This window comes from Dasypus novemcinctus, chromosome 5 (genome assembly GCF_030445035.2).
Source record: "Dasypus novemcinctus isolate mDasNov1 chromosome 5, mDasNov1.1.hap2, whole genome shotgun sequence".
Taxonomy (NCBI): domain Eukaryota; kingdom Metazoa; phylum Chordata; class Mammalia; order Cingulata; family Dasypodidae; genus Dasypus; species Dasypus novemcinctus.
Genome location: NC_080677.1, coordinates 150,783,020 through 150,927,198, shown reverse-complemented (window position 1 = coordinate 150,927,198; position 144,179 = coordinate 150,783,020). Strand labels below are relative to the sequence as shown.

The following is a 144,179-nucleotide window of genomic DNA, read 5'->3' as shown; positions in this document are numbered from 1 at the left end:
AAGCAATGATCTATTGCTCTTATTTCCAAATGTTCTAACAGAGTCAGCAGTGCACATCAAGGATAAGAACCTTTAGGCAATTTGCCAAAGATGCCACAGATAGTTAACAGCAAAATGTAATTAGGACCCAGCTGGAATGTTCTAAAAGGGCTCTCCATCTTTTTAAATACATGTAATACAAGAAAAAAACCACAAGGTAAGCAGTAATACACACTAAGGGAAAAACATAGAACTAAATTTTCTTAAAAGAAGATTAACAAAATTAATCTAATGGTATTACACACCCTTGACTTTCCTAGATTTATATGGGCTGTTTCAACTATTCTCAAATATTATCAGTCAGTGACAGAGAATAAGTTGCAGTTTTGCTGAGCTCCCAATTTCTTCTATTTTCTTTTAGGCTTCAAATACTTATTAATTGTATTGTAGCTCAAAAGTGAGTCCTTGCCCAATGCACACTGAAGTCAATTAAGTGACATTGGAATTTTGAGAAGAGAAAGAGTTTATTCAGCAAAGGCTAGCCTAACATAGATAGAGAGCAGTCCCTCAAATCTGGAAGTGCTTAGGGTTTTTCTGGGAGTGAACAAAGGGAGGTGGGGTTGTGACAGCTGAGGGGAAGATAACAGTGCGATAGTGGGAGCACAGCAGATGGCACCAAGCTGACTCATATGCTGCAGGACGTGAAAGTTTTGAGCATGATGAGCGGGTGGTTTGAGTTGACTGGGTTAGAGATAGTCTAATCTCTGAGTATGCGCAGATGGGTTACTTGTTCAGTTCCAGCCCAAGTTTAAGGTTTAGGCTATTGCACATGTCAGTCAGGCTAACTGATTAGAACTGGCTTGGTCAGTTCTGGGCTGACTCATGTTAGTTCATTAATAAACACTGAGGGGCTCTGCACAGCAAACAAGAGAAAAGGATACAAGTGGGACAAGTTACAAATTGTTTGTTATTGTCCAGTTACAGGGTAAAGATTATGAAGTTATAAAACACAGTATCAGTATCAGAGAAACAAGGTATCTGAGTGACAGTGAGTCACAACAGTTACAGATATTGCTTCTGGCTATTTTTAAAGTTTAACATATATCAAGGCTGTATAGGAGGGTGGTAAGAGCCTAAAATACAATTTAAAACATATTTATTAATTTATAAGTTACAATTATTTTTATTAATTTTTAATTTTTTATTGATTCTTAAGAATTATCAAAGGGAAGCAGACTTGGTCCAGGGGTTAGGGCATCCGTCTACCACATGGGAGGTCCGCGGTTCAAATCCCAGGCCTCCTTGACCCGTGTGGAGCTGGCCCAGGCACAGCGCTGATGTGCGCAAGGAGTGCCCTGGCACGCAGGGGTGTCCCCTGTGTAGGGGAGCCCCAGCGCAAGGAGTGTGCCCCGAAAGGAGAGTTCATCCTGTCCAGGAATGGCGCTGCACACACGGAGAGCTGACACAACAAGATGACGCAACAAAAAGAAACGCAGATTCCCGTGCTGCTGACAGTAACAGAAGCGGACAAAGAACACACAGCAAATAGACACAGAGAAGAAACAACTGGGGCGGGGGGGGGGGGGGGAGGGGGAAGGGGAGAGAAATAAATAAATCTTTAAAAAAAAAAAGAATTATCAAAGTATTAACTTGGTGCTCTATCAAAGTCAACATAAAAAACATGTCTTCTTAACTCTCCATCTCCACTACCATTCCTCTCAGAGGAAACCACAAAAGTGTTTCCTCCCAAACTTTCCTATGAATTACATCAAAATTCACAACTTTTGTGCATTAGAAGACTTTATCAAGAAAGTGAAACAACCTATAGAATGGGAGAAAATAATTGGAAACCATATATCTGGTAAGGGTTTAATATCCAGAATTTATAAAGAAATCCTACAGATCAAAAATGAAAAGATAAAAACACAGTTTTTAAATGGGCAAAGGACCTGGATAGACATTTCTCCATAGAAGACATACAAATGGCCAATAAGCACATGAAAAGATGCTCAACATCGCTTGCCACTAGGGAAATGCAAATCAAAACTACAACGGGATACCATTTCACACACAAAATGGCTACTATTAAAAATTTTAACAGAAAGCAAAGCCTATACTATGGTCACAATAATAAAGGACTACAGAAATCTAGAATTTTGCCTAGCGCTTCCTGATTTTTTATTTCTTACCAATCTTCAGTTTTTGTTTAAATGGCCACCCATGGGCAGCATGTGGCCCCCAGCTCATTATTTTACATCCTCTGGCCTAAACTAAACAAATGAAGCATAATGCTGGGCATCACCCTGTTAGTGGCCTCTGCCTAGTAAGATGGGCCCTACCTACCTGACCTCTGTTTTAAAGAAAGACTTGGGGTATTTTAGTTTGTTAAGCTGCCAAGAGCAGATACCATAAATTGCATTGGTTTTAACTATGGGAACTTATTAGCTTACCAGTTTACGGTTTTGAAGCCCTGAAAATGTCCAAATGTAGACATCAAGACAACATTTTCTTCCTGAAGAGCAGCTGCCAGCGATCCTGGACTCTTCCATCATATGGCAAGGCAGATGGTGGCATCTGCTAGTCTCTCCCTTTTCTTCTTGGTTTCCTTGCTTTCAGCTTCTTGCTTCCATGGCTTTCTCTCTTTTAGAAAGGATCCCATTAAGAAGATTAAGAGTCACCCTGAATGAGGTGGGTCATATCATAACATAAGATTCTCCTCATTGAAGGAAAAGGAATAGCAGCTGTGTATGGCAGGGGAAGCGTAGAGAAACTGAGAGGTGATTAGTTTTGTTTGTTTTTCTTTATTATTATTATTATTACTATTGGAATAATGAAAGTACTCTAAGAATGACTGAAGTGTTGAATACACAAATACATACGATTTCATCAAATACCACTGATTGTACACTTTGGAAGGATTTATGCTTTATTAATATGTATATATAAATTGAAAAAAAATTAAAATAGATCCTATTCATCAAAAGATCCAAAGGTACTGCTTACATTAGGTCCACACCCACGGAATGGATTAACTTTAAGAATATTCTTTTCTGGGGCACAGATAAATTCAAACCATCACATCGGGCCTTATTGTAAAGCCTGTAGAATTAGCAATTGTGCGGGAAGTCAGAGCCAATACCTGAACTGATTGCAGAGTCACGGATTGAGGATGGGCCCTGGGATCCAGCGGGGCATCTCGCATCATGAAGCGACTCAAGCGAGTTTGAGTGACTTGTTCTCAGACGACAGAGCTCTCACTTAGGACTCTGGTTCCAGATTTACCCAGGATTCACCTCCTGGACTAGAATTAAATTGTTAGATGTGCCCTCTAGTCACCAGTGACCCCAAAATAGATTGATGCTGTCAGAGAGAGTGCTGGACTCCAGCAGTTTTGCATGGTCGCTCCTGCCTTAGGTATCCACTCATTAGACGACGGTCTCAATGAGATCGGCTGACTTTTTGGAAATGCAGCCTCCAGGCTGGTAGCATTTATTAACAATACCTCTCTGAGCTGGATCCTGATGCCAAGGCTTAAGAGGAGAGGACAAATATCGTGAGAGCGAGAGTCAAAGGGTCCAGAACCAGAGGTGGGTCTCAGGGCAGCACTGAATCAGGCAGAATTATTCCTCCAGGTGGACACAAGAAACTCAAGGAGGAACTGCAGGGGAACAGGGAGTACGGTGGCAGAATGGGACCATCATTGGGTCCAGGCAGAACCCAGTGGATGTAAGACAGGAAGCAAGAGTGTGGGAAGAGTTTGGGAAGTGGAATTTCCGAGGCAGGTGAGGCAAGGTGTTGAGGAGAGAATGTGAACAACGCAAGCGTGTCGGGGCCCTGCCCCATCCCGCTCTGAACTTGTAGCCCAGTTTCAGATAAACTTACTCATTTTATTCTAAAATTTAGATTTAACTGGGCATCCTGTCACAGGCAATAAAGGCAATAAGAAAGTACCTGCTTCAGCACCGTCCTTCTTCTCAACACTCAGTAAATATCCACATAAAGGAGGGAAAAACCACAGGGCTGCAGGGAAAAGGAGGGTTACCCGAACAGGCAGAACCATGGTAAATTAAGCTCCTCTTCCTGCCTCAGAGAGCTTGTAGGTTATGGTGATGACAGCTATTTAGAAACTCAACCCAAACAGTCCCTCTTTGCTCCAGACCAAACCCTTGTGAGTTTCAGGATATGTCAACTGCTTTCATAATTACTACCCAAAGACACCATCTTGAATGTAGCTTGCAATGCCAGGAACGTGGTTTGGGACTAGGCCCAATGCCATGTTTCCCAGAGCTATTATAAGGAAGTAGTCATGAAACAAAATGAATCTGCTATGGATGAAAACTGTAGTGCTGACCCAAAATATTTCTAATGTGTGGAACTAGCTGGCAGGCTGAAAGCCTGAGAAAACAAAAAGAGCTCTTTGGCTGCTTGGAAATGTCCAGTTCCTAGAAGTGTGGCTTTTCCTCCATGCTGTTAGCTGTGTTCCAGCAGGCAGAGAGCCAAGTGAGGCGATTCACTGGGGGATAGGCTGGCAGGCACAGGGTTTGGTCTTGACAGCTTCATTTGGACGACAAAACGGGGTGGGAAGGTGGGAGGGCTGGAGAAATTAAAAGGCCGGAGCACAATTCCTCACCTTTATTTAGTGCCTCTGAATTTACAAAAGACACCACTTTCATATATCATTTACTCCTTGGAACAACCCCGTGAAGCCTATTATTTTTTCCACTTTACAGACGGTAAAAGTTATCTAATGGGTTAGAATGCAAGCTCAGCTCCTTTTTTTTTTTAACAAGCCAATTTTATTGATGTTAATAAAGCATACAATTCATCCAAAGGCTCAGCTCTTTTTTATTTACACTTTATTTGTTTTTATGAGGTTATACCTTCACAAGGCTCAAAATTCAAAATGTACTTAAGGATAGAGTGAAGAGTCTCTCTCTCCATGCCCCTAGCTACCTGGTCCTTCTCTGCAGAGGTGATCAATCTTAGTCACTTCTTATATATCCTTCCAGAGATAGTGTACAAATGTTTGTTTATATGCTTTTCTTTTTTTTGTACAAATGACAGTTTACTACCTACACAATTCCGTTATGCTCCCTCTGTACCAAGCTCTCTGTGTCTTGGTCTGGTGTTCTTGCTTACTTTTAAAAAATGAGTTTTTCCCATTACATAATATAGTAAATTTAGTAAATACAGAGAAATGAAAGGAATAAAATATCAGCAACCATCCTACTCCCCAAAGGCAACTAAGTTAACAGTAGGTATATTGCTCCAGGTTTTTAAAAACAACTTTGTATCTACTCTTTCTACTCTACCACAGAGGCCTCTTTGGACAGATTTAGGGGAGGAAAAATAATGAGAGGGAGGAGGAGAAGAAAATAGCAGCAAATAACTTGTCCAGAACATACTGCCATGTCCAAAAGGTTTGGGGGCAGTACAGACCAGGGAAGGTCAGTTAATCAAGAAAGGAAGTGCTCATTCTTCTTCTTTTTGAGGACCTTTATTGCAGCCCAACTATCTGCTTTTTGGGAACAGAGATGCTAAAATAAAACCAAAAGCAGAGGAAAATAAATCAACAAGCCATTTCAATACCATGTGCTAACTGCCAAAAGAACAGGTAGCATGGAAGATGGGTGAGAGTCAGGGAAGGCTTCCTAGAAGAGATGACTCCTGAGCTGATCCTCACCTGCCCTGTAGGATTAACACAGGTGGCAAGTAGAGGGGAAGCACATTCCCATTGAGAAAGGGCTTTCAGAATTAGAGATGGTTTGGTGTCGCTGGCACAGACGGCAGGAGAGAGGAATGGAAAAGAAATAGGTGTAAACTATTAAAGGAATGTTGCTTTTATCCCAAATGTAAAAGGAAGATCTTGCAAGTTTTGGAGGACACTGTCTTTTAGAAAGACCAGTCTGGCTGCAGGAGGGAAATACATTGGGAGGCCATGGTAGCAGGGAAGTCTGTAGGCTGGAAGACTAGTTAGGGGATTGTTGCATTTAATCCAGGTGGGAAAAGATAGTGGCAGGAACAAAGACTCTTGGTGACCCTAGGAATGGAGAGAATTGTGTGGATTCCAAAGACGTGATAGACGTAAATTTGGAGACACATTAGGTGACAAGACAGGCACCCAGATTTGAAGTGTGGGCATTCCTTGCCTCAAAATTCTTCACAGGTTCCTCCTTATCTACAAAGGTTCAAGCTTCTTATCTTGGCATAAAGACCCTCGGTGACATCATTTCAACTTTCTTTTCTACTCCTACTGTCTCTCTCACTCAACTTGTGCTTGAGCCATACCAGAGTGCCAGTGACTCCTCAAGCATACCGGACCTTTGCTTCATGGTCTTCTCCACGCCTCTAGGCTCCCTGAAGGACCACCTCTCCTTCAAGGCCCCACTCAATGCCACCTCCTCTAAGCAGCCTTCCCTGGCCACCCTTCTCCCCTCTACTCATTAGAACAAACCTCATCCTCTAGGTTCCAGTAGCTCGTTGCTTCTCTATCTGCTGAAGGACCGCATTTTTTTTGACTGTTTTACTTTTTGTGAATGTGTCTTATTTTCACTACAAAATTAAAAGCTCCTCGAAGGCAGTGGTCACAACTCGCAGAAGCTCTAAGAATATTTGTTGACTTGAAGTGAGCACTATAACTGGAGAAATCAAGTTCAGAGCTATCTTAGTGTGCCAGGGTTCATTTGACAAATTCTATAAGAATTTATAGTCTCATGATTTTGGAGGCTGGAAATTCAAAATCAAGTCACAGCAAGAGCCTGCTTTCTGCCGGAAGATGGCACCATTCTGGGGCAGGCTTGCCATAATCCTTGTGAGGCCTGAGCTTGCATGTCCGCCTCCTGCCACCTGATGAGCTCCCTCTCCTCATGTCTACTCTTTCAGCTTCCTCTGATTACAGCTTCTGGCTCCTCTTGTATTTCCTTCTCCTCTGGTTTCTGCTGTCTTCTTTTTATAAGGCTCCAGTAATATGGATTAAGACCTACCCTGATTCAGTTGGGCTACATCTTACCTGAAATAACATCTTCAAAATGTGCCATCTACACATTGATATTCACAGGAATGCAGATTCAGATCAAGAACCTGTCCTTTAGTGGGGTGCACAGTTTAATCTACCATAAGAGCCAAGAAGATGTGTGAAATGAAGGAGAATCAGGTTTCATGGCATGCGCTGAGGTCATTAGATACCTCTGCGATCCCCATCCTGGAGTAAGAACTATGTTTTCCCTCATACCCTCCATTTCAACTTTCACACCCTGTAAGGCCCTGTAACTCAGCTACAATGCCCCTCTTTCTAGCCGGGCATTTTTCTTTCAAAACTGGCGTAGGAAGCGGGGGTGAAAGAAGAAAACAGCTGCTGTGAGAAGTGCCTTAGGAACATTCCTGGCCTGAGCTGAGGCCTAATGTTCTGGCACCACCTTATGTGGAGGTCTTCAAAGACCAAAGAATACCTTTGCTCTCCCCAGTTTGCACCTTCTGATAAGCAACTGGAAGGACCACTTAGGAGGAAGAGAAACTGTCACAAGATCTTCTTTAAAATACAAAAGGAGGGAAGTGGATGTGGCTCAACCCCCTTGGGTGCCTGCCTACCACATGGGAGGTCCTGGGTTCAGGTCCTGGTGCCTCCTAAAAGATGAGCAGATGCCACCTCCCACTGCAATAAGCTAGACTCCACCTCCACCCCAACAAGTAAATGCCACAAACCAGCAGACGCCACAGCCCGTGGGGAGCAGATGTGTCTCAGGGTGTTTAGTGCTCACCTCTCATGTGGGAGGTCCCAGGTTTAAGTCCCAGTTCTTCCTGGAGAAAGCGAACAAAACAATGAGCAGAGACGAGGAAACCTACTGGGTAAGGGGGATAAATAAAGAAAAATAAAGTAAATTTTTTAAAAAGTACAAAAAGAGTGGGCACTTTGGGAATCCCATTCCTAAGTGTAAATGCGTTCTAGGTAAGAAGTCTAAAGGAGGTTCCAGTTTCTCTACCTTTGGATGTGGAAGGAACTATAGGGAGTACTTTGGAACTTTCCACATATGCTACTTTTGCCTTGCAATCTTATACAACCTTGGCTAGGGTCCTAACTCTGCAGGTGGTGCTTTGGCTTTCAAAAGGAAAAAGAGGAGTGGAAAAAAGAGTGAGTGGTAGAAATTGAGAGAAAGGAGGAAAGGGCAGAAAAAGATGTTTCAAAGTGGTTTAAAATTGCTCCTCAAAGGATGAGAGGAAGTAAGACCACCATGGGAAGTACTGGTTCTTTATTCATTCATTCATTGACTCACTCAAGTATTCAGTGATGTCCAGGTATTGGAGGTGAAAAATACAAACTCCCTTACAGAGTTTATTTTTGTTTTGTTTTGTTTTGTTTTGTTTTTTTATTATTCATTTTTTAAAAATATTACATTCAAAAAATATGAGGTCCCATTCAACCCCACTGCCCCCACCCCACCACTCCCCCCACAGCAACACTCTCTCCCATCATCATGACACATGCAATGGGATTTGGTAAGTACATCTCTGGGCATCGCTGCACCTCATGGTCAATGGTCCACATCATAGCCCATACTCTCCCACGTTCCATCCAGTGGGCCCTGGGAGGATCTACAGTGTCTGGTAATTGTCCCTGAAGCACCACCCAGGACAACTCCAAGTCCCGAAAACGCCTCCACATCTCATCTCTTCCTCCCATTCCCCGCACCCAGCAGCCACCTTGGCCACTTTTCCCACAATAATGCCACATTTTCTCTGTGGACCTCGGATTGGTTGTGTCCATTGCACATCTATGTCAAGAGGGGGCTTAGATTCCACATGGATACTGGATGCAATCCTCCTGCTTTCAGTTGTAGGCACTTTAGGCTCCATGGTGTGGTGGTTGACATTCTTCAACTCCATGTTAGCTGAGTGGGGTAAGTCCAATAAATCAGAGTGTAGGAGTTGAAGTCTGTTGAGGCTCAGAGCCTGGCTATCATATTGTCAGTCCAGAGATTCAAATCCCCTAGATATATCTTAAACCCCAGCACCAACTACAATTCCAGCAAAGTAGCAGGAAAGTCTTGTGAAAAGAGATCCCATCTGAGTCCAGTTCCATCACGCAGAAACACCAGCTCCAAAGAAGGGCCAACTGACATGGCAGTGAACTCCATCTGCCATGACCATAGAACCCGTGGGTCTCTTTAGCCCTCAAAAGAACCAATACCTGGGGTTGTATCTACTTTATCTGTCTCTGAGACTCTGCTCAGGTGTGCATAAGGGCAATCCTTCTGACAACCTCCAGACTCTTTTTTAGAGACTCATAGCCATATAAATTCATTTCTCCTTTCCATTTCCCCCTTACATTAGGTCAAACAGCATTTTAAACTCCTGTTATTATATGTAGACAGGGATATTCTGCTGGTCCGCGTTGAACCTTTAATTCAAGGTCATTTTCTAGTTGCATCATCAGCTGGTACTTGGTAGTGATCCCTCGGTGCCAGGGAGGCTCATCCCCGGGTGTCATGTCCCACGCTGGGGGGAATGCATTGCATTTACATGCTGAGTTTGGCTTCGAGACTGGCCACATTTGAGTAACATGAAGGCTGTCAGGAGGAAACTCCTAGGCACAGTGCTGCTCTAGGCCTTGTTCTTATTTCAGGTGTATAGGCTCACAAGCATAGTCATTAGTATCAGGGGCTCACTGTTGGACTCTCATTCCTTCCTGGTCCTTACCGTTGCACCTGGGGGACTGCCGCTGCTCCCCTAGGGACCACGACAGTGCACCCCGGCCAGGAACCCAGTACTTCCCCCCCCCCCCCCAGCTGTTGTTTTTAACCTTACAGAGTTTAAAATCAAATTCCTGGAAACTGAGAACTCCATAGAACTGTAATACAAATGGCATAACAAAAGTGGGTAAAAGACATTGTAGGATTTCTACTCTAGCTCAAATTACTTTCTCTAACCTCCATGTTACTTTGTTTATACTTGAACCCAATCATCCATATTGCTGCATATAATTTAGTTTATCTTCACTGGTTTCAATAAATACAATTTTCATTGTATTTCTTACATGACTATACCATAATTAACCCATTCTATTATTAATGGACATTTGGGTTATTTCCAGTTTGGCACAATTTCAAATGCTGCTTTGTGCATTCCTTTAAATCTCTTTTAATTCATATAAACATACATTTTTGGTGGGGGGCATATATCTAGGAGTAGAAATCCTGGGTCACAATGCATACTTTCAACTTTAGAAGACAGTATCACAGTTTTCCAAAGTGGTTGTTCCAAGTTACTTCTACCAGTAATCAGTGAAATTTTCAATTGCTTCACATCTTGGCCAACACTTGGAAAAATTTGTTTTTAAAATTTTAGCTATTCTAATGAGTGAATAATGGTATATCATTGTAATTTTCATTTTCATTTCCCTTATGACTAATGAGGTTAAGCATCATTTCATTTGTTTACTGTCCATATGGATTTCTCCTTTTGTAAAATATCTGTTCAATTTCTTCACCATTTTTCAATTGGGTCATCTGCCGAAAAAGCAGATAAGAAAAATATTGATTTCTAGCAATTTTTGTATATTCTGGATTTAAGCCCTTTTGTCAAGTGTATGTGTTGCAAGTATCTTTTCTCAGACTGTGGCTAGTCTTTTTTATTTTTAAAATAGTGTCTATCCATGAACAGACATGTATTTAAATATATCGATCTTTTCTAACTTTATGGTTAGCACAGGACGTGAATATATTCTTCTATATTCTCTTCTAAAAATATTATTGTTTTGCCATTTACATTTAGGTCTATCTAGGATTGATTTTTTTATAAACAAATCAATTTTATTGATATATATTACTATATCATACAAACTAAAGTGTACAATCAATGGTATTTTTTAAATTGGGAATTGTGAACTTATTTATTGTAGGTTTCTCTATTGGGTTGTCTGGCTGCAGTGTTTTCTTTTTTGTTAAACATATCAATTTTATTGATACATATTAATAAAGCATACAATTTATCCAAAATGTACAATGGTATTTGATATAATCACATAACTGTATATTCATCAATTCAATCATTATTAGAGCATTTTCATTATTCCAAAAGTAATAATAAAATAAAAAAACACACAAAAACTCATCACCTCTCAATCTTTCTTCCTTCCCCTGCCCTACGTAGCTGCTATACTGTTTATGTCTCTCTAGTTTATTTGTATTTATATTTTGTAAAGATGGAGTCAAGCAATAGGTAGTGCCTTGTTTCTACTTTCTTTCCTTTTTCATCCTTACTGAAAGATTATTACCATATACCAGTGTCCATAGTTTGTTTTGGGTTGTTGTGGGTTTTTTTGCCTGCTATTAATATCTTGTAACATTAACATACGTTTGTTCAGTTTCAAAGAAAAACAGTCTTATATAGTGCAATCATAATAGTGCAATCATACAGTTTTTGTCCTTTTGTGTCTGACTTACTTCAGTCACCTTAATGTCCTCCAGGTTCATCCATGTTGTTGTGTGCTTCCTGACTTCATTTCTTCTTACAGCTATATCATATACCATCATGTGTATACACCATAATTTGTTTATCCATTTATCAGTTGATTGACACCTGGATTGTTTCCATCTTTTGGCAATTGTGAATAATGTCACTATGAACATAGGTGTGGGGTTGTCTATTCGTGTCACTGCTGTCAGGTCTTCTGAATATATGCCTAGTCGTGGTATTGCCAAGGTGTATGGAAAGTTTATATTCAACTTCCTTAGATACTGCCAAACAGTCCTCCACAGTGGCTGTACCATTCTACAATCCCCCCAACATTAAATAAATGTCCCAGTCTCTCTACATCCTCTCCACCACTTGTAGTTTTCCAACATTTTAACAGAGGCCATTCTGATAGGTGTCAAATGATATCTCATTGTAGCTTTGATTTGCATTTCCTTAATCACTAGCAATGTTGAACATTTTTTCTTGTGGTTTTTTTTTTTTTTTTTTTGCCATTTGTATTTCTTCTCTGGAATGTCCCAGCTTCTTCCAATATCAGCTGTAGGCTGGGATAAGTCTTGTCTCTCTCCTGGGGTTTGTTTCTTTCTGGGCACAGCTGCTCTGTTCTCTCCACAAGGTCAGCTGTAGACTATCAGGTGCTTTCAATTGCTAGGTCCTCTGCCCTGTCTATGGAGCCATCTCTATTCCTCTCTGTTCTTCTGTGTGTTTATTCCCAAGGATCCAGCATCGAAAAAATTCTAACTACTCCCCTGCCATGGTGTTTTCTCTGTGAGTCCCCGCCCTCCAAAGTCTTAATCACTATTTAATCAAGTAAAAGTGAAACTTCTGAATCCAATACAATCTAATATGCACAAAGGAGAAAACCAGTTTACAAATACAATCCAATATCTATTTTTGGAATTCATAAACAGTGCCAAACTGCTACGGATTGCTATTGCATTGAATCTATAAATGTCAATATCATGCTGTTTTGACCACTGTAGCTTTGTAATATGTTTCAAGGAAAGTCCTTCCACATCACTCTTCTTTTTTAGGGTATTTTTGGTTATTCAGGTACACTTTCCCTTTCAAATAAATTTGGTAATTGCTATCTCTATTTCTATTAAGAAGGCTGTTGGAACTTTGATTGCTATTGCATTGAATCTATAAATCAGTTTGGGTAGGAATAACATCCTCACAATATTTAGTCTTCCAATCCATGAACATGGAATGTCTTTCCATTTGCTTAGGTCTTCTTTGATTTATTTTAGCATTGTTTTGTATTTTTCTGAATATATGTCCTTTACTTCTTTGGTGAAATTGATTCCTAGGTATTTGAGGCTTTTTGTTGCTATTGTAAATGGATTTTTTCCCCAGATTTCCTCCTCAGATTGTTCAGTACTAGTGTACAGAAACATTACTGATTTGTGTGTGTGTTGAACATGTATTCTGTCACTTTGCTAAGTTATTAGCTCAAGTACTTTTATCACAGACATTTCAGAAACTTCTAAGTATAGAACCACGTCATCTGTGAATAGTGAGAGTTTTATTCCTCTTTTCTTATTTAGATGCTTTTTTTTTCTGTCTAGTAGCTCTTGCTAAAACTTCTAGCACAGTGGTGAATAACAGCAGTAACAGTGACATCTCTGTGTTGTTCTTGATCTTAGAGGGAAAGCTTTCAACCTTTCCTGATTGATTTCAAAGTTGGCTGTGTGTTTTTCACATATGCCCTTTATCATATTAAGGAATTTTACTTCTATTCCTATTTTTCAAGTGTTTTTATCAAGAAAGGATGCTAGATTTTGTCAAATGACTTTTCTGCATCAATCAAGATGATCATGAGGTTTTTCTCCATCAATTTGTTAATGTCTTGTATGACATTAATTAGTTTTCTTGTGTTGAACCACCTTTGCATTTCAGGAATAAATCCCACTTGGTCATGGTGTATAATTATTTTGATATGCTGTTGGATTCTGTTTGCCAGTATTTAGTTGAGAATTTTTGCATCTGTGTTTATTAGAGAGATTGGTCTGGAGTTTTCTTTTCTTGTAGTATCTTTTTTTTTTTTTTAGATTTTTATTTTTTATTTATTTCTCTTCCCTGCCCCTTTCCCTTGTCTGTTCTCTGTGTCCATTTGCTGCATGTTCTTTTTTGCCTGCTTCTGTTGCCAGCAGCATGGGAATCTGTGTCTCTTTTTGTTGCATCATCTTGTTGTGTCTGCTCTCCATGTGTGTGGCACCATTCCTGGGCAGGTTGCACTTTCCTTCGCACTGGGTGGCTCTCCTTACTGGTCGCACTCCCTACACATGGGGCTCCCTATGTGGGGAACACCCCTGCATGGCACAGCACTCCTTGCGCGCATCAGCACTGCACGTGGGTCAGCTCCACACAGGTCAAGGAGGCCCGGGGTTTGGACCGCAGACCTCCCATATGGTAGACAGACGCCCTATCCTTTGGGCCAAGTCCACTTCCCTCTTGTAGTATCTTTATCTGGCTTTGATATTAGGTGATGTTGGCATCATAAAACGTGTTGGGCAATTTTCCCTCCCCTACAATTTTTTGGAAGAGTTTAAACAGGGTTTTTGTTAATTCTTCTCAAAATGTTTGGCAGAATCCACCTGTGACGGTACCTTGACTGTACTTTTCTTTATTGGAAGATTTTTGATGACTGTTTCAATCTTTTTAAATGTGATTGGTTTGTTGAGTTCTTGTATTTCTTGTAGAGTCAATGTAGGTTGTTTGTGCATTCCTAGGAATTTGTCTACTTAGTCTACATTGTCTAGTTTGTTGACATACTGTTTCTCATAATAGTCTCTTCTCTTTTTTTAAGATTTATTTTACTTCTTTCTCTCCCTCCCCTCCCCCCATTGTCTGCTCTTTGTGTCCATTCTCTGTGTGTTCTTCTGTGTCCACTTGCATTCTTATCATGCGGAACCAGAAAACTGTCACTTTTTTTTGTTGTGTCATCTTGCTGTGTCAGCTCTCCATGTGTGTGGCACCACTCCTGGGTGGGCTGCACTTTTTTTTTCCATGGGGCAGCTCTCCTTGTTGGGTGCACCCCTTGTGCGTGGGGCTCCCCTATGTGGGGGACACCCTGCATGGCACGGCACTCCTTGAGCATGGCAGCACCATGCTTGGGCAAGCTCACCACACAGGTTAGGAGGTCCTGAGTCTAGAACCTGGGACCCTCCATATGGTAGGCTGATGCTCTATCAGTTGAGCCACAACTGCTTCCCCATAATAGTCTCTTATGATCCTTTTTATTTCTGTGGAGTCAGTCATAACTTCCCCACTTCCATTTCTAATGTTATTTTCATAATCTCTCTTTTCTTCATTAGTCTAGTTAAGGGTTTGTCAATTTTATTGATCTTCTCAAAGAACCAGCTTTCAATTTTGTTGAGTTTCTATGATGTTGTTAGTTGTTGTTCTCAGTTCCATTTATTTCTGCTGCAATTTTTATTATTTCTTTCCTTCTTTTTGCTTTGGCATTGCTTTGCTGTTCTTTTTCTAGTTGCCCCAGATTTTCAATTAGGTCTTTGATTTTAGCTCTTTCTTCTTTTTTAGTATAGGTATTTAGGGCTATAAATTTCCCTTTCAGTGCTGCCTTCACTATACAAGTTTTGATAAGTTGGGTTCTCGTTCTCATTCATCTCAATATATTTACTAATTTCTCTTACAATTTCTTCTTTGATTCACTGATTGTTAAGGAGTGTGTTGTTTATCCTCCAGACATTTTTTAACTTTCTCCTTTCCCATCTATTATTAATTTTCAGTTTCATTCCATTATGATCTGAGAAGGTGCTTTGTATAATTTCAATCTTTTTATATTTGAGACCTGCCTTGTGAAGCAACTTGTGGTCTACCCTGGAGAAAGATCCATGGACACTTGAAAAGAATGTATAACCCATTGATTTGGGATGTAATGTTCTGTATATGTCTGTTAGGTGTAGCTCATTTATCATATTGTTCAGGTCCTCTGTTTCCTTGTTGGTCTTTGTCTATTTGTTCTATCTAACGATGTGAGTGGTGTGTTGAGGTCTCCAACTATTATTCTAGAAATGTCTATTTCTCCATTCATTTTGCCAGAGTTTGTCTCATATATTTGGGAGCACCCTGGTTAGGGGCATAGATATTTATGACTGTTATTTCTTCCTGGTGAATTGTCCCTTTTACTAATATATAATGGCCTTCTGTATCTCTTATAACACTTTTGCATTTAAAGTCTGTTTTGTCCAATATTAGTATAGTTAACCCTGATCTTTTTTGGTTAAGTTTGTATGGAATATCTTCTTTCAACCTTTCACTTTCAGCTAATTTGTATCTCTGGGCTAATAGTGAGTTTCTTGTAGACAGTATATGGATAGCTCATGTTTTTTTAATCCAGTTTGTCAGCGTATATCTTTTGATTGGGGAGTTTATTTCATATTCAGTGATATTACTGTAAATGCATTTTTTACTTCCATCATTTTGTTCTTTGGCTTTCATATGTCATTATCTTATTTTCATCTGTCTTTTTACTCTTCTGGTTATCCTTTCTTGCCCTCTGCACTCTCCTCCAAGCCTTGTTCTCCTGTCTTTTTCTTTTGGGCTATAAGTCTCCCTTTAATGTTTCCTGCAAAGGTGTACTCTTTTTTACAAACTCTTTTAGTTCTGTTTTTGAAGATTTTAAACTTACCTTCATATTTGAAGAACAATTTTGATGGATAAAGAATTCTCAGCTGGCAGTTTTTCTCTTTCAATATCCTATGTACATCACATCACTGTCTTCTCACTTCCATGGTTTCTGATGAGAAATCTGCACTAAGTCTTACTGGGTGCCCTTTGTATGTGATGGTTTGCTTCTCCCTTGCTCTCAGAATTTCCTCTGTGCTGTCTGATATTACAAGTAGTATGTGTCTTGGAGTAGGTTTATTTGGATTTATTCTGATTGGGGTATGCTGCACTTCTTGAATATATAAATTCATTTCTTTCATGAGAGTTGAGAAATTTCAACCATTTCCTTAAATACTTTCTACCCCTTTTTCCTTCTCTTCTCCTTTTGGGATTCCCATAGCACATATGCTTTACACTTCATGTTCTCATTCAACTCCCTGGGCCTCTGCTCAATTTTCCCATTCTATCTCTCTGTTTAGCTGGTCTTTCAATTTCAGCTGTTCTTTCTTCTGCATTGCTTATTCTTTCTTCTATCATTTTGAGTATGCAGTTGTATGCCTCTAATGTGTTTATCTCACCTATTGTGTCTTTCATTCCCATAAGCTCTGTTATTTTTCTATTCAGGTTTTCAAATTCTTTTTTGGGCTCACCCAGTGTCTTTTTGATGTCCTTTATCTCTTTAGCCATACTGTCTTTCAACTCATTGATTTGATTTAGGAGATGTGTATGAACCTCATTGATTAATTGCCTCAAATCTTGTCTCATCTGTGGTTTTGATATATTCCTTTTCTTGGTCATTTTTCCATTTTCTTAGTATGGCTTCTAATTTTTTACTGATGTCAGGCATCTGATTATGATGGTGCATTTACTCTGATGCTCAATTTCTCGCTCTCGCTTAGGGATTTGGTGGTGGAAGGCTGTGTATTATTGCCATTCTTTGACTCTTGGTTCAACCTGTTCTAGGTCTTTAGGATTGTCCCTGTTAGTTGTTCAAATCTGGGCCATGGACCCAGTAATGGGTTGCCAACCTGCTCCCTAGGGCTTTGGGCAGGGAGTCTGTAAAGGCCAGAAAAAGCCTCTCTTCCTTATACAATTTCCTCACCTCATTTCCTTGGTTGCCAGCAGATGGCACTCTTCAGCAGCCTTCTCTGTTCAAACTCTGGTTGGAATGTTTTTGCTGCAACACTGACAGCAACAATTAGGGTCCTGCCTGAAGGCTATTCAGAGCCTTGCAATTCAAACTTTCTCAGAGGCAGTTCTCCAGGCTTTGCTGGGAGCCGCCTCCCTTTTCCCATGTAGGAAATACTTCCATTTGCCTCTGTGTCTTCAACAACTAGTCCTGGTCAATAGGGAGGGTGTTTGAGAGGGCTGGATCTCTTTTGTCCCATGCAAGCTCCAGGACAAACAATGGTGTGGCTCTACCTGGCCTGGAAGGATTTGTGGGACACAGCAGACCAAATTTGTTGGTCACAAGATTGATCAGCCATAGACTCCATCACTTGCATTCCTCTTTCCTGGGGTGGACCCCCGTGGCCTCACTGCTGGCCAGAGGCTAGAGAATTCAAAGCTGTCTGTTCCAAGGGTGGGGGGAAAGGTGCTGCCAATTGCAGCTGCAGTCTCTACTCACTGTCTTCCCATTGAGATTCTTTTCCTGTGCCCCTCTCTCTTTCGGGTGGTTTCCAGCCTACCCCCGGTGCCCTAAACCCTAGAACATTTTTTTTTTCAGGTGTTTCTGCCTGTTCTCTAGCTGTTCTTCTAAGAGAGAAGTAAGTCCTGTGTCTCTCCAATCCACCACCTTTCTAGCAGTCAAGATTGACTTCTAAGCATGGTGCAATGGGGGGTCAAATTTCTTTTTTTTCCCTTATGGATGACCCGTTGTCTAAGTACCATTTAGTAAAACATACATCTTTTCTCCACTGTTTTGCTGTGTCACCCTTGTCAAAAATCAAAGTCAATGTACACAAGCGTCTGTTTCTAGGCTCCTTATTCTCTTTTACTGATCTGATTGTCCCTTGTTGTGTAGTTTTGCACTAAGTTTTGAGGCTTAGTAGAGCAAGACTTCTCAATTTGATTTTCTTCTTCAAGAGAGTATTGATTAATATTGGCTCTTTGCATTTGCATACAAATTTAAAAACCAGATAGTTAAAAAAAAACAACAACTCTATTGAGTAGGAATCACATCGAATCTGTACATCAGTTTGGAGAGAACTGATCTTGAGTCTTCCCATTCATAAACATGGTATATTCCACCATTTGTCAAGGGTGTTTTTTTCGTTTCTCTCAATAATATTTATTTATTATTTATATTTTTTCTGTACAGAGATATTGTAAGGTATGTTTTTAGAAAGTTTATATTTTTAGGTCATTTTAAATGGTATCCTTTTAAAATTTATTTTTCAAATGTTTGTGGCTAGATTTTTGCATACTGACTTTGTATTTAGCAATATATTAATTCTTACAGTTTTTCTGTAAATATCTTAAATTTTCTAAAGACATAATAAATTGTCTTCAAATAATAATTTATTTTCTTCTTTCTGATTCAATTTGCTTCTTATTTCCTTTTTTTATTTACTTCAGTGGCCAAGGCCATCAGCACAACGTTAAATAGAAATGGTGAGAGCAGTCATCCTTATCTTGCTCCCCACATCAAAGGGAAAACTTCCAACTCCTTGCCATTAAGCCTTTGTTTTCTTCTGAAGATTTACTAGGTCTGAGTATGAATTTCTTTTTTTATTTAGCCTGTTTGGAATTTGCTGGTGTTCTGAAAACTGTGGCTTAATATCACATGTTAGTTTTAGAAATTGCTCAGCTGGTATCTCTTCAAATACTTCTTCTGCCTCCATTGTTTTCTTGTATTCATGAAAATCTAATTAAACAAATATTTAGACCAGCACTGTCTAATAGAACCTGCTACAATGATGGAAATGTTCTGTATCAGTACATGGCTATTGAGCATTTATGCTCTATACTGGTGCTGTGGCTATTGAATATATTATGGTTGATATGATTGAGGAAGTAAATTTTTAGATTTTATTTAATTTAAATTTAAATAGCTACATGTATCTGGTGGTTGACATATTAGTACAGATTTAGAAACTTCCTGCTCCATCATACAATGTCTCTCATCCTCTCCTCTGTATATTCCATCCTTCTGATCTATCTTCCAGATCTCTAATACTCTTCAATTGTATCTAACCTATTGTACTGAGTTCTTAGTTTAGGATATTTTAAATTCTATAATTTCTTACTTGTGCTTACTACTGACATATTGCCTTTAAGCTTAAGCTTCAAAATTAACCCTTTTAGACTGCTGTTTGAAAACAGATCTTGTCCCTTTATTTTATTTATTTATTTGTTTTTTCTCTCCCCTTCCCCTCCCCCCCACCCCAGTTGTCTGTTCTCTGTGTCTGTTTGCTGCGTGTTTTTCTTTGTCCACTTCTGTTGTTGTCAGTGGCACGGGAATCTGTGTCTCTTTTTGTTGCGTCATCTTGTGTCAGCTCTCCGTGTGTGCAGCACCATTCCTGGGCAGGCTGCACTTTCTTTCACGCTGGGCGGCTCTCCTTACGGACGCACTCCTTGCACGTGGGGCTCCCCTACGCGGGGGACACCCCTGTGTGGCAGGACACTCCTTGCGCGCATCAGCACTGCGCATGGGCCAGCTCCACATGGATCAAGGAGGCCCGGGGTTTGAACCACGGACCTCCCATGTGGTAGATGGACGCCCTAACCACTGGGGCCAAGTCCTCTGCCCTAGATCTTGTCCCTTTAAATATTTTTTTCCTGTATCTGCTGGCACTAAAGCTTTCTTGGTAGAGGGTGCTGGAGAGATACTGCAGGAAAAGGGATTTGCTTTCTGGTTCCATTGTGCTCTGCTAGGCAGATAGCACATCATGATCGGGAGTATCTGTGAGTTAATTCCTGTTGTCTGTCTGTGCTAATTCTCAAATATTTGGCCTTGTCCCATCATACTGTGGGTTATACTTGATTTTGTGTTGATCCTTATAGCTTTATAATTATTTATAGAAATAATTTGAGACAAAGCATGATATTGTTTTTTCTCCAGAGATTATTTTCTTAAGTTTCTGCCAGAGTTTTAGGCAAACTCACAACCCCGTGTTACCTTACTATAGTACCAATGCTTGAGATTCTCTTGACAACCCAGATGACTTGAAACCAAGCTGCACTTCTTGTGATGGTTTTTTTTTAGGTTTTCCTTTGCTCCTTTGAAGTCTCAGCACAGGGAGTTAAGGTCCTCACCTGCTGCAAAACCTGGAGCTCATCTTTCGTTCCTGGGAGGCTGTCAGAAGAGCTGCTTATCCACAGTCACCTCCTCCAGAGCAGCAAATGTCCCCTAGGCTAAAGCAAAGGCTGGACTGAATTCTCTGGATTTTCGTCTTGTCCCAGAGCTTGTCCATGTTACTCACACTATCTTTTCAGTTCTTTGATGTTTTTGTGGTTTTTTTCACATGTTATTCTACTTTTGTGGGCTTCGGTGAGAGGGATGATGTGTTAGGTAGTTGATCTCAGAAGCAAGGGAAGTGGAAGTCATCATTTATTCTTTACTGAAGAAAATATCTTGAGTTTGTACTATGGAGCCTCTCTGGACTTAGTTTATTTTCTGGAGCATCGTTTTTTCCAGGAAGCTGTTTTGGAATACCCTACCTCCACCTCGCACGATCCCCTGTACATGTTTAATAAGATATTCATTCCTATGTAAGCCATGAGTTGAGTTACTTGAGGACAAGAACTTCCTTTTTTTTTAACCATGTCCTTGGCATCTATCACAATACCTTGCACATAGGAGACATTCTATAACTGCTACACGAGGGAAAGAAGGATGAATCAAGACTTTATTCTGGTTTCTTAAGTTTTTGACATTTCCTCCAAAAAATTGATCTTACCTTAGGGATGAAGAGTTCAATCCATCCTCCAAGGACTGAATCTTAAGGACATAGGAAACATGCTCGGGCTTGCTAGGGACTCCTGTCTTTCTTCCTCTTTCTCATAGACCTAATCTCTGTTTCACTGAGAGCTTTTCTTTCCAGGTGTTCATGTTTCAGCAAGTCAGTGTAAATAAGTAGACATTAAACTTGATGTCAAAAAGAAGTCAACCTGGAAAATCATATTGTAGTTATTTAGGAAAATGTGCCTTTAAATTTAGAGCTGTACAACCTAAGACAACCCAGTTGGGTAAATTTTATCTTAAAATGTGTAAGGCAAGGACAGCAGATGGGCCTCAAGTGGTTGAGTGCCCACCTCCCACATGGGACGTCCTGGGTTTGGTTCTCAGTGCCTCCTGAGAAAAACAAAAAACAAACAACAAGCAAAGCAAACAAGAAAACCTAGGCAGGGAAGCTGATGTGGTGCCAGCTTCACACATATGAGGTCCTGGTTTCAGTCTCCGGCCCCCGGTACCTCAAAAAAAAAATGTTTAAGGCAAAAAAAATGGAAAAGAAATATGTACAAATGACAAATGTTAATCAGGTCATTGGCTATATGGGCTTTAAGTGTACTTTCTCTCATTTATGTTTAAAATATCCTTAAAAAAAAAAAAAGCTGGCTTTTCCTCCAATCTGTGTGTTTTTTAGACAGAAATCTGCAAAAGGAGGAAGGAAGGATGTAAGTCAGTTTCATTTATTAGTATAAATGAGGAATTGAACTCAAATATAAGAACAAAAGTCCAGCAAGTCAATAAAAGATAATACCCATGACCAGAAAGGTTTCTTTCAGAAATGAAAATTTGAAGAAAAGAGTAAGGTCAGCAAGTTATCTAAATAAATAATACACATAACTCTTGTTATATCAGAAAATAAACACAAATCAAAAGAAAACACCAATGTCACATTTCACTTCCCAGGAAGACAAGGTGTAAAATGGTGGTACCTACCTATCTGACAATTTTACCTAAAGGATGGTATGTTTACAATTGTTTTTTCAATAAAACCTATATTCTGAACATTTTCCTTGCACAGTATTACTATTATTTTTTAAAAGTTGTTTCTTAGGTCATTTTTTTTAAAGATTTATTTTTATTTATTTCCCTCCTCCCAGACCCCCCAAAGTTGTCTGCTCTCTGTGTCTATTCGCTGTGCATTCTTCTGTGACCGCTTCTATTCTTATCAGGGGCACCGGGAATCTGTGTTTCTTTTTGTTGCCGTCATCTTGCGGTGTCAGCTCTCCGTGTGCGCGGCACCATTCCTGGGCGGGCTGCACTTTCTTTCGCGCTGGGCGGCTCTCCTTACGGGGCGCACTCCTTGCACGTGGGGCTCCCCTACGTGGCCGATACCCCTGCGTGGCAGGGCACTCCTTGCGCGCATCAGCACTGCGCATGGGCCAGCTCCACACGGGTCAAGGAGGCCTGGGGTTTGAACTGCGGACCTCCCATGTGGTAGGCGGATGCCCTATCCATTGGGCCAAGTCCGCTTCCCACAATATTATTTTATAACATAATTTATTACTAATAATATGTCAGGGAGAATAAAACAAAACAAAATTTCATTTAAAAATACAAAAAAAAAAAAAAAAAAGAAGTCAACCTGGGATCACAAGATAGATGTTTTAAATCCACACACAGAGAATTAAATTTACTTTAAAATACTGGGAAGCAGACTTGGCCCAGTGGTTAGGGCGTCCGTCTACCACATGGGAGGTCCACAGTTCAAACCCCGGGCCTCCTTGACCCGTGTGGAGCTGGCCCATGTGTAGTGCTGATGCGTGCAAGGAGTGCCCTGCCACGCAGGGGTGTCCCCCGTGTAGTGGAGCCCCACGTGCAAGGAGTGCGCCCCGTAAGGAGAGCCACCCAGCGCGAAAGAAAGTGCGGCCTGCCCAGGAATGGTCCCACCCACATGGAGAGTTGACACAACAAGATGACACAACAAAAAGAAACACAGATTCCCATGCCGCTGACAACAACAGAAGTGGACGAAGTAGACGCAGCAAATAGACACAGAGAACAGACAACCAGGGCAGAGTGGGGGTGAAGGGGAAAGAAATAAATAAAAATAAATAAATCTTTAAAAAAAATACTGTAATTTTCTTTAAAGTACTTTGGAATGAGCACTATGATACAAATGAATGTATAGTATGTATATGTGTATAAGTATTTGTGTGTGTATATATATGTTATTTTAAGTTATACATAAAAAGAAATCACTTTCTTTAATCAGGAGCTTTCCCTTCAAGAGTGGTCAGCTAGCATTTAACCTAATGGCCACAAAGCAGAAGGAATACAGGATATGTATTATTCATTATACATATCTTGACCTATAGGAAAGGTTTAATGTCATACACAGATTTTCATTTGTAAAATTAGTGACTTGCTAGACAGTAAAAAGGATGTCAGAAATGGGCACTTTCCCCACAAAGAAAACCCCAAGGCCAGTTAGCGTTATCGGCAAGTCTACTACTGTATTAGTCGGGGTTCTCTAGAGAAACAGAACTGACAGAAGATAGATAAATCAGGTAAATATCTCGAGATTTTTAAATAGGAATTGTGTCATGTGACTGTGGGGATGGCTGAGTCCAAATTCTATAGAGCTGGCCACAAGCTGGGAACTCCGATAAAGGTTTACAACGAATTCCCCAGGAGAAGATGACTGGCTGAAGTAGAGATGGGAATTCTCCTTTCTGACTATGAAAGCATCACTTGTCTCATTGTTGAAGGCAGTCTCCTCCATTGATTGTAGCTATGATCAGCCATAAATGCAATTAACTTACTAAAGATTTAAATCCATAAAATATCCTCACAGTAACAGGCCAGAGCTTGCTTGACCAAACAAATGGACACCATAACCCTCCAAGCTGAGACATGAACTTTAACCACCCCATCTAACTATTTAAGAAATAGAGCACTCGAATTTTCTAAAGACTTTCCTAGAGAATAGAGAGGAAAGAGGATTGCCCAACTCATTTCATGAGGCAAGTATAACTTTGCTTTTAAAAACTAGCTGTAATTGTACTCTTTAAAATCAGGAAGATGGTGAGCATGCAACATGTCCTAACCAGCCTGGAAGGCCAAGAAAACAAAATTCAAGTTGGAAAGATTGAAAGGGAGGAGATAAAACTAGTATTGTTTCATAATATTATTCATATAATAGAATATAATCTTATAATATAATAGAAGTTGTCTTCACAGAAAACCAAAAGGAATTGGCAAATTATTAGATATAATAAAGAGATTTTAGCAAGATAATAAATATAAGAACAACATGCAAAAACCAGTAGCATTCTATTTACTAGCAATAATCAATTAGAAAATGTCATTTTAAAAAAGACACCATTTAACAGTAATGAAAACTTTAATGAACGTAGAAATAAATCTAAAAGACATTCAAGTCCTATTCATAGAAAATTGCATAACTTCACTGAAATATTAGGTTGGTACCAAAATAATTGCAGTTTTGCATTGCTGAAATTTGCTGTTTGATATTGCATATATTCTTAAATAAATGTGGTTATGTTATACATCATTTTAACATGTATTTCTCACCTCATGGGTTTGTTTTTTTTTTTTGCTAATGACTTATTACTTGCTGTTTATTTTATATTTATTTTAAACTATGGAAATGTTAGACAAAAAGCAAATTCAAGTGTTTTTCTTATTTAAGTTCAAAATGGGTTGTGTGAGCAGCACAGACAACTCGCAACATGAATAACGTATTTGGTCCAGGAACTGCTAATGAATGTACAATGTAGTGGTGGTTCAAGACGTTTTGCAAAGGAAACAAGAGCCTTGAAGATGAGGCGCATAGTGGCTGGCCACTGGAAGTTGACAACGAACAGTTGAGAGCAATTATGGAAGCTGAATCTCTTAAACTACACAAGAAGTTGCTGAAGAACTCAATGTCGACCATTCTATGGTCATTTGGCATTTGAAGCAAATTGGAAAGGTGAAAAAACTCAATAAGTGGGCGCCTCATGAGCTGACTGAAAGTTTTAAAAATCGTAATTTTGAAGTGTCATCTTTTCTTGTTCTACGCAACTACGATGACTCATTTCTCAATCAGATTTGTGATGTGCGACAAAAAGTGGATTTTATACGACAACCGGCAACGACCAACTCAGTGGGTGGACCAAGAAGAACCTCCAAAGCTCTCCCCAAAACCAAACTTGCACCAAAAAAGGTCATAGTCACTGGTGGTCTGCTGCCAGTCTGACCCATTACAGCTTTCTGAATCCCAGCAAAACCATTACATCTGAGAAGTATGCTCAGTAAATCGATGAGATGTACCAAAAACTGCAACACCTGCAGCCGGCATTGGCCAACAGAAAGGGCCCAATTCTTCTCCACGACAACGCCCGACCACACATCGCACAACAAAAGCTTCAGAAGTTGAACGAATTGGGCCACGAAGTTTTGCCTCATCCGCCATATTCACCTGACTTCTCGCCACCCGATTACCACTTCTTTAAGCATCTTGACAACTTTTTGCATGGAAAATGGTTCCACAACCAACAGGATGCAGAAAATCCTTTCCACATGAGTTCGTTGAATCCCACAGCATGGATTTTTATGCTACAGGAATAAACACACTTTATTTCTCTTTGGCAAAAATGTGTTGATTGTAGTGGTTCCTATTTTGATTAATAAAGATGTGTTTGAGCCCAGATATGATGATTTAAAATTCACAGTCTAAAACCACAATTCTTTTTGCAACAATCTAATACATTAAAGAAGGCCTAACTAAATGGAGTGATGTTACATATTTCATGAAAGACAAGCTAAAATGTCAAGATTTCACATAAGGATTGATAGAATTAATGCAACTCCAATCAAAATCCACAAGAATTTGTTTTGTGAAAAAATATGATTCTAAAATTTACAAGGAAAAACAAAGTATATTCAAGACACTTCTGAATAAAATGAATAAGGATTTAAATCCACAAAATTTCCTCACAGTAACAATGAAGCCAGTATTTGTATGACCAAACAAATGAACACCACAGCCTAGTGAAGTTTACACATGAACTTAACCCTAACAAATGTCAAAAGAAAAAAAAAATTAATTTTTGGAAGAAAATATAGCTTACCTCTTTCTAACCTCCAAGTAATGAAAGATTTAGAAATAAGACCTAATCTACAAAATATCTGACCAGAACGCCTCAAAACTATCAAGGTTGAAAAACAGAGACTGAGAAATTGTCACAGACGAGAGGAGACTAAAGAGACATGACAACTAACTGCAGTCTGGTTTCCTGGATTAGATCCTGAAACAGAAAAATTCCATTAACAGAAAAACTGGTAAGATCCAAAAAAGTATGAATTTCAGTTAACAGTAATATACCAATGTTCATTTCTTAGTTTTAAGAAACACATCACAGTGAAGTAAAATAACATTAGGGACAACTAAAAAAACTATCAGAACAAGTTCAGCAAGGTTGCAGGATAAAAAATTAAGATACAAATTTCAATAGTATTTCTCTATCTTGCAATAAGCAATGCAAAAATGAAACTCAGGAAACAATTGCCTTTATAATAGCATCAAAAAGAATAAAATATTTAGGAATAAATTTCACAAAAGAAGGACAAAACTTATACTCTGAAAACTACAAAGTATTGTTGAAAGGAATTAAAGAAGATCTAAATAATTGGAAAAAAATCTTGTGATCATAGATCAGAAGACTTAATATTAGGATGGCAATACTCCCCAAACTGACCTGCATATTCAGTGCAATCCTCATCAGAATCCTAGTTGACATCTTTATAGAAATTAAAAAGCTGGTTCTAAAATTCATATGGATTTGCAAGGGACCCCAAAAAGCCAAAATCATCTTGAAAAAGAACAACAAAGTTAGAGGATTCATACCTCCCAATTTCAGAACTTACTATAGAGCAATGATAATTAAGACAGTATGTTACTGGCACAAGGAAAGACATACAGTTCAATGAAATAGAATTGAGAACCCAGAAATAAACACACATCATCTATGGTGAACTTTTTTTTGAAAAGGGTATCAAAACAACCAGTCAGGAAAGAATATCTTTTCAACAAATGGTGCTGGGAAAACTGGATATCCTTATGCAAAAGAATGAAATTGAACCCTCACCTAACACCATATACAAAAATTAACTCGAAATGGATCAAAGACCTATATGTAAGAATTTAAACTATAATACCTTTACAAGAAAACGTAGGTGTAAATCTTCATGACTTTGGATTTGATAAAAGATTACTAGATATGACAAAAGCACGAACAATGCAAGAAAAAAATAAATTGGATTTCATTAAAATTAAAAACTTTTGTGCTTCAAAGGACACTACAGAATGGGAGAAAAACTTTGCAAATCATATTTCTGATAAGGGACTTGTATCCAGAATAAAGAACCCTTACAATTCAATATGAAAGAAAAATAACTCAATTTTGAAATGGGCAAAGGATCTGAATAGATATACAAATGGCCAAAAATAACATGATGTTAACATCATTAGTCACTAGAGAAATGCAAATCAAAACCAAAATGAGATACCACACCACTGAGATAATCACAAGTGTTGATGAAAATGCCGAGAAACCCAAACCCTTATACACGCTGGTGGGAATGTAAATGTTGCAGCTTCTTTGGAAAATAGTCTGATAGTTCCTCAACTAATTAAAAATTGTGTTGCCAGATGACCCAACAATTCCACTTCAAGGTGTATACCTAGGGAAATGAAAATATATATCCACACAAAAACTTACAAATGTCCTTAGCAGCATATTCATAATAGCCCAAAACTGGAAACAACTCAAATGTCCATCGACTGATGAATGGATAAACAAAACACGTGTATTCCTACAACAGATTGTTATTCAACTGTAAAAAGGAATGAATGAACGTGACAACATTATACTAAGGGAAAGAAGCCAGTCAAAAAGACCAAATATTATCTGAGTCCATTCATATGAAATGTGCAGAACGGGGATAGCTATAGAGGCAGAAAGTGACTGCAAAGGGCTAGGGGTTGAGGCAGAGTTAGGGGGTGATGGCTAAAGGGAAGGTGATGAAAATCTTCAAAAACTGACTATGGTGGTAAGCATTTCTGTGACTATACTAAACACCACTGAATTTTATACTTTAAATGGGTAAATTGTATGGTATGTGGATTATATCTTAGTAAAGCTTTTTTAAAAAAATACTAGGTTTATTTACCTGAAGTTTAAAACAGATAAAACATCAGAGTAGTGGAAGGTAAGATAGTGGGGAGGAAGAAAGGAGTAGTGACTGGGAGTTGGCACAGAGAGGATTCTGGGTGCTAATAGTGTTCTATTTCTTGACCTGGATGGTAGTTTAAGGGATGTTTGCTCAGTATAAATGTAATGAGCTGTATATATATATATATATTTTTTTAAATTTTTATTAAAGAAGTTGTAGATTTACAGAAAAATTATGTAAAAATACAGTGTTCCCATATATCCCCCTATTGTTGACACTTTCTTTAGTGTGGCACCTTTGTTACAATTGATGAAAGAATATTAAAATTATACTATTAACTGTAGTCCATAGTTTACATTGGGTATATATTCCCCCATATACCACCCTATTATTAACACTTTGTATAGGTGTGGTACATTTATTATAATTCATGAAAGAACAATTTTGTACTTACACTACTCACTATAACCCATCGTTTACAATAGAGTTCACTGTTTGTGCTTGTATTAGTCAGCCAAAGGGGTGCTGATACAAAGTACCAGAAATTGGTTGGTTTTTGTAAAGGGTATTTATTTGGGGTAGGAGCTTACAGATACCAAGCCATAAAGCATAAGTTACTTCCCTCAACAAAGTCTATTTGGAGCAAGATGGCTGCTGATGTCTGCGATGGTTCAGGCTTCTTGGGTTCCTATGTTCCTGGGGCTGGCTTTACTCTGGCATCAAGGTTTTTTCCTTCCTGGAGCTTCTCTTTCCTTTGCATGCTGACTTCACAGGGCTCCAGTTTATGTCTTCAACATCAAATTCCAAAATCAAAACTCCAACATTAAAAGCCCTTGCATCAAAAGCTCCAACTTTGTCCTTTGCCGTGTCTTTTGTCTGTGAGTCCCAACCTACCAAGGGGTGGGAAATCAACGCCCTAATGACATGACCCAATCAAAGCCCTATTCATAACTCAATCATGTCCAGATACAGATCAGATTATAAGTATAATCCAATATTTCTTTTTGGAATTTATCAATTATATCAAACTGCCACAGTGCTGTACAGTCCTATGTTTTATCTTTGAATTTTTATTCTAGTAACATATATATGACATAAAATTTCCCCTTTTAACCACATTCACATTTATAATTCAGTGATGCTCATCACACTCACAGTATTGTGCTACTATCACCACCATCCATTTCCAAAACTTTACAATCAACCTAAACAGAAATTCTATACAAATTGAGCATCAACTTCCCATTCTCTAACCCCAGTCTAGCCCATGGTAACCTATATTCTAGATTATAACTCTATGAGTTTGCTTGTTCTAGTAATTTCATATCAGTGAGATCATATAATATTTGTTCTTTTGTGTCTGGCTTACCATACAAGAGGTACAGGGTTCGGTACCCAGGGCCTCCTGGCCCGTGTGGTGAACTGGCCCATGCGCAGTGTTGCCGTGTGTAAGGAGTGCCGTGCCATGCAGGGGTGCCTCCCACATAGGGGTGCCCCATGCGTAAGGAGTGAGCCTGCAAGGAGAGCCACCCCGCATGAAAAAAGTGCAGCCCACCCAGGAGTGGCGCCACACATATGGAGCAGCGATATGACACAACAAAAAGAGACAGATTCCCAGTGCTGCCTAACAAGAATGCAAGTGGACACAGAAGAACACACAGTAAATGGACGCAGAGAGCAGATGATGGCAGGGGGGGAAGGGGAGAGAAATAAATAAATCTTAAAAAAAAAAAAAACTGGTGGTGGATTAATGGGGATTCATTATATCATACTCTCTATTTTTATACTTGTTTGAAAACTTTCATAATAAAGATTAAAAATAAAACCTACACAATTAAAAAACAAAGAAACAAAGACACTGTAAAGGAAGTTAAAAGACAAATTAGAACTGGAAGAAAAAACTTACAATACATAACACAGATAAAAGATTACTACTACATATAGATATACATCTCCTAAAATTAATTACAAAATAGAAAAGAGGCAAAGTTATGAATAGGCATTTTATAGAAAAGAACACATGTGAACAAATTATTTACTGAGAAACTACCATCCCCAAGACATTCCTGGGGACTCTTGGGAGACAAGTTTCTAGGTCAAACCCAATCCCCAGGTCCCAATTTTTAAAACAAGTCACTCAGTTGAGCACATCTCCCAGATATATTAAAACATAAAGATGTGCTTAAGATGGGAAATTTGAGTGAGAATGTTAGGGGGCAGGCCTTCTGGAATGGAGTGGTCCTGCCTTCAGAGGCTTTGCTCTTGAGTAACACTGATCTGAGGTCCTGAAAACAATTCGTTGGATGGCTCAATGTCAGCTGTCGGCAAAGCCAGCCTTGTTTCCAGTAGCTGCCAAGATGCTGTAGCATGATGACTGAATGCTCAACTTTCCCATACCGCAAAAAGCCCGAATGCAGGATTTATTGCTCAAATGCTTATTTCAACAGGGGCCAGCTTATCCTAGGTTTTGCAATAGGAGGATTTCCAAGGATTATCAGGCTGCCTGCAGGCTTCCTCTAGCTAACTATTTGGGTGCCTGAGATTTCTTGGATCATATTTAGGAGAAATGTATTCAAGTGGTTATTGAAAAGTAAAAAGCCACTCCACACCAAACTATTTTCTTTTCTTTTCTTTTCCTTTTTTTTTTTTTTTGGTACTGGAGCCAGGAATTGAACCTGGGACCTTGTATGTATAAAGCCAGTGCTCAACCACTGAGCCACATCAGCTCCCAAATTGGTTTTTTTCATTTGTTAGTTTGTTGTTTGTTTGGTGTTTTGTTTGTTTTTTGGAAGGCACCAGGAACCAAACCCAGGACCTCCCCTGTGGGAAGCAGGCACTCAACTGCTTGAGCTACATCCACACCCCGATTTTCTAAAATTAATTCAGTGTCCTCCTTAGATCTGCCAGTTCGAGCCTGCGTAGGTGACCAAATCATTTGCAGATCTGTTGACTCAGAGATCTTTCTCTGTACTTGCAGCAACTCAATATGAGTATATCAGACTCAGCTTTACACTAGGCTTTCTCTTCATTCTTTTCAAAATATAACCAGAAACCCCTAGACCAATATGAGAATTTGCAAGGATTGGGGGAGTAGGCAGCTCTCTTCCTTGCATAAGTGACTGTTTCTAGGGCTCAGAAAGTAGAGTTGAGCCTGGAGCATCTTATTGTCCAGAAAGTAAGGAAGTGCTCAAAAAATGACAGGAACATGTCAAAAGGACACAGAGGCCAATATGGAAGGGGTTTATCCTGGCCAAAAATGGGACAATTTGAGGATCAAAATAAATAACAGCGATAGATTATAAAGTTTTGAATAGAATATGAAATGCAAGTCCATACTGTTATAAATAAGTGCGTAAATGAAAGTTTGATTAGGAACAGGATATTTACATCGTTTTAAAATACCTCCCCACAAAATACTTATTAAGGACAAAGGGGAAAAGAGTAACTTTATGGTGGAGAAATATGAGAGTCACCACTTTAATGAAGGGATCAAATTGTATACACCAGTAATGGGACAAATCGACACTGTATGCCACCTGACAGGATGCAGTGAAAACAATATCACTTCTGTGATATTCCTACCAAAGATGCAAACCTGAATCAAAAGATGAAATCAGACACAGCCAGATTGAAGAACATTTTCCAAATTAACTGGGCTATAATTTTCAAAGGGGTCAAGGTCATAAAAGTCAAGGAAAGGCTGAGAAACTATTGAAGAAGACTAAAGAAACATGACAACTTAATGCCACACATGATTCTGAACTGGGCCTTTTTGCTATAAAAGACATTAATGGGGCAACTGGTAATACATACCTGGAGTTTGGGGATTAGATAGTAATAATGCATAATGGTAATGTTCTGATTTTGAAGGTTTTATATTGTGGTAGATTGAATCATGTACCTCAACAAAAGGCATGTTCCTAATCTGCGTTTCTGTGGGTGTGAACTCATTTATAAATAGGATCCTTTGAAGATGTATTATCAATTAAGATGTAGACTCAGTTGTGAATAGGATCTTCTAAGATCCTATATAGGTGTGGCCAAATGGAATCAGATGGGATTTATAATATGTATTACTGGTGGCCTTGTTAAGAGAAACCAGAAGTCAGAGAACACCATAGGAAGAAGTCAGGGATCAGTGGAAACTAGAAGAGTAGACCCAGCCATGTGACAGGAGGCAGAGATGCCAGCAAGCCAGCACCAGCATGCTACAGTCTTTAGGGAGAAAGCATGGCCATGTTGACACCTTGATTTTAGACTTTTAGCCTCCTACATTGTGAGCCAACAAATTCCTGTTGTTAAGTCAACCCATTGTGTGGTATCTGTCATAGCTGCCCTGGCACACTGTGGTTGTGTAGGGAGATGCCCTTGTTTGTAGGAAACATCTGCTAGAGTATTCGGGGGTAATGGGGCATCAGGTCAACAACATACGCTTAAAACATTCAGGGAGAAAAAACGGGGGTGGGTAACTGTATTCAGCTTTTCTGAAAGGTTGCAATTGCTTTTTTAAAAAGTAAAAACAAATGAAAGAAAGGCAGATCTTAACCCTCCGCACCAACACGAGGTGGAAAGCGAATAAAAAGGAAAGGTGAAAGATGTTAACCCGAGGAGCTGTGTGCAGGGATGGCAGTGGTGTGTGGACTCTGTACTTTCTGTACAATTTTTCTGTAAACCTAAAGCTGCTCTAAACAAATAATAAAATTCACAAACCTTAACATGTGTAGCAATTTGATATGGCTTTATGAATTCCAAAAATAGATATTGGATTATGTTTGTAAACTGGTCTGTACCTGGGCATGATTAAATTATTATTATTTTTAAGATTTATTTTTTTCTTTATTTCTTCTCCCTTTCCCCCCACCCCAGTTGTCTGCCCTCTCTGTGTCCATTCACTGTGTGTTCCTCTATGACCGCTTCTATCCTTATCGGTGGCACCAGGAATCTGTTTTCTTTTTTTGTTGCGTCATCTTGTTGTGTCAGCTCTCCGTGTGCGGCACCATTCTTGGGCAAGCTGCACTTTCTTTTGCACTGGGAGGCTCTCCTTATGAGGCGCACAACTTGCATGTGGGGCTCCCCTATGTGGGGGACACCTCTGCGTGGCACGGCACTGCTTGCGCGCATCAGCACTGTGCATGGGCCAGTTCCACACGGGTCAAGGAGGCCCGGGGTTTGAACCGCGGACCTCCCATGTGGTAGGCGGATGCCCTATCCATTGGGCCAAGTCTGCTTCCCATGATTAAATTATGATTAGGGCTCTGATTGGGTCACGCCAGTGGTGGGTGGGGACTCCCAGGTAAAACTACACTGCAGAGCAGAGGAGTTAGCTGGAGTTTTGATGTTGGAGTTTTTGATGCTGGAGTCTTGAGCTGGAGCACTGGGAAGTAAGCACATGGAGGAGCTTGGTCATGATGAAAGAGAGAAGGCCCAGGGAAGAGAAATAAGCCATTTGCCTAAGAGTTTACAGCTGACCTTGTGGAATGAGGCAAAGCCTAGAAAGCTTCATAGTCTATAGCTGACCCTGTGGAGAAAACAGAGGCGCTGAGCCCAGAGAGAAAAGAACCCTGGGAAGACAGGAACCCAGGCAGACATTGGCAGCCATCTTGCTCCAACACGTGGCAAAAGACTTTGGTGACGCAAGTAACTTATGCTTTATGGCCTGGTAACTGCAAGCTTCTACCCCAAATAAAGACCCTTTATAAAAACCAACCGATTTCTGGTATTTTGCACAAGCATCCCCTTGGCTGACTAGTACAACATGGAATTAGTAACTGCTGCATTTTGCCTCAGGTTTTGTGGACCCTTGAGGGTCATCTCCCCTGTTTATCTTTGTTCATTTTCTCATAGTGACCCCAAGGAGAAAAACCAAAGTGGAAAGCTCTTGAGGTGATTCAAAGATTACAATGGAAAGAGAAATGTCCTAACTCCTGGACCTAACCTGGGAAATATGGGGACTTAAGGATAAGTGGTGACAAGGGTCAGAGGTCAAAAAGAATTACCAGCTACAAGATTCCCACTCTTTGAGCATCTGCTGCCTTTCCAAACAAAGGCTGAATGAACCTGAGTAATGGGCACCTTGGCCAGATCGGTGACCTAAGAAAAGATTCCCACCTTGAATGGTCCCCTGAGGAGGCCAGTGGCCCAGGTAATGGTCAGTAGACAGCAGCACCACATGCCTCACTTCATGTCAGAGATGAGGACACCTGTCAGAGTGTGTCGTCATCTCACCTAGGCAGACTGAGTGAAGAGCTTTTATAAACTCCAGGGGGTAGGGGGCTCTGCCAATAAGCAACCTTTGTGCCCTGGCAAGTAGCTGGGACTGGTCAAGATTTAACAGCTTCCTGGCTGCCTATGGCTTCTTGCCAAATAGAAACATACCAAACACCTGGATGCAAACGAAAAAGAGGGGAAAACATAACAAACACTTGCACACAAACATGCATGATGGGAAAAGGAGGGGGTAGACGAGGGCTGTGAGATGGCCTCTGAGTGTGTCCTTGACTTCCCCAGCAAATGGGAATGGGAGAGAGTGGCTAGGAAGGAGAAGCATGAAGAGAGCTGTGATCTGCAGTAGCTTCATGGGGCCAGGATGCATCAGGACCAGGTACTCTGGCAGTACATGTGGGTCTGGGGAATAGAATGCAGCATGAGGAACTGGGAAAGACTGGGGATGCTGAAGGAAGAGACAACAAAACAGGGCTGACTGAAAAGACTCCCTGAGGTGGTAGTGACATAAATATCAGAAGAGGTCATGTGGAGATCAGATGACCATCTGTCAGGCTACTGGAAAGGGATTTTTTAGTGTGGGAGAGGCTTAACTATTTGACTTTTAGAGTTAACTTTATAGTTTTTTTTGTTTTGTTTTTTTCATTTTTGTAAATTGTATTTTTTTGAAGATATATACATCACAAAAAAACTGTTACACTAAAAAATATAAGAGGTTCCTGTATACCCCCCACCCCCCCACCCCACTCCTCCCACACCAACAACCTCCCTCATCATTGCAGCATACTCATCATACTCAGTGAAGACATTTTGGGGCACTGCTGCTCTACACAGATAATAGTTTACCCTGTTGTTCTCACTCTCCCCCAGTACATTCAGTGGGTTATGGCAGGATATATAAAGTCCTTAACCTTATAGCAAATTGACCAATTCAAATGCATTGATCCTACAAGGCCCAAAAGAGATTTCCTCGCTGTACACACTCAACTGTCTTCGCTCCTCCTTGGGTTGGAATCTGAGTGTTTGCAGAAGTTGGTTTTCCTGGCAACTTTATTAGAATCTTGTCAGGCCAGCTTGAATTCCATGCCAGTATCCCAAACAGGCCACCAGACCTTCCTGCAAGTAGAGCCTCATTCCATCCTCTAGGCCCAAATCCCTACTAGAGGAAGGAAAGATGCCTAAAGTTCAGTACTGCTCGTTGAGGTATTTCTGGTAAGTGAACATCCTTGCCTGGTATTTCAGTTCCTCCAGGTCTGTCTATACTGCTGAGTGTTACTGGCAGATGTTGCCATCAGGGAAGAAGTCAGCAGATATCAGGGCCCCAGCTCCTGAGTATGAGATGTGCACCCAAGGCTGGTGCAGGAGGACCTGAAGTACCAGGCGGGTTTCCATAACAGAGATCTAAGTATGCAAAGCAAGGCAAATACCCAGTTAACCAAACTAGAGCTTGAGGGTCTCAGAAATAGGAGGAAGTTCACCTCTGATCAAGGACTCAGTTCTGCAGAAGTAAAGGTTGAGATGCCCATTACATATCCAGGCAGGGAGGTTGCCTAGCCAGTTGGATATGTACCTCAGGAATTTGGGAAACAGGTCTGGACTGGAAATACTATTTTGGACGCTGGCCTGTAACTTATATTTAAAACAATGGACTGGATGTGGTCACCAAAGGGTCTGAACATAGAAAGGAGAGAAAGTCAAAGGACTGAGCCAAGAGGAACCTCTACATGAAGAGACTGAGGATAAGAATCAGCAAAGAAAACTGCTCTTTTCAGGAAATAATTTATAACATTCTAGGAGTTAACCTGAGTTTTTCCTCTCTGTAAATTTATTTACGGGGTGTGCCTTCTGTTATGTGCAGACATGATGATACATACTCACCATTAGCAGAAGTCTTTGAATAGTTTTTATGGCAGAATTTGCTTAGAGTCCTCTTCATTTTCCCCGGTATGTGTGGATCAGTGGTATGTATTTGCAATAAGACACAAGAGGGCTAGAAGTGAAGACTATGTCCAGGAAACAATGAAGTTATAGGCTCACACTGGATGGGCTACAAGGTTCAAGGACAATCTTCTATCTCCATACCTGTGCATAAACAGTGGCTTTTTGTTTATGTATATATTCTTCATTTTGTTGATGGTGGTTCTTTCACAACTACTTTCTCTAAGTATTTTTAAGGAAAATTCAGAACACATTGTGTTTAATTGACTCTCATACCAAAGTGGAATCTCCTAATTAAAATATAAAATATGAGATATAAAGAGTTCACAAAAAGAAATTTAAGTTAACCCATCTAAATGTCTTGTAAGGGGAACTAAGGGCAAGCTACAATCAATATGAAACTGCAATACAGGATATCAGATGATTCTCATAAAAATGAACATACACACCGATTGCAAAGCAAAGTTAACAAAGTAAATACTTCAGGCAGAAATGGGCTTACCCTAATTCTGAGTTCACAGCAAACTTCACTGTTTTTCAAGTGGATTTTCAGACACTACAACAGACTACTGGCTGTGCTCAGCTGTGCTCCAGGAGATTCCTCAGTTGGCCAAACACTTGCCCTCCTGTGAGTCGTCCCTGGTAGTTTTGATGGTCTAGCAGGGAAGAAAATGAAATAAACAAGTGGTCACCTGTCTAGTCCTTCCCTACCTTTATCCTTGCTTCCCAAAGAATACCAGACTGGTTGCTTCAAGGACTTCCAAATCCCAGAACGTTCCTTTCTAATTAGATCCCAAGTGCTAAGACTGGATTTAAGTTACTGGGTCAGCCCTGAGCCCGATCTGACTTCTCCTGAGCTAAGCCAGACCTCCTAAAGAGCTGAGGCAGACCTCCTAAAGAATGCAAACTGGCTTGCTCCATTTAGACATGGGGGCCAAAACCAGTGTGGAAGAGAGCAGAAAGGTTGGGGTGCTTAGGTTTTGAACACCTCTCCCTTAATATGAGTAGCTCATGTTCCTGCCTTCTGGAGCAGCGGAAATGGTAATCCCACTCGCGATCCACACAATTTACAATGAGAACATGCACCTTCCTGACTTCTTCCATCACCTATCTCCTACTGTTCACCAAGTCCATTTACCAAGGGGTTGGACGCTTTCATTTTCCCTGAATGTCAAACTTTAGAGGCAGTTATTTAAAATGTGCAACCTAAACAAGGTGTCTCAGCCACTGCTCCAACTTTAGTCACTGTCTAAATCAATGATTTAAACTTAGTCACTGTCTCATGTCAGCAGAATATAAACTAAAACGCTAAAACAGCTCCCCCCCTTCAGCACTGACTTTTCCCTTACTGTCAGAGTACTTCTGTGGCTGATTTGGATCAAATGTTAGGTACAATTCATGCTGAAAGTTTTGTTTCAGCTAAAAGCATATCTCTGCTTCTCATGCCTGTCCTTTCTTCCCTAGAAGACAAAGCAAACCAAAAACCCACCAAAATATTTACAGAAATTGAACCTCTCAGTCTGGGATTGAGTGTTATGCTAGGGGAGGTCACAGGAGCTGAGACCTAAGTAGAGCTGGTTATAAGGATCATTTTCCTGCAACAACAAAGTTCTCCAAATCAAAATATCAATCAGGCCATACAGGGTAACAGTATCAACCCATTAACTTTACCCAGCTACTAAGAATGGAGAAAAACAATAATGAAGAAACAAAAAATTCCTTTTTTCTTTTTCTTTTCCACAAGCTTCCCTAATGTTCTTTCCTTTTACCAATAAATACCTTCAAACTTGCCAGGAGGAGAATGCAAAATATTTCTACCTCTCTCCTTCAAGGGCAGCACTTAACCTGTAGTTGACAAAGGTTTGTGAATGTAAGAAATAATCCTAAGGGAGATTTAATTTTCTCTCTGTTACACTACTTCTGTAAATGTGCCCCAGCCTTCAAGTGCGGTGAACGAGACCACCCACGAATTCAGGAAAACAAATCTTGGAATGTATATTAAAGACTAAATAAAAATTCCCATTCCTTTTAATTCCTGTTTTGTTTTTTAGCATTTTCATTATTTCAGTAATAATAAAAAACAAGAAAATTCTTCACTTCTCAGTCTGCTTCCCTCCTTGCTGTACAATAGCTGTTATTTCTGGCTATTCTTGCACATTTTTTAATTAAGCAGTTTTATTGAGATACATTCACATACCATGCAATCTAATTCCTGTTTTTATGATTTAAAATGCATGTATTCATATGGTAGTAAATGCCCATTACTCCCTAGTGACATTTAACCTATAACATTTTAATTCATGGCTAAAGATTCAGAGAAATGAGAATGTATCAAGCCATCTGCTGATGGGTTTCTCACATTCAGGGTTGGGACATCTATGCACATGACATTCCAACCTGTTTAACCAACTGCCTGCTCCACTTGGATATCTCAAAAGCACATCAAGCGCAGTATGTCTAAAACCAAGTTCATTATCTTCCGTCTCCACTCTGGGCCTCTTCCATGGTTCCCAAGCTCCTTGAATGGCATTAGTTGTGAAAGCCAAAAATCTATGTGTCATCCTTGACTCACCCCTCTCCTCACTCACCCAATCCCATTATTTTTTTTATTGTATTTTTTTTTAAATACATAGATCACACAAAATGTTACACTAAAAAATATGAGTTCCTATATAGCCCACATCCCACCCCACACCTCCCACATCAACAACCTTTCATCATTGTGGCACATTCATTGCATTTGGTGAATACATTTTGGAGCACTGCTACACCACATGGATTAAAGTTTACATTGCAGTTTACACTCTCCCCCAGTTCAATCAGTGGGTTATAGCAGGATATATAATGTCCAGCCTCATTCTCTGCAATATCATTTTGGACAACTCCACATCCTGAAAATGCCCCCACATCACATCTCTTCTTCCCTCTCCCTGCCCTCAGCAACTACTGTGACAACTTTCTCCATATCAATGCTATAATTTCTTCCATTACTAGTCACAATATTCTATAGTAGAATACCAGTAAATCCACTCTAATCCATATTTTATTCCTCCATCCTGTGGGCCCTGGGATGGCAGTGTCCACTCCACCTCTATATTGAGAGGGGGCTTAGATCCCATTACTAAGTCATGTCAATTTTATCTACTTTATCCCTCTGGAGATCGCCACCACCACTCCATACTACTGCTGAAGCACCCATCTCACACTAACCATCATTAGTCTTCTAGAGTCCATTCTTCACAATAACATGCTATCCATTTTATACTAAAATTTGCAAATAGTTTATTTTTATTCTTTTTAAAGATTTTATTTATTTCTCTTCCCTCCCCCCCATTGTCTGTGTCTATTCGATGCGTGTTCTTTGTCCGCTTTTGTTGTTGTCGGCAGCACGGGAATCTGTTTCTTTTTGTTGCGTCATCTTGTTGTGTCAGCTCTCCGTGTGGGCAGCACCATTCCTGGGCAGGCTGCACTTTCTTTCGCGGTGAGTGGCTCCCCTTACAGACTTGGCCCCAGTGGTTAGGGCATCTGTCTACCACATGGGAGATCCACGGTTCAAACCCCGGGCCTCCTTGACCCGTGTGCAGCTGGCCCATGCGCAGTGCTGATGCGCGCAAGGAGTGCCCTGCCACGCAGGGGTGTCCCCCACGTAGGGAGAGCTGCCCAGTGCGAAAGAAAGTGCAGCCTGCCCAAGAATGGTGCCGCACACACGGAGAGCTGACACAGCAAGAAGACGCAACAAAAAGAAACACAGATGAATGGACACAGAGAGCAGACAGCTGGGGGTGGGGGGAAGGGGAGAGAAATAAATACTAATAAAAAAAGAAAACATGACCATCAATTATTTATTTTATTGCAAATATAACCAAATCACTCCCTGCTTAAAATCCACATAATTTGGCCACGCTGGGCTCTCCATTCCTAGTTTGTGGTTGCTGCTTCTTATCTCTGGATGTTTGCTGTTACTCCTCTTGGACTACTCCTTTCCACCTTCATTCTCGTTGCCATTTTAATGTCTCTCATGCAATCTTCCTCATAGTACCCAGGTTTTCCTTTATAAGCACTTATCACATTTGGAATGATATATTTGTGACTGGATGTTACAAGACTAAAAACTCCATACAAACTTTTTCCCCCCTTAGTTCATTTTTTAAAATTTTATTTTAATTAGAGCAGTTGTAGATTTACAGAAAAATCGTGCAGAGAGTACAGAGTTCCTATATACCCCCTCAACAGTTTTCCCTTTCTTAACATCTTACACTAGCATAGTACTTTTGTTAGTTGATGAAAAAATATACTTATGCTATTAACTTTAGCCCACAGTTTATATTCAGGTTCATTGTGTTATACAGTTCTATGGGTGTTTTTTCGCTTTTGTTTTTGTTTTTGGCATATGGTAACTTATATAAAAATTTCCCTTTTTATCCATTTTCAACTATACAATTCAATAGTATCAATGACACTCACATTGATATGCCTCCATTACCATCATTCATCGCCCAAACTTTTCCATCACCCCAAATAGAAACTTATCAATTAAACATTTGTTCCCCATTCCCCTCCCCCACTCAGCCCCTGGTACCCTGCTTTCTACTTTGACTTTATGGATTTGCATATACTGCTTAGTTCATTTGAGATCACACAGTATTTGTCCACCTTGGTTTGGCTTATTTCCTCCGACATGATGTCTTCCAAGATTCACCCAGGTTGTAGTATGCATTGGAACTTCATTCCTTTTTATGGCTGAGTAATATTCCATTGTATGTATATATCATATTTTATCAGTTCATCATTGAACACTTGGGTTCCTTCCACCTTTTCACAATTGTGAATAATGCTGCTATGAACAGTGTGCAAATATCTGTGAAAATCCCTTTTGGGTATATACTTAGAAGTGGGACTGCCAGGTCATATGGTAATTCTATACTTTACTTTCTGAGGAATTGTCAAACTGTTTTTGTCAGTAGCTCCACCATTTTACATTCCCACCAACAATGTACGAGGATTCCTTTTTCTCAACATCCTCTTCAACACTTTTCCTTTTTCTAATAGTAGCCACTCTAGTGGGTGTGGGATGTTATCCCATTATGGTTTTGATTTTCATTTCCCTGATGGCTAATGACATCAAGCATCTTTTCATGCAATTATTGGTGATTTGTACATCTTCTTTGGAGAAATATCTATACAATCTTAAGCCAGTTTTTAAAATTGGGTTGTTTGGCTTTTGTTCTTGAGCTGTAGGGATACTCCAGATATTATACTCTTATTGGATATATGGTTCCCAAATACTTCCTCCAATTCTGTAGTCTTTCTACTGTCATGATAGAGCCCTTTGATGCTTAAGTTTTTAATTTGGTAAAGTTCCACTTATTATGTTTACCTTTGTTGCTCATGCTCCTGATGTAAAATCTAAGAAACCATTGCCTAACAGAAAGTCTTCAAGATGCTTCCCTATTTTCTCCTAATAATTTTATAATTTTGGTTCTTATATTTAGGTCTCTGATCCATTTTGAGTCAGTTTTTGTATATGGTGTGACATAAGGGTCCTCCTTCATTCTTTTGCATATGGATATCCGGTTTTCCCAGCACCATTTGTTGAAGAGACTGATCTTTCCTGATTGGGCTTAGCACCATTGTCAGAAATCAATTGACCATGGATATGAGGGTTTATTTCTGATCTCTTAATTTGATTCCATTGGTTTATATGTCTGTCGTGTGCCAGTACCGTGCTGTTTTGATTACTGCAGCTTTGTATTGTTTTAAAATTGGCAAGTATTGGGTCTACCAACTTCTTTCTTCTTTCTCAAGATGTTTTTGGCTACTTGAGGCTGTCCCTTTCCAATGAATTTAATGGTTGGCTTTTCCATTTCTGCAAAGAAGTCATTGGAATCTTGAATAGAATTGTGTTAAATGTTATTGTTTTGGGGAAAACAGATACCTTAACAATAGTTTTACAATCCATGAACACAGAATGTTCTTCCATTTATTTGTCTTAATTTTTAAAAGCAATGTTTTGTAGTCTTCTGTGTACAAGTTCTTTACATCCTTGTTTAAACTGACTTCTAGATATTTGATTCTTCTAGTTGCCATTGTAAATGCAATTTTTTTCTGAATTTCCCCTTCAAATTGTTCATTACTAGTATATAGAAACACCACTGAGTTTTGCATCTTCATCTTATACACCACCACTCTGCTGAATTTATTAGTTTTAATGGTTTGGGTTTGAATTTAACAAGATTCTCAATCAGATTTTTTGCTCCTCATTGCAGCTCTTATGCTCAGCATAATACACTGGCACTGACAAATGTCCATTGTATGAAGAAAGGAAGAGGAATTGCCTGAGATATACATTTCCTAGGTAATACAGTCATTGTATATCATTTCTCCCCATCAGTGAATCCTACTTTTAATTAATTCTGACCTATGGAGTTGAATGTTTCATATAATGCTTGCCTAATTTAACTCCTTCGGCCTTAAATACGCTTCAACAACATAGCAAATTTCAACCATTAAGTCTTACTATATTAATTTCCACCCACTTAGCCACAGCCCAAGTGCAATAGCCCTTAGGGCTAGTATTTGAAAAATTCATATCTTTACTTTGCACTTGCTCAAGGAACAATTTGTTTTAGGAACCAAAAATTATGAGCTGAATAAAGTATTCATTGCTATGAAATGACTCAAATTTTAAACTGGTACCATGTTTAAGTATAAATAAATGCTCTAAAGTTGTAAATGTGAAAACAAAATACTAAATTCACAAATACCCTTTGCAACAAATTAGCTGTGGGCCAAGTCCCTTAATCGTGTACATTTATGATATCTTAATATAAACAAGAGATTAAAATGTGAATGTATTATATTAACAGGACTATCTAAAGATTAAACAAAGTTAACATACGTGGTTTAATTTATACTCAGTAAAGGTTACAATTAACAGAAATTTTATAGCTTTTTATCATATACAGGTTATAAAATTCTATAAGGAAAAAGTTATAAACAAAATACAAACTCAAGTGTCTATATTAAAACAAATAATCATAAAATGTTGTATGATAAATGTGGCAAAAATCTGCACCTAAAATATCAATATTGGGTTTCCATGGAAAAAGATAAATTGTTCACAAAGGCTGCATATTGTCTGGCTATAAAATATATCACTGACTCATACTTGCTAACTACCTCATTATTGATTTTTTTTTTAAAACTTGAGATTTTTGCTCACATTATTTTTGTTTTCAAAAACAAAGCACAGAAACCATTTTCTCTCCTTTCTCCTTTTCCTTTTCTAACTCTGACTCAATTAACTCACAAGCAGTTTGGTTTGCATAACAGGGCCTGCCAGGTTATTATGACCGTAACCTTTTGCTATGGTACTTTCAATGATGATGTCAAACACCTAATCCAATCCACAAAATTGCAGCTCTTCCCTTCATTCTCCTTAAGGGAAGGTGTGTGCTAACATTAATTATAAACACTATTCCTTTTCTGGATGGTGATTATGTCAAATGTATATGTCTCTTCTTCATTTACAAGGATGTCTTATGTTTCATTTCAGGTAAAATGGGGAAAAGATTTGAAGAAATTTCTTAGTCATTTCTCTATACCTCAGTACAAATATTGTTACCACTTTTCAATATAATATATTTTCTTGACAATTAGATACCATGATTTAACATATATAAATATTTAGGGAAAAAAAGGAGTTAATTTGGAAAACATAATTACGTTATCAAAACAATGTTTTGTTTTTTTGACAGTGAATGTACAATAGCCTCTTACATGGTTTGTCATTTTTTTTCCTCTCTAGGAAGAAAGGAAACTGAGAAATACAGCATAAGTTATTACATGTTCAGTAGATCTTGAAACTTAGGAGAAGCAAGTTAGTAAGAACGCCATCTAATAAACCAACCGCAAAAGCCATATTTGCAACAATAAGGGAAACCAATACGGAGCCTTGGGTTAGTGATACTAAGTGATTATTATTTGTTAGGTGTGATGATGTCATTGTGGTTATGTTTTTGTTTTTTTAAAGACATTATCTGCTAGAAATACAAAAGTGAAATGATTTGTCTGGGATATGCTGTACAATATTCCAGTTTAAAATAAAAGTGTGTGTGTGTGGTGGGGTAGATATATAACAAACATGACAACACACCAATAGTATTCTAATACTGTTGTCAATTTATATAATAGAATAATAGGATTTCAAGCCTCTACATAAGTGGCATCTAGTATAATGCACTAATAGAAAAAAATAAAAGATATATAAGTTATGATTGCTGAAAACACCTATGACAAGTGAAATGGAGTCTGGTCTCTGAGTATTAAAGGCAGAAGGGTCTGAAGGGTGTGAGGATAATAGGGAGGGAGGGAGTATGGAAGGAATATACTGCTATCACAGGATGTCATACAACTCATGGAAAGGTAAAAAGGGAAGACAATCTAGTAATTCCAGATTAGAAGTCATATATTAGAAATCTTTGGAATGAAAGTTCTTTCAATGCCACGATTGGAGACACCACATATTCTCCTTGCACTTTGTTTCTGTGATGTGGCACCAGAAATGCTTGATGGAATTAAATCCTCAGTATTCAAAACAGTCATAGATAATATAGTTCTCATCCATAAAAATAAAACATTCCTTATATTCAATGTTATTTTTTATGCATTCAGGAGCAATAATCCACATGCAAGGTTTAAGTAGGAATACAAGAGAATCAAGCCATTCACATAAAGATGTAAAGGTGCAACTAAAGCTGCAGTAATTGCCTTGATGACTCATAAACATTTATATGTATTATTTTACAGCCAACCTGAAACTCCATCCGCATTAAAAAAAAGTCATTCTATTTCTTTATTTTTTTTTATTTGACAAGCAGCAATATCATGTTTGTCATTTTAATGTAGATACAATTATTAGGTTATCTGTCATATTACAATATTTAGGTTTTTTTTAAATTTTATGTCCTTTAAGATACATTAAAAAAAAAACAAAAAAAACACACATCAACTGCAAACATGAGGGGGAGAAAAAAGCATGGTACCCAACCAAATTTCCACATTTCAGCAATACTTCACTCATTCTTTTAATAAAGTTTTAAGAAATGTCATAATGACATGAGCTTGAAATTATCTAGAGGCATTTTCTTTGATGCTCATGACGTGGCACTGGTGATGTTGTAAACAGCAGAAAAACAGGGGCTGCCAAATAACCAAATTATGGAGGCACAGGCCTGCTTTTTCCCACAGGAACACACCAAATGGTGATGGCAATGATCTTCTTACACCCACACTTGGAGGACAACATCACGCTACATAACTGTATTCATCTGCTGACGCTTGGCTGCGTTCGATGTACTGTTTGTCTATCAGAACTTCAATACATTTCTTTATCATGCTGATACTTGGGTTAAACCTAGCTCTTGACTGGCTAATCACCTGTGTAAGAGAGAAATGGATGTCAAACTACCGTCAAGTACTCAGCTATAATTACTTTTAACCAATCAGCTATAAAGTCCCTCAAATTTACTGAGGCTTCAACAAACAGACCTAATCCATACAGGAAAGAGATGCTCAAAATAATTATGAAATTATACTAAGTTGAATAGAACTATCCTAAAAGGGTAGACCTGATAGATCAAGTAAGTAAGTACCATGGACAATATTAAATTTTTAAAACTGAAGGGCAGTGCAGAGGCGGGGAGGAAATAGTTAGATTTATCAATTCTGACAGGATGGACAAAAAGAATTTTTTATGCTAAGTATGGAGAAAGTTTAACATTGTGTTGGAAGAAATTAAAAGCAGAACATAGATTATAGCAAAATCTAGTAATTCTAATACGTAATTAAAAAGTGTCCTCTAACATCCCCAGAGACAGTCTTCTGTACACATTCTTCTAGTACCACTGTATGTCTTTCAGTACGTTAATATAATTTTATATTTATCGGTAAATTATTTCAATAATGTACTTCTTCCCCATTAGACTGTAAACTGCATTATATCCTCAGTGACCAGCATAGCACCGTATTTATAGAGGGACTACTTGATATGGCCAACTTTATTCAATACCTAGACAGAAGACTCAATAAACAGGTGAGTTTTAGATCTCTAAATTTAAGCCAAAGAAAACCAGAATTCAATACTGAAATTTTGAGTGCTGTTTTCATTAAGTAATGAAGCATTTCTTTATGCTATTTGGAGATCATTTCTCTATACCATCATTTAAAAAGAAACAGACCCAATTCACACATGGATAATGCACTCTAGCCAAAGAAGTCTCGAGGACTTTAACCTCCTTTTTACCTCTTGAATAAGGGCATTATGCCGAAGCACTTTTCGTGCTTTCATAATACGAACTATAGCAGCTTGGAGGTACATTTTCCGATCCTCATCTACAGCACTTCTAGTCTGCTCCATTTCCTATTTTACAGGGGGAGAAAATGAACAAATAAGACATTAGTCATTGAACTTGTTTTCAATTAATCTTTATCAGTGAGTTCAAATAAATCTCCAATGAATACCGAGCAAATTATAGTTATGTGCCAATCTCACATAATCACTGCCAAGCATCTGTAGTGCGTTATATGTAATTTCTAGAGTTAAAATTGGAAGGTTATTAGAAAAAAAAGAACACCATGGTAACCTGTATAGTGAATGTATGTAGGCAATAAAGAAGGACTAAAGTGACATAGAGCAATGATTTCAGGGCCACTGTCCTATCAGTGATGACAGACCTGATATGACAGTGCTTTTAGATGGGGTTGTACCAAGTGCAGTATTTGGCGACAAGTGTACAATGGGGCAGGCTTCAAGGGGAAGAGTTGTGAGGGGCTCTATTTGGCTCAAGTAGAGAAGCCAAAAAGATTGTCATTTACTGTTAAAGGGATTTTATAACATCTTTGAAAAGGCAAACCACAAGTTATTCTTCACTAGCCTGGAAAAATATGGGATCTTGGTCGTTTTAGGGTTCAAATTTAATGGCAATGGATTACTGTTTGTCATCCCCATGAGACAGTAAGCTCCTGTAAGAGGGTACCTTATATACCTTAACAGGCTGCCCTGAACCCAAACCAGAGTAGCACACAGGGGACAAAGAGGAAAGTTAAGTGATATGAATAGTCCAACACAGGACAAAGCAATAATCATTGCTTATTTCAAAGAATCAACAGTGATATACACTATTGTACTAGGGCATATCTGGCAGTTAGCCTGAAATGCAGTGTGTCCTAGGCCCCACTCCAGACCCACGAAATCAGAATTTGCATTTTAACAAAACCCTCAGGAACTTTGTTAAATCTGAGAGGTAATTTTCTACATGACAACTTTTCTTTGAAAGAAATGAGATGTAAAACTTCCTTATTTTACAAATGAAAAATATCAGTTTACATTACCTCTCAAAAGGTTAGAAGTTTTTGGAGAGAATGCAAAGCAAAGGTACTTATTTTAATTCAGCTTAGGATCAAATGTGATGAAACTATAACACCTTTATCCTTAGTTACCTCTTACTACTTTTTGAATAATGAAATACTGACAGATTTTTTTTGGTTTGCAAGATTAGTAAATGCAAAAAATAAACCAGAAAAGATGTATCGTATTATTAATTTTGGAGTGCACTATTTTACATTATCTCAACGTTACTCCCTTGCAAAATCCAACACCGAAATATTCCCAAAAGAAATGATGCTTGCCTGTGGCGTGTCTTTCTGCATTGATGTTGTAATTTTAAATTTTGTTCTTTTACTGCTGAAGTTCATATTTAATGAAAATGAAGATTCTACATCGATGTCTTCCTAAATTTAAAAAAAATCAAAGGTTTATAAAATATAAAATCATTAAATAAGAATTTGCTGCAAATAATATGCAATTAAATAAAATAATGAGCAAGCAAAAAAGAAAAAAACAAGCTCATAATTTTTACATTATAAAAATTATTTAAGAGAAAGATTATTAAACAAACCAATAACCAAAAAACAATCCTAAATTTACATTTGCTAGAATTTTATTCAGTTTAGATTTTAGATTTTAGCTATTTTTTGGTCCAACTATTATATATATTATCTTTGAACTAAACAAAAGAATCACGCTCATTGGTTTAAACAGAATTTAACATTTTAAGCTTCATGAACTACCAAGGCTCATAACTTTTCATCACCTCCATTTTGAAAAACTGAATAACCAAATGATTTTTAAAATGCTGCAATAACAAAACACCAATTATAACCTGACTATAGAAGCAAGTTGTTTTTCCAGTGGTATACAAGCATCCTTTCTCCTTGACCCTGGGGTGATTCTCACAAGGTTTACCCTTCAATCCATGTGTTATTCACTCTGTGAGGAGAAGCAAGTGGCCTTTCTCAGGTGAAAGTTGTTAAGCCAATTTTTAGAATCACAACTTCTCTATCAGGCTTAAGAAAGCCACTCATATAATAGAGTTTCTAGAAACACTGTCAGCAGGATCAAGAAGCACTTAGCAGATGGAATCTAAAAAAGTCTGCTTAGGAATGGGCAAACACATAATCAAAGTGTGCAAACAAGCAATTTATATGTATTTTGTAAATTTCAGGGCAGCAAAATTAACATGTTTTAGAAAAAAATAAAACTTCTTAAGCACTCAGATACAATATAATTTAATATTCTGTTAAGATTCTAAAGTCAGAAAAAATGTCACCATCATCTTAAGGATGAAAGCAAAATGAACTGATGAGAGATACAAATTGTAGGTTATTAACTAAACCAAAATAAAAATGAAATATCTCGTCACAAGAATTTTTCTTATTTAACTGATATGTACTGCTTTTAAAAATCATTAATTAAGGATATGCTATAACAAATTAAGGTCAAAATGAAAAAAACAAAAGGAATATACTATTGGTTTGACATGACAGATATATTGTGGTTAATTGAGTCCTGAAACTAAGAGACTTGAGGGCATTTGGGATTGAATTATATATATTTTAAATATGCATATAAATAGATATTATATTCTAGGAGACAGCCATGATGAATTTCTAAATCTATTTATCTAATCAGTATGCTGTCATTTACTGCTACAGAACCAAATAAAACACCCATAAAGATGATGAGAGGCTAGAGTTGAAAAAACTCAATTAACCAGAATCTTCCCAATGCCAATTCTTTTACAATTTTTCAGTATACTGCACAGCATAGGACAAATACTATAACAAGCACATTGGCACTAACATCAGGTTCCCCAAGATTATTCAAGTTCAGTGCTATAAAGAGCTTGTAGTAGAATACTGTCGCTGACTTAAGAGCTTTCCAAGTGCAAAGCATATCATCAACTGCAACCTTACTTTTGAAATTGAATACGGTATGGATAAGCTTTAATGTTATAAAGCTTATGGAATATCACCACATACCTTTTCTGAATCATGGTTAATCATTTTCACATCAAGCAATGATTTGATTGTTTTTGTCAGTTCCTTTTCATTCATCTGGGTGCTGTCTTGAAGCTCTTTATAGCTGACAGTTTCACTGTTGTTAAAGGCAAGAAGAACCGCCATTTGGTATGTCGTGACCATGGCTACATATGGTTTGCCCAAATAGTTCATTTTTACTTCACCTACAATTAAAACAAGAACTATGACAATAAACTGATCATTCAAAGAAGCATTTCAAAATTACTTGAGTAATAATTGATAATAGCAAATATTTCCTTCTTAGAGAGGGCACAAGGATATATTAAGCCACCATAATTTTTACCAATAGGTTTAGACAGAGTCTTTTAATGTTCCTAGGAGGGCTTAACTTAAAACAATAGTAGGAGGTAGTGAAAGGACAGACAGACAAATAGCTCATTACCAGCAACTACTTCATGTTCTGTCTATATTTGGTCTATCCCCAGGTAAGATTCTAGATTATTGGAAAGTCTACAAAGTATACTGAAATGTTTCTCTTGTAGCACTGTCTAAACTGGAATTTCTGCCCAAAATTAACAATGCTATTTTGTCTCTTAAATAACATTTTCCTTCCCAGTAATTTTCTAATGGAAAAAGGAATGGAAGGAGAGACAAATAGGCAGATCCATTATTTTGCTGGAATAGCTAATAGACTAAAAATGTCCTGAACTCTAAAGTACCCTGAGATCTATAAAGATAACAATGGCAAGGAGCAGATGTAGCTCAAGTGGTTGAGTGCCTGCTTCCCATGTACGCAGTCCCGAGTTCAATCCCCCATACTTTCTACAAACAAAACAAGCAAAATGAAAAAAAAATCAGCTTTTATTGGGAAGTGGCTGTAGCTCATTGGTAGAGCAGAGCACCTGCTTCCCATGTACAAGTTCCTGGGTTCAACCCCTGGTACCTCCTTTTAAAAATATAGATAGATAGATAGATAGATAGATAGATAGATACACAATTGGTTGTAGCATACTACAGTTCTGCAATATCCTGGGGAAATACCAACATGATATTAACATATACACTCTGTAGTCTCCAACTGATCAACTTTTAAAAATAAATGATATATGTCAAAGAACTGCTTCCTAAAGCATAAGGTAGTCTAGTGATTATAATGAAACACAGAAATACATAAAAACACTGCATTATTTGATATTTAAACCAGTATGAGATCTGATTTTAATTCAAGAGAGCTGCATTTCATATGAATGTATCCTAGAGGGCCCGTTTTTCCTGCTAGTGGTAATTAGGAACTTTGATCAAGATTTTGTGCTTCTTTTATTTATTATGTAATAAAAGATTTAAAAGGATATGTCAATTTGACATTTTAGTATTCACAGATCTACATACTAATTTCCATAATCATTACTATCAATTATGTTTTGCTGTATTTCATATTAACCAACAGAAAATGTGATATTCAGAAATAGTTTTCAAAATTATTTGGATAGGAAAAAAATTCCCAATCTCTGAAATCTTGTAAAAGGAGAATTAATATATTAATTGAAATATCCGATTCACACAAAGGGCTTAAGTATAGAATTGTCATGAGGAGTGTACTAACAGTTAGTAAAAGAATACTTTAGGGCTTTCGTCTCTTAACATTGAAGCCTGGGAAACATGGTAAAAAAACAAAATATCACATAATTAGCATTATATAATTTGTGCAACGACTGCTTAACCATATGCCAGAACAGGTAACTAAGTGGGGCCACCAGCCAGCTCTTCTGACCTAATCACCTTGTCTCTAGTGGTATAATATACTGACATGGTTTTAGAGACTGGATGAGTCCTCTGACACACTAAATAATCTTCTACAACTGACAGAACCCCAAAGAACATTTAGAAACAATGTAAGAAAGGGGTTCAAAGTACCATTTACTTATGATTAAGTTCATTTTACAACTTTTAAAAACAGAAAAACTAGTTAATTTTTCATTATGTCTTTTTACTGCTATTTTCTAATAAATTATCAGGGCTCAGGAATACAAGGGCCTCTTCCCATTTTTATAAGTACAATTCTTTCTACACTTAGCTTCCAGCTGAAAAGACTGGGAAGTCGTGGAGGAACATGTGGGGTAGGAAAAGAAACCTCAAATTTGGTCAATTCATTTCATTTACTGCCCTGTAAACAGAAAAGGAAAATGACAGAAAGAGTAACTTAACCTAGAGAAGAGGCTGACAAACTCTTAAGAATCATCAATGGCTACTGAAACCATTAGGTAAGATTGTTTGTAGAGAGGGGTATACATATGGAATGGAAGTACCACTTCTAAGATCACCTGCTGATTGAAAAGGGGAGAGAGTGTTCTTTTAAAGGAATTAACTGAAGGCTACCACTTTAATCAAGTAACCAAATTTAGCAGCCTCTAATAGAAGAACCTGACATCATCAGCCTCTTGATACAATGCAATATGAAGTAAAAAGGACAACCTAAGAAGCACGCTTGCCAACAATATTTTATTTAAATATAATCACTTATGAGAAAGTACAGGGAATAAAGAACAATAAGAAAAACATATCACAAGTATACAATATGACAAATTCAGAATATTCTGTAAGATTACTGGCCTGAGCTTTTAAAAAAGAGTATGTCAGACTGTACAACACAGGTGGTGAGCCTTGATGTAGAAACGATGGACTACAGTTGGTAGTAAAAGCACAATAATACTCTTTCATCAATTGTAACAAAGGTACTACTAATACGAAGTGTTACTGATGGGGGAGGGCACACTAATATGGGAACACTGTCTTTTCTGCATAATTTTTCTGTAGCCCTACAACTTTTCTAATGAAAAAAAATTATATAGAGGAATTGTGGGAAGATGCTGAAGTAGGATGCTCTGGGAATCAGTCCCTCTATCAGAACAACTATTAAACAGGCAGACCACACTAATGAAAGAAGTCGTTAGTGTGGGGAAAAGTTGGAGGTGTGGGGAGTGGGCCATATGGGAATCCCTTATATTTTTTTATGTAACTTTTTATGTAAGCCGAGCACCTTTTATAAATAAATTAAAAATATATTAAAAAAAAAAAAAAACAACCAAAAAAACTATGTAACAAATGTTTCACAACAATGCAAGGTATTGGTGGTGGGGTGATGTATGGGAACCCTGTATGATGTTATGCCTGTTTATTTTGTAAGTTCACAACTTTTACTATTTATTGTTTATATATGTTCATGTATGAACGATACATTTCAATAAAATTTTAAAAAAGAAAAAAAAAAGCAGGCAGGAACTTTCTGAATCAACTAATTTGAAACTCGAGTCCAGCAGAACACTGTGCAGCATCCAGGGAAGAGAGGGAGGAAGAGGTAGGTAATTCAGTAAATGCCAGTGAACCACACAGCGGTTACCATCACACAACCCCCACTCTCACAGCACAAAGCAGGGGGATCCAGCCCCTGGAGTCAGAAAGGGACATAATCAAATAAAGGAAGGATGCAATCCAATCAAGGATCATAGCTTTGATGAGTGAATTTGGATTGTGGGGGTCCTAGTGCAGAAAGCAGCCACTGTTCCAACTCATTTGGACAAAGGCCACAGAGGACCACTGAAAGGATGCATTTCCTGAGCAGATGCCATGTCAAGAAAGCACAGCTTTGGAGAGCTGTGGAAGAAGCTCCTGGCACCCTTCCTGGCCCCTCCCTCAGCCCCTCCTCAGGGCAGTTTTTAGCACTCCCTTTGTGGGTCCCTGGCCTGCTATCAGCTGGTAAAGATTGACTTGGGAAACTCCTCTCCTAGATGAAATGGACAAATTCCTAGAAAGACACAAACAACATATGCTCACTCAAGAAAAAGAGATTTTAACAAACCAATAACTAGTAAAAGATTGAATCAGTCATCAAAAACCTCCACCAATGAAAAGCCCAGGACCAGATGGCATCGTAAGGGAATTTTACCAAACATTCCAAAAAAAATTAATACCAATACTGCTCAAACTCTTCCAAAAAATTGAACTGGAGGGAACACTCCATCCTCTGGAAGTCTCTCCTCAGAATCAACTAATAAAAAGACAAATCCCATTTACTTAAAACTCTGGAGGAAGATAAAGACTGGAGAAGATTCCACAAATGTTGAGCCAAAGAAAAAGAAAAATCATCTCCAGTATCAGGTAGGAGATTTCCATACAAGTCTGACCAGTCCAGACACTGACCTTCAGAGTTAACTCATCAAAGTAATAAGATGCACAGACATCAGCAAAAATTACAAGTCATATCAAGAAGCAGAAAGACATGGCTCAGTCAAGGGAACAAATTAAAACTTCAGAGGAGACAGAGAATTTGGAACAACTAATTAAAGAAGTTCAAACAAATCTCCTGAATCAATTCAAAATGAAGGAAAATATGGATATAGAACTAAAAGTGAGGGAGGTTGTTGGTGTGGGAGGAGTGGGGTGGGGGGGGTGGGGGGTATACAGGAGCCTCTTATATTTTTTAGTTTAACAGTTTTCTTTGTAATGTATATATCTTCAAAAAAATACAATTTACAAAAATGATGTGGTGGGGAGTGGGCAGTGGGTTATATGGGAACCTCTTATGTTTTTTGTTTTTTTATGTTTTTTACTGTAACATTCCTTGTGATGTATTAATTTTTAAAATTTTTAAAAAAGAACTAAAGGATATAAGAAGACAATGTGGGGGGGTGGAAGTGGGGTACATGGGAACCTTCTTATGTTTTTTTATTGTAATGTTTTATGTGATCTATTTATCTAAAAAAAAAAAATTAAAAAAACCCAGACCCCCCTCAAAAAAAAAAAAAAAAGAAGAAAAAAAAAGACAATGTATGAGCATAAAGATTTAGAAAGTTTAAAAAGGAACATAACTCAAATCACGGGAAGGTACAATAATGGAGATTAAAATTCTAGAGGCATTCAACAGCAGATTTGAAAAGGCAGAAGGAGTCAGTTAACTAGAAGACAGAACAATCAAAATCGTGCAGACAAAAGAACAGATAAAAAATAGAAAAAATTAAGCAGTGTCTCAGGAATCTGAGTGACAGCATGAAGCATACAAATATATACATTATGGGTATCCCAGAAAGAGAAGAGAACGGAAAAGGGGAAGAAAGAATAACTGAGGAAATAATGGTTGAAAATTTCCCAATTCTTATTAAAGATACAAATATACACATCCAAAAAGCACAACATACTCTAAACAGAATAAACCCTAATAGACCTGTTCAGAGACACATACTGATCAGAATGTCAAAGGCCAAAGGTAAAGTGGGAATTCTGAAAACAGCAAGAGAAAAGCATTTAGTCACATAAAAGAGATCCTCAAAAGGCTAAGAATTGATTTCTCATCAGAAACCATGTTGGAGAGAAGGCAGTGTGGTATGATAAATTTAAGGTACTGAAAGAGAAAAACTGCTGACCAAAAATTCTTAATCCAGCAAACTGTCCTTCAAAAATGAGGGAGGGAGCGGATATGGCTCAAGCAATTAGGAACCTGCCTCCCACATGAGAAGTCCCAGGTTCAGTTCCTGGTGCCTCCTAAAGAAGAGAAGCAGATGCCACAACCAGTAAAAGATGTCAGAACGAGCAGAGGTCGCAACCAGCAGGGAGTGGAAGTGGCTCAAGCAGTTGGGCATTTGCCTCCACATGGGATGATCCAGGTTTGGTTCCCAGTCCTCCTAAAGAAGACGAGAAGACAAGCTGACAGATGAGGGAGTGGGGGAGGGGGAATAAAAAGAAATAATTTTCATTTAAAAATGAGGGAGAGTTTAAAATATTCATAACAGAAACAGAGAGGGTTCATCAACAAAAGACCTGCCCTGCAAGAATTACTAAAGGGAATTCTGCAGGTTGAAAGGAAAAGACAGGAGAGAGTGGCTTGGAATAGTGTGAAGAAATGTAGATTTGCAGTAAAGGTAATTAAAAAGATAAATGCAAAACCCAGTAGTACTGCATCCCCAACATGTAACTCTTTAATACCTATAAGAGTCAGAATACAATTGAAAAAGAAAAAGGCATATTCCTGATAATGGACATGCAAAATATAAAGAGCTAATGTGGGGCATAAAGGGGGGAAACAGAAGGATATAGGAACAGAGAAAACGTTAAAACTTTTGCATCTCACAGGACTTCACCATGAAAGTAAAACAACAATCTATACAATGGGAGAAAATAGTTGGACATCACATATTTGATAAATGTTTAAAACAGCCAGAATTTTATATAAAGAAATTCGTCAACTCAACATCAAAAAGACAAACAAACCAACTAAAATTGGGCGAAAGATATGAGTAGATATTTCTCCAAAGAAGAGGCACAAATGGCCAATAAGCATATGAAAAGACCCTTACTATCATTAGCCAATGTGGAAGACAGTTTGGCCGTTATCAAAAAGTTAAGTATGGAATTACCATATGATCCAGCAATCCCACTTCTAGGTATATACCCAAAGGAATTGAAAGGACTCAGATATTTGCACATCAGTTTTCATACCGGCATTCTTCAGAATCATCAAAAGATGGAAGCAACCCTAATATCCACCAAATGATGAATGGGTAAACAAAATATGGTATATACACATTCAATGGAATAGTATTTAGCCACAAAAATGAAGTTGATATATACAAGAACATGGATGAATCTTGAAGATATCATGTTGAGTGAAACAAGCCAGACACAAAAGAACAAATACTGCATGATCTCACTACTATGAAGTAATTAAAATAAGTGAACTCAGAGTCAGAATCTAGAATATAGTTTATCAGGGGATGGATTGGGGTGGGGAATAGAGAGTTAATGCTAAAAATGTACTGAGTTTCTATTTGGGTTGACAAAGTTTTGGTAATGGATGGTGGTGATGGTAATGCAAAATTGAGAACATAATTAACAGCACTGAATGACATATTTGAATGTGATTAAAAGGGGAAATTTTAGGTTGCATATATGTTACTGGAATAAAAATTTTTTTCAAAAATCCATACAACAAAAATGTGAACCATACAGACCATAGACTGATAAAAACGTGCTTCATCAATTCTATTATATGTACCACACCAGTGCAAGATGTTAATAATATGGAGGTATATGAGAACCCAGTATTTCATGCATGATTTTTCTGTAAACCCACAACTTCTCTAATAAAACTTATATATATATATGGGAAAAAAGTTTGTCAGAGAGGCTTGGGGTGGTGGAGGCATTGACTGAGGTCAGGAAGGAAGGACATAACCAAATGAATTGACTTCATTAAAAATAGCTATAAACATCATCTGTGACATGATTAGGGAAATCATAATATAAACTGGACATTAGTCAATATTAAGATTCTTCCCCATATTAATGAAGTACCTGAAAGGAACAATGAGATGAATCCAGTCAATGGTAAAAGAAACATTACCTAAAAAGTAGCACCAACATGGTGCTACTTTCATTTTGGCAAGCAATTAATACCAACACTTACATAACGATTTACAGTCCATTAAGTGCTAACCTAATCTACACCATGTTCATTCTGTCTTTGTTAGCTGTCGTGTGTTATCAGCCCCACTGAGTTCATCATTTCTCAACCTTTTTCTCGGCATATGACCTGAGATTCCTTCAACTTCTTGCTCTGCCACAAATAAAACCTGTTTATATTTCTTCAAGTTTTTTCCCCAGTGCAATTCTATCTTAAGCTCTACCCATAAATCCAGTGGAATTTCACTCAGTCTGTGTGACAGACACCTTAATTAAATTCTTACCTCATTGGTAACAAACTGTCAACATGCTTCTTTGCCACTCTTGGTTAAGTTCTAGTCATCCTTGAAAACCCAGTTTATCTAACTTCCTAGAAGCATTCTCTCACCAATACCACCTACCCTGTGATTCCTGCCACCATCATTCCATGTGGGAACATAATACCCTGAGGACTTGCCTGTCAATCACAACATTCAAAACACTGAACTATATTATTTACTTGTCTGTCCTCATACTAGATGTGACTTTTTTGAGGGCTGGGGCTCTGCATTTTATCTCTGTATACCTAGCATTCTGAAGTACTTGGGAACCAAAAGGTATTCTCTGAGATGATGAAAGAATTTTATAAAGGTACAGATAAGCATACAGGCACAGAAGAGTTAATAAGTAACTTGCTCAAGGTTACATGACTAGTAAGTGGTGAGCTAATACCTTAACTCTGATTCTAAATCCCTCCAAATACCACTTTATACCCTATCTCCAACTGTTTGTACAGACTATTGGCTTATCCTACGTAAAAATGAAACCGTATCTTGTGTTTTCAATAACCTGGGAGTGTGAAAATGGACCAGGAAAGAGTAATTTTGATAATATGTGTAAGTACAAGTGATGAGGGTTCTCAAGAAAAAGAATACTGCATGATTAGTCTGGGATCAGAACCAATGTTTTAAAGAGGCCCTTAAGCCTTATGCCAAAAGTGGGCATACCAGATAAATGTCTTAAATACAGAGGGTGATTGAAAATCTTTTCTTAAATGAATAAATGGAGGAAAAAATATCCAAACAAAAAACTCTACCCAACAGGCTTTTTCAAAGTGGCTTCAGTGATCACAAAAAGAAATGAATATACAGCATTAACATCTCTTTTCCAAAGGAAGAAACTATTTGACTTAAATTAAAACACATATGTAGATAACTAAAATAAGACAAAGCAAACCAGAGTTTCAAAAATTCAGTTACTGTGCACCAGCATGGTAATTAGTTTAGTTCAGAAAGAGAAAAAAAGTTATCTTTCCTATTTAGGTGTTACTGGTGATAGTTTTCAGGCCAAATTCCAATGTGAAAATTATGTACTGCCTCTTTCTGTAGAAAGCTAGTTGCTGAATACTAAAAGTAAGGCCTTCATTAAAATTAGTTTAGGAAATAGATTATTTCTGATGTAATGAGAATAACCAACATAATTTAAATTAACCAAGATAGAAATTCAGAGGAAGGAGAAGCAAACTGAATTCAACTACATTAGAATATATCAACATTCTTAGAAAACAACAAAATTTTTTAATAAAATCAACTGTATCAGAAAGCAGATTTGGCCCAATGGATAGGGCGTCTGCCTACCACATGGGAGGTCCAAGGTTCAAATCCCGGGCCTCCTTGACCCATGTGAAGCTGGCCCATGTGCAGTGCTGATGCGCGCAAGGAGTGCCGTGCCACGCAGGGGTGTCCCCCGCGTAGGGGAGTCCCACACGCAAGGAATGCGCCCCGTAAGGAGAGCCGCCCAGTGAGAAAAAAGTGCAGCTTGCCCAGGAATGGCGCTGCACACACCGAGAGCTGACACAGCAAGATGACGCAACAGAGACAGATTCCGGGTGCTGCTGACAAGAGAACAAGCAGATGCAGAACACACAGCGGATGAACACAGAAAGCAGACAACTGAGGGGCGTGGGGGGAGAGAGAAAAAAAAATCTTAAAAAAAAAAATCAACTATTTATTACATGAGAGTAGAAAGCACTGACAAAATATATAAAATAAAAAGTCATCTAAAGGACCACTTATTGGGAAGCAGACTTGGCCCAGTGGTTAGGGCATTCGTCTACCACACGAGAGGTCCACGGTTCAAACCCAGGGCTTCCTTGACCCATGTGGAGCTGGCCCATGTGCAGTGCTGATGTGTGCAAGAAGTGCCGTGCCACGCAGGGGTGTCCCTGCATAGGGGAGCCCCACGTGCAAGGAGTGCGCCCCATAAGGAGAGCCACCCAGTGCAAAAAAAATACAGCCTGCCTAAGAATGACACTGCCCACAAGGAGAGCTGACACAACAAGATGATGCAACAAAAAGAAACACAGATTCCTGTGCTGCTGACAACAGAAGCGGACAAAGAAGAAGATGCAGCAAATAAATACAGAAACAGACAACCTGGGTGGGGGGTGGGGAGGATGGGGAGAGAAATAAATAAATCTTTTAAAAAAATAAAAATAAAGGACCACTTTTTAAGGATATCAATGAATGTGTTTATCTGACAAAACATCAAACAATTTAAAACACCCAGCTTTCTCAATAAAGGTAAACTTGTACAAATAATGCAATTATGTCATTTTATGTATTACTAACATAATGAGCCACCATATTCCAAGATGTTAAATGAAATCTCTCTGAAGTGAATGGATAGAAAGAATTTCCTAATAAAGGTTATGGCAACTGGTTAGATTTTAATTTCTCTGTGCCATTTCTAAGAAATATTAACATAAATACCCTCTCCTTGTACAAAGGGAAGGTAATCCAATGCACTTTTTTCAAAATATAGCCTTAGCACACGTGGAGAAAATTTGGGTGTTTGCTTTAGCTAATGTCTTCAAGGATACCGTCTACAGTAATCAGGTGTTAATCCTTTTGTCAATAAGTACGATTCTTCTATTGTTCCAGAAAGTAGTATTATTCCATTGTTTCAGAAAGAAGAAAAGGAAATGTTGAAATATGATTAAAGTTATTTCCAAAACTGGACACTACTGGAAATTGGGCCTATTTGGGAAAAATATTTACTATTTCAGTTCATGATAGTACCAGAGATAAAAATTAAATGGTTAAGTCTCCTAATAATCTTCATGAAATTTCTAAGGATATGTGGCATACTTAGAACAGTTAAACAGTTATCTGACTATCTGACTCATCAATCATGGTTTCTACATAAATTTCCTTAAGTCTATAAAAAGTGGATTGCTACAGAAATGCAATAAACCATATTAAATTTGAGAACTTTTATTAAAAAGCAGTGATAGTATAAGTAACATAATTATAAAATACTATTAAAATAAAATATGGGGGAGCAGGTATAGCTCAGTGGTTGAGCACCTGCTTCCCTGGTACAAGGTCCCAGGTTCATTCCCCAGTACCTCCTAAAAATAAAACAAAAAAGACAAAGCTATGGGCAAGAGAGAAACTTAGAAATATTAAAGTGCTGCCCATTTAAAATTGTTAGAACACATCACATTGACACATACTCAACAGTAACATTGAGCAGCTTTTAACTAAGCTAGTAAGTACTCTTCTACTCCACCCCTTCTTGGAGACAGCTGGCCCTTGCCAGCTCATGCACTGTTTTTTTCTGGTAGACTAAGATCTCTATTTAGAGAGTTTTAAAAAGTTGCTTCTAGTCATCAGCAGTTTCAAAACCAGCACTAAAGGACAGATAAAGACTATGCAGAAGATGGATGATAGCTTTTCATTTAAGGATCATACAGAAGGACATTTCCTACTGTAAAGACAGATTTTTGCAGTGGAGCTTATGACATACATCTGGCAAGGGATCACCACTCTGAAAAAAAATGACACCGAGAATTGAAGACCGAAAGACACAGACATTCTTTCTTTTGATGGAAAAAGGGCTACACACACACAAATAAAGTGCTATACTTTTATGTCATTATTAGTATTAACAGAATCAAGAAGGTAGATGAAGAGGAAAGGTTAAAAACTATAATCAGGATATAAGAAATCTCTTTCTAAATTATTAAATAATGATATCAAGTAAATTTCATTAAATCACGTATAACTGAATGCATTTTACCTGTACAAAGATAATGTAACCATGTAAGTTTCCTTCCACTGAAATGCTGGCTGTAAAATAACTCGAACTGTTAAAAAAAAAATCAAATATTTCAGTTATTACAATGTGCCTAGCTATCATCATGCTTGCAAAAGTGAAAACACTGTTCATGTTAGAAAGGACATTTATAGCATCAAGGTATATGTTCTCATTTTACAGATGAGAAAGCACATCTGTGCAGACCCTGACCAAGTTCATACAAATATTAATCCAGCTATCTTCACTGACACACTTGTCCACTGTTCTTGCCAATAAACCACATGTATGTAAATTTGACTTTTCATATAAATTCAGAAATGAAATAGTGATTCTTTATCAGTTTTGGATGAAATTAATTTAGATGCTAAGAATATTAAATTACCCAAGACACCATTACATATATTTCAACATGAAAATATAATTCATACCTTCAATCCTAATCTCCTATTTCCTAGCATATACCTTTGCTGAAGTGACAGGTTGATTAATATCTGTGTCTCATCTATAAAGTGACAGCTATGATTTAACTCCCACATCCAGTTAATCACTAACACAAACAAAGCTTCTGAGTACTTCTCTTAGGGTATTTATTCTTTTAGTGATATTATAGTGAATAATTAAATTTAACATTTTAAAAGTACAGCTTTGATATTTTAAAAACTCCCTGGATTCAATGGATAACTGGAGAATATTAGTCCAAAAAATAGAGAGTTCATATCTCTGTAAAAAACTAGTATATAATATACTGTGGGAAAACCACACTGAAATCTGAAAAAGATGAAAATTCAACTTCATTATGAAACTGAATATTATACAAATATATCATGTGACAATTCAGAATTGTGGACATAATTTTAGCTTGTTGTGCCATATGTAATACATCTAAAGCTTTTATTATACATCAAACTTTACCTTTTGTACTTTCTAAAAGAACTTTAAATAAATCAATCAACACTGCACTGATCCTACTCCTTACAATAAAATCTTACAGCTTCCAAATAAGAGAAATCAGTACATTCTTTCAGCAGTTTATTCCAGTTTCTCTAGTTCAGAGAAGCTGATATTTGTTTAGCATGTTTCTCCCTCTAATGGCATCACAGTATCCTCTGATAGCATACGCAACAACCCCTTTACATGATAAACAGAAAATGAAAGGCACCTGGAATACTAAGAATGCTGTGACTGGTTCTAGCCCTGACAAAGAACAAATCAAAATTATTTCATAAGGGGATTCCAGAAGTTAAGTTTTGATTAATTAACATCCTCCTGGGTCATCAAGACATTTCAATGCCTACTATACAACTCATCATTTTACTATAGCACATTTGTCATGAGTTTGCAGACAAAAGCAAAACAGAGAAATTCAAGCTTAAAAGTACCCACGACAGGCCTAGTCTGAGCCGCCCTGAGGACTCAGCAGCCTTCCCCTAGAGCCCCCTTACTTCCCCCCATCAGCTGCCCGCCTTCTCCTGCTGCCACCTTCTGGAGGCCATTTTCACCGAGGAAAAGGAATCCTATCACATGCCCGCTATCCAGAACCTCCACTCTTTTGAAGCCTTTGCTGAGGCAAGTAAGTAAGGGCGATGACCTGCTTCCTGCTGGGACTGAGGATTATACCCATAGAATTCAACAGAGAAATGGCAGGAAGATCCTCACCACTGTCCAAGGGATCACTGATGATGACAACAAAAAGAAACTAGTGCAGGTGCTGAAGAAGAAATTTGCTCTAATGGAACCGTAACTGAGCAACCAGAATACAGACAAGTGGTTCAGCTACAGGGTGACCAGCAGCACAAGAACATATGTCAGTTCCTTGTAGAGACTGAACTGGCTCAGGACAACCAGGGTTATGGGTTTTAAGGGCTTGTGGCTCACTGAACCTTAAGTGAGGACTTCCTTGCAATGAGTAAAAAATTTCCCTTCTGTCCCTTGTCACAAGCTTAAAAACCTCACAGCTTATAGAAATAATGTAATCGTTTGGGGTCTGCTTTTAACTTGGACTAGTGTAACTCCTTCAGGCAATATCCTGAAAAGAGCCATACTGTCTAGTCTTGAAGTCTCTCATTTAAACAGAGCTCAAGCAGTAAGCGCCTGGCAGTGTCCAGCCTGAAGCAAAGCAATAATGTGGTGTTCCAGCCCCTCCCAGAGCCCCAAGATCATGGAAGGCTCTGTTTGGCCAGAAGCTCTTTGTTCCTTGCCTGCAGAATTCCCTGCTCTGAGACAATGTCACCACCTGACCAGCCCTCCGTGGAACTGAGAAAAGATGGGGTGAGGCAGCCACAGCAGCAGTACCTCAAGAGGGGAGCCTTCTGGAACAAAGGAAAGAGCTCCTGGCATCTCCAGGCTGACCATGTGAGCAAAGCTTAGAGAGGCCACCTTCCCTCTGTGAGGTGATGCCACCGAGGTCTTGGTTCTTGGTGACCAGGTATAATAGCCTAGCTGAGGTTGTCCAAATGAAGAGCTACCAGAATATGAGGCCAACCTTCTATCAGTTAAAACTCTAACAAGCGAACAAATTTCAAACTGATATATCTAACGCAGCTAGCTGTAGAGCTTGCTTTTTTTTTTTTTAATTATTTATCCCCCTCCCCTTGCCGTTTGCTTGCTGTCTGCTCTGTGTCCATTTTGCTGTGCGTTCTTCTGTGTCTGTGTGTCTCCCTCTGTTGCATCATCTTGCTGTTCCAGCTGTTCGCGGGCGTGGGACAGCCTGCCTTCACAAGGAGGCCCTAGGATGTGAACTCAGGGCCTCTCATATGGTAAACGGGAGCCCAATCAGTTGAGCCACATCTGCTTCCCTAGAGCTTGCATTTTATTAGCAACAGCTGCCCAGTGCCATGTGAAGTATCAGAACTGGTTTTTGGTTCTCCCCACCCTTCAGTTTTAATGTTTTGTAATGTGTTTAAACTCTTATTTAAATAAAACTTGTTTTCAGAAACAACTGGAAAAAAGAAAAAAGTACATACAACATAATGGGGTGGTAGTATTGTTAACAGCACTGAAATATATATGTGAATATGATTCAAAGAGGAAATGTTAGATTGGATATACAGCAACAGAATAAGAATTTTTTTTAAAATTTAAGCACACTTTATAAAGTGCAAAATGAGCTTTACATAGCTTATGAGCTCTGAAGGCATGTTTAAACTCTTTCTACTCCCAGCAACTAGAATTGTTCGGTAATGTTGTATTAATGATATTGATATGCCAAAATAAAATACTGCTTTATCCTTAAACTGAAACCCTTATTTAAAAGACTCTCATCTCATATATCTATAGATACAAAATCTATAATCCAAGAGGGATTATAAATTAATCTGCTACTACAAAGACAAAAGTTTACAATCCTTACTTAACTATATAACTAAACAATTGTTTTTACAAAGTATATTAGTAAGAAATACGTGTTGACTGACTTTTCACATTAGGGTAAATAATAATGACTAAAAGATAGCCGTATTATTTTTAAAATGCCATCTTAGGGCATTTATTAAAACCCAAAGTGCCTTAAATTAAAAATTCATAATCAATGAGCTTCTTCGCCTGAAGGGCTGCATCAATATATACTACTTTAAATATTTCTTTAATATTATTCATGTCTATATACTTAGAAAAAAGAAATATATTACTTTTAATTACTGCTTTATTTCCACAGTTGTAAGATATTTATATGTAAAATGGAAGTAATTTTTGATAACCAGCTACATTTAAAATTAAGTTGCAAAAACTATAAATCATTAAGTCAAGATGAATTAATTTATACATGACAAATGTACACTTTTAAATACACAAATGGATTTTCATTCCTATGTAATTGAAAAGGTGGATTTAGTAGGGGGGAAAAAAAAACAAAACATAAGGACAAGCGCCCTCTACTGGTAGTTATAGAAAAGTCAAATGGAGAGAAAAATATTCTTGCAATCAGAGAGAGAAACAAAACTCCTATTTGAAAATGAGGGAACTGGAATTTGATGATCATACATTTATAAATAAAGCTTCTAGGAGTTAAAAATTATTGGAAAATAATTATTTCAAGGAGATAGAGAAGAAGGACAAAAGTTAGAAGGAAACTTTCTGTCAGTTCCAACCCTCTCCTAATTTCAACTTGAGTAAGATGCAGGCTTAAGAAGAAATAAGTTTAAGACCGTCAAAAGAGAGGGGTCAATTTTCTCTCTCTTGCCTGACCGGAAATACACCAAAATGCTTTACCTTGCTACCATATCTATACTTTCTGCAAAATCTACAAAAACCTGAGTCATACTCTGCCCATCCAGATTATGAGACTGACGTGCTGCCTACTGCACTAAGAGGGCGCTGCTTCTCCGCCCACCCAAATGGATGTTCTTCTTCATATAGGTTCATTCAACTACCCCCTGGTGAAGATCTCTAGGACAGAGTGTAAAGAAATCAATTTTCATTTTAAATATAAATATATGCATAACCACTGGTTCACAAGCTTGAGGCACTGCCCAAATAAAGTTCTATTAAAAGATGATGGGGAGGGAAGTAGCTGTGGCTCAACTACCATACGGGAGGCCCTGGGTTTGCGTCCCAGGGACTCCTTGTGAAGGCAGGCTTGCCCGCACCCCACAGAGAGTTGATGGCCTGTGCCCTGCAGACAGCTGATGGCCTGCACCCACAGATAGCTGCACAGCAAGATGACGCAACAAAGGGAGACAAGCAGACACAGAAGAACACGCAGCGAATGGACACAGAGAGCAGACAGCAAACAAGCTGTGGGGGGAGAGGAGGTGGAAATAAATAATAAATCTTAGGCAGATGTCACTCAAGCAATGAGCCCCCGCCTACCACAAGAGATGTCCCAGATTCAGTTCCCAATGCCTCCTAAAGGACAAGCAAGTCAGTGAGCTAACATAATGGGCAGGCACGGTGAGCTGATGCAATAAGAGACACAAGGAAAACATAACGAGAGACACAAGAAAGCAGGGAGCGGAGGTGGCTCAAGCAATTAGGCACCTCCCTCCCACATTGGAGGTCCTGGGTTTGGTTCCTGGTGCCTCCTAAAAAAGACAAGCACACAGCAAATGCAAACAGTGAGGGGGTGGGGAGAAATAAAGTAAATCTTAAAGGAGAAATGAAAACATTTCCACTTAAAAACTTGAACATAAACATTAATAGCAGCATTATTCATATTACCAAAAAAGTGGAAATAACTCAAATGTCCATTAACAGAGGAATGGCTATGTCTATCTATACAATGGAATATTTATTATTCGGCAATAAATGGAATGAGGTACCGATACAGATTATAACATGGATAAAGCTCAAAGACATGCTAAGTGAATTAAGTCAGTCACGAAAGACCACATTATTATGTGATGCCGTTTACATAAAATGTCCAGAACAGGCAAATCTACAGAGATAAAAAATAGAGATTATCTAGGGCTAGAAGGGGTGTGGGGACTGGGGAAAAAATGGCGATTAACTACAAATGGATAAAGGGTTTCTTTTGAGGTACTGAAAAGGATCCAAAGTAATTTGCCATGATTGTTACTCAACTCTGTGAATGTTCTAAAAAAGTGAATTGTACATGCTAAAAGGGTGAACTGTATAGTATAGGAACTATATCTAATAAAGTTGTTTAAAAAAAGTTATAGTCTCTTCAAAGCTTTTTGGTAAGCAATTTACTTGATTTTTTCAGCTTCAATCCATTTTTTCTAGATTATTTTACATTAACACATATTTACCTAAATTATAGAACTGAAATAAAAATAATGATTGTTAGGCATAAAATGGCTCAAAATTCAAGTTGAGAATTACAAAACTATTTTTCAAGGGTTGAGTTCTAACTCTCTTCTAATATCTAAATTTTTGTAATTTAAAACTGCTAAGGAACAGATAATAGACTTACTAGTAAGAGAAATGCTTTGACAAACCCTTAGCATTTCAACCTTAATATTAGTAACTACAATAATTTACATTTTTCCCAGTGAGCAGACTGACTATAATTTGTAAATATATTCTTGAATCACATGAGCCCTTAAGACTTTGGAAAAATATTTAAAGTGCTATAATACAAAGATAATTATTAACATTTCTTAGGTCTTCTAATACATTTCCTGCATAACTTACCATCTGTACACTTTTTTCCAATTCCTGGGGAATTGCAAACGTAGATGAAGGAGCCTGAGTAAGAGGCCATGCACCAGCCTACAAGAAGAACATTGAAATAAAAATTAAATAAATCAACATCTAACTTGGAAGTAAATGTTTAAAAAACAATTTAAGCAACTAAAACACCCTTTCCCCCATCCCTCAAAGTTTTGACAAAACCCAACAGCATTACTATCATAGCACATTTTATTTCAAATCAATATAACATGCAACTCTGGAAGCCACAATCCATTGATTAAAAGAAATGTATTCAGGCAACCATTCATTAATCCTTTATAAAAGAGTATTTGAAGTGATTATTAAATGCCCACAATAAAACACATATCATACCTGTAGAACATATATTTGAAAACTAATTCCCAATTCTATTACTGTGTCTTGATTTCTGATAAAATTGTTGAACTTATTGTTGAGATCAGCACTGACACTCATATCTGTATACATCCGATGTAGCTTGCTGGTAAACTCATAACCACAAGCTTGCTGTAAAAAAAGTAGTTTTGAAAACACAGAAAATGAATAAACCATATTGATTAATAAAATTGGGTTGTTATTGCTAGGTCTTTGGTCAAATATCCTTGTTTGCATGCCAACATCTGAAGCCTACATTATTCATAATCTAAAGCAACTGTTCAAAGCTTTTCAAATTTCCTTTCTTTTTTAGGTGCACTAAATAAATGAATGAAAACACATATTTATGAAACATTAAATATCCCTCTAAAACAAGGAGTTCTTAACCTTTTTTGTTCTACAGACCCCTTTGCCAGTCAGGGGGAAACCACACACTCCTTACTAAGTCCACACTACACTGTGAATTAATAAATATATCACACCCACCCCAATATATACCCACAAGAATAATGTTGTCTTTTGAATTTTCAATTTAAGCTCTAGGACCCCTGAAATCTTTCCATGGACCCCCTGGGGACCCATGGGCCCCTGGTTAAGAAGCCCTGCTTTATGGGAGCAGACACTGCTCAGTGGTTAAGTGCCTGCTGCCCATGTATACCTGGGTTCAATCCCCAGCACCTCCTTAAAAAATAAAAATAAAAAGAAGCCCTGCTTTAAACCAAAAACTTTCCTATAAATCTAGATGCCTCATTTCAACATAGCAAAACACTCCATTATTATATGTAAGATACCTTATAAGATTTATAGATAGTGTAAAAATAAAGCCAGTAGTCAATTTAGAGGAAAATAAAAAAAGGGAAAGCACTTAGACATATTTTTAATACCACCTATTGAGTGATGAGGAAATCTATTCTTTGAAATTATTCAAACTTCTGTCATAATGTGGTCATAAAAGGTTTTAATTTCTGTTAACTTTACTTTTAAAAATGTAAAACATACAATATTTGTTATGTTTAAAAAAGGAGTGCACATTATATTCAATGTCCAATACACAGGAAAATTTTCAACTACTGAATAACGCAGGATAAATATGAATCAGTTACTATATTGAATCAGTGTGTAAGCTGAAATAATGTAAAAATGAATAAAAATTCAACTGTACTTCAGGAACTTGCTACTTAAAAGGAGTATTTTAGGTATATTCATAAGTAACACAAATATTTTGTAAAGTTAATACTGATTGCCATGTATGATATATTTTGTCCTTTTCACTTAGTATATGCATATGCTACTATATGAATATACCACTGTATGTTTAACCAGTCTCCTACTGGTGAATTATTTCCTATTATTACACACAATGTTGCAATTAACTTATTTATGCGCTAGTGGAGTAATTTCTGGAAGGGACATTCTAGATCAAAGCCTTACATTACCTTTAATTTATTGATCATGGCTTCTTCAGAATCCATAGACATAGATAACCCATGAATTAAACGTTTTGCCAGCATTCTTGCGTAGAACTATATTTATAAAAAAAAAAGATGTTTTTAAAGATTACTCCCTTTCTGAGGATTTAAAGCACAAAAGTAAATCAAAGCTGACTAAAACACACATAAAGCTTTTCTATTCACAACTTACCTTTTGAAAAACGTCCTTATCATCAATATATTTGAAAACAGTAATGAAGCTTGTGAGTTTGTCTTCTACTTCATTCTCAGTCATCCCTTTGGCTGATTTCTTTAGTAAGTTGTCACAGTACTTAGCAAGCTCAAATAGAAATTGATAATAAGTCTTATAAAGGGGCCTTAGGTATCATGCCTCAAAGGATGTATATTTACAATACGAAATAAGATCAATTGCAGGGCCTAAAGCTTTTGTTTAAAAAAACGTGAACCATTTACAATAGCAAATTAAAAAATCAACTATCTAGGAATAAAAGTAACCAAGGAAGTAAAGAACTTGTACATGAAAAACTATTTTTTACTACAAAGCACTGCTAAAAGAAATCAAAGAACTAAATAAATGAAAGGATATTCCATGCTCATAGATTGGAAGACTAAATATTGTCAGGATGTCAATTCTATTCAAATTTACAGATTCAATGCAACCCCAATCAAAATTCCAATGACCTGCACTGAAGAAATGGAAAACCCAGTCATCAAATCTATATGGAAGGGTAAGGGGCTCCAAATAGCCAAAATCATCTTGAAAAATTAGAACAAAGCTCGAGAACTCACACTTCCCGATTTTAACACTTATTACAAAGCTACAGCAATAAAAACAGCATGGTAAAATTTTAAAAATAAAAACAAAAAACCAGCATGGTACTGGCACAAGGACAGACATATACCAATAGAATTGAATTGGGAGTTCAGAAATAAACTAGAAGGAATAATCTCTTCAACAAACAGTGCTGGGAAAACAGAATATGCACATGCAAAACAATAAAGGTAGATCCCTACCACACACCATTTACAAAAATCAACTCAAAAATGGACCAAAGACCTAAACAGAAGAAAACATAAGGAAGCATCTTTTTTTCATTTTTATTTTTATTTTTAAAATTTTTTTGGAAGCATCTTTAGAACCTAGTGTTAGGCAATAGTTTCTTAGACTTTACATACTTGCACAAGCAACAAAAGAACAAACTGATAAACGGGACTTCACCAAACTGAACACTTGTGCATCAAAGGACTTCATTGTGAAAGTAAAAAGACAATCTACAACACTGGAGAAAATATTTAGAAACCACATATCCAATAATGGTTTAATAGTCAAAACGTAAGAAATTCTACAACTCAACAGAGAGACAAGTCAATTTAAAAATGGGCCAAGTCTTAAATAGACATTTCTCCAAAGAAGATACACAAATGGCCAAAAAAGCACAGAAAAGACAAGCAACATCATTAGCCATTAGGGAAATGCAAATCAAAACCACAAGATACCATTTCACACTCACTAGAATGGCTACTAATAGAATTGGAAACAAATGTTGGAGAGGATACAAAGAAATAAGAACGCTCATGCACTGTTGCTGGGAATGTAAAATGGTGCAGGTGTTGTGGAAAACAGTTTGGCAGTTCCTCAGAAAGTGAAGATTGAAATGACCATATGAGCTGGCAATCTCACTTCTATATATATACCCAAAAGAACTGAAAGCAGAGTCTCAAATAGATATTTGCACACCAAAGTTCCTAGCAGCATCTTTCACAACTGTCAAAAGATGGCAGCAATCCAAGTGTCCATCAGCAGATGAAGGGATAAACAAAATGTGGCATAAACACACAATGGAATATTATTCAGCTGTGAAAACGAATGAAGTTCTGATTCACATGACAACATGGATGACCTTGAAGACATCATGTTGAGTGCGATACACCAGGCACAAAAGGATAAATATTGTATGTGCTCGCTGATATGAAATAAATAACAAATTCAACAGAGTCAGAAACTAGAAATCTTACTAGAATAAAAATAATAAAAAAGAATCCCACAGGACTGTACCACATAAACAGTGCTAATATAAACTATGGGCTATAGTTAACAGTATAATCATAATATTAATAATATTCTTTCATCAATTGTAACAAAGGTCCCACACTAATGCAAAGTGTTAATAATAGGGAGAAAGGTGTGAGTGTGAGGTGAGATATATGGCAACTCGGCTGCATCTTCTGCATGATTTTTCTGTAAAGCTACAACACCTCTAATATATTTGTGTATGTGTGTGTATATAAACATGAAGAAGAACTTAAATGTTTTAGAGTAAAGAAAAAAACTAAAAACAGGTCAAAAATCAAATAAATATATTTTTACAAATAAAACACTGATATAAATAATTTAAGTTTCTTAAAGAACACCTAGGGAAACGGACTTTGGCCCAGTGGTTAGGGCGTCCGTCTACCATATGGGAGGTCCGGGGTTCAAACCCCGGGCCTCCTCGACCCGTGTGGAGCTGGCCATGCGCAGTGCTGATGAGAGCAAAGAGTGCCGTGCCACGCAAGGGTGTCCCCCGCGTGGGGGAGCCCCGACGCGCAAGGAGTGCGCCCATGAGGCAAGCCGCCCAGCGTGAAAAGAAAGTGCAGCCTGCCCAGGAATGGCGCCGCCCACACTTCCTGTGCCGCTGACGACAACAGAAGCGGGCAAAGAAACAAAAAAAGCAGACAAAGAAACAAGACAACAAATAGACACCAAGAAGAGACAACCAGGGGAGGGGGGGAAATTAAATAAAATAAATAAATCTTTAAAAAAAAAAAAAAAAAAAAAAAAAAAAGAACACCTAGGTCAATTTTAAGCAGTTCTATATTTTTTGACAATAGACTATTTTTTCTTTAACCTTATATCCACCTTGTAAGTAAGTTTTAAAGGTTACTCAAAATTTATCATCAGATTTCCTTTAGACTTAAGAATAAAATTTCCATGATATAATGCAAATATATGATTCAGAGCACAGAGATCTTTTAAAACCTAAATTTTGTAAAATGGAATGTTTTCTCATTCAGTTATTACTTATGGTTCATGGTCTGTTGCAAGTCAAATTGTACATGACATATATCATCAGTTTTAGTTTTAATAATTTAATTTCATCTATTTTTCTATTAAAAAAAGCTACAAAAAATCAACATGATATTCTTCTCAGTTTTCGTTTTCTACGAATGACTTTTCATAAGATTGCTTTTAAGTATTAAGTAATCATCAAACTTACCAGTTCAGGTGCTTTGCAAACAGACTTGGGTTCTCTATAATTTACTACTGACGTAAGGGCCTAAAGAGAAAACAGGCCAGTAATTAACTACCAGCAATAGAACAACAAATATAACTGATTCAGTATATGCTATAATCTCTACATCCAAAAATATACCACACCATAGAAAACATGGCATTTTAGTGATAGTTTGTTATTATCATTTTCATATCTAATGTGGGATAAACTCCTCCAACTGTATTCCTCAAGGTTTAATTATAGAATAATTATTTATCCTGTTCTGATAGAAAGACATTGGTTATAACTCACTATGGAAATTTGAACACAGGTAAAATAAAGCCCATTTTTCTCTTACAACAAACTTGCAAATAAATTTCCTTTAAAATATCACAATTCAAAAGTCTGTAATATATTTTTCTTTCAAATATTATTCAGTATCGCCTAAGTATTAGTATTAGTAATCAGGATTGAAGAAGATTTAAAAGTTAAGTATATATTTTAGAAGAGATTAGTTTATTATCAACAATTCCCCTTACATAGCATAATCATAGAAAACTGATTATTTAACCATTCATTTAATAATTTAAAAGTTATAATGTATTTCTATTTTGACTTTCACATTTAATTTAATTACTTGAGGCTAATCTCCATGCCTGGAACTGATATCTAATAATTAGAAGCCTTAATTTCTGGAACTGCCTATAGAATGATGACTAAAGGATAACTCTCGACATAAAGGGAATTAAATATGTATTTAAAAGTACCTTATCCAATGCACTCATAAAGTGTTGATCACCATTCAAAACAGTGTTGATAAGCTGAACAAATTTACCATGGACTTCCAAAACTGACTCCACAAATAGTGTTGGCATCTGAAAATATGAAACACGAAGTACAAAATCACATTTTAAGAAGTTCAAGGACAAAATTATGCTTACAAAAGGACTGTTTAATGTTTTACCCATGTATTTTCCATGCATACAGACATACACATATCCCCCCCTCAGAAAATGATTCAACTAAGATGGTCTTAAAAACCTAAAATTTTGACACTGAAAATCAACACTAGAAAAGCAGGACGATTCTTTGTCAATTTCTTTGTCAGAAGAACACACCAAAAACACACTTCTCTCTTGGGTTGGAATTTGGTAACTTAAGGGTAAAAAGAGATAATCTCTTAATTACCAGGCTCATCAGTTTCATACAGGGTTATATAAACAAAAACTATGATCAAAGTCACTGAAGGCTGAAAGAAATAGGAGAGTTAAAGGATCAGCATCAGGAAGAAGATAAGCCCCTAGGTCTGGGCAGTATGATCCCCCACATCTCAGAAGGAAAAAAACACCTAGTAGTGCAAATAAAAGCTTTCTCTCTTAATGGAGGTAACTATGAAGAAGTCGTACCTAAGACTGCTAAAATCATGATCTACCACAAATGCATTCTTGTTTTCTTTCTTGTACTTTCATCTCTCAGCTCATGACACCAAATCTGAGTTACCAAGCTCAATCTCATTCAACACCTATAAATCTAACATAATGAAACTACTAAATAACACAACCTAATAAATGTAAATAATATTAAACAATATGGAAAACATGCATTACTGTGGCAGGATATAAAACCTAAGAAGAATGTAGAATAAATTATTTGTCAAAGACAAATAAATTTAAACTAAAGTGATCAACTCCTAATAAAGGATCCTGAGCAATGATGCCCATACACAAATTACTCTATTTTAGAAGAAGAGTCAACAGTTCTATATAAGAGAGAAAAGTAGCATTTCACATTATGACTGTTGTCTGCACCAAACATCACTAGTTACAGTCCAACAAGATTTGATGACAGGAACACACTCTGACAGGAAAAGGCACCATGGTTAAAGTCATGGGACTGGCTGGGTGTTTTTGAGAAGATGAGTAGTAGGGAGCTGAGGGTTCACTATTTGGGATAGTTTAGGTAACAAGTACATATTTAGGAAAATTTGCTTCCCAGGCAACTAAATTCATGGAAAATGTAAAGAAAGCAAGTTACAAGCTATTTTACCACTGATTAACACTACTACCATTACAACTATCAATGCCAGCTACGTAGAAATAGTTATTTAGAAAGGGCAAAATATTCTTTCTGTGAGAACTAATAATTGCTAAATGAACCAATGAATACATAAATATGACTAAAAAGCCTAGCTCATTCAATGATTTTTTAATAATTTGATAATTCCCAAATGAGCCTAATAGACTGGAGGTTTAAAATGATTTTAATAAAGACATTTGCTTTGTTGGGATGGTAAGACTATGTAAATTTTCTTTCATCTTTTAAAACAGTAAAGTCAAAAGAAAAACTCCATGATAAATCTGATTAAGAGAAAAACTGTCCAGTTCCTTACACAACTCACATTTTCCTGAGTAAGATTACTGGTTGCTCTAAGGCCCTCATCATGGATATGATTTTGCAGCTCCTGAATCATATGAGGTAAACCAGTGGACACAGCACGAAGTAAGACATACATATTTGCCATGTCTAAAGGGGAAAAAAAAATCTGATTATTAAATTCCCAAATAATTCAAAAAACTATTTTTAATTTATTAGTTAATATATGGCTCAAAATGCAGAATTACAGAAGAGTATATACAGAAAAGTGTACCAACCCCATGTTCCAGCCACCTAGTCTCCCAGTCCACAAGAAATCAACATTGTTGTTTAATAGCTTTCCAAAGATGTTTTGTGCACATTCAAGCAAATACATATATTCTTCCCTCTGTTCTATGTACAAATAGTGTAGCATATTTTATATATTATTTATAGCTGCAAGTAACTTAACATTTTAACTTCAGTCTTTTTGCACCTGTACATAAAGGGTTTCTCCTTTATTTTACAATTGCATAGTACTCATTATGTGGACATTACAATTACTTTAGAACTGACAGAAATTTAGGATGTTTCCACTCTCTTGCTATTACAAACAATGTTGCAGTTAATAATTTTGTATCCAAGCAAGCATATTCCATGGTATAAACCCCTAGAAGTGGATTGCTACATCAAAGTTTGATGTGAAGATAGAGCCTTCTAAACAGCACTCCCAGCAGCAGGGAGTTCCCTTGTCAACAGTGTGTTATCAAACATCTTGATCTTTGACCCTGGGAACTAAAAAGTGATATCTCAGAGTGGTGGTTTTTATTTTACACTTTTTTTGAAGTACAACACACCTACAGAAAAGTGTACAAATCCTAAGTGTATATCTCAATAAATTATTACAAGGGAACACACAACACACCTATGTAAAAATCACCACCCAGGGTGAGAGCCAACACATCACTTACAATCCAGAAGTCCCTTTCAGGTCTCTTCCTAATCACTACTCCTTTTCCTTCTCTGCAAAGGTAACCACCACCATGACTACGAAATCACAGATTAGTTTTATATCTTTTTGAAACATATATAAATGGAGTCATACTCTACATATTCTTTCATGTCTGGTTTCTTTTGCTCAACGTTATGTTTATAAAGTTCATCCATTTATGTAGCTATAATTTGTTCACTTCTATTCCTCCATAATATTGCATCATATGAATACACCATACTTTATCCATCCTTTCTAAATTATTGGACATTTGGTTGTTTGCAGTTTGGGGCTAATACAAATAATGCTTCTATGAACATTCCTGTATATATTTTTTGTATATGTGCATGCATTTTGGGCAGGGGTTATATACCAAGAAATGGAATTGCTAGATAATAACATATGCATATATGCAGCTTTAGTAGTCAACGTCAGTTTTTCAAAGTGGTTGCATCAACTTACACTCCCAACCAGTATATAACAAGTTTTCACTACTCCATATGCTAGCCAACACTTAGTATTTTCAGTCTTTGTCTATTTTTAAATGGCCAGTGTGTATTGATATCTTAGTATTTTTATTTGCATTTCCCAATTTTAATGAGATTGAGTACTTTTTGTAAGTTTATGGACCATTTGGTTATCTTCTATTCTATAGTTACTTATTCAAATTTCTTGACCATTTTATATTTTAGATATAAACCTTTTCAGTTGCTGCAAATATCTGATCCTATGATTGTCTTTCACTCTCTTAATGTTTTTTTTTTTTTCTCTCCCCTTCCCCCCGAGTTGTCTATTCTCTGTGTCCATTTTGCTGTGTTCTTCTTTGTCCCCTTCTGTTGTTGTCAGCGGCATGGGAACCTGTTCTTTTTTTGTTGTGTCATCTTGCTGCATCAGCTCTCCATGTGTGCGGTGCCATTCTTGGGCAGGCTAAACTTTCTTTCGCACTGGGCGGCTCTCCTTACGGGGCGCACTCCTTGTGCGTGGGGCTCCCCTACACGGGGGGCACCCCTGAGTGGCAGGGCACTCCTTGCTGCACGTGGGCCAGCTCCACACGGGTCAAGGAGGCCCTGGGTTTGAACCGCAGACTTCCCATCTGGTAGACAGACGTCCTTTCCACTGGGCCAAGTTCGCTTCCCTTAATGGCCTTTTGATGATCCAAAGATTTTAATTTTAATGTAGTACACTTGATCAATCTTTCCATTGTGGCTACTGCTATTTAAAATATCTTTACCTCCATCAAGATCATATAGACATTCTCCTGTATTATGTTCCAGAAGTGTAATTATTTTACCTTTTGTATTTAGGTAAAAACCTACCATAAATTGATTTTATGGATGGTGTTTGAGGAAGATAACAAATTTCATTTCTTTCCAAATGGACAGCCACCTGACATAGCACTACGTTTTCAAAAGACTAACTTTTGTTCAACTATCTGTGGATGCATGGCTTCTTTCTAGGCTATTTTATTCTATTTGTCTATTTATCTATCCTTGCACCAATGCTTCATTATCTTAATTATTAGGGTTTTATCACAAGTCTTGTTATCCCATAAAAAGGGCCTTTTGATGATCCAAAGATTTTAATTTTAATGTAGTACACTTGATCAATCTTTCCATTGTGGCTACTGCTATTTAAAATATCTTTACCTCCATCAAGATCATATAGACATTCTCCTGTATTATGTTCCAGAAGTGTAATTATTTTACCTTTTGTATTTAGGTAAAAACCTACCATAAATTGATTTTATGGATGGTGTTTGAGGAAGATAACAAATTTCATTTCTTTCCAAATGGACAGCCACCTGACATAGCACTACGTTTTCAAAAGACTAACTTTAGTTCAACTATCTGTGGATGCATGGCTTCTTTCTAGGCTATTTTATTCTATTTGTCTATTTATCTATCCTTGCACCAATGCTTCATTATCTTAATTATTAGGGTTTTATCACAAGTCTTGTTATCCCATAAAATAAAGTCGTCCCATCCTATTTTTCAAAATTGTCTTGGCTATTCTTAGCTTTCAGAGTTAAAAAAAATTTTTTTTTTCACTACGCTGCCTAGATACATAGATTAAAGTTGTTTTCACTAATGTTTAGTCTTCTGTACAGATCTGGCACATCTCTTATTACATTTATTCTTTGCTATCTGATAATTCCTAAAATTATTTTTCCCTAAAAAATTCCATTTTTCATTGCTTATTGCTAGCATCTACGTGTATCTGCATTTTATATTTCTATTATGAATGAGATTAAGCATTTCTTCATATATTTAAAATCTATTCATATTTTCTTTTATCTCTACTGTTCCTCCTATAGTTTATTAGGAACTCTCAACATATTAAAGAAATTACTTTGTAACATAAAAATGTACACATTTTCCCAGTTTTTCTTTTGACTTTAGAATACTATGAAAAATTTTCCAAAATAGTCTTTTAAAATACACTATTCCTAATCTGCAAAAACGTATAAGTAATATTTTAAATACTATTACTAAAATATGCTTTAAATCTAAGGAGGTTGAAAGATGATGTAGGAAGTGGCTTTGTAATTTCATTTCTATTCTCATTTATGTTTGGTATTACTTACCATTTTTTTTCTCTTGTCGAATGATATTATGACATTCTGCATGCAAGAACTGTAAGTGGTCTGCTACCATTCTTTGTTGACATTCATGAATCACTTTAGTATATGAACTTGCATTTAAGTATTTCCGACATCGAATTTCTTCATCTTTTAACCTACCTAGAACCTATGGAAAAATATTCTTATAGTCATGAACTATTAAAAGTTTTACTGAGGAAAAAGAAGTAGTATCAGTAAGTAACTTAAATAACAGTACAAGGATTACATAACCAATTTAAACGCAAATTCCACACATCATTTCAAATTTTTATTTAAGCTACTAGCTAAAACCTACATTTCACCAAATTCTTTTGAAGAATGAAGCTTAAATGACCTGCATTGTCTTAATTTATTGACCACTATAATTGAATTATACAGACAAAATAATATGCAACAGGAAAAGTGGATATAAGTTATTAAAAACCACCAGACAGGTTATATTCCATATAAAATGTTTTACTATCAAACTAAAGAATAATTTACATTAACAGGGTCAAACAGATTAATTATTTTACCTTGGTTCTGCTTCTTGTAAAATATCAATACACACAGCATGTGCTTGACAGTTAACTATCACATTACAGATTTCATGCAAAATTTTGGAATTCAAATTATATCTGGTCAAGTCAAATGTGCCCATCAACACCTTTACTAAAGTTAATCCTATACAAAATGCACCATGCAACAAACAATACACCGGTTAACATTAACAAGAACTAGCTAATGGAGAAAATAGCCAGAAAATTTCTGGCTGAATTTCTACCTCAAAACAAAACTGCAACATTGCTGCAATAAAACTTATACTAGCATAGTACACAAATATACTAATTTATTTAGGCTTGGGAAACATTCTGCAATGTGAAGCTATTAACTGGAGTTTCTGAACTTCATTGGTCCCAGAGAACTACATGCATCTGAGTCTTTGTAAAGTACTGTTGTGCCTGCCTGGGCATCAAGAGAGGAAATATATAATGTTGATGATGTTGGGAAGAGAAATAGGAAATAAGATATCATTCCTGGATACCTCTCAGAAACCTTTTGGTGAAAATGAGGTTCAAGAGGGTGCTACCCTCCTGTGGACCCAAGAGTACGATGGCAAAATCACAGAAATCAAGAATGGGTAAGAAGGTGTCTAGATTAAAAAGCTATTCACATATTTGATTAAATGAGTCATTTTGGTCAAGTTTTTATCTTCAAATAAAAATAACCTTTAAAAATTTTAGCCTATTAATCATTTAAAGCACACTGCAAGTGACTTTAATCTTTAATTAGATTTATCTATTTGACCTAGTTAATGCTTGATAGATTAAATGTAACAGGAATTAGAGTTTGGGCTTGAGGGTGGTAAGAGAGGATGAAAAAAGGAAAGAAATACACAATGATCACTAGCAAGGAGCATATAAAGAGAAATGGACACAAGGTTGGGGAGTCCCAGTACAGATGTCAGAGAAGTTTTCCTCCTGGAGGCCAGGAGGAAAATGCCAAAGAAAATGTAGAAGAATGATACAGAAAGGGAAGTAAGGCTATACTAATTAGTCTATTAACTAAATGCACAGAGATCAAATCCTAGGATTTTTGTGCTTGAAGCTATTATGGTTCACCATCACTTCCTAAAATGAACTAATCTTCTAAGCACTATTTTCCAAATATAATTTATTTCCAATGGCTGAAAGGCATATATGAAGAGGTGAATATGTATCACTGTCACTCTACATGCATATTTTAGATCTAGAGCTTTAACAATAGTCTAAGATAAAAAAAAAAAAAGGGGGGGGCTAAGAATTAAGAAGCACTTAGATTTTGTGTAACCTGCACTAATGGATGGAGGGAAAAAGGCTTTGATGTCTTCCTCAAGGTCCCAGAGCTAACTAGTGGCAAAAGCAGGAATAGAATTCAACAACTTCTGACTCCTAGGATAAGGCTTTGTCAAATATGTACAGTATCTTGACCCATCTATGTTCTACAGAGGCAAGACTACAGCTATTCCATCTTATTTCTCTTGGTATACAAACTAATAAAAACCACTCAGCAGTAAGATATCTGAAATCCGAACCTGCAGAGGAAAATACCCAGTTAAGTTTAAAATATTACATGTGAATGTATCTCAATAAAACTGATTAATAAATAAATAAATGTACACAAATAGCCAGAAATAGCAGCTATGTACAGCAAGATAAACATAGAGAGACTGAGAGGTGAAGAATCTTCATATTTGTCGGCTTTTTGTTTATTATTAGTAGTAAAATAATGAAAATTATCTAATAATGACTGAAGTGATGGATGTACAATTTGTGATTATACCAAACACCACTGATATTACACTTTGGATGAACTGTATGCTTTATCGATATGTACCAATAAAATTGATTGATTTAAAAAAAAAAAAGACCCCTTGGCTATCAGTTATAAATATAGTATTACAAATGAGTCTCCACCCCCCAAAAAAGTTCTAATATATCTTGAATGATAACTGAATTTACTATTAAGAAAATATACATAGAATTTTAAATATGTTATTGGTATGTGTTGCTTTAGTGGCTAGAATTTCTTGTGGAGGCTTTCCTCAGCCTTTCAAGTATAAAAGACCAAAAGAGTGACCTGTTCAAGTATGTAGTAGTAGTATATTTCCTCTTATTTTTTCCTTCCATTTTAAAGAAAGAGAAAAGCCTAACACCTAGCTTCTGCATTTATCACACGACCCTATTCCTTAAACATATATTAAGCATAAAATAAGTTTATTTTGCCAAAAATGTGCATCTATATTAATTTTAAAGACAAACCAAGCAATAGGGATTTATCAAAAAGCATCTGGAAGTGGCTATGGCTCAAGCAACTGAGCTCCTGCTCACCATATGGAGGACCCGGGTTCGATTCCTGGGACCTCCTGGTGAAAAAGAAAAAAAGAAAAAAGGTGTTCCAGATCTGTGTGGTAAGGTACAGCACCCACCACCACCACAGCGTGAAGATAGGCACAGGCCCCCCAAACAGCAAAGCAACACACCAAAAAAAAGATGATGATGATGCAACCAGATGGGGGAAGAAAAAATCATCAACCATCATGAAAATTGGGAGTAGCACTTTTTCTCATGGAAAATGCTATAGCAAGGGCAATGACTAGTAAGTGTCCTATATTAAGTATAACTGAGATTAATGATCAAATAAACATTTGTCTAATAAAAAATACATTAATTAGGGGGTTGGGGGTATATGAAGACCTCATATTTTTTTAATGTAACATTAAAAAAAAAAGACAAAAAAATTTTTAAAAATACATTAACTAGGAAAATTAATGTTAAATAAAACCAAGCCTGAGATACAAAAGATGAATGTATTTAAAATAAATTTCATTTCTTACCTTTTCCATATACTGTGAGCAGTTTGATTCTTGTAATAAATTTGAAGCTTCTTGTTTGTAATACTCTCCTGTTTCAGTTAGAAAGGGAGACTCAAAGATTTCCTGATAAAACTATATAAATCAATTAAAATCATATTAGAAAAAATCTACAAGTAATTTAAGAAATTAAAGGTCTGATTATGTTTTTAAAGGAGAATTTTTACCTTTAAGGGAAATTTTTTCTTATACTGTTCAACATGAACAAAGGAGTTAATAACCCCATGGATTACTTTCTGGTTTGGGTCTTCACCACCACGATCACTACAACAAGGAATAACACAAAATATTCTTAAGAATACAAATATCTATGGAAATGTAAAAAATTAAGCTAAAATATGGCTGCTTATTTCATTGGTCTAATCAAATTATGAAACATTTTAAAAGTTAATGCATAAACGATGCTTAAAAACAATTTTTTCATAATACAGCTGAATTAATATTTGATAGTTAATATATACATGAGGTGTTATTGCAAAATTAAAAATACAATCTCAATACTAAGATATGTCTTTAATTTTAGCAAAGTAGCTATCAGCCCAAGAAGCAGCAACTTTAATACTGATGGTTAAGAACTTCGCATATCACAGAAACTACTATTTGAGAACTTGATCTGAAAATGTCACTTACAAGTTTGCATATAGTTATTCAACAGTCCATATTCCTCAAAGGTCCACCACTCTGTATAAGATATCACCCATTAAAATGACTAACAGCTGAACCCTCTCTAACAGACCTGCTAAAGTAGCCAAGTTTTTTCATTTAAGCACAAAAATATTTATTCAGAATTTTAGTGAATGTTTTTAAATGACTTTATTTCTTTATATTTGAAAAAGGCTGTAAAATCATCTCAATTACTTATGTAACATCTAAGTTCCTACTTAGTCAAAGGCACTATAGAGAAGCAAATCTTAACAATCATAATAAGAAAGGTACATGAATATTAGCTTTTCTAAGTTACAGAAATAGAAAAATGAAATCATCAGAAAATAAATTTGTTTAATGCCCCAGTAAAATAGTCTGCCCCTAAATTGGAAGTTTCTGACTTTAGTCCTAATGCTCAAATCAAATCATTATGTGGTTAAAGGCTTAACCCACTTTAAAATATTTTTTCTTTGAAAAATATTTTATTTTAAATAATTAATTTACAAAGAGAGTCACAGAAATATTATCATTTTCCAGCAAAAGCATCATATTCTTTATACTAGAAATTAAAGGTCTGATTTCTAGAATATAAGGATTTTGTAAGCATTTAAGTTTTAAAAAAGCATTGTGGCAATTACCTTTACATATTAGTGTTTCTCCCTGCCTCCTCACCCCTTCAATCCTTTTGCATTCTGCCTTTAATTAACTGGATATTCTCAGGAAAGTTTTTTGTATATGAATTAACATGGCTACAACAATTTCGTCAGTCATAGAATCTCAGATACAAAATCTATGTAATAAAATCGCTCATAAAGAAAAATGAATTCATACAAGGTCACACATAGTGAGCTCATTTCCTCTGCTTACCTGGTTCCTTCTTAAGCTCAAATCCAATTTGGTGAAAATGATCTACTTTATCTTATATTTGCAACACATCACTTTTTTCCCTTTTAACTTTCCCTAGGACCAATCGAAATCATTTAATGATTCAGAAATACCTGAATATTTAGAAAACCAGGTTACCCAAAATTCCTTTATGATCAAATTCTATTTTCCCTGCACAGTACAAGGAAAACTTCGGCTCCTGCTATTCTTAGCAACCCCAACATTTACTTCTGATCCCAAAAGGACCTGATAAACTGGAATCAGGTATACGGTACTCCCTGGAAAACCAGTGATAATCCTAATGCTGAGTAACTATATTGTCATCTGCCCCCTATATGCATAACAACATCTGAACCCAGACCATCTTAGGCTTAATTATAAAACCTCTTTTTTTAGGGACATACTGGGGATTGAACCCAGGACCCAGTACATGCAAAGCAGGCGCTTAACCACTTAGCTACACTGTTCCCCAACCATATACTTAGTTTTGTTTTGTTTTTGAGGTACCAGGGAGAGGGATTGAACCTGGGACCTCATTAGTGGGAAACCAGCACACAACTACTGAGCCACATTGGCTCCCCCCATATATTTTTATAACTGCACAAAAAGTGCTGTGCAAAATCATTATAAATATAGAGTACTTCTTTCAGGCTTATAAATACTGAAAGTTAATTGTGAAAGGATGTGGGAAGCAGGGGTAGCTCAAGTGATAGAGCTTCCACCTACCATATGGGAAGACCCAGGTTTGTTCCCTGGGCCTCCTGGTGAAAAAGAAGAAGAGAAAGCATGCCCACGCAGCAAGCCAGTGCCCACATGGTGAGCCAGTGCCCATGTGAATGCCTGCGTAGTGAGCCAGTGCCTGCACAAGTGAGTCATGCAGCAAGGTGATGATACATCAAAAGAAAGACAAGGGAGAGTTAAGATGAAGTGCAGCAGAAATCAGGAACTGAGGTGGCACAACTGACAGGGAACCTCTCTCCACATTTAGAGGACCCCAGGACTGAATCCCAGTGAATCCTAGAGGAGAAAAATGAGAAGACAACACAGACAGCAAAAACAGCAGGGCAGGAGGAGGGGAAGGGGGAAAAAAAGATAAATAAATCTTTAAAAAAATAGTGAAATGATGCTAAGTTAGTAATTTATAAAAGCAAGGAATATATTGGTCATCTGAATAAACTCTGGTCTTATCCAATAGTGGTTCCAGTCAATAAGCCCTGAGAAAAGAAACACATGTTACCTTCATTTACATTTTTTTCTGTGTTTAAGATGAGAATAGGGTTCCAGCAAACTAAATTCAGCCTCTGCTCCCACTCTCAATCTGAGAAATAACAGAATAGTCCCTTCAATACTTCCCTGTTGGCAGTAACCCTCTGACTTGCAGCAACTGAAAAGGGATAAACAAAAGACAGGATAGGGTAGAAAAGTAAGACTACAGACCAAATTGCACAAGGGAAAGAACTGCTACAATGAGACAGTGGAAAAAAATGGAAGATAGCTTAAAGCTGGAAGGTACACACAAGGTGATAAGAGCGATTTAAGGCATCAAGAACAATAACGAGGTCTCTGAAGTCAGGGAGTAAACAACAGCGTGTGACCACAGTGGATCAGTAAGTATGGGCCTTGTGTAGAGACAGCACCCCAGAAGGAATGGGAAACCTTCACACCCAGAAGATTACCACAGCATCCCACCTGACAGAACCCCCTAGGCTCCCCTGTTCCCACCTGAGAAGGGCACTGGGAAGTCAAGGATATTTTTCATCCCTAGATTGGAGCAATTCTTAAAGTCTGATGATATCAGTATTGGTTAGAGTGTAGAGAAACAGGTATTTTTCACACCCTGCTTCTGAAAGTGCATACGTTAGAGGCAAGCTGGAAAAATTCTAAATGCCTATACTCTATGACTCCAAACAAACATCTGCATGTGTGCACAGTAAGGATATATAAGATGGTTTCTGATGCAAAGGTTCTTGTAGTGGAAAAACTGGAAACCTAATATACAAGCTTAGGAAAGGGGTTTAATAAAATGAGGTAGAACCATACCAAATATTAAGGAGCTGTTATAAAAGAATAAGGTAGATTTTTATGTACTGACATAGAAATAATGTCAGAAAATATCACTGAATAAAAAAAGTTAACAAGGATTAGCATTTGGTTAACAGTTATCAAATGATAAACTGAGGAAAGGATCTAGAATATTCAAAATTTTATTGTATCATTTATGTATTCAAAAGTGAGTTTTTCATTGAGTAGCTAATATTAGGTTTGGGAAAGAAAATGTACAAAAGATAAGTCTGGAACATTCTGACATACCAGATAGCAAAAAAAGTTATCAAAGATGACAGGGGTCATGTCAAAAAGACTCTAGTTCTAGCTAGTCAGAGGGAGGCAACTTAAGATTTAATAAAATAAGATTTATAATGACTACAAACCCAACAAATATGTTTAAGCCTATGGGTTCATCCTGATTTTTTTTTTCAAGCTAATTGGCTGCCTTCTAAGGATGACAGGGAACCAATTCATTATTTTGAAAACTAGGTTAAAGAAAAGGAAAGAAACAAGCATTTATTTTATCTTTCCTATATGAACTTTACAATTGGACACTAAATAGTAGGAAAGGGGAAGCATATCTTCCTAAAATATTCCAGGTGGAATAAAACAAAATGATAGTGTCAGACACATTAGTGTCAGAGTAATGGCTCTAACATTTAGAGGAAAAAAAAAGTGAAAATCAGGTATTATGAAAGAACACAATCATTACCCATAGTCTTGCCAAAGGAATCAAATCTGAGTCTGCATAAGCCACTGGACTGTCAATTTGCAGGAAATATTGAGGACAGAGGAACATTCTGAAATGTGCCACATGGGTGCAATCAGCAAAATCCAGACCACAGGAAAGTCTACAGCTCAAAAAGCCAGCATTTGCAAACATATAAATAATGAGGGGAAAAAAGGATGTATGGAAAACCTGCTGGCTAAAAGATTTAAAAGACATATACCATTTTGTTTGTTTTTTTTAACGGACAAGACTAAACTATAGTGTTCAGGGATGCATACTTGGGTGACAAAACCCTAAAGAAATAGAAATGATTATCTTCAAAGTCATGACAGCAGTTATTTTTCTGAAGAAAAAGAAGGGATAGGATACATGGAGGGGTTTCTAGGGTGACTGGTGAAATCTTTTTTCTTGACCTAGCTGGTAGGAACAAGGGTATTCACCTTATAAAAATTCACTAAGCTATACATTTATGTTGTATGGTTTTCTGTATCCACATTTTATAATAAAAAGGTTAAAAATTAACAATTTACAACAGACAAGGAAAATATGGACATGTCAGAGGAAAATCAAACCACCCTTAACAGTCTATGTTATAAACTGCTTCAAATTCAAGGGAAAGAAAGCATTTAATATTTATTTTTATTTTTATTCAAAGAATACTCAACATTAACTATATAGTTTGCTAAAAAAAGGAAAGCAATTTTAAACCATTTAGCATTAAAAAGTCAGTGTTTTCAAAAGCATCCTAAGCAATCAAGGAATTCCTTTTACCTGCATTTAAAATCTATCTAGGGGGGAGCAGATGTGGCTCAAGCGATTGGGCTCCCATCTACCATATGAAGTGTCCCAGATTCAGTTCCTGGGGCCTCCTGGTGAAAGTAAGCTGGCCCACTCAGTGAGCTGGCCTGCACGGAGAACTGGCACAACAAAAGAAACATTGGAGAGAAAGTGAGACACAACAAACCAGGGAGCTAAGGTGGCTCAAGCGATTGTGTGCCTCTCTCCCACATTGGTAGGTCTCGGGATGAGTTCCCGGTGCCTCCTAAAGAGAAGACAAGAAGAGAAGATAAGCAGACACAGAAGAATGTGCAGCAAGTGGATACAGAGAGCAGACAGCAAGCACAAGCAGAGGCGGGGGGAGGGTTAAGTAAATAAATAAATATTTTAAAATAAAATGAAATCTATCTAGGGAGCAGATGTGGCTCAAACGGTTGAGCACCTGCTTCCCACATGGGAAGTCCTGGATTCGGTTCCTGATGCCTACCAAAACCAAAAACAAACAACAAGCAAATAAATGAAAAAACCTACTCAGGGGAGCCAAAGTGGCTCAGTGGTTGAGCAATGGCTTCCCACTTACAAAGTCCTGGGTTCAATCCCTGGCCATGATACTGAAAAAAAAAAAATACAAAAAAAAACTATCATATCTACCTACTTTCTATTTTTATAAGTGAACAATACAATAATACAATTAAAATTCTAAGACTGAAGTTCTTATAGAAAATTTACTTCTGAATAAGTACTGCTATTATGTTTCCAATTATTTGGTTAGGCTTGCTTTTTATAGATCACTAAAAATATTAAAAGTCTTATATTGTTAACATTTAAATCCATGAGGTTATAGTAGTTTATTTATTAAAAGTATGAACTTCAGATTTCTACCACATTGCAAGTTCCAGTTGATAATTCTACTATAGTACTATAAAAGATAAATTATTTAGAACAGAATTACTTTTATTTTTTCTGGTGCAGTAAACACTATGAAAAAATATGCAGATACACGAACTATATTTACATCACTTGCATTTTCCTCCCTGTGAAGGAAGAGCACCCTCTAGTTTCGTTTACGAATTAAAAGTCTGTAAGTATAGAATGTGTGATGATACCATGAAAAAAAATTAAACTGCCCAGCAGTTACTTCACTGACACTCTTAAGCAAGCAAACAAAAAAATACAACCTACAGTCCACTCTTAAATTTAGTACTTCAACAAAATATTTTGATCAACCTGGATGAAATATGGGATTATTCCTATATTGTTTATATATCCCAAGAGAAGCCACATTTACAGAACGCAGTTAAGGAAAAGGATTCTAGACCTAGTTTGTTCCTTGAAAGCAGAAGATGCATGATCTTTAAGCCAAGAGATCCTATTTTTCTCCCTTGACATGATATTACATTGTCCTCTTTTCCTGTCTGCATCCTTTTATTTTTTTAAGTTTCATTTTTCATTTATTTCTCTTCCCTTCCCCCCTCCACCTGGTTATCTCTTCTTTGTGTCTACTTGCTGCATCTTCTTTGTCCGCTTCTGTTGTTGTCAGCGGCATGGGAATCTATGTTTCTTTTTGTTGTGTCATATTGTTGTGTCAGTTCTCTGTGTGTGCAGCGCCATTCCTGGGCAGGCTACACTTTCTTTCGCGCTGGGCGGCTCTCCTTACAGGGCGCACTCCTTGTGCGTGGGACTCCCCTACGCGGGGACACCCCAGCGTGGCACGGCACTCCTTGCGCACATCAACACTGTGCATAGGTCAGCTGCACACGGATCAAGGAGGCCCGGGGTTTGAACCGTGGACCTCTCATGTGGTAGACGGATGCCCTAACCACTGGGCCAAGTCCACCGCCTTCAATCAATTTTAACATTATATTACTCCTTCTAATTGCTCTGCTCTAAGACAGAAACTTCATTACTAAGAGTAAGAAAACACGGGCAGTTACTCAACTATCATTTCTTATTGCTATTCTTAAATATTTTTCAAAATTATTCATGAAAATCTAATCTACAATTCTATAACATGCTGAGTTATTAATTTATGTCATTTAACTGAAACTACCATCTAGAAAACAATTTTTAAATAAAAAGAATTCAATTCACTGTAAAAGAAAGGTGTGGTATCACATTAGAAACCCTGCTCTAATCTCCATACTTGTTTAAATCTTTATCATAGAATAGTCTCCCAATTCTGTCAATGATTAAGTCAGATTACAGCAACAATTTGCTTAAATTTTAAAAAATCTTTCCATTCCAAGAATTCTACACCCGTTCTAAACCAGTCTAGTTCAATCTAAAAACGCCTGTCTCCCAGAAGAAGAAAAGAACAGAAAAAGAAGAGTAGAATAATTAAAGAGACCAATAGAGACCTACTTTGGGGGGGAAATAAAAGCAACAAAGTAAACCAACTTCTTATAAAAACTTATCAAGAAAAGAAAGACACAAATAAAATATTATGACTCAAAAGAAGACATCATTCCAGACGGGAAGTGAAAAAAGAGAATACATTAACCAAATGATCAAAGTTAACATCACTAGTACAAAGTTAATGGTGATATATGATCTACTCCATGACGCAATGAGAAGGGCCCATTACCTCTGTGGTATCTTCCCCCAAATCCATAATCTCAGTCTAATCATGGAAAAACATCAAACAAACCAAAATTCAAGGACATAAAAAGAATGTGACCACTACTCTTCAAAACTGTCAAGGAAAGACTCAAAAAAGTCACAGAGTGAAGGAGACTAAAGAGATAAGACAGATAAATACAATGTGGGATCCTGGAACAAAAGGACATCAGTGGGGAACCCCGGGAAATGAAAATAGTCTGTAGTTTCTTAAAAGTATTGTATCAATGTTCATAAACACACCCTGGATTTGCAGGATGGTAATATAAGGGAAAGACGAGTGGAGGGTATATTCAAAGAATAAGATAATTGCCAATAATTCAGAACTGAAATTAGAAGATACACAAGTTTGACTAGCCTTACTACTATTGAAAAAAAAATATAGTGCCAAGCTTCTTACAAAAAAATTTTTTCATAAAAAATACTAGGCCCAGGTGTTTTATTAGACATTCAAGAAACAGATCATCCCAATCTTATACAAACTGTTCTATTCAAACAAAAATGAAGGGTCTACCCCTTAATTTATCTTCAAATGTAAGCCTGATATCAAACCAAGACAAAGAGATTATGAAAAAGAATTAGAGTTCCATTCCACTAATGTATGTGAAAAATTCTAAATAAAGTGCTAACAAATGAAATGTCCTTTCACTCTACTTGCATAGGTGAAAACTTCTAAATGAAGTGCTAGCAAATCAAATGTATATGAAAATTATAATAGACAATAACCAGTCTGGATTATATCCCAGTTATACAAAAATGATTTAATATTAGAAAATCCATAAATATAACTTACCACATTAAAAAATTAATAGGAAAAAAACATGATCACTCAGAAGTAGAAAGGTATTTTATAAATACTAACTCAAGTTAATTTCATTATTTTGACTAAAAAAGTGACTGAAAAACTTAGAGGAAGCATCTTAAACAAGGAAATGATACAAATGTATGCTTTAAAATGAGGAATGAGACAAAAATCTCACTTATCATCACTTCTTTTCAGATTGCTCTGGAGGTCCTAGCTAAAGAAATAAGGCAAAAAATAAATTAAATACACATATATTTTTAATATATATTTATATATGAGAGGCATCAATATAGCTATCATTTTCAGATTATGATAGTTTACATAGAAAACCAAAATAGTGCAAATTATTAGAAATAGGAGTTTAACAAGGTGGCTGAACATAGGATTTGTATATAAATGCCGTTTGCATGACTATACACTAGCAGAAGACAATAGGCAATTATATACTTTTTCTAAGGATATCAGAGAAATCAAGTATCTAGAAATAAATCTAACAAAAAGAACACAGGGCTTTCACAGAAAAACTATAAAAACTCATTAGGAGATAATAAAGAAAACAATAGATATACCATATTTATGGATAGGAAGACATAATACTGTGAAGTTGTAAATTCTCTCCAAAATGTATAAATTCTCTTTACATTTCATTCAATTTCAATCCAAACAGATATTTTATTAAAGGAACCTGGTAAGGTGATTATACATCTAAAGTGCCAAAGAACAGCCCTCTGCCTTCTGGAGACAGACTTGACATACCAGATATGAACTTACTAAGCTACAACAATAACCCGTGAAGTAATATCAAAAGGACAACCTAAAAACTGGAAAAGAGTCCTGATACAGAACCACACAGGTAGGAAACTGCTGAGAGACATATGAAGTCAGAACGGTGGTGAAAGTAAGGGAAATTAAGAAAAAGTTTGGAGTTTTGATGCTACAATTTTTTTTCCATTTGTCACTTAACTCTGGCCTTTTGATGTAAACACAGAGAAGGTGTCATAACTGTCTTGTCCTTGAGTTATAATTTCAGAGGAAATAAGAACTTTTACCAATTCAACAAACATTACAATTTGCCAAATGAATTCTCTTAGAGACAGAGAAGCCCCCTAAGTAAATGCTGAAGTAATTCTGCCCCAGGGAATTCACAAACCTCATAAAAGAATGTAAAATTTTGTGTGCACGTTTACAAAATATTTTTCTGTGTGTAGGTTTCAGCTTTTATCATGTTCCTAAAGGAATATGAGAACCTCTGAAAAAAGGATGATAAACTAAGCAAATAGTTTGGTATAATCCAACTATTACCATTAGTTACCTTTGGGAGAAGAAAGAAGTTTGAAGTAAAAAGAGAGAAAGGAGAAAGCAGGTATTTCCATATTTTATATGTTTAAACTTTTAAAAAATTTTAATTTTGAAATAACTACAGATTAGAGAAGTTACAAAAATACAGAGTCAGGTGTACCCTTCACCCAGCTTTCTCCCACTGTAACGTCTTACCTAAGTAGGGTACAATATTAAAAGCAAGAAATTGACACTGGTACAATCTAAAGACTTTTCTCAGATTTTACCAGTTTTTTTTCTTAACTTTTTAAAAATTGAAGTTTATCATTCATACATGAACATCCATAAACAATAAGTATACAGTTTAAGTTGTGAACTGACAAAACAAACATGCGTATCATCATACAAGGTTCCCATACCTCACCCTACCAACAACACCTTGCATTGTTGTGAAACAATTGTTATAAGCTATGAAAGAACATCATCAAAACATTACTAACTATAGCCCATATCTGACATTTGGTGTATTTTTCCCCCAACCCATCTGCTTATTAACACCTTGTATTAATATTATATACTTGTTATAGCTGATGGGAGAATATTGTCATACTTGTTAACCGTGTCCACCTCCATCACTGGATGGATACATGCAATCACTTTTGTATATTTGTGTGTGTATAGGTCGATGTAATTTGATCACATATCTAGAGTCAAGTCAAGATACAGTATTTCTCTTAACCTTAAAAGTATTTCTGCATTCTACCCCTTAATAGTTTTGTATGAATCATTAATCTGTTCTGCTTTAAGTTTTAAGAATATAGTCACTTAATACTTGTACTTAAGAAATCCAAAGGAAAAAAAGAAAACACTCCAATAAAAGCTTTACAGAATAAGTGGAGGGAAATTTATTTAGTATAGAGCAGTACTTCACAAAATGCAGGTCTAGACTGGATGAACAACTATCACCAGGGGAGCTTTGTAAAGTCAAAGGTTCTTAGTCTCTCTAGGAGATGATTCAATTGATGTAAGTGAGGAACCCAGATAATTATACTTAGGAAAAGGTCCCCAAATGTATATACATATGTGTGTATGTTATGCAATATATATATATTCACACACACGATGTAGATATATACACATGCACATCTATATAAATGTGTGTGTATATATATGTGTGGGGGGAGACATATATACCCAGAAATGCATAAAGAATTTTTAGTAGAAAACACTTTTTTTTTTTTAAGATTTATTTTATTTATTTATTTCTCTCCACCTCCTCGTTGTTTGCATTTGCTATGTCTGTTTTTTGTGTGCTGATTCCTTAGAGGAAACACCTACCATTAATAGAACTCAAAATACTGGTAGAAAAGAGATGGTTTTTTACTTTCCTCTCTAAATTTCTGTATATTTTTAATTTTTTACAATTAGTATCTACTACGTATATAATTTTATGGACAAAGATAGCTCTTTTAACAGTTTACTGTATAATCCTGATTTTCAATGGCTGGATTTTAGAAACCAATAGTAAAGAGTAATATTCTTTATAGACTTACAGTGAATATCTATAAACCAAATGATGTGGGAAAAGAAATTTGAAAGCAAAGAAAAGGAAGTTGATAGGAAATCAAATTAGCCATAGGTTCTGCTAGATCTGAAAAGATTTTATCCTGTAAGTCTGGTGTAGTTTTTTCCACAGTTGTAGGTACATATACTAATGTATTTCACTTAAGTCAGAAATAGCAATCAAGTGCAGCTTAAGCAACCTATTTCAAAGAACATTTAACATATGGGTTAAGACAGACATAATGACCTAAGTTCTAATTCTGATTCTGCCACTCACTATGTCTTTGAAGTGGATAATTTGCTTACCCTCTAAAGCCCCATTTTCCTCATTTGTAAAATAAGCCTATGATTATATTCACTATCATTAGCTGTATTAAGAATCAGATGAGATTACAAATGGAGAGCATCTATACAGTTGCTCATTCATCAGAATAGTAATTATGATACATGGCCATATTAGCACAAATGACGTGGGAAAATATTAAAGCAAAGCAATTTTTTTTAAATTGGAAAGACCAAATTGGAAGTCTAAAGACATTAAGTCTATTACCTTAGTTATATAAAGTTCAGTAAGTCATATCTCCTTGTTGAAATTCCATTTTCTTAGATGTAAATAAAACTTGCCCATCATCATCCTTTTATAAGCTATCCCCTCTCAATCAGAAACAGACTGGGCATCACCATCCCCAAATCCTCAAGACTGAGGAATGAACAAATATAAGCGGGGGAATGCAACTATGGACTAAAGTAGACTTACTATTATTCTAGCAATGGAAGTTGTTTCACTGATACAAAGGCAGTGGCCACCAGAGCTACTGAGGGAGGGGAAATGGAATAGGTATAATATGGGGCGTTTTGGGGGCATTGGAATTGTCCTACATGACATTGTAATGACAGATACAGGCCATTATACATTTTGTTGAAACCTATAAAATTGTGCAGTGCAAAATGTAAACTATAGACCATTGTTAGTGGTGGTACTTCAACATGTGTTTATCAATTGTAACAAATGTGTCACACTAATGAAAGATGTTAGTGGGAAAAGTAGGGGAGGGGAAGGGGGTAGAGCATATGGGAATCCCATATATACATACATACATATATATATATATATATATATATATATATATTCCCCCCTGCCAGGAGGTACTGAGGATTGAACCTGGGACCTCATACCTGGGAAGCAGGCACTCAAACCACTGAGCTATATCTGCTCCCTTTCCCTGTATTTTTGATGTAACATTTATATAATCTAAAGCTTGTTTAAAAATTTTAAAGATTAAAAAAAAAACAAAAACCTTGCCCTGCCTCCTTAACATCAAATAAAGAAATATGTGAAAACACTAGAATACTCAAAGCAAACTATAATATATTCATCATTAAGCTAAAGTTATTGGAGCTAGGAATGGAAGAAATATTCCATATCTTAAAAAGTGGGAGTGGATGTAGCTCAGTGGCTAACTGCTGCTTTCCATGTACAAGGTCCTGGGTTCAATCACCGGCACCTTCTTTAAAAAAATATATATCTATATCTATATCTATATATCTATATATAGATATCTATATATCTATATCTAGATATAGATATAGATATATGAAAAAATACAGGTTAGACAAACCCAGATTTGAACCCCTAGAGTTGAGAAGATGCAGCTGGAGTCAAACTCCCCTAGTTCATGTTCCACCATTTATTTTTTCATCTATAAAATGGTGATAGTAGCAGTACCTACCTTAGAGGGTTGTAAGGATTAAACAGGTAATACACGTAATGCTTTTAGTACAGGCCTTAGCACATATTTCGCATATTTAATGCTTATTATTACTATTAAGCCTTAGTTTCCTAAGCTACAAAATGTGGGATAATACCTACCTAATAGAGTCGATGTATAGAAAACAGATGCTATTAGTAAATCATGTCAAATAGTGCTTCAATGGCAGCTGATTAAGACAACAAAAATAAGACAAGTTGGCCTAGTATCTGACCAGATAAATGTCTCTCTTTTCCAAAATTAATATCCTATAGTTGTATTGCTTCTTTTACACAGTTAATTTTCTTTTATTTTTCATCAAATTCATTTTTAACAAGCATGTAAGAAAAATTTAACATGTTGGGACAAAGCTGTATTAAGAGCTTTGTACTTCTAAATGTACATTTAGAAAATTTTATTATTTTCAGTATGCTTTTAATGTAAAATAGCTCAATTTCAAGTCAAGAAAAAGTTAATTTTTAGCAAAGGAAACTATATCAGAACCAATAAATCTTTTTTATGATGGTCTTTCATTTAATCATAGGTTAACAAAGGAAAGAAAGAAAAAAAATGGTTCTATCATACATCACTCTTGCCTTTTCTCCCCATCTCATTATCTTTGAAACTAATGGGATCATTAAAATGGTGACAGTTTTTTGAGAACCAAGTTACTCACTGCTGCCATCTATTTTCTATTTGATATTAATGATACATTTTAAAAGATATCCTCATATCCTCTTTTGTTGTTTCAACTATCGTTGTTTTAAATCCCTTACTTCCCACTCAGAGCCCCAAAATAAGAGCAATACTTGGACAAAACTTTCCTTGCATAAGAAAATCTCTGTAAATGGACCTTCCAGTAACTTGAAATTTATCAAAAATATTTTTGTTGACTGACTTAGTGATCTCAATTCCCCAATGGTGAAGTCTAGTAAGAAATGAACAAGGATGTTCTACTCCGGATTCTACAGGAAAACTTTCTTTTCCCAAAATGTATCCATACAGAAATTAGGTAAAGAACGAACCTTCTGGGCCATGGCTGGTAATGGGGAAAGACATTTTCCCATAAATGTATCTCACAATAATAGGCAAGTTATTGGTTATAATACTGGGGCTAAGAGATAAATAACTAGAAAAATCTATTATCTTGAATAGTAATCTTCATCAGGATTTAAAGAGAGACGGAGAGGAAATGTACTAACAACTAAGTACTCTGCATGTAAAGTCTAAGAGGTTTCAGGACTGAAAAATAACAACTCACTCTTTCGGGTACTTATTTAATAAGCACATTAGGTTAAAGAGACAGAGTCTTGGGCGGGAGAGGGCACGCTGGAGGGTGGGAAGCAGAGGGCATGGCAAGAAGGAAAAGCAGAGTGCTGAGCGCCCAGAGAAGAGAGCCCACTCCTGCACTTTAGGGTGTGTGTGCTCTGAGGCTCTAGAAAAGGGTGTTGAGAAGACCCCGAAATATGCCTAGGAATGCTGGAGGAAGCAGGGAGAGAAGCAGCCAAGTTCACGAAAAAACTTACACAAGTTAGACAGACTGTGCACCCTAAGGATTGGAGAGAAGGGGAAACCTGGCCTGGGGAAGACTCAACAGGGCTCTGAGCACCACACAGAAAACTCTGAGAGCCTCAGAGTGGCAAAGAGGTGGCATAGAGGAAGTGAGGAGGGACAAAAAGATTTGAAAACAACCCTTAAATTAATGACATTAAAAATAAAATGAGGGAAAAATAAATTTTTTAAAAATAAAAATAAAATAAAATAAAATGAGGCCTAAGTCTAAACAAGTCAAGCTGCTGCATATCATCTTTAAACCTTATCAAATGGCAAAGTAGAATTGATTCAGGAAAAATAAAAGTAAGCACTCACTTTTTTATTTCTCGGAGCAACATTCGAATAAGGATGGTCTGGAGTGGTTCAACCATCAATTTCCTCCACATATCCAATGCTAGCTGCCAGGAAAAATAAAAATCATTAAAGTTGAATTGCTTAGTATTTGTTTTCAACTTTTACAAGAGACTATTTTAAAAGTAAAAATATCTATCAAAAGCAAATACTTCTAATATTTCAAAATTCAAGTCAAAACTGGATGCACAGAGAAATTTATCACTTAAAACGATAATAATCATCTTATCAGACTCGTACAAAGAATAGAATTAAAGTTTTATCATTAACTGAAACTCTTAAAAGAAATAACTGATTTCTAGAAAACTTTATTATTAACTGCTCCAAGGGGCTATAGACACATAAGGCAGGTGTTGTTCACCAAGGCCAGAGAAGGCCAGAAACAGAGGAGATACATTAAATAAAATAATGTGATTATGTGATTTGCTGTTAGCAATTTTTTAAATGATAAAATATCACAAACAATAAGATGGTAAGACAGTTTAAAGAAAAAAATAGAAAACCTCTGTATTTGCCACCCAGATTAAGAAATACAACTTCATCATTATATCTGTCCCCTTCTGTATCCCTGGAGGCTCTCACTATCCAGAATTTTGTGTTACATCATTACCTAGTTTGTAGTACTTTTATTCCTTTAGGAAGAATCAGGAATTGAATCCAGTTCCTTGTACACGGGAAGCTCCCTTATAAGTTTACAAAATGTGCAGTAGCCTCATATAAGATGTTTGAAGTTGACTACTTCTGATCTTAATAACAAAGTCATATTGTATGTATTTTCCTATATATGATTTTTTAAAAATTAACTTTTCTAATGAAATTTATCCAAATTGGGGCATATAACTATGGTTCGTTCATTACTACCTTTATATAGTATCCTACTATATGAATATATCAAATTTATTTTTCTTTTTACTGCTAATGGATATGTGTTTGTGATGCCAGTATTTTGTTTTTTTTAATCATATTTCTTTTTTCTTTTTTTTTTTAATTCCCCCGCCACCCCCACCCCAGTTGTCTGTTCTCTGTGTCTATTTGCTGTGTCTTGTTTCTTTGTCCCCTTCTGTTGTCGTCAGCGGCACGGGAAGTGTGGGCAGCGCCATTCCTGGGCAGGCTGCACTTTCTTTCGCACTGGGCGGCTCTCCTTACAGGGCGCACTCCTTGCGCGTGGGGCTCCCCTACGCAGGGGACACCCCTGCGTGGCAGGGCACTCCTTGCGCGCAAGATTCCAGTGTTTTGCTACTAAAAATAATGCTGCTATTCTTGTATACATCTGATGGTATACATAAGCAAAAATATCCCTTGATATATATCCCATGGAAAAGCCAGACTGTAAGGTTAGAGGCACATGTGGTTTACTAAATAAAGCAAATGGGTACTTCAAAGTGATTTTACCAATTTTCACTCCCACAAACAGTGGAAGAGAGCTCCTGTTACTCCACGTCCATGACAACAACCAGGCTTTTGTTAGTTTGCCAATCTAGCGGATGTAAAATGGTTTCTCACAGCAGTGGTAACTGGCATTTCCTTGACTGAGGCTAAGCACCTTTTTATGTTTATTGCCCATCAAGGTTTTTTCTTTCTAATGCCAATTCATCTCTTTTGCTCATTATCCCATTAATGTTTGGTTTGTTCTTAATGAAACCTAGGAGTTACTTACAGATTGTGGAAATTAATCTCTTGTCAGTTTTATGTACTGTAGTATGTCTTAGCTTGTGACTTGACATTTTTATTTCCTTTATAGTGTTTTTTTAGTAAAAGTATATTTATTTAAAGTACTGAAATTTATCAGATTCTCTTTTATCATTTGTAGGTATTATGTCTTTTAAGAAATCCTTTCCTACCCTATAGTCATCGGGATATATGCACTCCTATATTACCTTCTAAAATTTTCAACTTTTGCCTTTCACATTGAAGTCTTTGCCTTTCACATTGAAGTCTTAAAACTCCCATATTTTTCCCATACATATTACAAATTATTCCAGTTCCAGAAGTTTACTTCCCTTGTGTTTTCAACTTAATCTCTCTCCATTTGCATAGGTCTGTTTCTGGTCTCTCTATTCAGATTCCCTGGGTAATTTTTGTCCAAGTAAGTAAAAGCATTTGTCTTCCCAGGAGGAAAATCCCTCAAATTTTTTTTTTAAAGATTTATTTATTTATTCCCTGCCCCGCCCTGCACTGTCTGTTCTCTGTACCCATCTGCTGTGTTCTTCTAGGTCCGCTTGCATTCTTATCAGGCGGTACTGGGGATCTATGTCTTTTTGTTGTGTCTTCTTGCTGTGTCAGCTCTCCGTGTGTGTGGCTCCACTCGTGGGCGGGCTGTGGTTTCGCGTGGGGTGGTTCTCCTTGTGGAGGGGCCACTCCTTGCAGAGGGGGCGGGGGGCCCTTATGCGGGGGCATCCCTGCATGGGCTGGCACTCTGCGTGCAGCATCTCTGCATGTGGGCTAGCTTACCACACGAGCCAGGAGGCCCTGGGTATCAAACCCTTGGACCTCCTATATGGTAGGTGGACGCTCTATTTGTTGAGCCACATCCACTTCTCTATCCCTCAAGTTTTGAAATTTTCTTTTTGAATAGCATAATTGGGGTGGGGGACATGAAGATAATCTATAAGAAAAGAGAAAATGGGATCTTACACCTGTGCTGGAAGGGCAAGCTGGCAAAGTCTTTCTGAAAGACAAGTTGGCAGGACCTATCAAAATTTAGAAACTTCCAGGAAGATGGAGGATTAGAGACACAGGACTCACTTCGCTCCCAGAAAAATAGCTAGAAGACAGGCAGAAACAGCCTGGAAAAAAATGTTCTAGGGTTTAGGGCACCAGGGGAAGGCCTAAAGAGAGAGGGGCAAAAGGAAAAAAATCTTACAAGAAAATTATGTTGAGGGAAGCAGACTCGGCCCAATGGATAGGGCGTCCGCCTACCACATAGGAGGTCTGCAGTTCAAACCCCGGGCCTCCTTGATCTGCGTGGCGCTGGCCAATGTGCAGTGCTGATGCGGACAAGGAGTGCCCTGCCACACAGGGGTGTCCCCCGCGTAGGGGAGCCCCACACGCAAGGAGTGCGCCCCGTAAGGAGAATCACCCAGCGTGAAAGAAAGTGCAGCCTTCTCAAGAATGGTGCCGCACACATGAAGAGCTGACACAAGATGACGCAACAAAAAGAAACGCAGATTCCCGTGCCGCTGACAACAACAGAAGTGGACAAAGACGAAGACGCAGCAAATAGACACAGAGAACAGACAACCGGGGTGGGGGAGGAGGGGAGAGAAATAAATAAATAAATCTTTTTAAAAAAACCTATTAGAGGTGTATAGCAGCAGAAATGAAATGACAGAAGAATAAGTGATGCAGAAGACAGAACAGCTGAAATCGAGAGAGAAGAACAGAAAAAGAAAAGAATGGAAAAAATTGAGCAGGGGCTCAGAGAGAAGAATGATAACAGAAAGTGCAACAACACACATATGTTATGGGAGTTCCAGAAGGAGGAGAGAAGAAGGGGTAGAAAGAGTATTTGAGAAAGTAATGGCTAACTCTCATGAAAGAAATTAATTTACATGTCCAAGAAGCACAGCGTACTCCAATCAGAATAAACCCGAAAAGATCTATTCCAAAACACATATTACTCAGAATATCAAATATCAAAAATAAAGAGAAAATTCTGAAAGGAGCAAGTGAGAAGCAAACCATCACATGCAAGGGAAGCCCAGTAAGACTTAGTATGGATTCCTTATCAAAAACCATGGACAAGAGAAGGCAGTAGTATGATTCATTAGTTTACTGAAAGAAATATTTCCAGCCATGAATTCCTTATCCAGCAAGTATGACGATGAGTTTAAAATAGTCACTAATAAACAGAAACTAAGAGATTTGTGAAAAAGAATCTGGTTTTGCAGGAAGCATTAAAAGGAGACTTACAGTCCAAAAAAAAAAAAAAAAATACAAGAGAGTCTTAGAGGAGAGTATAGGCAGGAAGACAATCAGAAAGGATAACTATAAGAATAAAAAACAAATTAACGCAACAAAAAGAAACACAGATTCCCATGCTGCTGACAACAACAGAAGCGGACAAAGAAACGAGATGCAGCAAATAGACACAGAGAACAGACAACCGGGGTGGGGGGGAAAGGGGAGAGAAATAAATAAATAAATAAATCTTTAAAAAAAAAAAAAAGACAAAATAAAATATGAAACCCATATGAAATCTGTTGATCATTAATCTTTAGAAATGAATAGAAATGGTGAAAGCACGTCATCGTGTTTGTAATTAGCAGTGCTAATATATGGGTATGACAGTGACTGAAAGGGAAAGTCTAAGGTCATGTAAATTACTAGAAGGAAAGCTTAAAAATGCGCCATGGAACTGTACAGCACAACGAAACCTCATGTGATTTATGAGTCAGCTATGTAAAGCAGGGGAAGCACAGAATGAAAAGTGTAGAGGGTTTTTTTTGTTTATTATTATTATTGGGATAATGAAAATGCTCTAATAATGACTGAAATAGCTAATGCACAACTATGTGATTATACATGTTAGCCTCATTTAGCAAAATTACCCCATGTGACCCTGCTCAGCACCCGCAGGTCTTCCCTGCTGCGATAACAGATGACCCCAAACCCCCACCCTGTCCTTAATCCAACAGTATGTACTAATCTCAAAACCAACCATGAGAATAACACAAGATCGCAGAAGGTACCTGTGCAATCATAAACGTAGAAGAAAATCATAAACTCTTAAAAGAAAACATAGACATCATTCAGAGAGCCCAAGATAGTAACTATGGGAACCAGTCATGGTTCTCCTCATTTCTTCCTTTTCCTCACCCTTAAAATCAATCCTTTTATCCATTATAACACCACTACTGACAGTATTGTTGCTTCTTTTTGGTCCTTGTCTCTTACAGCTTCTCATCGGATGAATACGCCAAATTGCACAATCAACAATTCAGGAATATGTGAACGGCATCTTTGTGCTACATGAACACCAACACCAACTCTTCAGGACCAGAAATCAGATCCCACTGGAAAGGACAGAAAGGAATTCTTTGCCACCCCATAACAGCAGGAAGTAGCCAGACTGAGTCGATGCCCTGGATTCCCTCGCCCTTCCATTGTGCCCAGTATTCCCATAATATATATTTATAATTAAAGACTTAGGAATGTTAGAGGTTTCCCCTTACAAGTTTTGCAATGATTAACAGGTCATAAGGCTGTGACTCCATTCCAATAGATTGAGCAAGCTGCCTAGGGCTGGTAGGCAGCCCATCCACTCCCAAGAATAAACAAAGTGGAGCAGATAAGGGCCTTCACCCGCTCCAGGCCCAGGCACCACCAACCCCTCTGCATTCTAAGAATACCATACCTGCTAGCCCACTTCCCCCTATCCAATTGGCCTCAGGCTGTACTCGGTTTTCCAGCCGCCTATTGATGTACTGTGCCTATTGATGTACTGTGTAAATCATATCCACCATCCTCCAGGGGAGTGCTGAAGTCTCTCTTCAGACCCCTGCCATGAAGGTGGAAGGGGGGCCCTGAAGTCTATTCTTCAGACCCCTCCATTGGGAGAGCTTCCCAATAAACTTCCTGCCTGCAATTGTCAGTCTCTGCGTCCCAGTGAGCGCCATTTCTCTAACATACCAAAGCCACTGAGAGTACACTCTGGATGGATTTATGCTTTATTAATATGTATCAATAAAACTGATTTAACAATTTTTTTTAAAAACTAAGAAAAAAAAATTTAGAATGTGCTACCTATGACCTAGAAACTCTACTTCCAATTACCCATTTTATTAAAATTTCTTTTCATGTACAAAGAGATTTACAAATAAATGCATGAGTATAAGACTTCTGTCTACTTTGTTCACTGCTGTATTACCAGGATATAGAACAGTGCTTGGTACATCTAGAAGCTCAATAAATAATGGATGAAAAATGATGTTCACTGTAGTGTTGCAACAAAAAAATCTAGAAAGTCAGGAGAATAGTTTAATAAACTATGCTAAATCTCTATAGTAGAAGATTAAATTCTCACATACAAAAAAAACTTAAATGAAAAGAGTTCTAGACACATAATTTTTTTAAAAAAGGCAAAAAAAAATCCTAGGTCTTTTTTTTTTTTAGACTGCATATATTATTTGAAACCAGTAATATTTTAAAAATAAAGTCAAAACCATTATGTGTATTTGTATAAATTCTGTATGTAGATGCATAAGCAAAGTTCAAGAAAGATAAAAACAAGTTGTTTATAATGATTTCCTCTGGGAAGAGGAGTGGGCTTGGCCTCTGCTTACTTTACCTGAACTTACAAGCTTCATAAGAGCAGGGATCATTCACCATTGTACTCACCAATGCCTGGCTACTCAACAAATATGCATTATATGAATAAAAAAAAGTGTGCAAGGGTATTTCTTTCATAATCAACATATGCATATGTTTTCCACACTTAAATCAGAGCTTTACTTCAAGAACTTGAGTGAATTAGGTAAACTACATACCTCATTCTTTCACTCTGAATTTAATTACTTTTTAAGTAAAGTTACAATAAATCTGTTATATCCATAAGCATCTATTTCCTCTTTCTAAGCTCTCTTTTAAGTCCCTGACCACTGTATTTTTTTATCTAAAGGAGTCTCAAAATTTTCTAAATAATCTGTATTTTATATAGCAAAACTACTATGTCATTCACTCATCCAGCAAAAATTTAATTATTAAAATAATAATCATCACCTTTCCTATTCCTCTGATCCATCTGAAATTTCTTAGGAAATCATTATAGTATATATATACTTAACATTTAGAATGTTTCCAATTTTAAGGTAATCAGCCCAATGTCCTTAATAAAAGGACAAGGGAAGTGGACTTGGCCCAATGGATAGAGCATCCACCTACCACATGGGAGGTCCGTGGTTCAAACCCCAGGCCTCCCTGACCCGTGTGGAGCTGGCCCATGTGCAGTGCTGATGCGCGCAAGGAGCGCCGTGCCATGCAGGGGTGTCCCCTGCGTAGGGGAGCCCCACATGCAAGGAGTGCGCCCCATAAGGAGAGCTGCCCAGCGAGAAAGAAAGTGCAGCCTGCCCTAGAATGGCTCCGCACACACACTGAGAGCTGACACAAGATGACACAACAAAAAGAAACACAGATTCCTGGTGCTGCTGCTAAGGATAGAAGCTGTCACAGAGGAGCACAGAGCGAATGGACACAAAGAAGAGACAACCGGGGGGAGGGGATGGGGAGAGAGATAAATAAAAAATAAATCTTTAAAAAAGTAAAAGGACAGTGAATAAAATTACCTCAATATATAAAAACATACTTATGCTTGCCAGTCATTTGAAGAATTTCCTACCTCTCCTATTTCCATAAGTGGTTCATTCATATCTACACCACCATAGCCATACTGAAGGTCAGCTTCTGTCAATTTATTCTTTTTAATAAATTGTGTGTTGAGATACCTGAAAAACAAATGTATTATTACTGAATATTAAGTCAAAAACAGGAGGAAAGCAAATTACTTATAACTTTAGAACAATAATTTTAGTTTATAAATTAACTACAGAAAACAGTTTAGTGATAATTTGAAAATAAATTATATAGAAATTAGAAATATAATAAGATAAAAACTATCAGCCCAACTTTCTTTATAAGGCCTTAAGTGTCAAAGAATAATGAACACCTGAGTAGGAACAAAACTATTACCCCAGTTCTATTTTAAAATCTCAAGGTTGTTGCTCTAAAAATGCCCAATGTTTATAGCCCAATATCCAAAGGTCAGACATAATACAGCTTATAAATAAAATGTTTTAACACATCCTAGGTCCAATAACTATGATGACCTCTAAGAATAACTGAGAAGAATATACAGATTTAAACTATTTGACACCTTTCTTGTTCCAGATTTCTATTCTTGTTAGCTTATGCTTGACAGACAAGCTTCAAAATCATTAACAACAGAACTTAAAGTGCAATTTTTAATTTTAATTTGGACGCCACTCAATTTCTTTTATGTCTCTGCATTATTTTATAATCAAGTTTACTGCACTGTATTTTTTAAATAAAGATGTACGTTCTAGGAAATCATAAATCAAAACAGCTTCCAATGATTTCTTAAAACAGTTCATACTGTACCACCAGGGAGTACATGTTCTTGTAATTTATTATGTCAATAAAAGGGTTAATAAGTATCCTTTAAGCTTCTAGAATATTAAGTTATACAATTAATAAAAGTATTTGACAAGAACTAATCACCTAAGGTGAAATATCGGCAATTCAATTTATCTTAAAAAATTGCACTTTAAGAGCTGAATTCCAAAGAGTTGTTTGTTTTCCAGCAAATATCTAAAGTACTTCACTACCTGGGCCATTAGGATCTTAAAAGATAATGTAACGCTTCTGGGGAAGGTCGGGCAGGAGGGTCATTATTTCTCTTTAAAATCAGAATCCGTAAAATCACCAATGCTAATGAATATTCATCTTATAAATCAATTAGGGTAAAGAAGAGGCTAGACATTAGTTTGTAAAAATAATATTGAAATATACTTTTGAAACAAAAACTAATTTTTCTCCCTTTACCTTTCATTACACAGACTTTAAGTTATACCAGAAACAAAGGACAGCCTGGACAAACCGACTATCCAGCAAGTAAAATTTCTATTGACTATATTAAGCAGTTTTCATCTGATTACTGTCAACTGTGTTCTTTATGAAAAGGATTTTACCACCAAGTCTACCAATATAATTAAGTCAGTAAAGATCAGTCACATGTTGCCAGCACCACACAAGCCAAACACACTGAGCTGAATCCAATGGGCCATCAATTCTAAGCCTTTGCTTTACGATTTTAGACAATACCAAATTTGCACTTTAGAAAAGATGAAGGGGCTTCACCTTTAATAGCAGCGAAAAAGAATGAATTTTAAAGCTATTTGGAAGATATGACTAATAGGGGCTCAGGGAAAGAGAATAACTCTAAATTAAGGACAACTGAGATTTCTGGCTTATATGTCTGGGTATATGGTACTACCATTAACTAAAATTGGTAATACCAAGGGCAATGTATGTATGTAAAATGCTCAGTGTTGAACATCAGCAGTAGTACAATGTACTCATAATACACCCTGGAGATACAGGCGGCTAACTAAAAATGGCTCTCTGAATCTTAGACTGCCTGGGACAAACACGTATTTTGATGGTTATCAATATATAGGTTGTTAATTGAGACCACCCCTGAAAGAATCTGTAGAAGAAAAACAGAGAAAAGAATAGAATCTATTTAAGTGACTAAAAGGGTATACCTGGAATAAAACTAAGGTAGAAAAAAAGTAGTTAAATGGATAGGCTTTGAAATGAGACTGATCTGGGTTCAAACTCACCCTTTGTGATTTATCACCTAAGTGACCTTGAACAAAGTTGTTCAGCCCTGGTATCTGATCTGGGGAATGAACCCAGGACCTCCTATGTGGGAAGCTGGTGCTCCATCACTGAGCCACTGAGCCTCATCGGCACCCCTAGGTTGGTTTTTTCATTTGTTTGCATGTTGCTTGTTTTTGTTTTTTCAGGAGGCACTGGGAACTGAACCTGGAACCTCCCATGTGGGAGGCAGGTGCTCAATCTCTTGAGCCATATCCGCTCCCCCTGGTTTCTTCGGCTGTAAAAATGGGACACCAACTACCTCATATGGCTAAGACATTAAATATACATATATGCAACATTTAATAAAAACTTATTAACAATAAATAAAATAACTGAAACAAAATAATTGTGCCCTAGAAAATTAAGAAAGGAGAAAAAGCAACTTAATCTTTAGTGAAATGTCTCAGCTAAAAATGGATCCACCTGCATGGCACACAGTCTAAAAAGTCTAGCCATCTACCCAAAGGCCCATTCATCCCAGCAACGGTAAAGGCATGCACACACACACTGGTATCCTTCAAATTTTCCCAACTCTCCCCAAAATTTAGGCAGGAAATTCTTTAAGTTCTGTTTATGACTATCTGACCTTGGTAGATGAAGGGGAAAAAAATCAAACGTCAGGATATTTTATGTATGCAAACTCTGTTTTATAAAAGCCAAACCACAGTAAACCTTGTACTTGTCAGCAATTACTTGTTCCTAGTTTTATTACATTTTGTTCTTCTAGGAAGAAATGGAAATGACTGGATCCCAGTTTCTAATATAGATTTACCTTAGAATGAGTAAGCTCTAATCCTGTCAAGAAACAAACAAACAAAAAAGGGCAGGGAAGGTGAACCTGTGATGAAAAGGCCCCAAGTCCAAAGGACAAACATGCCAAGGGAAGGGAGCCACGGTCACATGTGGTAAAACTGCAAGGCAGAGTCCTGTGGATAATGCTGCGAGGTCCAATTCAGCTGCTGCGCTTCTCCCCATGAGAAACTGAAGCCTGGCCCCATCTGTAGTCCAACCCATGGAACAGAAGCCAAAATTTCTCACTAAGTCCATCGCAGGCCACAATCATTTCAAGAGAAAACCCCCAAGGACCAAGGGTGAAAGGCCTGGGTGCTTAACACCATTATTCACTATTTACTTTACTTCAAGAATCAGGTCTCTGAGGAATTAATCCTTAATGGGTACACAGATCCCTTTTGGAGTGATGGAAATGTTTTGGTAATGGATAGTGGTGATGGCAGCACAACATTGTGAATATAGTCAACACCACTGAATTGTTACACTTGGAAATTGTTAAAATGGGAAATGTATTTATATTAACTCTAAAAAATTGGAAAAAAAAACAAAATTAAAAAGTGTTGAACTTCAGTGTAGTATTTTTTAAAAGTATCTACAATTAACTGAAAAAGCTATTAAAATACTCTTCTTTTCCAACTTAAAACAAACAAACAAACAAACAAAAAAAACCACACAGGTCTCTGTTTTACATGCCACAGTATTTATTTCCACTGATTCACATGAAAATAGCAGAGAGAATTTGAACACACTGTTAAGCACCAAGTGCCATGGAAACAAACAAACAAGCCAACAGGAGGGCAGGTAAAACAAAAGACCTAAGCAGAAGGGTCTGAAAAAGGAAGCACACAAGGGAATAAGGAAGAATGCATCATAATTAGTCATTCAAAGAAAGGAAGAAAAGCAACCTAGACAGAATAGCTTGAAGGCAGAAGATGTGAAACCATGTGGCATCATGAAATTGTAGGTAATTCAATACAGCTAGGAGATGGGGTAGCAAAGTCAAAAAAGTCTTAGGAAATTAAAAAAAAAGTCTCAGGAACTTCCGAGAGGAAAACTACTGACCAACAGTGTTTCCAAGAAACCTCAAATACTGAATCCTAGGCACCAACCTCCATATTCTGGTTGCACGCCCATTTTTGCAAGATTGTTAATATTTTTCTCCTCTACCAAAAAAACCACAAAACCTGAATCCTAGAGTCAATGAAGAGCATACTGGTTGGAGTGGGTGGAGCTCAGTGGTTGAGCACATGCTTCACATGTGAGAGGTCCCAGGTTCAATCTCCAGTACCTCCTTTATAAAAGCATATTGGAGGATACATGGACTTAGAATTACTCTTCTAAGTCTTATCCAACCTGAAGTTCCTGAAGTTTCACTTTGGATCTCTGTCAAGATGTAACTTGGGTTTAGTCCCAACCTGAAGAAATAGAACCATATGCTGCCTGACTCCCAAATACCCACCAGACCCAGACTACAGTCCTTCCCTCTAGCAGAGAAAAATCCTGTGGAAGGGAATGCTTTAGTTCTGCATATTTTAATGTTTAATCAAACAAATTATTCCTTTAATTATTGAATGCAGACATACCATTTAGATTGTCAAGAGTTTAAAAACATACTTACCTATATAAGCAGTCCATATAGTCTGCACCTTTGCTATATTCTTCCCAATACCTATGATACATAACAAGTACTTGTTCTTCAGCCTCCAGAACTTTCTATAAAAGGGGAAAATTATTTTTACTTGGAAAGCACTAATTATTTCCATTTGTAAATGAAGAGATTTACAAAAATTAATGTTCTAACATGAATGAAACCTGAAGATATCATGCTGAATGAAATAAGCCAGACACAAAAGGACAAATATCGTTATGATCTCATGGATTTGAAACAATTAGAATAAGCAGACTCACAGAGTCAGAATCTAGAATGCAGGTTACCAGGCAACAGGGTAGGGATAGGGAAAGGGTTCCTGTCTGGAATGATGGAAATGTTTTGGAAATCGATAGTGGTGACGGTAGCACAAAACTGTGAATGCAATTAACAGCACTAAAATATATATCTGAATGTAATTAAAAGGGGAAATGTCAGATTGTAAGTATGCTAACAAAATAAACATTTTTTAAAAATTCATGGAAGTACAATATACAGTGACTCCTAAGTTAAGCATGGACTTTAGTAGTACAATTATAAAAATGTGCTATAATCAATTGTAACAAATGTTCCACGCCAGTGCAAGGTGCTGGTGGAGTGTTGTATGGGAATCTTATATTTTATGCATGACCTTTCTGTAAACATACAACTTCTCTAATTAAAAAAAAAAGCTCTAAATAACATATAATTAAAACATTATAAATTATATTCTAATTCAACTGTATTTTTAACAATGAAACAACTGGGGAAAAAATGTGCATCTTAGAAATTAAAGTGAAGCATACATAATAGTGTGAACTACTCATTCTCTGAGGTAAAAAGACAAAATATAATAATGGTATAACACTCTCTTGAGGCTAGACTATATTAAGGTCAATTACAAATAGAAGAACATAATTCTAGTGCCTTGTACCTATGTTTCTTCAAATTCATTATTAGTGATCAGCCTGCTAGTTATATATATATATCAATACCTGAAGTTAAAGAATTCACTTTTGTGAGTAAGACTATTTATGGAAAATGACACCTTTTCCACATTCTCCAAAGCAAGGTATCTTACATTTATTTAATTCAAAATGATTGTTTTAGAAAAATAAAATTCCAGCTGAAATCTGATGTCTATTTTTTAAGAATTTATTTTTGAAAGAAATATAGTCTCACTAAAAATACACCAGATTAGTGTTCAGGAGATTTAGGTTCTTCTGTCTCAGTTCTTTTTTGAAGTGTCTATATGACCTTAAGCCAGTCATGACCTCAATTTTTATCTAGTTAATTTTCTACGCTATGCTTTTTAACTTTGAATTTTGACAATTAATGCTCAGAATGACAGCACAAAAATAGCACCTTTTTTGTCTATCAAATTGGTAAACATATCAAAAATATCAAAATCAGTATAAAAAATATCAAAATATCAAATTGGTAAATGTATCAAAAATAGCAATCACTAGTAATAATGGTGGAGATATACTCTAGCTGCTACAGGCTGGATATAACAAATTCAGAGAACAAACTGCCAATATATATTAAAAACAATACACAATAAATACACAATAAAAAATGTGTATGACCTATAAACCAGCAATCCCACATTAAGTAATTTATCCTACAAAATACTTTTCACTGTACAAAAATAAGTTAACTACAAAGATGTCACAGAAGTACTGTTTATAATAAAAATTATTGGGAACTATTTATGTGCCCAGCAATGTGGAAGTATTTTTAAAAACTCATAGTATCTTCATACAATTAAAAAAATGTACAATCATTGCCAGGATTACAAAAGTCTATTTAATAGCAAAGGAAGAGACTTAAAATATTATCAAAAGTAGGATTATAAAAGCATATAATGTGAATTCATTTACTAATTAAAAATGGAATGCTATACAAAGCAAAAATATACAAAAGACATATCAAATTCCATATATATTCACATAAACCAAAATAGATATAAATAAAAATATAGTTATACCCAAAAATATTAATTCTGGAGGTATGTTATGAGTGATGTATATTTTCTTTTTGTTTACCTGTATATTCTAAGTGATCTATAGTGATAATGTAATATTTTGGTAATTTAAAACCGTGCCCCCCGACCAATTAATCCAGTTTTCTTCAATTCTATTGGCTAGGGAAGTGGACTTGGCCCAGTGGTTAGGGCGTCTGTCTACCACATGGGAGGTCCGCAGTTCAAACCCCGGGCCTCCTTGACCCGTGTGGAGATGGCCCATGCCCAGTACTGATGCGCGCAGGGAGGGCCATGCACGGGGAAACCCCACATACAAGGAGTCGCCCCGTGGGGGGAGCCTCCCAGCGTGAAGGAGAGTACAGCCTGTCCAAGAATGAGCTGACACAACAAGATGACACAACAAAAGAAACACAGATTCCAGTGCCGCTGACAACAACAGAAGCGGACAATGAAGACGATGCAGGGAATGGACACAGAGAACAGACAACTGGGGGGGGGGGCAGGAAGGGGAGAGAAATAAAATAAATAAATCTTAAAAAAAAAATTCTATTGGCTATATAACAATTTATACTTTATTATTTATACATTAGTCTAATTCTTTCTGTCACAGGCTCTGAATGGACATATGGTGTACAATTATGCGTCCTAAACTTTCATAAAACATTTAAAATATTTTAAAATGAAATTTACAATTTTACTAATATTAACAATTATAATTATTAACACTATACCAATATTTTAATCATTGTAGCACTGTTATGCAAGACGTTAACATTAAGCAGCTGGGTGAAAAGTATATAAGAACTTTGTGGTATTTTTTCATGTTTTACTTCAAGGTTAAGTTTAAAAATCGTACAATGTAATTTAAAATATAGAATTATAAAATTTATAACTGCCTTAAAAAGGGGGAAAGAAGCAAACATAAAATGCCTTATATAGTTACCAATTATGGCATAACCAAAGCTCATTATAGCAGAACTTTACTTCTAAAACTAATTTAAGACATTATTTTTAAGACCATTTTAAAGTACTTAACATCAAAACTACTTTCACAAGCTGAAAAATGCACACACTAAAATACTAGACCATTTCTACCATATACAATAAAATGTAAGGGGGTTACCTCCAATGTTTTAAGGAAAATAGCACACGATAAACTGCGTTCTACTTATTTTAAGTTACCATTTTTAAAAATATCTACACCTGGCCATGTACAGAGCTAGACAATTTATATTATGTCAATTTATCTCCATTTTATAAATTAAAGAAACTGAAGGCTCAGTCCTTAAGGTAGGTTAAGTGAGTTGCCCATGGCCAAACAGCTAATAAAAAGTAAAGTGAACATTCTACCCTGGGCAATAAATTATCTTATCCAGTTTCTGGTGAGATCAGTAGAAGCGCTATCTATAGCCAAATACTGCAAAATTCATTTTTTATACACAGCCCTAGTCCATAATGTTGGCGTCATATACATAGTACACTAACCAAATTAACTTATGAGTCAGAGGCAGTTTCTACCATGCTTTTTAATTTGCCATTTCACCTTTTTAGAAGAGTTAATTAAGATATGAAGAGGTAGCTAAAAGATTGAAAACACAAAATTAAAGAAAAAGATTTACCTTCCCCCTTTGGGTAAGAAAGAGCAAATAGTGGTTCATAAAGAGTAATAATACAGAAAAGGAGACGTGGTTCAACTGAGAGAGCATCCACCTACCATATGGAGGGTCCAGGGTTCAATACCCAGGGCCTCCTGACCCATGTGGTAAGCTGGCCCATGCACAGTGCTGCCGCACAGAAGGAGTGCTGTGCCATGCATGGGTGCCCCACACACACAAGGAATGCGTCCCGCAAGGAGAGTCGCCCCGCGTGGGGAAAAAAAAAGCGCAGCCTACTCAGGGGTGTTACATGGAGAGTTGATGCAGCAAGATGACACAACAAAAAAGAGATGCAGTTTCCAAGAGTCACCTGACAATGCAAGCAGACGCAGAAGAACAGACAGCAAATGGACACAGAGAGCAGACAACAGTGGGGGGCGGGGAAGGGGAGAGAAATAAGGAAATAAATTTTAAAAAGAGTAATACAGAAGAGGTGGGAATGAAGAACAAGGTGAAACTTGGTTCTAATAAACACAGGAGCATATCTTAAAGTCAAGCAAACCTTTATGTGTATCCCTGCTGCTTCACTTACTAGTTCTATGATCTAAGTAAGTAAATTGAGTTCCCTTAGAGAACCTAACACTGCTTGACTCATAGTAAATATGCAATAAATATCATATATATACTAAGAAAAACTAAGAAACAAAATAACATGAACTTAAGAAAAATTCAAGAAAACAGTGGGGGAAAAGTGAACTAGTCAAATAACTATATAGCTATACAGTTATTTGCATTTACCATTTATTTATCATTCCTTACCTTGTGCAAATGCCGTACGTGATTTTCCAAAAAAATTTTAGTTTCTGTATAAAGTCTTTCTCCAAGGGGTTCAGGATAGGCCACACATAAAGCATAGATATCTCTTGTTAAATTGTTAAGGTTTTCATGTTCATTTTCATTCATTCAATTCATCGTAAGATTTAACTCAATTTTGGCATTAAAAAAATGAAAAATCATTTTTTGCAGTTTAGGCTTATTTTATACATACAACAAAGATAACATAGGTAATCATGCCTACTTTTAATTAAAAAACACTGTAATATTCATTCATTTAGCCACTCAAACATTTATTGATAATGTATTTGAAAGCATGGTTACTATTTGAAGCAATGGTTCCTCTCAGACATGTTAAACTTCAGAAGGTGATACTAAAAAATCAAGTTATCCAGAAATCTACAAAATAAGGTTTATGTAAGAATGGGTATAAGCATATCAATAAAGAGCTATGAAATATCACAAGAAGCAGATAAGTCTAAGCAATTCTGAGAAACAAGTTATATAAATTACTCATTTGACATTTCCCCACATAATACTCAGGATATTCCACAGCCTACCCACTGTCCCGCAGCCTTTATTCTATTAAAAGAATGATAAACCTTGAACAGCAATAGTAACATCAATTAACCAATTAAGTTTTTGAATGCCAGTACCAGCTAGACCACACCAGAAGTAGCCATAAAGAGTTCTCAACCAGTAGTAGGGGAAATGAGATCTAATGGAGGCTTTATATCTTGACCAAATCTCAACCTCTCTGGGTTGCCATTTCCTCATCTCTAAGGTAAGTATTATAAACCCTTTCCTGACATCTTTTCAGAGTTGTGTTAAGACCCAAATAAACTCATTTATTTATTAAAGTGCTTCATAAACCATGAATCACTAGCCAAATATAGAAGACATAACACACCTCAAGTAATCTGAGACCAGACTAACTAGATAAGAGCATATAAAGTGAAAATAAGGTTAACAGTCAATTACTTATATTTAATACAAATATGAGGAAAAATTTATGCTTAAAACTATATTAGGGGAAGCGGACTTGGCCCAGTGGTTAGGGCATCCGTCTACCACATGAGAGGTCCGTGGTTCAAACCCCGGGCCTCCTTGACCTGTGTGGAGCTGGCCCACATGCAGTGCTGATGCGCTCAAGGAGTGCTCTGCCACGCAGGGGTGTCCCCACATAGGGGAGACCCATGTGCAAGGAGTGCACCCCATAAGGAGAGCTGCCAGCGCAAAGGAAAGTGCAGCCTACCCTAGAATGGTGCCGCACACACGGAGAGCTGACACACAAGATGTGTGTCAATAAAATAAACACAATAAAAAGAAACACAGATTCCCATGCCGCTGACAACAACAGAAGCAGACAAGAAAGAATGCAAGAATGCACAGTGAATAGACACAGATAACAGACAAATGGGGTGGGGGGAAGGAGAAATAAATAAATAAATAAATCTTTAAAAAAAAAAAACAACCAAACTATATTAGGGGGAGCAAATGTCGCTCAAATGAGTGAGAGCCTGTTTCTCGTGTACCAGGTCCCAAGTTCGAGCCCTAGTACCTTCTCAAACAAACATAAAAAATATCAACTCTCATTGGGGAGTGGATATAGCTCAGTGATTGAGCACCTGCTTCCCATGTACAAGGTCCTGGGTTCAATCTCTGGTACCTCCTTAAAAAAAAAAAAAGAAAAACCTATGTAAGAAGTAAGATGCACATTTTCCCTCTCTTCTATTTCCATAACACCTTATATATCCCACTGAATTTATTTTTACACAATATAAATTATTTTATTTATAACTCTTGTCCTCCACACTAGCTTTACCCTAGGAGCAATGGTTCAGTATTTGCTAATTCAGTGTTCACGGCAAATTTACAACATAACTACCACAAACAACAAAAGTCCACTGTACTTACATATTACAATTGCTGTTATAATGAATTAAATGGCGTAATGGCTTCCCTGTTGGTCTGAAAGAATGTCACTGTTCTTGCCTCAACATTCAGCTCAATATAAACAATTGAGCTAGGCATTGAGAACAAATTAAATCACTGTCTTGTGAAACCAAAACTTTTCTAAAGAACTTATGTCCCACATAAAGGGGACAGCCATTGCTAGAGAAGACAGAACTACTTCGGTCTAGCAAATTGTTGTCATATAGGAATGTGGCATACCAGATTTCACATTGTCCTAGAAAAACTACTAATCTAGATTTTTTATATAAAAACTCACAACTCACAAATGAAGGCAATTAATCAATTAAAAAGCTAAAAAAAATTTAATTAAAAGAACATTAGTGGTGCAGGTATAGCTCAGTAGTTGAGTGTGCACAGCACATGTATGATGTACCTCCTAAAAACACTAGTTATCCTAGCTGTTGCCTAAACTCTCAATTTTTCTATTTTTCTATATTTCTATTTTTAATATGTTTCATTTTATCAGTTTTCATTCTTTGGCAAATGTTTTTTTAAAAAAGACAATAAAGAAACTATAAACAGAAGTAGTTTATATGAAAAGAGCTTCTGGGGTCAGAAATAATATGGACAGATCTGTGAATATTATTTATGTTATTATGATGAATTCTTAACACAGACCTCATATTTCTAAAACGAAATTCAGAGAGCAATAAACATCCTTGTTCTTAGGTAATGTGCATGGAAGTATAAGTGATAGAATAGCATGATATATATAATCTACTCTCAAAATGTTTAGAAAATTAAATAGAGATGGATGGGTGAATGGATAGATAAAATGATAAGTCAAATGTGGCAAAATGTTAAGAATTGGTAAATCTGAGTATCTGGGAAGAGGCTATATTGAAGCTCTTTGTATAGACTTTCTATTACTTTTGCAGCTGTCCTCTAAGTTTGAAATTATTTCAAAATAGAAAATTTTTAAAAAAGGAAAAGTATTAAACAATTTCCACTCTCTTGCTTTTAAACAAGACTTGCCTTCACACTAAGGATAAAACCCAAAGCCCTAAACAAAACCTAAATGACCCATATGAACAGACCGCTGGCTCCCTACTGACCTCATTTCTTACCACTTCCCTCACTCACTGTACCAGCCAGTTTGCTATTCCTCAAAACTGCCAAGAATGTTTCCATCTCTTGGGTCTTGGAACTTGCTGCTCCCTCTGCCTAAAACATTCTTCCCCCAGATTATTTGTATGGTTTTGTTCTGGTCTGGGCTCAAATATCACCTTCCTCAGGGTGGCCTTCCTTGATGACTCTCTTTAAAGAGCTGCATACATATACACACATCCAAGCATTCTCCAAGCCCTTCCCCTCCATTTTCCTCCATTTATCACTACACGCTAAAAGAAACACTGGCCTTCGATTACACATATTTGCATGTTTACCCATTTTTAATCCCTTATTAAAATGACAGGGAAAAAGTCTGTTTTGTTCACAATTCCAATTCTGAAGTCTAAAGTAGTGTCTGGCATACACTAAGTGCTCAATAATTATTTGTTGAATGAAAGATTATCAAAGCGTGTTGACTGCCATAAAACAGATGATGAACTTGGAAATGTATATACCCTGAAAGTTCTTCCATTTATATAAGTTTAAAGCTGTTCTGACTTTCCAAAAAGTTCATCAATTTTAGAACATTTATCAAGCTTCCACTGAAGGATACGAGAAGCGATCGTTCCATGTTGCTCTTTCAACGTATTCCAACATGACAACAGCTTTGATTGTCGTTAAAAGTTTGTTCCATGTTTCATCAAAATCTACTACTCTTGGTTTCAAAGACATTGTGCAAGTTTAGTGTTGAAATCTGTTAATTAAAAACAATAACATTAGCGTGAATTCCAAAAGCTTAGTTGTTTTTAAAGTACCACATAATTAAACAGCATGATACGTGAAAGGTGCAAGAATATAACCTGGCACATAGTAAGAGCTTAATAAACATGGAATACTATCTTTCCAAAATGATCCAGGAAAGGAATTCCACAGAATACCTGTTTCACTAACAAACTCTGAGAAAAGACCTTCTAATACAAATTATTTATGTTCAAGAGTGTTACTCCAGGGAGCGGATGAGGCTCAAGCAGTTGAGCGCCTGCTTTCCACAAGGGAGTTCAAGGTTTGGTTCCCAGTGCCTCCGAAAAGCAAAAAAACAAACAAGCAAACAAATGAGAGAAAAAAACAAAAAACAAAAAAAACCACCTACAAGGTCCCAGGTTCAATTCCCAGGCCTGGTACCTTAAAAAAAAAAAAAAGGATTGTTGCTCCAAAGATTTCAAAGCCTCATTTATTATGCTGAGTGAAAGAAGCTAGGACCCCATTAACCAAAAATCAACTCCCACCACAAGAAATATGCAGGGGACAATAAATAAGGTTTTGGCCCAAATCCTTATGATTTGCATTTCTTAAATTGGGGAAGAAAATGAAAGAGTTTATTTTAACTTTTGTTAAAGGATTAGGGGAGAAAGTTATATTTATACGAAAACAAAGTAGGATGAATAACAGGAGAATGCAAAATACAGATTTCAAAGAAATTTCAGGGTTGCAGCCTATAGTTTAGGGGTCCTTCTCAGATTCTTTAGGATATCTGGTCCCACAAACTAAAAACACTTCTCTAGCACGCAATTCCTGGCCTAGGCAAACCTAACCAATCTCTGTAGAACCATAAGACTCCTGCCTACCAGACAAGCTGCATTCTAAGAGTTAGCTGGCTTTTGGAACAAAAGAGTCTCAATATTAAAGAAACTTGATTCAGTATTTCCTTCACTGAAATCCTCAATGTCACATTTGAAGGACAGAATTAAAAGAGAAATCTTTTAAAGTTCAACTTAATTTTACGAAAGAAACACTATTCTGACGTATGTTTTAACATCCTCCCCAAAGTATTCCCTTAATACTAGCACCAACCTCGTATGTAGCCAAGGCCAAACATCCCTTCTCACTCTTTAGGAATCTTTGGGAAGAAAAGAGGTGGGAAAAAATGGGGGAGGCAAAAGCAATGGGTAAAGAGAAAAGGAGACACGGGGAGGAAAGGAGCTGCACAATCCCAAATCCCACAAGTTTTAGACAGCCCTAGGTCCATCTTACCATTTCTATCCTGAGAAGAACTCAAGAAGAGTCCAAGAAACAGATTCCAAAGAGGAGAAAGAACAGGATCAAAGAAAAGTCAAATATCCCAGATGGTGTATCACAATCAATCCAACACTCATTCATCAACATACCAAAGACTCCACCTCCTGGCTTTAAACTCATATCCTATAATATATAGAATGGATTAATGCTGATTTCACTGTGAGAAGGGAAGAACCCATTAAATTTCCTAAGCTCAAGATCAGAAAATTGACCTTAATCCTTTTCCCCTGATATACCACATCCCGTTCAACTGTGCTCCTTTATCTTTCTTGAATCTTTCTATTCCTTTGTAAACCTGTGTAGCCCACAGATTTCCTGGGATCAGGCTCTCAGCAACTCTATATTAATTTTTTAGTCATTGAAGAAATAATAATTATAATATTTGTAAAAACTGATACAGTGTTTACTATGATCAAAGTACTAGTCTAAGTATTTTATATGTATTAACTTATTTAATTCTCCCACCAATCTGATTAAGTTCCACTGTTCTCCCCATCTTCTAAATGAGAAAACTTAAGTTACAGGGAGATTAAGAAATTTGTTTAAGGTCACACAGCTAATTAATGGTGTAGTCAGGAGGATTCAGACCTGTTCTGGAGCACAACTACACCACCGTACTTACTACGCTTTTGTTTTGTTTTACTTTGTTTTAGTGAAAAATGCCAGGCACTGTTCTAGGCTCTGAGGATGCATTGTTCAAACAGCAAAGTTCTTAACCTAAAGAAGGTTACAACCTCGGGTCTGGCCCTCATCAAATACACAAAATCACCTACCTAAACCAAAAAGATGACCAAGTCAACCTCGTAGTTAAAGCTCTTTGATGTTTCCCACTGCAGAGAGCATTACGTTCAGGTTCCTTGGCAACATGGTACACAAGATTCCATGATCTGACCTCAGACTAAAGCACCTCTCCAGCTTCCTCTCCTCATGGGACTCTTCCTTGACATCACAATCCAGTAAATGCTTTCTGCTTAGAGGTCATGAACACACCAGGCTGTTTCATACCCCACCTTGAACTTTACTGTTTTCTCTACCTAAAATGCTTCTTTCCCTTACCTCTGCTCTCCATTATTCATCTGATTAATTCTGACCGATATTATAAGCCTTGGTCCAAATATATCTGCCTTTAAGGAAACTTCCTGGGCCCATGTAAGCTGGGTAAGGAGGCCCTATCCTACATATTACTTGAGAACTCTATGCTTAATCTTTTAGAGCATTTAACCACCCTGAATGTATTTATCTGAATATTTCTGGAGGGTAGGGACTCTTGTAACTGTATACCAAAAAGCTGGCAATTTTCCCTTCACATTAGTTTTCTCCCCTTACAAAAACTGAATATTATATACACTGCTTATAAATTATTTTAATGGTTAAACAGATTGTCTTTTAGCTCTGTTCAAGTTTTTATAAAATCAGACATACACTGACTTTGCTGCTGAGACCAACACATTTATGGTAACATGGGTATGTGGACAGTGATAATCCATGCTTGGATGGATGGAAAATCAAGTCAAGGTCTGAGAAGTGACTGCCTAGAGAAATACACCAAAAATTAAAAAAACAAGTTACTGTAAGAACAGAAAAAGAATTTGAACAGAAAGTGTGCTAAAATTTTCTAAATACTCTGCTTACCCACTAGAAAGCTCATTTTACGAATATACTTACTTCCTTCATTTTACTGAAATGGCTTAAGTGATAAAGTATTCACAGGGTGGTACCACAAGAACCTGAAAGATAGCAAAGAAGCAGTTCCACGACCACTGCACTACCCACCCCTCTCCACCCTCCAAGCTGTCAGACACAAAAATACCTGTGTCCTATTATTTGTTCCTGAACCTTACTAGGGACCACAAAATGGTCCTACATCTGATATCTGGTCCTATCACCACTCAGCTTATATCCTATCAAATATCTTTAAAGTTCAAATCTCCTCTAGCTTTGTTTTGTAGTTCCAGCCTTGCAATGATGGGGTTAGGCTCTACAGGTATACTGCCTGAGATTTATGAGCTTAAGAACAAAATAATGGGCTACAAATACAAAAAGAAAGTTAAAAAATAAAAATAAATGTTTAATTAAATGTTTTCAGATAACACATCAATACTAATTATAAAATACATTTGTAACATTTTCATTACATTTGAAAACAATCTGTAGACTAGATTTTCTCTTAACTTAGAGCCCATTTCTAAGTAAGTGTGATGGCCAATAACACTAAATTAAATAATTACAAACGTGAATTACAGAAGCATAGACTTACCAAATGAACCAGAAATTTTACTTCTATGTATATACGCAAGGTAGCTGAAAACACGTGTCCATGGAAAAACTAGACACGCATGTTCACAACGTTATTCATAATACCAAAAAAGTGGAAATAATCCAAATGTCCATCATCGGATGAATAGATAAGTAAAATGTGATATATAAGTCATAAGATTATTTGGCAACAAAAAAGGAATGAAGTACCGATATATGGTAAAACATGAATAAACCTTAAAACATTATGCTATGTGAAAGAAGCCAGTCACAAAAGACCACATGTTAGGTGATTCCATTTACATGAAATGTCCAGAATGGGCAGATCTATATCAACAGAAAATAGATTAGTGGTTGTCTAGAGTTAGGGTAGTTGGGGAGAAACAGGTAGAGGACTGCTATGGGTACAGAGTTTCTTTCTGGGATGATAGAAATAGAGGGAATAGGAATATTCACATGGTCATACAGGATAAAATTCTAATGCCTCAGTCTCATTCTCACTCCCATGCTCAGCCACCATATCCCGCCACAAGGGACAATAAATAACACACATTCATTAGGATATTTTATACACATATTTGGACTATTATTCCCCTTTTACATAAGTGATACATAGATATGGTCTTTTTTTTTTTTTTTTTTACCTTTTTTAGGCAAATGGTATTATACCATTCATACTGATGCATTCTGCTTTTTTCACTGAATAGTGTACTTAGGAAAGCATTCCATGTTAATATAGAGGATTTCTTCAGTTTCATAGCATTCCATTGTTTGGATACATCTGGATACATTCTAAAATAATTGGCATAGCATGTGATGAAGCCACCAAAATTAAAATGTCTAGCTTAATGTCAGCAACTTTAAGTTAAATGTTTTTTAAAAATAAATTTAAAAAAATAATTATTATTTAAGGGAAACAGGGGAAACAGATGTGGCTCAGGCAGTTGGGCTCCTGTATATCATATGGAGGGTCCAGGGTTCAATGCCAGGGCGCGCTGACCCATGTGGGAGTGCCGCCCCCACGTGGGAATGCCACTGCACTTGTGAGTGCCACACCATGCAAAAATGCCATCCCACACAGGAGTGCCAGCCGACAGAGAGAGCTGGCACAGGAAGATGATGCAACAAGAGACACAGAGGAGAGACAGTAAGTAGACATAGCAGAACAGGGAGTTGAGGTGGCTTAAGAGAAAGATCGCCTCTTTCCCATTCCGGAAAGTCCCAGGATCAGTTCCCAGAGCCACCTAATGAGAATACAAGCAGACACAGAAAGAACACACAGCAAATGGACACAGAGAGCAGGCACTGGGGGGTGGAAGGCGGGGGAATAAAAAAATAAAAAGTTAAGGGAAATGGATGTGGCTCAAGTGATTGGGCTCCTGTCTACCACAAAGGTCCAAGGTTTGATATTCAGGGCCTCCTGGTGAAAGGCCAGCTGGCCTGTGCAGGAAAGTGGCCTGAGCAAAAGCTGGCCCACGCAGAGTGCTGGCCTGTGCAGGAGTGCTGGCCCACACAAGAGAGCTGGCGCAGCAAGATGATGCAAAAAAAGAGACACAGAGGAGAGACAATAAGAGATGCAGCAGACCAGGGAGCTGAGGTAGCACAAGAGATTGAGCGCCTCTCTCCCACTCCAGAAGGTCCCAGGATTGGGTCCCAGTGCCTCCTGAAGACAAGACAAGCAGACACAGAAGAACAACACAGAGAGCAGACAGTGAGTGCAAAACAACAAGGGGGTGGGGAAATAACTTTAAAAAAAAATTTTTTTAATAATTAATAGAGGAGGGCAAACCAGTGTACCAAGCCCTAAGTGTTGTTGCAAGTAACTGAATTTTTTCCTTCAAGGAGTGAAGGCTGATGATTGCCATGGGTCCCGAGGGAAGGGGTAAGGAGGAATAAAACAGATGGAACAAGGCATTTTGGGGGAGATGGACGCGTTCTACATGATTGTGCTATGATGCATACAGGCCATGTTGAAGTGAAAAGTTAATAAAAGTGTATAGTCCAAAATGTAAACCATTTACCATGGTTAGTAGCTATGTTTCAAATTTGTACATCAGTTGTAACTAACGTACCATCACATATATGTTATTAATAGGGGGAGGGAGAAAAGGGGGAGGATGATGTGGGTACATGGGAGTCCCCTGTATTCGGTATGTGACTCTACTGTGACCTAAAACTCCTTTGAGGACAAAATGGGAAAAAAAAAAAAAAGTAAGACACTGGGGAATAAACAGAAGACAATGTCACCATACATATAGGACAAGAGATTTTATAGTGATGAAAGGGAAAATGTTTTAAAATTTTAAAAAAATATTTTTATTATCCCAAATTTTTATTTTTCAATTTTATTTTTTTGTATTTTTGAACAAGTTTTGGATCACAGAAGGGTTACAGCTGTGGCAGGGAATGATCACTGGTGCAGGGTATCAGTGATGGGGGCTACATGGGAGGAAGTTCAATTGGTCACATAAAAGGCACGTGTTCAAATGTTCATGGGGCATTGTCATGGTGGGTGGAGATTCACACAATAACCCAAGGAATATAAATTCCCATCCTAGGGAGCTCTGCCACTTTCTCTAATAGATCAGCAAGAATCCCCTGAGTACAAGGGTAATGACTAGTGAAGAAGGATGGTCCACTGACAGGCCCTTGATTTTGATGACTGCATATGAACCTTTACTCTTGACATTGAAACTTAGCCTAGTATTAGAGGTGCCAAAGAGTTGCCTCCTCGGAGTCTCCTTATTGCTCAACTGTGGCCTCTAACCCGAACTCAGTATATAAACACATTACCTTCCCACCACCGTGGGACGTGACTCCCAGGGATAAGCCTCCCTGGCAATGAGGGATTACTACCAAGCACCAACTAAGAATGCAACTGGAAAAAGACTTGACCAAAAGGGGGAAAAGGTAAACACAAATGAGTTTGTTCATATGGCTAAGAGACTTCAAAGAGAGTTGGGTAGTCATTCCAGATGTTAAGCTTATACATGTCTCAGAAGGATCTCTTTGACTGCCTCAGTAGATACTACCCCAAATAGTGGGGCCCCTGAGGGCTTTGGAGACATCTAGGCACTATAGTCAGGGCAGAGAGCTCAGGATTTGGTGCCTTGCCAAGTGGCCCTACTTTGAAATTTATGCTCCCCAGAGTGACAGAGTTGGACTCAGCTGTGGTTTCCCTACACATGGTTCTTCTGTCCTTTTAAATGAACCTATAATTAGTACTAGAGTTGGTCTCTTATCCCCAAGACTTAAATCTTTAGGCTGTCTATGTGCCAGGTAGGTCCTGAATCTCATCAAGTTGCAACACCTACTCTGCAGTTCATTGTTCTAACCCAGGACAACCAACATGGAGGTAATGATGGACAACTACCATACCAAGGAACTTAGAGAGTCTACAACTGCAAGCAAGGGAGTCCCATCCATCAGCCCTATGGGATCAAAGCCCCCTCTCAATTAGAGGTAGAGTAGACATCACCATTCCAGAATCCTCAGGATTGAGGAATGAACTATGGACTAAAGTAGACTTACTGGTATTCTACTATAGACTTATCGTGGTTCTAGCAATGGAAGAAATTATCACTGATGTGGAGGCAGTGGCTAATGGAGGTTCTGAAGGCAAGGAGAGGGAAAAACAGGTGTAATACAGAGGCATTTTTGGGACTTGAGAATTGTCCTGAATGACATTGCAACAACAGATACAGGCCATTATAAATCTTGTCAAAACCTACAGAATTGTGCAGGAAAGACTGTAGACTACAAAGTAAACTTTAATCCATGCTTGGTAGCAATGCTCCAAAATCTGTTCATCAGTTGTAAAGAATGTACCTCACTAATGAAGGCTGTTGTTAAAGTGGGAAAATGTGGGAGGTGTAGGGAGTAGGGCATATGGAAAACTCCTGTATTTGTGTAATCTAAGTATCTTTAAAAACACACAAAAATAATAAAATTCAAAGATAAAATAAATTAGGGGAAGTAAATGTGGCTCAAGCAGTTGGGTGCCCACCTACCATGTGGGAGGTCCTGGGTTTGGTTCCCCATCCCCCCAGAGAAGATGAGTAAGACAGAGCTGGCGAGGAGAGCTGATGCACCAAGACGATGACACAACAAGATGATGAATAGACACAGAGCAGACAGCAAGCGCAAAACAATTGTGGGGGTGGGAGGGAATAAATAAATCTTTAAAAAATAAAAAAAATTTTGAAATAAATTAGTAAGATCTTTTTACATTGACTTTAACAGGCTTTCTTTCAAAGGCTTTGGTAACACAATTTAAGTATATACCTATTGATCAGAAAGGAATTTGCAATATTATCATTAGCAAATACCACCTACTAAATGCCTTCAGCATGATACATTTCATGCTATACATATTATACAAAGCACTACTAATCCTCTTATCCTGCCTGTCAGCAAAATCTGGACTGTAGGAACTCTATGGACAATCGTATTTCTTCAACAAATAAATTGTGCACAACACGGGGTGTACAAAAGAGAGAAAACGCAAAGTGGTAATCAAATTAAAAGAGACTTAAAGACACAATCAATCACAATGTGTAGACTTTATTTGGATCTGGATTTAAACAAACTCTTTGTAAAACTGAACACAATCCCAATCAAAATCCCAACAGCCTACTCCGCAGAAATGGAAAAGCCAATTATCAAATTTATTTGGAAGTGTAAGGGGTCCCAAATAGCCAAACAAATCTTGAGAAAGAAGAACAAAGTTGGAAGACTCACACTTCCTGACTTTAAAGCATATTTCAAAACTACAGTGTTCAAAACAGTATGGTACAGAAGCGGACTTGGCCCAATGGTTAGGGCATCCGTCTACCACATGGGAGGCCCGCAGTTCAAACCTCGGGCCTCCTTGACCTGTGTGGAGATGGCCCACGCGCAGTGCTGATGCACGCAAGGAGTGCCGTGCCACACAGGGGTGTCCCCACGTAGGGGAGCCCCACGTGCAAGGAGTGCACCCCGTAAAGAGAGCCACCCAACGTGAAAGAAAGTGCAGCCTGCCCAGGAATGGCGCCGTACACACAGAGAGCTGACACACAAGATGACGCAACAAAAAGGAACACAGATTCCCGTGCCGCTGACAACAACAGAAGCAGACAAAGAAGAACATGCACGCAGCAAATGGACACAGAGAGCAGACAATTGGGGAGGAGGGGTTAGGGGGAAAAGGGGAGAGAAATAAATAAAATAAATAAATCTTAAAAAAAAAAAAAAAGAAATACCATTATGACCCAGCAACCCCAAGACCCAAAAAATTGAAAGCAGGAACTTGAACAGATATTTGCACACCAATGTTAATAGCAGCATTATTCACAATTGCCAAAAGGTGGAAGCAACCTAAGTGTCCATCAACCAATGAATGGCTAAATAAAATGTAAATGAAAAAAAAAAAAAAAAACAGTATGGTACCAGCACAAGGAGCACTCTATCAACCAACGGAATCAAAGTGAGAGCTCAGAAAGAGATCCTCATACTATGGCCAACTGATTTTTGACAAGCCTGCCAAGTCCACACAATTGGGAAATAACAGCCTCTTCAACAAATGGTGCTAGGAGAACTGAATATCCATACACAAAAGGATGAAATAAGGGAAGCGAATGTAGCTCAAGTGATTGAGTACCCACTTCCCACATGGGAGGTCCCAGGTTTAGCTCCGGGTACCTCCTTAAAAAAAACACAAAAAACCCAACTCAGGAGAGCAGATGTGGCTCTTGTGGTTGAGCACTGGCTTTCCACATACAAGGTTCCAGATTCAATCCCTAGCACGGTACCTCAAACAAACAAACAAAAAAAAACTGAAAGAGACCCCCTATCTCACACCATATACAAAAATTAACCCAAAATAGATTAAAGACCTGAAAGTAAGAACCAGGACTATAAAACTCCTAGAGGAATACATAGAGAAGCAACTTGGGGATCTTGTATTGGACAATGATTTCTTGGACTTTACACCCAGAGCATAAATACAAAAGTAAAAAACAGATAAATGGGACCTCCTCAAAATTAAACACTTTTGTGCACCAAGATTCTGTCACAAAACTGAAAGACAACCTACTCAATGGGAGAAAATATTTGGAAACCACATAGCTGATAAGCGTTTACTATCCAAAATATATCAAGAAATCCTACAACTCAACAATAAAAAGACAATCCAATTTTTAAATGGACAACAGACTTGAAAAGACATTTCTCCAATGAGGATACGCAAATGGCTAAAAAGAACATGAAAAGATGCTCAACATTACTAGCTATTAGGGAAATGAGCTATCATTTCACATGCATTAGAATGGTTACTATTGAAAAAAATAGCAGTCCTTTATTGAAAGTTAATTCCTAGCCAAATGTTTTTCAAGTACTGTACCCCTTCATTTCTGTGTCAGAAGCCCAGGTTCCCTGCCTTTTCAGCAGAGAATACCAGGCACAGAGACAATGATAACCAAAAGGCTGATCACATGTGTTTACACCAAGGAGACATGTTGAATGTTGTGTCCCCTCAGTATTTATGAACCCATATTCTGCAATTATAAGCCATGTAAAGTGGGGCTCACCAAGAAGTCTGCTGGATTATTTCCAAAACATGCAAAGGAAGGTCAGGCTCAAAGAAGATTAGGTCTGCAGAGACTGAAAAGGAAGTTGATGTTGGCATTTGTGTTCTCATCACCCCTCTTCACAGAGCACTATTCTACAGAACTTGCCATGCAACCAAGCAATGAACAAAGCATCTTGGAAACATCCAGTAAAATTGTGCAGAGCACCTTCTCATCTATAAGCACTGTGAAGATCAGGATGGCTTAGGAGATCCAGGGGCCCATCTTATGTGCACATTTCTTTCCCATTAGCAGTTCTCACCGCACATCTCCTATTGCACAATGCTGATCAGCTCTAGATGGCAAACATATTCTAATTTCCATAATTTACGGCCAGAGTGAGCATCATTTTAGTTGCCTTCCTGATCAACACAATGTCATTTAAAGGGATGTATTGTAAAGGAAATTGCTTGTGTTTTGTGATGACTGCCAACCTTTTATTTGAAAATTGTAAACAGTCACATGAATCACAGTCTTTTATTGTCCTAGGAGAAATGGAACATTCTCACTTGAAATACATTGTATGATGTGAAATCTGTTGAAATATAGGCTGGTCAGCACTAGGAGAAAGCCTCCATGAATACAATCTTGTTAACTTTCCTTTTGCCATTTGGTAGTAGAGACAGAATAGATTAGGTTGAACAACCAACACTGCCCTTGTTAAGCCAGAAATATCTGAATGATCTTTCTCCTCAGGTGTGACATGGTATTTATCAACATTCACCATTGTTACTAAAATAAAGTATATCTTTCATGCACTGAAAAAAAAACAACAGAAAACTACAGAGTTGGAGAGGGTGTAGAGAAATAGGAACACTCATTCACTGCTGGTGAGAATGTAAAATGGTGCAGCCACTGTGGGAAACAGTTTGGCAGTTCCTCAGGAAGCTAAGTACATAACTGCCAGATGATCTGGCAATCCCCCTATTAGGTATATACCCAGAACTGAAAGCAGGAATGCAAACAGACATTTGCAACCAATATTCATAGTGCCATTATTCACAACTGCCAAAATATGGAAGCAACCCAAGTGTCATCAACCGATGAATGGAAAAAGAAAATGTAGTATATATTATTCAACCATAAAAAAGGAATGAAGTCCTGATACATGTGACAACATGGATGAACCTTAAGGATATTATACTGAGTGAAATAAACCAGACACAAAAGGACAGATATTGTATGATCTCACTGATATGAACTGGTAACAATAAGCAAACTCATAGTTTGAATCTAGAATATACAGGTTACTAGGGGCTAGACTGGTGTTAAAGAATGGGGAATTGATGCTTTATATGTATAGAATTTTCTATTTAATGTGGTAGCACATTATTGCATGTAATTAATAGCACTGAAGTGTATATAAATATATAGGAAAATATATATATAAGTAATTGAATATGGACAAAAAGGAAAATTTCAGGTCAAATACATAGTTTCTAGAACAAAAATTAAAAGATGAGCCCTACTGTAGATGAACGGTGAACAGATTAACAGTGAACCCTGTTGTAGATAATGGACTATAGTTAATAGTACTGAAAAATGTTTTGGTCGGCCATATTTTAACTGCCTCCCAAAAGTATAAAAAAAATTCCTGACTATTTCAGTATTGATCATTACATAAAAATTTGGCAGTTCCAAATATTAACAATAAGTTATAATACAGGGGAAGTGGATTTGGCTCAAGCAATTGGGCTCCCATCTACCACATAGGAAGTCCAGGGTTCGATACCCAGGGCCTCCTGTTGAAAGCAAGCTGGCCTATATGGTGAGCTGGCCGACGCAGAGTGTTGGCCCACACGGAGAGCTGGCACAGCAAGATGTCACAACAAAAAGAGACACTGAGGAGAGATAATAAGAGACACAGACCGGAGAGCTAAGGTGGCGCAAGAGAATGATCACCTCTCTCCCACTCCAGAAGGTCCCAGTATCAGTTCCCAGAGCTGCCTAATGAGAATACAAGAAGACACAGAACACACAGCAAACGGACACAGAGAGCAAACAACAGAGGGGGGAGAAATAAATAATGAATCTTAAAAAAAAAAAAAGATATAATACAGTGGCCTAAATTGCTTTCAGATAAGTTACAAGATAGTGTAATTCATTTTTAAAAGGATATTTAGTGGGTTTAGAGCAGGGTGAACTCTAAATACATAAAATAAGAAAAATACTAAGACCCATAAAAGCATTATTAACTTTGCATTATTTTCTATTTTCATAAGTAGATATAAAGGTAGAGCTAATAAACTTGTTTACTCTGCCTCTGGCACACTCTGACCAAAAATACTATCATCGTAGCGTATTAAACTCCAAGAATGCATCTAAACATGTTCACTTTAATGCACCACATGAGTGAACCATCAGCTATACCTAAGAGATACCTTTGTCATTTGGAAAATCAAGGTGCAATGCTTTTTGTCACAGGAAGATTTGACCAACAGAGCTCTAAGTACTCCACAAATGGCATTTTCATCAAATGGCTCTCCTGCTTAAGAATTTCTAGTTAGTAAGTTTAAAAAAAAAAAAGGGCAGAGTTAGGAAAAACACACAAAAAAGAGAAATACAGCATTCTGTCATCAACCTCAACCGGCAAAAAGTATAGCAGGAAAGGGGGAAAACATTAGTCTCAAATAAAAAAGGGGTAGTGCATGCTTGAGAATGTACTTAACTGAAATAAAAATTAAAGATCCTTCTCTCCTACGTGATTTAGATTCTCCCACAATGCTATACAAACTACTTTTTTTCAAGTTTTCACATCTCTTATCAACTTGAAGTTTAAACTTTTTCACTCACCTTCTCACTTTACAGGAAATAATCTAAGCAAGAATTTTAAGTTGTCGACTAGCCTTTTAAAATAATTATTCCCATATATATATTTCATGTTAAGTTAGAGAACTTGAGCTTGCATGAGTCCCTCAGTGGTAGACAAGCCCACTTCATAAGCATGCTAGACAAAGCTGTAACCAACCATCCTTTTACAATCAAAACATTAACATATTTTTCTAGGCCACATCTTCTATCCAAATATTAAATAGGGTTACATAATCAAACCATCCTCTCTCTGCACAACCAATGACCTGCAATATGTATTATCCTATAAGGAAACTAAACTAAATCACATGTACTAAAAAACCTTGGATTTAACCATGATATACAAAGAGATGCTACAACTCAACAATAAAAAAAGACAAACAACCCAATTAAAAAATGGGCAAAAGACTTTAGTAGACATTTGTCCAAAGAAGAAATACAAATGGCAAAAAAATACATGTAAAAAAATGTTCAACATCACTAGTGATTAGGGAAATGCAAATCAAAATTACAATGAGATATGACTTCACACCTATTAGAATGGCCACTATTAAAAAGACAGAAAACTACAAGGATTGGAGAGGATGTGGAGAGATGGGAACACTTATTCACTTTTTTCGGTTTTTGGGTTTTTTTGTATTCGTTCTCACGTAATCACTGATGATGGGAATGTAGAATAGCACAGCCACTGTGGAAGACTGTTTGGCAGTTCCTGAAGAAGTTGAATATAGATTTGCCATGTGGTCTGGCAATACCACTACTGGCTATATACCCAGAAGAACTGAGAGCAATGACAGACATCTGCACATTGATGTTCATACAGAGTTATTCAAGACTGCCAAAAGATGAAAACAACCCAGGTGCCCATCAACTGATAAAGGGGTAAACAAATTGTGGTATACAAACAACAGAATATTCTGCAGCTGTAAGAAGAAATGAAGTCGGTAAGCAAATGACAACGTGGATGAACCTGGGGGACATTATGTTGAGTGAAGTATGCCAGGCACAAAAGGACAAATGCTGTATGACTGCACTATTATGAACTAAATATACTGTGTAAACTCATGGAATTAATAACTAAAATATGAATCACCAGAAAACAGAATGAGGTTAGAGAATGGAAAGCTGAGGGTTAACTTGTGTAGATTTGGTAAAAAGGTTGTGTTAATCTTTGGAAATGAATAGGAAAGGTGAAAGCCCACCACAGTGTCTGTAACTAGAAGTGCTACTATATGGGTATGTCAGTGGTTGAAAGGGAAAAGTCTACAGTCATGTATATTACTATAAAGAAAGATTAAAAATTTAACATGGCACTGCATAGCATAGTAAAATCTCGTGTGACATATGAACACGGGTAATATTGCATAATAAGACTGTTGTTCTTTAGAACTGACCATATGTTATGTATGTCAATGTTATAAGATGTTAGTATCTTAAAAAAATTATGCTGAATGAAAGAAACCAGACACAAACTACTACATATTGTATGATTCCATTTATATAAAATGTAAATACAAATCAATTTATAAAGATGGGGGAAAAAACCTTGGATTTAAAGTTTTTTGGCTCACAAATATAGGCAAAAATGCTAACACTAGAGGTAATTTTCTTGGCTTTATTTGACAAAGTTTTTTTGTTATGGGATTCCATTGCTTTTATGAGGGGAGGGGAATCACACTCCAAGGAGTGTCTGGTGATTTTCTATTGATCAAAATAAATACAGTCCTTGCCTCACCCTCCAAATCTTATCAACCTTATTTATCACTACTTCTCAAATGGTTCTTTATTCCAGACAAAGTAATCTATTTGCCAGATTTTACAAAATATATCAATTCACACTTAAGGTACTGGCACTGCTATAGAAGACAGGGACATGGAAAAATAATAAAAGAGTATAGATACAGCTATGGCAGATACACATCAATTATCCCACTAGCAACTCTGCTGACACTTCTGTAAATCCCTGTTAAAAACAAAAGACAGGAGAGTGGGTGTAGCTCAGTGATTAAGAGCCTGCTTCCCATGTACAAGGTTCAGTTTCAATCCCTGGTACCTCCCAATGAAAAAAAAAAAAAAAAAAGTCCAGCTTTTGCTATTGACTATATAATCCCAAACAATCCCATTCCTTCATTAGATGTCACTTAAGACAAAGTATAAAGACAATCCTACAAATTACCAGGAGTAAGGAAGGAGAGAGTATAAAGGGAATTATTGCTTAGTGGATACAAAGTTTCTGTTTGGTGTGATGGAAAAGTTTTGGTAATAGACAGTGATGGTAGCACATCAATGAATTAATGATAATACCAATGAAGTGTATATTTGAAAGTGGTTTAAATGGGAAATTCCATGTTGCATATATATGCAACTGGTAAAGTAAAATAAAATGGCCCCCTTAAATGGGCATTGCCAGGAGGAACCCCTTCGGGAGAAGGGATTTTCCAAAAGACAAAAACAAGTGACCTGCAGAGGCTGAGAAAATAGACCACAGCCTTTAGCATTGCAGATAAGCCTTACTAGATAATAAACCAGTTTTGGTTCAGTAGAGATCGCTTATAAGAATGGACAAGTATACCACACTAATCAATGTATACCTGCTCCCCATTTTGTAAGACCTATCCCCCATGTAAAATGGAAACTTAATAGTCAGCCAATCAGAACATTTCCTCACTTGCTTCCACACTGCCCTGTATGAGCTTCCCCTTTCCACTCCCTCCATGGAATTCCCTTCTACTTTCTGAATGCAGTGCTGCCAGATTAATGGTAAAGTTCTTCTTATACCACAATAAAAATTAAAAAACAAAATGGAACAGCATACAACACAAAGCGTAAACCCTAATGTAAACCATGGACTATAGTTAATAATTCTAATAATGGTTCATCAACTGTAGTAAATCTTCCACATAAATGCAATATGTTAATAATAGGAAAACTGGGAGTGAGGTATAAGGAAATCAGTACTTTCTGCGTAAATTTTCTGTAAACCGACAGCTGCTCTAAAAAATAAAGACTTAAAAAAAGAAAAAAGCACTGCTGTTGGAGCTGTGCTTCCTTTTAATCACAATAGCCAACTATAAAACCGTATCAGTCTATCAGTTATACTAGAGTTGTGCTAGACATCCTATCTGGAACTTCAAGGATGAAAAAAATAAAACACCACCTTTAAAGAGCAATTTATACTTTGTGGAGTACAGAAGTTCAAATGTGGTGTTAGTGACATTATTTTCCCAAAGTACTTGAGAAAATTTTCTCCATTTTCCCTGACCAATAAATAAATTAAAAGAATAAAGGCAATTTAACATATTAAGTTAAAAAAAGTTGATAAAATAAAACCCATTTCCCAGAGAAGAGACACTAAGCAGGATGTACTCTGCCCATTCTTTACCATTATCATTAAGTGTCTAGTCAGAGTTGTTAATAACAATAGCAGCAACCATTTATTAACTGCATATATTCCATAAACTATGCTAAATACATTAGATACATAATCACATTAATCCCTCACAATAAACCCGATGTAGGTACTATTATATTCCCCTTCTTTAAAATGACTAGATTGAGATTTAGAAAATTAGGGCAACAATCACATACTATTTTAGCAACCAGAATTTGAACCTGGGTCTATATGGCTTCAATACTAAGCTCTTATCCACTGCCCTCTACCACATCTTTATCATCTGACTCTGTAGAAACCAGAGTGGCTCAGAGAAAATAAACAGATGGATAGTGTAGTCCTCTATAAAACAAGTCACCCTGAAAAAGTTAGGTGTCTTAAGACTAAGAAATGTTCTGCTATATATATTAAAACATAGGAAAAAGAAAAAAACCATGGTCTCAAGAAATTAATACTCTAAATTGGCCCTATCGATAACAATGTGATCCTAGGCAAGTTCCTATTTATTTTTCTCCATCTGCACAAAATAAAAACTTATAAAAAGACAGTATTTGTAAATACATTTCAAAGTCTTCTGAACAATGCTAAGAAAAGGCAGTATTATATTCTACTCTTCCCCGTAATTTTACTTTCAAATCCATGTTTTTGAATCTAATGAAGATCAGAATTGTACTGCTGCTGAGATTTTTATACAGTCACTGTTTCTCATATTTTATTGCCATATTACTTATTTTAAAAGGTTTTTCTTCATTTCATTTTTCTCATACGCAGTTTCTTTTAATGCTTAGGTAGGAAGAAATGCAATCCCTTTTATCAGAGTGCTTTTATAACTGCTCTTTTTTTGTCCCTCTAAAAATTAACTTTAAGCTAGTCAAAGTTTAAAGATATCTACAGTAGTGTCACGAGAAAGCCATCTATTGATATCCATGCAAAAATTACAGTCCCAATTATAAGTGGTTAAAATCTAGATCTTATGGATGACAAAGTTCTGATGCAAGAGGTGTCTAAATCTTAGTGCACAGTGCTTTTCTTTCTCAAAAATTTAAATGGGGGGAGCAGGTGTAGCTCACTGGTTGAGTGTGTGCTTCCCATTTACTAGGTCCTGGGTTCAATGTCTGGTATCTCCTAAAAAAAAAATTTAAACAGATGCTTACTAGTCAAAACAATACCTGGAACTACCAAGACAACATGTCATTATTTTTGGTGCAAAGTCTTACCACTTAAAAGTGAAATATTTTGAGGGACAGCTAAAAAGTTTCTTAGGACTTTGGACTACTTGAGGATGTTTTACTTGTTTGCCATGTTGTTCATTATTTTGGCAACTTATGCTATTTACATGATTACAATGACTATCAGAAAAAGTATTCTCTAATTTCCCCCTATCAGAGAAAGCAGTTATAAATAAAGGGGGGGAAGGCTAGCATTACTCCTGTGGTATTCGTCTGGAACCTGAGGTATTGATATAAAAGAACTCATGATTTTTAATACACACACACGCATACACAGATAGGAAGATACAGAAATAAGCCTAGATGTATGTAAGCATGGTTTAGTATCCATACACATGCTGCCAACTCTATCCACTGAGAGGGCCCAGGAGCAATGACACCCTAGTAGCAAGGAGCACAGGAAGCACCCAGACCTTGATTTCTAAATACTATCCTCCCATAAAAAGGAACCAGAGCTCCTTCCAGAAGTAACTGATACCAGGGCTGGTGCAGAGAAAACACAAGATGAGCCTGGAACATCTTACGGTACCAGAAAATCAAGAAGTGAGAAAAGAGGATGGAAAGGACAAGGAATCAACCTGAAGGAACTCCCAGGAGCAAAAGCTGGAACAATTTGAGCAATATAAAATATGATAGCATTAGATTATAATCCACAGAAAAAAAATAAATATCTGCAAGTCCATATAGATATAAATAAATTACCAAATAAATAAATACAGAGAAAGGATAGCTCTTCCTTATAGACTTCCAGTAAGTAGAGAAGGAAATGAAAAAAAATACAGAATCACCATTAGACTAGCATGACTATAACAACTGCTACAGGATAGATCTATAAAAGAATGATGAAATTAGTGGACAAAAGTTTGAGAATTGGATATGTGTATAGTTTCCAAGAATCTCCCCTAAGCTATTAATTACAAGAAAAAAAATAGTAACTTTACAAGTGGAGAAACTTGACAGATATGGCCTTAACCAAGTAAGAGTTATCATCTGTAATAGGAAATATAGACATCCTGTAGTCTGGACATGATGCCTTGAGTAGGGCTCAGACTCACTTCCGTAGTACTTTTGACAGAAATGCACAACCTCAATCTAATTATTAGAAAACATCAAACTCAAGGTGGAAGACATTCTACAAAATTACTGACCTGTATTCATCTAAAGGGTGCAAATAACGAAATAGGAGAAAAGACTGAGGAACTGTCACAGATTGGAAGTGACTAAGGCAGCATAACAACTAAATGCAATGTCAGATACCAAGCTGAATTTTGAAAAAGAAAAAGAACATCACTGGAAAAATTAGTGAAATTCGAACAAGTTCTGTACTTTAAGTAACTGTATTGTACCAATGTTAAGTTCCAAGTTTTGATCACTGTACTCTGGTTATGTACGCTGTTGACATTAGGGAAGCCTGGGTAAAGGATATATATAAGCTTTCTGTACATTTTCTATAAGTCTAAAATTATTTCAAAATACTTTTTTAAAGTAACTATACTCTCTTTAACTTAATGAATTAAAACAACAGTGAGATAACTAGACTGATCAAAAAGGGAAAAGACACAAATAACTAAAATTAAAAATGAAAATAGGGGAAGTGGGAGTTGGCTTAGGCAACTGTGCTCCCGCCTACCACAGGGGAGGTCTGTGGTTTGGTTCCCAGTGCCTCCTAGACAGCGAGCTGGTGCAACGGGAAGGCGTGGCAAGCTGACACAACTAAATGACTCAATAATAGACATAAGAAGTAAAACATAACGAGAGACACAACAAAGCAGGGAACAGAGGTGGCTTAAGTGACTAGGCACCTGCCTCCCACATTCAAGATTCCTTAGGTTCCTGGTGACTCCTAAAGAAACAAAGAAGATAAACAGACAGAGCAAGTACAAACGACAAGGTGGTACAGAGATATAAATATAAATAAAATAAATCTTTGGAAAAAAAAATGAAAATGGTGGGAGCAGATGTGGCTCAAGCAGGTGAGCGCCTGCTTCCACATGGGATGTGCCGGGTTCAGTTTCCCATACCTCCTAAAAACAAAAAAACAAGCAAGTAAACAAACAAACAAAAAACAACTTGGAAAACGGACTTTGGCCCAGTGGTTAGGGCGTCCGTCTACCATATGGGAGGTCCGCGGTTCAAACCCCGGGCCTCCTTGACCCGTGTGGAGCTGGCCATGCGCAGTGCTGATGCGCACAAGGAGTGCCTTGCCACGCAAGGGTGTCCCCCGCATGGGGGAGCCCCATGCGCAAGGAGTGCGCCCGTGAGGAAAGCCGCCCAGCGCGAAAGAAAATGCAGCCTGCCCAGGAATGGCGCCGCCCACACTTCCCGTGCCGCTGACGACAACAGAAGCGGACAAAGAAACAAGATGCAGCAAATAGACACCAAGAACAGACAACCAGGGGAGGGGGGGAAATTAAATAAATAAATAAACCTTTAAAAAAAAAAAAAAACAACTCAGGGGAGCCAATGGGCTCAGTGGTTGAGCACCAGCTTCCCACTTATGAGGTTATGGGTTCAATCCCTGGCCCTGGTATCTCAAAAAAAAAAAAGGAAGAAAGAAAATGGTGATGTCACTACTGACCAAACAGAAATAAAAAAGATTATAAGAGAATACTATGAAAAACTGTATACCAACAAATTAGATTATCTAGATGAAATGGAAACATTCCTAGAAATGCACAAATTACCTAAACTGAATCCAAAAGAAATAGAAAATCTCAGCAAACCCATAACAAGCACAGAGATTTAATCAACAATCTAAAACCTTCTGCCTTCTGTTATCTATTACACTTCTCTTGAATTTTTCATTTCAATTTTTTTACTTTTCAAGTCCAAAATTTCCATTTGGTTCCTCTTTAAATTCCTATCTCATTATTAAAATTATCATTTTGTTTATTAAAATGAAACATTGATAAACTCAATAAATATTTAGATAGGGTATAAACATTTCATTCATTGAAAAGCAATCTACAATAAAAAAGACAAGTCATTGAGTTAATAGAAACTTATTGAGTATCCACTATACTCCAGACTCTTCTACCAGGTACTAGAGATGTTGCCTTCAAGAAGCTTACAGCCTGGTGAGAGAAGCAAAATGGTAAAGTGTCAACCTGATTTTTTAAAAAATCTGACACAGACCCAATCAGGCTATAAATCAATGATAAAACAACAGTGACATCATTTTAATACTAAAGCATACAAAAATATATAAAAGAAAACATCTAAATATTCAAATAGGATATTTATACCTATACATTTAAAGAGTTTAGGTACATATTATAGTCTTGTATGTGAGAATTAGTGTCTCATACTTCAAAAAGTACTATTTTTAATCAAAGATTATATTTTTCCAACGTGGAAACAAGCTGCTTACATTAATTTCATGTAAAAAAAAAAAAAAGGAATAAAAGAGAGGTAAAACAAAAATCAAAACAAAATAAATGGTTCTTCGTCAGTAACAACCTGAAAAAAAAACAGGTCAATCAATTTGCATAGAAAGTATCTAAAGATAGCTAAGGAGAAATCAAAATATTATCTAATAGAGAAAAATTATAAATTCAGTAGGAAAAGTCTCGATTTTTAATTCTTCAAAATAATACAGTTTAAAACAATTTAAGAGAAAATATTCTACCTCCTCTCCACAAGCGACTCAATCAACACTGTTCAAATGTACCCCAAAAGTTGCTGTAAATGCCAACATCATGATCTTAACACTACCTATTGTCTCAAAACTTTTAAAGAGTCAGAAGATCTGCACTGTCCTATCTCCAATAGGCTTTCTTTCAATTAAAAACCAAATATGAAGTAGTGATGTAAGGATGACTCTAAATAGTTTCAAAGATAGTTAACACAAAGATTATCCTAACATCTGTAATGTTAGAAATACTGCTAAAGATTCAAGTCCAACTGAAGAGCCAGATGACTCTTAACAAATATTTTAATTATTAACTGATTACTGAGAGAAGATTCATCTCAAGTATCAATAACTTGTCATAAATCTCATACTAACATTTCAAATTTCTGCTTGCTTTTCCTGGATTTATCATTAGCCAGTAAAAGTATTTATAACATTAAGATTCCAGGATTGCTCGTGTCATGTATTTACTTGAACTTAACTGATAGTACATATATGAAAATACTGCTTTTAATCATTAGCATTTTTCCAATCGATAAAGAAAACAGGCAGGTAAGAAATATGGAACACACAGTGAAAACTTTTGGAAAAAGTCTCACAAAAATTAACAGTTCTTTCAACAACGCCACATCTTTAAGTCAAAAACTCTGAACACAAAGTCAGACAATACTCTAAAAAATACAAAGTGCCAAAGCAGGCAAAAAAGTACCATTTTTGCAAAGTGGGAAAAAGATAGTATATATATATTTGCTTATACGTACACAAAATATATCTTTGGAAGGATACATAAGAAACGGCTAACATTGTTTGGCTCCTAGGAAAACTAGGTGACAGTGGAGGCTGACTTTTAATTCTATAGCCTTTTCAACATTTAAAATTGTGAACCACATAAACAGTTTCTATATGAAACATAAATATAATAAATGGATAAATGCTGATGATTCCCCATCTCCGTCTTTCCCTCCCCACTAGAATTCAAGTTGTATGAAGGCAAAGATTTTTGTGTTTTTTTTCACTACCATATCCACACTGCTTGCCCACAGCGAGTTCTTGAAAACATTTGCTAACTACTGAATAACCCTTCAACTTCACCACAAAATTCCACACTTGTATATCCAACTGCCTACTTCTTATCTCCACTCAAAGGTCTGCTAGGTCCAACCTAACATGTCCAATCCAGCCCCATCTTCCACTTGTTTGCCTCACCTGTTACCCATTCCCCACCTCACTACACTGTAGTATCACCATCCTCCAGCAGATGAAGCCAGAAATCCAGGAGTCACTCCCCTACCAACACACTCATTTAAACCATGACAAGTGTAATAAATACATAACTCTAAAATATATCTCAAACAATTTTATCTGTTTCTACTACTCCACCACTCTGCCACAGCCTTCTCACTAGTCTCCCTGCTGCTCTAATCCAACACCACCATCACCCCACCCCACCCCCAGCCCCTAGATCCAGAATATTCTTTCTAAAATGTGTATCAGACCATATCACTCCAGCTTTAAAAGAACTGCAATAGCTTCTCAACAAATAAATGCCAAATTCCTTTGGACAGTAAGACTTCGCCTGATCTGGTCCCTGGCCATGACCTAACCTCTTTCCATTGCCTGTACCCAAGTCTGATACCACCTCAGGGCCTTTAAATTTGTTGTTCCCTCACACAGCAATATACCTCCCTGAGAATTTCCAAAGGCTAGATGCTTCTTACTTTTCGGGTATCATGTCAAAAGTCGCTTCAGAGATGCCTTTCCAGGATCACAGTAGCTGAAGCAGTCTTCTCCCAGTTACCACTATAATTCCCGTTTATTTTCTTCTTTGCACTTATTCTCTGAAAGTATTTTTATTTCTTAGTGTCTTTCTTTTCCTCACCAAAACGAAGCTCCAAGAGGACAGAAATCTCAGTGTCTTGTTTACTGTTATATCCCTAATGCCTGCAACTTTGCTTAGCATACAAACCAGGTTTATAAATTAATAAATGTCTGCTTACTGGTAGATAAAACTGACTTTAAAGAAAGTTCACATTTAATTTAGTGATAAACTAGTGAAAATAAAAAACATGGAGAACTATTTTTATATTTATGAAATTGCAAATACCAGAGAGGGTAGAAAGTGAAGTAGGAGTATTTCCAATGCATGTGAACATGAAGATATTAAAAAGGTAGTATTACATACTAAAGAAGTAAAAGTAGAAATATTTTCACACACATGTGGAAATGTTCCAACTAATAAACAGCATGTGAATAAAGTATAACTCGAAGACATGTTATTTCATCTGTGACAGTGATAGGACCTTCCAAACACTGCACTTAGTAAAGAACTTAGATTCTAAATTGTAAGGACTAGTCTTCTGGATGTCTTTCAAGGTCTTGTGTGGGCAGTAGTCAATGTAGGACAAAGTGATTATTTCCTGGATTGTACTATGTAGGTTGGGGAAAGGTCTCTTTCAAAGATTTTTATATTGGAAAGTGAAAGCGTCTATAGCGAATGGTAGTAGTTTATATTTATCTCTTGAATTTAAACTTACAGGGTCCTGCGCCTTCTGACTGGTAGTAGTAACCGATGGGGAAAAAAGGAGGATGTAATAACAACAGTCTGCAATTCACAATGTTTTATTTGCATGCACGTTTGTGAAGGTGGTGGGGAATGGTGAAACTTCCTAGTGTGTAAGCAACTGCTCGGAAGACTAAGGATCTTATTTCACTAGACCCTAAGCGTTGAGACAGGAGGTCTAGCGTGTAAACAGGGTATTCCTCCCCAAAGCTATCAATCTTCGCTGTCTACGGAAACAAAAGTGAAAATACTTGTGGTAAGGATGTGAGAGATTGATGCCACCCCCCACCCCACCCCCACCAACACAGAGTTGTGTATTCGTATCAGCACGTAATAAAGCGGATAAGTACACGCACTCTCACCTTCCCTCTTTCGGAGGAAAATGGGGCGGAGGGAGGGGCGGCCGAGGCCGGGTAGGGGAGGCCCGGGCTCCAACACAGGGGGTGGCTAGGTTTAGGGGTCAGGGCTCAGGACAACTGGGATTTTTTACCGGAGGCTATCCTCCCTGGCCACCCCCTTCCAGCGCTCTATCCTCCCCCCCTCCTCGCCCCCCAACTCCTTTCCTCCGTCCGCTCCCCGCCACCCATTAACAGAGAAGGGAAGTTTCCCGGCGCCTGCAGCCGGGTTCCCCGACCCTCAGCGGGGTTACCTTCTGCAGAAGCGGGACAAGGGGCAGGGGAGAAGGGGAGGGGGAGGCAGCGCGAAGGAGTGAAGGACGAAGCCCCCGGCGGTGAAGGTGGGCGGCTGCGGCGGTGTCGGCGGCGGCTGTCAGCTCGCGTTTCCCCTGCTCACAGCGCTGCCATTACTGTGCCGCTGAGGCCGCCTCCCCGGCCGGCCGCCGCCACCTGCCCAGGAGACGTAGGGGGGACAGGGGCAGGCAAAGCCCGGGCGGCCCGCGCGCCGGCCACTCACCTGCCTGCAGCCCGCAAGGACAGCAAAGCCAAAGGTCGCCGCCAGCCCCTTACGGGAGACGGGTGGAGGGGGAGGGAAGGAGAGGGGAGAAGGAAGGACCGCTTACAGAGACCCTTAAAACAATCGTCCTCCGGATCGTAATTCTCCCAACACACACTCTCCGGATCTCCCTCGTTCGTCGCTGCCAGATCTCCCCTCGGAAAGCAATGGTAGAGTCCACGTTACGGCAAGCGCAGAGAGCCCGGTTTAGTGCAATTGCGAAAGGCCGCGGAAATAAATACTAGAAATGACTCTGGGCGGTGCTCTCTATTAATGAGGGAATCACGGCTCGCAGAAGTCAAGAGACACGGTATTCACCAACTCTGGGGACTAATAAAATGATGGCAGAACGGTGTTTTCAACAAAAGTAGTTCCCTTGACTTGTTGCAGACCTGTGAGAATATTCTAAAACACCGCAATCCCGCGTTTCCATAGGGTTTTCAAATGATCAGAAACATGTTAGCAAAACTCCTTTCACTCTGACGGTTTCCTTCTAAAGGGTATTTCTATCCATGTCTGGGACATGAATATATTTTCAATTATACTTCTCTTCCAAGCCTTGTTCTCTAGTTCCCCACATTGCCCCGCACCTCAGCCATACCAGTCTGAAAGGTTTTTATTCCTTAGAGTCTTAAATGGCAATGTTGACAATATACAAATATCCATAACCTTTTCATATACTCTGGGCCCCAACAAAACCCGGCTTTAATCCTCATTTACTTCTCATATCGGCAAGATCTCATTGGCCAGCCTCTTATTTATTTGAGGGTTTCTAGCAAGTCTTTCCCTTCTAATCCCTTGTTTTTTCCCAACTATTTCTACCAATCCTTCCAGGCCCATTTTAAATCCTGTCTCCCGACCTAATAAATCCCGTCAATCGTTCTAATCTGCTTCTCATGGCAGTTAAGTGTGTATTTATTTCAAATATTATTATATATCAAAATTGCTTCAAGTTTGTTTATGTTACATGACATTTTCCTCACCTGTTCTTCCTTTTCTAATTCAGCGATTCTCGAAGTGTGGTCTGCAGACCTCTGGAAATCCCCCTTCCATGGGTGCAGAGGCTAAAAACTATTTTCATGATAATATCTGTTCTTTGAGTTTTCTGCTGGGATTACATTTACACTGTTGGTGCAAAAACAATAGAAACATCACAGGCGCCTTGGCAGAGATCAAGTTGGAGACACCAATCTGTCCTAGTGGACATTGGATCATTGTATTTTTCACTCCCACACACTCCAAGTTTTAAAAATGGAATTGGCTAAGGAATATCCTTGAGGAAGTACTGAAAAGTAGGAATTGTGTCAATACGGACCCTTGGTACACGTCTTTTTAATAATTGTGAAAACTGAGAAATTGGCACATACTTCTCCTGTATCCCTAAGTTCCATCATTGTCTTGAAGAAAAGCAGTTGTCTGAAATGGGAACTGAACTGTTGCTTTTTCCATGGAATACCATTTTTACTGTAAAGAACAATTGAAAGACAAACATTATTCTGACTTGGGAATTGACGAATATTTTCCCAAAATGAACGAAGCAAGCTTAATACGTCACACAAAACAGTGCCTCCTGAAAAAATAAAACAAGCAAAACAAACAGTTGAGCACTGGCTTTCCACATAGGAGGTCCCAGGTTCAATCCCCAGTCCAGGTACCTCAAAAAAAAAAAGACTTTTCTGATGAGACTGTGGTGCTGTTAATGAATGTGTCTTTTTGATGTTTATAATGAACCATGTCAACATATGGATAATGGCCATAATACGGTGAACTAATATTTTCTAAATGACCAGTGCATATTACAAAGCCATGCACGGATGAAAGATACATTCAAAGCGCACAATAGACCAATGGATATATATAAAACAGAACAAAAAGTTCCTTGATGTGGTTTCAGTTTCCTCACTGCAGTTAATCTTTAAAAAACTACCACTTGTCCGTTTTTGCTGTAGTATCAAAGAATAGCCAGGGAAGGGGATGTGACTCAACTGATAGAACATCTGCCTACCATATGGGAGGTCCAGGGTTCAAACCTGGGGTCTCCTGACCTGTGTGGTGGGCTAGCCCACATGCAGTGCTGCGGCGCACAAGGAGTACCATGCCACGCAGGGGTGTCCCCTGTGTAGGGGAGCCCCATGTGCAAGGAGTGCGCCCTGCGAGGAGAGCTGCCATGCACAAAAAGCACAGCCCACCCAGGAGTACACACATGGAGAGGTGACGCAGCAAGATGACACAACAAAAAAGAGGCACAAATTCCCGGTGCCACCGAGAATGCAAGTGGACTCAGAAGAACACACAGCAAATGGACACGAGAGCAGACAACGTGTGGGGAAGCGGGGGATGGGGAGAGAAATACATAAAATAAAAAAAATTTTTTTAATGTATGAGATTAGGAAAAAAAAAGAATATCCACAATTATCCTAAAGATTATGAAATTCTGTTTCTAAGGTCTAATTCTCTTCACACAGGTCAACTAAAAGCCCATACAGAGAATCTAGTTGTCTTCTACCTCCCACACCTTCAAAGCTTACCCAACCTATATAATAGGGTAATTTCATTTGGGAAAAAGTCATTAACATCCAAACC

The 144,179-nt window shown here is 37.2% G+C and overlaps 1 protein-coding gene across 6 annotated transcripts; it reads right to left on the bottom strand.

The window, feature by feature from the left end:
* Positions 1-43,255: 43,255 nt before the first annotated feature.
* CUL2 (cullin 2) lies at positions 43,256-141,765 on the bottom strand. 6 transcript variants are annotated; one of them, XM_058297686.1, is made up of 22 exons: positions 141,295-141,497; positions 117,938-117,983; positions 116,700-116,840; positions 113,045-113,147; positions 108,635-108,729; positions 104,162-104,267; positions 96,790-96,872; positions 81,995-82,091; positions 81,792-81,902; positions 78,401-78,563; positions 74,872-74,996; positions 73,241-73,348; positions 72,477-72,536; positions 69,410-69,538; positions 69,205-69,291; positions 67,748-67,900; positions 67,376-67,453; positions 61,268-61,334; positions 49,754-49,956; positions 48,062-48,163; positions 46,677-46,793; positions 43,256-45,811 (listed from the first exon to the last, which is right to left on the bottom strand). In XM_058297686.1, the coding sequence occupies exons 3-22, from the start codon at positions 116,816-116,818 to the stop codon at positions 45,680-45,682; spliced, it is 2,238 nt and encodes a 745-aa protein (XP_058153669.1). In that variant the 5' UTR covers positions 116,819-116,840; positions 117,938-117,983; positions 141,295-141,497; the 3' UTR covers positions 43,256-45,679. The 6 variants fall into 6 exon arrangements, with proteins under 6 accessions (XP_058153669.1, XP_012374108.1, XP_023439742.1 ...); XM_012518654.3 differs by lacking the exons at positions 117,938-117,983; positions 141,295-141,497 and adding an exon at positions 141,558-141,765; XM_023583974.2 differs by lacking the exons at positions 117,938-117,983; positions 141,295-141,497 and adding an exon at positions 141,664-141,765.
* Positions 141,766-144,179: the final 2,414 nt, after the last annotated feature.

Coding starts and splice junctions, on each gene's coding strand:
- CUL2 (XM_012518654.3), bottom strand. CDS start 116,818: ATGTCTTTGAAACCAAGAGTAGTAGATTTTGATGAAACATGGAACAAA. Junction 49,957..61,267: donor GTTACATTATCTTTGTACAG/GTAAAATGCATT, acceptor TTTTAATTGTAG/GTGAAGTAAAAATGAACTAT. Junction 48,164..49,753: donor TTAACCATGATTCAGAAAAG/GTATGTGGTGAT, acceptor TTTTAAATTTAG/GAAGACATCGATGTAGAATC.